This window comes from Brachypodium distachyon, chromosome 1, assembly GCF_000005505.3.
Source record: "Brachypodium distachyon strain Bd21 chromosome 1, Brachypodium_distachyon_v3.0, whole genome shotgun sequence".
Classification (NCBI taxonomy): Eukaryota; Viridiplantae; Streptophyta; class Magnoliopsida; order Poales; family Poaceae; genus Brachypodium; species Brachypodium distachyon.
In genome coordinates, this window is record NC_016131.3 from 62,353,142 (window position 1) to 62,474,773 (window position 121,632).

General features: G+C 46.2%; 9 protein-coding genes and 1 non-coding gene across 13 annotated transcripts; 2 read left to right on the plus strand and 8 right to left on the minus strand.

Moving 5' to 3' along the window:
- Positions 1-16,409: 16,409 nt before the first annotated feature.
- On the minus strand, positions 16,410-18,332 carry LOC100846748 (translation initiation factor IF-2). Its single transcript, XM_003557902.4, has 2 exons — positions 16,952-18,332; positions 16,410-16,813 (listed from the first exon to the last, which is right to left on the minus strand). The coding sequence occupies exons 1-2, from the start codon at positions 18,206-18,208 to the stop codon at positions 16,640-16,642; spliced, it is 1,431 nt and encodes a 476-aa protein (XP_003557950.1). The 5' UTR covers positions 18,209-18,332; the 3' UTR covers positions 16,410-16,639.
- Positions 18,333-26,032: 7,700 nt separating this feature from the next.
- On the plus strand, positions 26,033-33,214 carry LOC100820943 (sucrose synthase 4). Of its 2 annotated transcripts, none has more exons than XM_024457554.1 (15): positions 26,033-26,217; positions 26,316-26,442; positions 26,543-26,694; positions 27,235-27,427; positions 27,523-27,641; positions 28,135-28,351; positions 28,446-28,541; positions 30,199-30,372; positions 30,732-30,848; positions 30,922-31,088; positions 31,329-31,553; positions 31,655-31,976; positions 32,090-32,334; positions 32,429-32,567; positions 32,740-33,214. In XM_024457554.1, exons 1-15 carry the CDS (start codon positions 26,120-26,122, stop codon positions 32,764-32,766), a joined length of 2,418 nt encoding a protein of 805 aa, XP_024313322.1. In that variant the 5' UTR covers positions 26,033-26,119; the 3' UTR covers positions 32,767-33,214. The 2 variants fall into 2 exon arrangements, with proteins under 2 accessions (XP_024313322.1, XP_003557951.1); XM_003557903.4 differs by having other exon boundaries at positions 32,763-33,214.
- On the minus strand, positions 33,002-34,153 carry LOC104582369 (E3 ubiquitin-protein ligase EL5). Its single transcript, XM_010231855.2, has one exon. The coding sequence runs from the start codon at positions 33,916-33,918 to the stop codon at positions 33,388-33,390; it is 531 nt and encodes a 176-aa protein (XP_010230157.1). The 5' UTR covers positions 33,919-34,153; the 3' UTR covers positions 33,002-33,387.
- Positions 34,154-37,253: 3,100 nt separating this feature from the next.
- On the minus strand, positions 37,254-38,006 carry LOC104582370 (E3 ubiquitin-protein ligase EL5). The gene has a single exon (XM_010231856.2). The coding sequence runs from the start codon at positions 37,994-37,996 to the stop codon at positions 37,409-37,411; it is 588 nt and encodes a 195-aa protein (XP_010230158.2). The 5' UTR covers positions 37,997-38,006; the 3' UTR covers positions 37,254-37,408.
- A 14,426-nt stretch (positions 38,007-52,432) lies between these two features.
- Positions 52,433-54,293, minus strand: LOC112271464. Of its 2 annotated transcripts, XM_024460585.1 has the most exons (4): positions 53,883-54,293; positions 53,465-53,816; positions 53,046-53,354; positions 52,433-52,927 (listed from the first exon to the last, which is right to left on the minus strand). In XM_024460585.1, exons 1-4 carry the CDS (start codon positions 54,101-54,103, stop codon positions 52,823-52,825), a joined length of 987 nt encoding a protein of 328 aa, XP_024316353.1. In that variant the 5' UTR covers positions 54,104-54,293; the 3' UTR covers positions 52,433-52,822. The 2 variants fall into 2 exon arrangements, with proteins under 2 accessions (XP_024316353.1, XP_024316352.1); XM_024460584.1 differs by having other exon boundaries at positions 53,465-54,289.
- Positions 54,294-55,207: 914 nt separating this feature from the next.
- On the minus strand, positions 55,208-56,488 carry LOC100836609 (RING-H2 finger protein ATL2). Its single transcript, XM_003561610.2, has one exon. The coding sequence runs from the start codon at positions 56,098-56,100 to the stop codon at positions 55,417-55,419; it is 684 nt and encodes a 227-aa protein (XP_003561658.2). The 5' UTR covers positions 56,101-56,488; the 3' UTR covers positions 55,208-55,416.
- A 3,531-nt stretch (positions 56,489-60,019) lies between these two features.
- Positions 60,020-62,322, minus strand: LOC100821238 (60S ribosomal protein L19-3). Of its 2 annotated transcripts, XM_003557904.4 has the most exons (5): positions 62,101-62,304; positions 61,086-61,208; positions 60,688-61,001; positions 60,391-60,443; positions 60,020-60,303 (listed from the first exon to the last, which is right to left on the minus strand). In XM_003557904.4, the coding sequence occupies exons 1-5, from the start codon at positions 62,210-62,212 to the stop codon at positions 60,279-60,281; spliced, it is 627 nt and encodes a 208-aa protein (XP_003557952.1). In that variant the 5' UTR covers positions 62,213-62,304; the 3' UTR covers positions 60,020-60,278. The 2 variants fall into 2 exon arrangements, with proteins under 2 accessions (XP_003557952.1, XP_010228646.1); XM_010230344.3 differs by having other exon boundaries at positions 60,688-61,208; positions 62,101-62,322.
- A 3,422-nt stretch (positions 62,323-65,744) lies between these two features.
- On the minus strand, positions 65,745-72,875 carry LOC100821540 (fumarate hydratase 1, mitochondrial). The gene is made up of 17 exons (XM_003557905.4): positions 72,609-72,875; positions 72,348-72,465; positions 71,690-71,839; positions 71,326-71,436; positions 71,163-71,246; positions 69,867-69,965; positions 69,721-69,771; positions 69,593-69,642; positions 68,878-68,959; positions 68,285-68,379; positions 68,126-68,192; positions 67,977-68,027; positions 67,212-67,307; positions 66,920-67,018; positions 66,799-66,828; positions 66,645-66,710; positions 65,745-66,289 (listed from the first exon to the last, which is right to left on the minus strand). The coding sequence occupies exons 1-17, from the start codon at positions 72,755-72,757 to the stop codon at positions 66,203-66,205; spliced, it is 1,485 nt and encodes a 494-aa protein (XP_003557953.1). The 5' UTR covers positions 72,758-72,875; the 3' UTR covers positions 65,745-66,202.
- A 1,785-nt stretch (positions 72,876-74,660) lies between these two features.
- LOC100821851 (alanine--glyoxylate aminotransferase 2 homolog 3, mitochondrial) lies at positions 74,661-77,465 on the minus strand. The gene is made up of 9 exons (XM_003557906.4): positions 77,080-77,465; positions 76,724-76,954; positions 76,461-76,631; positions 76,223-76,366; positions 75,917-76,096; positions 75,602-75,827; positions 75,403-75,516; positions 75,184-75,270; positions 74,661-75,101 (listed from the first exon to the last, which is right to left on the minus strand). Exons 1-9 carry the CDS (start codon positions 77,257-77,259, stop codon positions 75,058-75,060), a joined length of 1,377 nt encoding a protein of 458 aa, XP_003557954.2. The 5' UTR covers positions 77,260-77,465; the 3' UTR covers positions 74,661-75,057.
- A 5,258-nt stretch (positions 77,466-82,723) lies between these two features.
- Positions 82,724-82,794, plus strand: TRNAG-CCC. Its single transcript has one exon. It is a non-coding gene; the product is annotated as a tRNA-Gly (tRNA).
- Positions 82,795-121,632: the final 38,838 nt, after the last annotated feature.

Here is a 121,632-nt window from a genome sequence, read left to right on the forward strand (position 1 = left end):
AATCAACGAGCTAATCTAGTAGAGGCGTATTAGGGACACGGTATTTGTTTATTTATCCACACATGTATTTGAGTTTCCAATCAATACAATTATAGCATGGGCAATAAACATTTATCAAGAACAATGAAATATGATAATAACAAATTTATTATTGCCTCTAGGGCATATTTCCAACAGTCTCCCACTTGCACTAGAGTCAATAATCTAGTTTACATTGTAATAAATCTAACACCCATGGAGTCTTGGTGTTGATCATGTTTTGCTCGTGGAAGAGGTTTAGTCAACGGGTCTGCGACATTCAGATCCGTATGTACTTTGCAAATCTTTATGTCACCATCCTTGACATATTCACGAATAGTGTGAAACCGGCGTTTAATATGCTTGGAATTCTTGTGAGACCTCGGCTCCTTGGCGTTGGCTATGGCACCAGTGTTGTCACAATAGATGTCCATGGGATCCAACGCACTCGGAACCACACCAAGTTCAGATATGAACTCCTTCATCCAAATTCCTTCCTGTGCCGCTTCTGAAGCAGCCACATATTCCGCTTCAGTTGTTGATGCTGCCACAACGCTCTGCTTAGAACTCCTCCAGCTAACTGCACCACCATTCAAAATAAATACGTATCCGGATTGAGACTTAGAGTCATCCGGATCAGTGTCAAAACTAGCATCGACGTAACCCTTTACGACGAGCTGTTCGTCACCTCCATAAACGAGAAACATTTCTTTAGTCCTTTTTAGGTACTTAAGGATATTCTTAACTGCTGTCCAGTGTTCCACTCCTGGATCACTTTGGTACCTGCTAGTCAAACTAACAGCATGACACACGTCTGGTCTAGTACACAGCATGGCATACATAATAGAGCTTATGGCTGAGGCATAGGGGATACTATTCATCTTTTCTCTATCTTCTGCCGAAGCTGGACACTGAGTCTTACTCAATATCTTACCTTGCAACATGGGCAAGAACCCTTTCTTTGCTTGATCCATTTTGAACCTTTTCAAAACTTTGTCAAGGTATGTACTTTGTGTAAGTCCTATCAGGCGTCTTGATCTATCTCTATAAATCTTGATGCCTAATATGTAAGCTGCTTCACCAAGGTCTTTCATTGAAAAACTTTTATTCAAATAGCCTTTAACACTTTTAAGAAGTTCTATATCATTCGCAATCAGCAATATGTCATCCACATACAGTATTAGAAATGCTACAGAGCTCCCACTCACTTTCTTGTAAATACAAGCTTCTCCGTGAGTTTGGACAAATCCAAACCCTTTGATCACCTTATCAAAACGGAGATTCCAACTCCGAGATGCTTGCTTCAGCCCATAAATGGAACGCTGAAGTTTGCATACCTTATTAGCATCCTTAGGATTGACAAAACCTTTGGGCTGAACCATGTATAACTCTTCCTCAATGTGACCATTAAGGAACGCGGTTTTGACATCCATCTGCCAGATTTCGTAATCGAAAAATGCAGCAATTGCTAACATAATCCGAACAGACTTTAGCATCGCTACGGGTGAGAAAGTCTCATCGTAGTCAACTCCTTGAATTTGTCGAAAACCTTTTGCGACAAGTCGAGCTTTATAGACGGTAACATTTCCATCAGCATCTGTTTTCTTCTTGAAAACCCATTTGTTCTCAACGGCCTTTCGGTCATTCGGTAAGTCTACCAAAGTCCATACTTGGTTTTCATACATGGATCCCATTTCGGATTTCATGGCTTCTAACCATTTTTCGGAGTCTGGGCTCATCATGGCTTCCTCATAATTCGCAGGTTCATCGTTGTCCAACAACATGACATTCATGACACGAACATTGTACCACTCAGTAGTATTACGTGTTCTCGTCGACCTGCGAAGTTCAGTAGTTGTCTCATTCAAAACTTCATGATCATTATCATTAGCTTCCTCTCTAGCTGATGCAGGATGCACGGGAACAGTTTCTGGTGCTGCGCTACACTCAAATTCGAGAGAAGGTTCAATAACCTCATCGAGCTCTACCTTCCTCCCACTCACTTCTTTCGAGAGAAACTCCTTCTCTAGAAAGGACCCGTTCTTAGCGACAAACACTTTTCCTTCGGATCTGTGATAGAAGGTGTACCCAATTGTTTCTTTAGGGTATCCTATGAAGACGCATTTTTCCGACTTGGGTTCGAGCTTATCAGGTTGTAGCCTTTTTACATAAGCTTCGCATCCCCAAACTTTAAGAAAGGACAGCTTAGGTTTCTTGCCAAACCATAATTCATACGGTGTTGTTTCAACGGATTTAGATGGTGCCCTATTTAAAGTGAATGCGGCTGTCTCTAATGCATAACCCCAAAACGACAGTGGCAAATCAGTAAGAGACATCATAGACCGTACCATATCCAATAAAGTACGATTACGACGTTCGGACACACCATTGCGTTGTGGTGTTCCAGGCGGCGTAAGTTGTGAAACAATTCCACATTGTCTTAAATGCGTGCCAAACTCGTAACTCAAATATTCACCTCCACGATCCGATCGTAGAAATTTAATTTTCTTGTTACGATGATTCTCCACTTCATTCTGAAATTCCTTGAATTTTTCAAATGTCTCAGACTTGTTTTTCATTAAGTAAATATACCCATATCTACTCAAGTCATCTGTGAAGGTTAGGAAGTAACGATATCCACCGCACGTTGTAACACTCATTGGTCCGCACACATCAGTATGTATGATCTCCAACAAGTCACTGGCCCGTTCCATTATGCCTGAAAACGGGGTTCTAGTCATCTTACCCATGAGGCATGGTTCACATGTATCAAATGATTCAAAATCAAGTGATTCAAGTAGTCCATCAGAATGGAGTTTCTTCATGCGTTTTATACCAATATGACCTAGACGGCAGTGCCACAAATATGTTGAACTATCATTATCCACTTTGCACCTTTTGGCATTAACATTATGAATATGTGTGTCACTACTATCGAGACTTAATAGAAATAAACCATTCACAAGTGGTGCATGACCATAAAAGATATTACTCATATAAATCGAACAACCATTATTCTCTGATTTAAATGAATAACCGTCTTGCATTAAACAAGATCCTGATATAATGTTCATGCTCAACGCAGGCACCAAATAACAATTACTAAGGTTTAAAACTGAAGCGATCCCCCTTCACCAAGGGTTCGATCTCTGTGCTTACTTGTGCTAGTCCCTGGATCGACTCACTAGCACACACAGTTCAAGATGTAATACCAAGATACAAAGGTCAAAAGTACTTTATTACATCGTATCATCCAGAACTTAAATTGTACTTACAAACTTGCATGACCTCTTAGGCCAGCATAAACAAATAATGTTCAAAACCATGACAACAATGTATCATGAAGCTGCAGCGGAAAGGTAGAGTAAAAGGGCCTCATCTACTCCCAGAGGAGAGAGCATGTTGGAATGTAAGCACATGACCCATGACAAAACGACGAACCTTACTCATCGTCGGATCCACCTGCATTGTTAATTGCAGCCACTACGTGGTCAATACATTTGAATGTATTGGCAAGCTCACTAGAGTTATAAAGGACCTACCAAGTACATGCATAGTTTGGCTAGGTGGGGTTTGGCTATTTTGCATAAAAGCATCATTATTCAAATCCTATCATTTTTAGACAAATAGTTTTGAATTCTATTGGACACGGGGTAGAAACACCCATGCTCCTATTAACCTAGGCACATTGAGTAGAAACATCAATGCTCCTACCCAGTTCAAACCATTCATTTTATTAGGAAATTTGAATGAGTGAGACTTTCCTTACAGCTTCAATATCCAGTTGCTCATAATCGTCCGTAACCGGGGACACGGCTAAGTACTTAGTTTGACACTCTCGAGAGGTGGTACACTTTACCCACAAGAAATCGACGTGTTAATCCCTTGCTGTCCTCCAGATGGAGTAGCAACGGCATCGATTACAGGAATTTTCAGAACATATTTCCCCAAACCACCTGAGGGACGCGTTCCAACCTACACTGCTACATACCGATGTCACCTCGGATCCAGGTTCATATTTCTTACATCCATCCTGGCAGAGCCCATAATACCATGTGGTTGTACTGGAAGCTACTAAACAGGAAACTAGTCCAGTCTCTGGTTATCCCGGGTGGCATCCCACATTGTGACGTAGGCGCTCCCCGAATCGCAAGGGGAGGCGACCATGGACGCTCCCGAATCACACGGAGAGACGACTCAGCGGGCCCCATAGAAATGGACCTAACATCACGACATCCGAAAACTCAAAGCAGCCCACCCAGGACGGTTCATTGAATTACTTGTTTTGCCATACACTAGGAAAACTATATTTGTAATTCAATAGTATCACATTGTAATAATACCACCCTCGTATATTATCATAGCATAGCATTTTACTACTACGATGGCAATTGGTGGTGAAGTCATGGCAAAGGTATCCTATACTAGTAGGATAGATCATAGCTAGCATAGATACAATAATAATCCTGACAATGCAACTAATAAAATCTAGTGCATAATAAGATAATGGGATGATGGTCAAAGTGAACTTGCCTTGATAGTAGTTGGAGTTCAAACACTCGTCACAATCGCAAGGTTCGCTCTCCGAGAATACTATACCATCAACAAACATATACACACACATAAACACACAATACAAACATGACAAAAGAATATGTATGCCATGATGCGATGCAAAACATGTGACGTGAGTTTGGTTTATTTTATTTAGGTGATCTGCTGATCCAATGCCTTGGGAATTAAACACATGTAATTAGGGTTTTTAAGAAAAAGCAAAAGCTAGGGTTTAAAACCTAAAATGAGGTTTTATTTGCATCTGCAAAACAATTTAATTCATAATATTTATTTCTCTGCCCCATTGGACAGAGGACATTAAAACAAAATTTTGGGCACTGGTTTCATTCAAAAAGGACTTCTAAATAATTAGCTATGATTTAAATGGCATAAAACCCTAATCTGTAATTTGAATGTGATTCAAATATTCAAATTTGAATTTGGACAGTTCCAAAAGATTCTACATTTCCTAAGGATTCCAAAAAGGTGTGGATCACTAAATTTGGCCAAACAGATTTAAAGTTGTGATCATTTGAAGTTACAGGGGCCTATCTGCAAAAATGCCTTTTATTAATCCGGGGAAATAAAATTACATTTTTATTTTATAACTCGGGTGCCACGTGGCGCATTCCTATTCGTTGGTACCGGTTCGGTTTAAATGAATAAAGACGTTCTAATCTACACCGTTGGAGACGGATGGACGGACGAGATCGATCGGGGGAAGCTCACCGGCGGGTTAGGGTTCCGGCGACGGAAACCGGCGGCGGCGCGGCGCGGGCGGGGCGGCGCGGGGGTGCTCCGGCGTCGGGGCGTGACGGGGAAATGGCGGGCGATGACGGCGCGGCACGGCGGAGACGGGGCCGCGGTCGGCATGGGCTCGGGCGGCGCGGGTCGGCGCCTAGGACGGGACGAGCGGGCGGCGCGGTCGGCGGACGGCGGCGCGGGCACGGGCGCGGCGGCGCGGGGACGCTCCGGCGACGTGGGCGCGACGGGGAAGACACGGGGAGGTGCGGCGCGGCCCGGCGGAGACGAGGCGCGGTCGGGGACGGCGCCGAGGACGAAGATGGGCGGCGGCGCGGGCACGGCTCCGGCGAGAAATCGGGGCAGCCCGGCGGCGCGATTGGATGGGGAAACAAGGGGGAAAGAGAGAGGAGGTCGCGGGGGTTATAAAGGAGTGCTCGGGCATGAAAATGGAAGGCCGGAGGAGCGGATCCCGGTGATGGCGCGCGGCGGCCACGCGCGGGGACGGCGGCGCGATTTCGGGCGCCTGCCCGAGGTAGGGGACGACCCCGACAGGTGGGCCCCACCTGTCGGTGGCTCGGGCGCGCGCGAGCGGGCGGCTGGGCCAGTTGGGCTGTGGCGCGCGCGGGGGGAGTTGGGCCGGTTCGGCCCTATTCGGCCGGGCCGGTCCGTTTACCCCCTTTTTTTTCTTTTAGACTTTTTCTTTTTCTGTTTTTCCCATTTCTTTAATATATTTTGAGTTTGAACTCCAAATTGGTCCAAAAGAATTCTAGAAAATTTGTAAAATCTTGTTCTACCATGATGCAACTTTTGGAAGTAGTTTCTCTTCAAAATAAAATATATAAAAATACATTCGCCCTATAAATGCCCTTAGGGCTATATATCCATTTAAATAAAATATTTTTTCAACTCCAAATAATTATCCCAAAATTATGGGATAGCTAATATGTGCAATAAACCCCTTATATATATAAACTTTAATGGTTTGAAAATCCAAGGCTCAATTAGGTGTAAACAAAATCTTTTAAAGCCTTTTGTGATTCAAATTTGAATTCAAACATGCAATTGTGGCATGATGCTCATGGATGCAATGCACATGTAAAGGTTTGAAATTTTGGGATGTTACAAAAACTAATCGCGAAGATAAATGTAGAGGGAGCGTGCCGACGGCGATCACATCAACTTTTGATCCATTCCCGACGCGCATAGTCACCTCATCTCTTGCTAGTCTTCGTTTATTCTGTAGCTCCTGTTTCGAGTTACAAATGTGAGCAACTGAACCAGTATCAAATACCCAGGTGCTACTACGAGTACTAGTAAGGTACACATCAATAACATGTATATCAAATATACCTTTGACGTTGCCAGCCTTCTTATCTGCCAAGTACTTGGGGCAGTTACGCTTCCAGTGGCCAGTCCCCTTGCAGTAGAAGCACTCAGTATCCGGCTTAGGTCCAGATTTGGGCTTCTTCGCGGGAGTGGCAACAGTTTTGCCACCCTTCTTGAAATTTCCCTTCTTACCCTTTGCCTTCTTGAAACTGGTGGTCTTATTGACCATCAACACTTGATGCTCCTTTTTGATTTCCACCTCCGCGGTTTTTAACATCGCGAGGAGCTGAGGAAGTGTCCTATCCATCCCTTGCATATTGTAGTTCACCACAAAACTTTTATAGCTAGGTGGTAGTGACTGAAGAACCCGGTCAATGCCTAATTCATTAGGAATCTCAATTCCCAGTTGTCTCAGGCGGTCGGCGTACCCAGACATTCTGAGCACGTGCTCGCTAACGGAGCTGTTCTCCTCCATCTTGCAGTTAAAGAACCTTTCGGAGGCATCATACCTCTCCGCACGGGCTTGGGTCTGAAATAAAGTATTCAGTTCCCCAATCATAGCATATGCCGAGTGGTGCTCAAAACGCTTTTGGAGCTCAGGTTCCATACCAAGCAAGAGGCCGCACCTAACTACATTGTGGTCCTCAGATTGAGTCAGCCAAACGTTCCTAATGTCAGCAGACTCAGTTGCTGCGGGTTCTGCACCAAGCGCTGCATCAAAAACATAAGCTTTTTTGGCAGCTTCGAGGATAATCCTCACATTCCGGAACCAGTCCGTAAAGTTACTTCCATTGGACTTCAGTTTATCTTTCTCTAGGAGAGTATTCATATTGAACGTAGTACGAGCCATTGATCTACAGCATATTTGCAAAGGCAATTAGACTAAGTTCATGATAATAAGTTCAAGCTAATCAAATTACTAATGAACTACCACTAAAATCAACATCCCTCGGGTTGTTTAGTGACACATGATCCAAATCCACTACACCAAGTCCGATCATCACGTGAGATGGAGTAGCTTCAATGGTAAACATCAGCATGTTGATCACATCATTCATATGACTCATGTTTAACCTTTCGGTTCCTTGTGTTCCGAGGCCATGTCTGTACATGCTAGGCTCGTCAAGTCAACCAAAGTATTCCTGCATGTGTAAAATTGGCTTACACCCGTTGTATGCGAACGTAGAGTTTATAACACCCGATCATCACGTGGTGCTTCAAAACGACGAACTTTTGCAACGGTGCATACTAAGGGAGAACACATTATTATCTTGATATTAACAATGAGGGATCATCTTATAATGCTACCGTCAACTAAGCAAAATAAGATGCATAAAAGGGATAAACATCACATGCATAAATAATGTGACATGATATGGCCTTCTCTTCGTGTGCCTTTGATCTCCATCTCCAAAGCACGGGCATGATCTCCATCATCACCAGCATGGCGCCTAGGTCCTCGGGCGTCATGTATAGTTGCCTCCACCAACTATTGCTACTACGACTATTGCTACTACTAGCGATAAAGTAAAGCAATTACATGGCGATTAAATCATTGACACGAAGGTCATACAATAATTAATGAGACAACCATACGGCTCCTGCCGGTTGCCAAACTCATCGACATGCAAGTCGTGAAATATTACAAAACATGATCATCTCATACATCAAATATATTATATCATATCTTGGCCATACCACATCACATGCCCCTGCAAAAACAAGTTAGACGCTTCTACTTTGTTGTTGCATGTTTTACGTGGCTTTAGGGGCTGCACTAAAAGAACCGTTCTTACTTACGCAAAAGCCACAACGGTGATATACAAATTGCTTATTAACCATATAGGCCTCCCATTGCAAATCAGATTTCAACTATAGTGGGAGAGACAGACACCCGCCAGCCGCCTTATGCAATACAAGTTGCATGTTAATTGCGGAACCGGTCTCTTGTGCGAAGACAAGTAAGGTTGGTCCGAGCCGCTTCATCCCACTATCCCGCAAAATCCGATAGTGCACAAAGGAGGTAGCAATATGAACATCAACGCCCACAACTAAATTGTGTTCTACTCGTACAAAACATCTACGCATAGATCTAGCTCTGATACCACTGTTAGGTTCGTTGCATAGGAAACAAAAAATTTCCTACGACAAGTGCGGAAGAAAACCCAAGAATATATATACTAGATGTATGTAACGAGAGGGATCATGAACACCATACCCTCGTAGACCGCTAAGCGTTACGATCACGAGATCGTTGTTGGTGTAGTGGAACTTTCAATGAGATCAATCTCAGTGCCGAACGGACAGCACCTCCTTGGTATCCACACGTTTAGCTTCACGTTGTCTCCTCCTTCCTCGATCCAGCAAGCGAGAGGGAGAGGTAGACGAGATCCCAGCAGCACGACGGCGTGGTGACTATGGTGAATATTCTCACGGGCAGGGCTACGCCGTGCGCGTGAGAAGAGGAGGAGAGGAGGGCTCAGGGGAGAGAGATCCAACTGAAAGCTTGGGGTGTCTCTCTCCCTTGCCCCCCCTTCTATTTATATAGGGGTAGAGGAGGCGTGGCCGGCCAGGACTATCCCGTGGCCAGGACTCTCCGGCGGCCAGGACTCTCATGCGGCCAGGACTCTCCCGCGGCCAGGACTCTCCTCCTGGCCGCATGGGCCCTGTGGGCTAGCCCCTCGGCCCATTAAGGCCAGGGTGCTCCCTCACAGGCCCATTTAGCCTAGGGATAGGTGGGCCTCAAGGTGGAACCCTCCGGATCCCTCCGGAACCTTCTAGAAGCTTCCCGGTCAAAACCGGGAAATATTCCAAACTTTCCAGAACCCTGAAAACAACTTTCCATATATAAATCTTTATCTCCGGAACATTCCGGAGCTCCTCGTTGCGTCTAGGATCCCATCCAAGACTCCGAATCATAATTCGATATCATCATCATTTATCTCATCTAACCCAAGCAACATGAAACGTTAAGTGTGTGACCTTACGGGTTCGAGAACATGTGGACATGATCAAATATCAATAACCAATAGCGGGACCTGCATGTCCATAATAGTTCCCACATATTCCACGAAGATCTCATCGGTTGAACCACTATGTCGAGGATTCAATTAATCCAGTATCCAATTCTCTTTGTCTCGCGATATATTACTTGCCCGAGATTTGATCGTCGGTATCGCCATACCTAGTTTAATCTCGTTACCGGCAAGTTCTCTTTACTCGTTCCGTAATATAATACCCCCGCAACTAAACACATTAGTCGCATGCTTGCAAGCTCATTAGGATGTTATATTACCGAGAGGGCCCAGAGATATCTCTCCGTCACAAGGAGTGACAAATCCCAGTCTTGATCCATACAACCCAACAAGCACCTTCTGGGATACCTGAAAAACAACTTTATGATCACCCAGTTACGAGATGACGGTTGATGCCCACAAAGTATTCTTCCGGTACTAGGGAGTGGCATGATCTCATGGTCTAAAGAAATAATACTTGACATAATAAAACATAAGCAACTTAAACTTAAGTGACACGATCAAAAGCTATGTTTAGGTTTGGGTCTGTCCATCACATCATTCTCCTAATGATATGATCTCGTTATTAAATGACAACACATGTCTATGGTTAGGAAACCTTAACCATCTTTAATCAACGAGCTAATCTAGTAGAGGCGTATTAGGGACACGGTATTTGTTTATTTATCCACACATGTATTTGAGTTTCCAATCAATACAATTATAGCATGGGCAATAAACATTTATCAAGAACAATGAAATATGATAATAACAAATTTATTATTGCCTCTAGGGCATATTTCCAACAACCTTTTCTTCTAAATCCCCATTTAGAAATGCCGTCTTTACATCCATCTGATGTAACTCTAAATCAAAATGCGCCACTAGTGCCATTATTATTCTGAAGGAATCTTTGCATGAGACTGGTGAAAATGTCTCATTGTAATCTATTTCTTCTCTTTGTGTAAATCCTTTTGCCATGAGTCGTGCTTTGTATTTTTCTATATTCCCTCTAGAGTTATATTTGGTTTTGTAGACCCATTTACAGCCTACCGTTTTGGCTCCTTTAGGAATTTCCTCTAAGTCCCAAACTTCGTTAGAACTCATCGATCTCATCTCATCTTCCATGGCCTCCAGCCACTTCGATGAGTGAGAACTACTCATGGCTTCTTCATATGAAGTGGGATCATTCTCCATATGAACTCTTTCTGTATTATAAACTTTATAATCTTTTGGAATTGCTGACTTTTTAACTCTTTGAGACCTTCTAGGGGCCTCATTTTTTGGCACGTTCTGTGTCTCTACATGTGGCGCCTGTTCGGGCTGCTGCTGCTCCCTTTCATGTGCAACAATGGGTTGAGTCGGCTCCTGAAGGACAGGTTCCGGACCTTCACTCATTGTTGCCATGTGTGGAGTCGCAACAGGTGTCGGCACCACAATCTCAGGGATTGTCGGTGCGGCAACAACAGGTAGTGAAAAGAATGGCTCTTGAGTCATCGGATTAGGTGCATGCACCCTCTTCTCCTCAAGATCAACTTTCCGAGCTACTGTGCTCCCCCTCATCATTTCGTCCTCTAAGAAGACGGCGTGTCTCGTTTCCACAAACTTTGTGTATCTGTCTGTACAGTAGAAACGAAAACCTTTTGATCTTTCAGGGTAGCCAATGAAATGGCAACTTACTGTCTTGGTATCTAAGTTTGCAATATTTGGGTTAACATTTTGGCCTCAACTAGGCTCCCCTACACCCGCAGGTGTTGTAGAGAGGGCACTCTTTCTGTCCACAGCTCGTACGGTGTTTTGGGCATCGACTTGCTTGGCACTCTATTGAGAATGTGAATGACGATTTTTAATACCTCCATCCACAATCCCAATGGTAATGTGGAATAACTCATCATACTGCGCACCATATCCATAAGGGTACAGTTACGCCTTTCAGCTACTCCATTTTGCTGAGGCTCGCCCAGCATTAAATACTGGACAACTATTACAGTCTCCTGTAGGAACCTTGCAAAAGGTCCAGGAACTTGGCCGTATGGGGTGTGCCGACCGTAGTTATCCCCCCCACGGTCGGATCTTACTATCTTTATCTTTTTATCATGCTGATTTTCAACTTTAGCCTTGAATATTTTAAATTTATCCAATGCTTCTGACCTTTCTTTTATTGGATAAATGTAACCATAACGGGAGTACTCGTCTGTGAATGTTATGAACGAATCATAACCATCCACACTTTTCACAGGAAATGGTCCACAAATGTCAGTGTGAATAATTTCGAGTGTGCTGGTGCTATGTATTGCATCATTTTTTTATTTGTTTTACATACTTTCCTTTAATGCAATCTACGCATTGCTCTATTTCTGAGAACTCTAATGGAGGAAGAATTTCTGTTTTAACAAGTCTTTCTATTCTCCCACTTGAAATATGGCCTAAACGACAGTGCCATAATTTCGATGATTCATTAGTCCTCTTTCTTTTCTTTTGTACTTTCTCCGACGCGGCAACATGTTCATTCACTTTACACACAGAATGTACTTTTTCACGTATGGATAATAAATAAAGCTCATTGTGAAGGAAGGCAACACACACACAATCATTATTAAACCATATTGCACACTTGCCATATCCAAAATGACATTCATGATCAATTTTGTCCAAGCGTGATACACTAATCAAGTTTCTGTGTAATGAAGAAACATAAAACACATCTCTAAGCTGGATCATAAATCCATCGTGAAGCTCCAAGGAGATGTCGCCGACAGCCTCTACGTCCGTTTGGACTCCATTTGCAACTTCAATGCATCTTTCGTTTCTTTGCGTAGTCCGCGTCGAACGGAATCCCTGTAAAGAATTTGCAACATGAACAGTTGCACCAGAGTCAATCCACCAAGTAGATTTCTAAAACTGTGTATACAAGGATTCATTTACAAAGGAAATGGAGTTTATACCATTCTTTGCCATGATTGACTTTAGCCATTCCGGGCAATTTTTCTTGTAATGTCCGGTCTTCTTGCAGTGGAGGCATGTGTCTTTGTCCACTGGAAGAGTCTTTTGCTGTTGCTGATGTTGCATGGGAGCTTTACCATGTGGCTTTGAAGGAGAACTTTGATTGCTTGAGCGAAGTTCTTTTTCTTATTATCCCTCACATAGTTCAGGAAACCACCATATGAGGATTTAATTCTATCCTTCTCTTCCACATACATGGCTATAGTCTTTTCAATATCCCACTTCTCTGGTTGGATATTGTAGTTGACAACAAAAGTGTCAAACTCTTTTGACAATGAAGTCATAACGAGATGAACAAGCATTGCAGGCTTAATCTCTAGATCAACATCCATGGGCTTCAACTTAGAAGCCATGTTGCTCATTCTAAGAATATGCTCTCTTATGCCATGCCCCCTCCCGTGTACTTTTCTATCACCAGCTGCTCTGGGTAGCATATGTCTTTGAAAAACCAGTAAACTGGCTCTTTATCTTTTCAAGATACCCCCCTAGGGAAGCACACTCTGCAACTGAGCCCACAATAGCGTACTCAATTGTGTTCTTTATGAAATCCATGCACTTTTTATTGGCGGTAAGCCACTTTTTATTCTCGAGTGTGTATGACATCTCCAATGGAGCATACCCCCTCTTCTTTTTCTTCCAAGAATCATCATCATCTTTTGCATCCCTGATGGGCTCTGTAGGTTTTGGTGACTGTGGAGTGTCAACCACCCAGTCCATCTCGGCACAAACAAAGGCCAGGTCCACTTTCTTTCTCCACTCAGTGTAGTTGTCACCCCTGAGGGTTGGTACGTCCTTGAGGCATCCCATCAAGTAGTACCCTCCTTAAACCACAATGACGTGAGAAGATAACAACAATTGCATGCATTAATCCAACGTTGGTCAAAATTAATTCATACAACTGTTTGTGCAATTTAATCTATATCACCGTTAAGAAGAAAATAGAATTAAATGCACACTTTAGCCATTAATCATGATCATGCTATTAATGACGTTGGTCAAGAAAAAAATAACACGATCAAAATTAACATAAATCACTTTTAATCATGTTCTTTGATTTAAACAACACTTTTAAACTATTTGCAGCGAAAACAATGAACAACATTCATAACTTTATACTTTTCAGAAGCAAAATTTGCACTTTACTATTTCCTAAAACAAACATCTCGTTGGTTCGGTTTGAATAGGAGAAAAATAATGCCAAAGTGTGCAAAAACTGGATCATAAACTGTAAAAGAATGCCTCTGTAAAAAAAAATCTTTCGGCCCACTGCCTCCGTCACGCGCACATGGCCCAAGGCCCAGCTCGATCGAACGGCTGAGCGCCACTTTCGGCCGGTACAAGGAGTGGGCGCTAGGAAACCCTAGCGCCAGCCCAAACCCTAGCCCCATCCTCATCCTGTTTTCTTTCTGGTGGCGGCGGCGGAGAAAGGAGTGCTCGGGTCGGCCAGCGCGCCCGCCCGTCGGCGAACGACGGCGAGCCGCGCCGCCAGCCCTTCTCCTCCCCCCGCGCCTCACTCTCTCTTTCCTGGTGGAAGCAGAAGCCCCCATCCGGCGTGGTTGATGGCGCCGCCCGTGGCCCCCTTGCCGGCGGGTGCCGCCGCCAAGTGGCTCACCAGCGGCTCCTCTTTCCGGCGACCCGTGGAGGTGACCGGCGGCTAGTGGACCGGCGGCCATCCTCGGGCAAGTCTCTGGCAGGCTAGGGTTTCTTTTCTTTCTTTTCTTTTTTTGCCTTTTCTTGCTTCTTTCTTTTTCTATCCCGACGAGATCTATTACTCTAGACTATGGCTGTGATACCATTGTTAGTATTGTGGGATCATCTAGATTCAGATCGGAACGGGTAGATAGCTTTACTGTGATACAACATGGCATTCAGGATTGAGAGAGAGAGAGAAGAGATACCTTCGCTTTGGGACGACGAGGAGCTCGACGGGGCAGCCATGTCGAGGGCGAAGGAGAGATGGCGGCGGAGCTTTCCGCCGCTGTCCGCGCGAAACCCTAGATCGGTAGGGGTGTCAGTGGGGTCGGTGGCAAACGCAGCGAACCTCGTAGTGCGTGTCCCGCCCCTCCACCTCTTTATATAGCGCAACGCGACAGGGGTCCGCCAACCATATTGGGTTGGGCGCCCCCGATCAGGGCGCGTCAGATCTAGACCCGATGGGCCGTTGGTCCCACACGGATGGGAGATCACTCTTAACACAAATCTCTTATACAAATCTACGTCACTTATTCTGCAAATCCAAGTCAATTATTTTGGGACGGAAGGAGTATTTAAAATCTTGCACAAATTTTTAAATACTACGGTAGAAGATTTCAAACATGAACTAGAAGTGGGCTCTTCGCGAGATCCAGTTTGCATGCGTAGTTTTAATTCAGGTTTGCGGGGAAACAGGAGTGTTCTATTTCGATCAACAGCGAGGAGCCAAACGTTTCTGATTCGTCCTTTGCATCTCCAGTATATTCTCATTTGACAATGTGAGGTGACTTTAGAAATGATAAACACAACGCACGAGGAACATGTCTTCAAAGTATTGTACTCTTCAGGACGGAGAAATTCTGGCCCGAAATCGGTCAGAAGTCAGAACCAGAACAGCGTCAAGGCACTAATTACCAACATTTTACCTGTACAAATGCATTACTATTGAAGCCTGAAGGGACACGACGGACAACACTGACTAGCACGACCGTGGATTGTCCCAAAACGACCAGCACGTATGAGGCTAGCATGTGGCACTTCCCAGAGCAAGACGAAGTTCTTGTAGAATTCACGTCATCGCCAGAATATGCAATCCAAGAAAAGAAGAAAACATAGGTCGTGTCGAGAAGCCAAATTAACACCACGGAAGGTCACTATCACCACCTTATCCGCACGAGCGTCCCAGCCACAGGTCGCGGATCGCGCAGCGCGCAGCTCAGGTCACTTTGATTGCACGATCGCATTAATCTAGTGATTGCACAGCAAACAGACCCTTTATTTTGATACTTATGTATAGGCTACATGTACAGTCCAACAAAGCTAAAATAGAATGAAGTTTTATCTAACCATGGCCGCATGCCATCGCAGAATATTACTACTCCCTCTGATCCATATTAATTGTCTCAAATTTGCCCAAATATGAATGTATTTATGCTGTGTCTACATAAATGTAATACTCCGCACGCTTAAGTTTGTAAACTCAGTAGTATATTATTAAATCTGCGGATGTGGATAGGCATCCCTCCTAAAGAAAATCGTGGCCTTAGGCAAGCTATTGCTGGCAATAAGTAAACATGGCCTGAAATTGGCATAGGGAGATTTCCTAGCTCTTGAAATAGAACTTAGAAAACGACAATGTTCTTCGACTGAACAAGACTTTATCACAAAAACACCACCTTACAGAGTTACAGTTGTCACTAATGCTGTAATGCACATACAGAATATCATTGAACCTGCAAGCTAAAGATCACTTCTTTATAGCATATTTAGGACAAAATCAAGATTTCTTGTATCTCTCAGATATGAATCTGGTCTCTAGAGATTCAGATCTACCTTACTGGCAAATGAACGCATCATTATAAGTAGACATAACCATCAGTTACCCACAAGTGTGTTTGATGGAGGAAACATAACTAATGAGCAGTTTGAGATAAGGATCAAATCATTCATCAAGGTATGAGCACAATTTATGCAAAAGATGTCTTGGAGAGCACAGTGTTCATTTATCCTAGGACATCACCAATATCGTTATGGTATTTCCATGGAAAAGGCTGGAACAAAGTGAAGGCTTCATGTCACAAAGTGAACTCTTGAAACAAATTCAATACAACATATGAGTATACAATACAAAAGAATATACTGTGTTTAAGGATGTATATATGTGCTTCATAACACAGCTGTAAATTATTCCCCCAAAGCCACAAGTATAGCGCAAATATTAAAAGTAACTCACAGTTTCCGTGTCAGGGATAGATTACAGTGTACATAAGGGCACTTGAGAAACATCCCTAGTCAGCCATTTTGTTCAAGCGATGAATCATACTCCTGGCAAGCCGATTACTGGGGTCAACCTTCAGAACCAAACGCAGGTCATCTGCTCCAAGCCTATATTTCTCGCTGCTCTCATATAGGAGAGCCCGCTGCACTAGCACCGACACATTCTCCTTATCTTGCTCTAGTATCTGCACAGTATATAAAACCAGCATAAGGCAAAGGAGACCTCCCAAAATATACTAGGTAACAAGTACTCCCTCTGAACTAAAACCACGACAAGAATTTAGAAACGGAGGGAGTACATCATAACATAGACATTGTAATACCTTAGAACAGTCAGCAATAGCCTTCTTGTACTCGCCAACCTCCTTGTAAGATGAAGCCCTTGATGACAAAACCTCTGCAATGCCAGCATTTTTTCCAGTCTTCTCAATGAGCAGGACAGCCCAAGACAACCATTTGATTGCATCGGCATACTGCCCACCCTTGTAATTTTCCATTCCTTTTGCCTTGGCAACAGATACTGTCAATCCAGACGGTGGTGGTGGGAGTCCCTCCAGCTCTGTGGTTGTGACACCACTATCACCACCACCACCAAACTCAGACTCCACATCTACCCAACCATCCATCTCACCAAACATGTCACCCCCACCACCACCATTACTCGCCACAGAAGCAGTCGGTGCAGATGTGGTCGAGGCAAACAAATTATCTAAAGGATCCAAACCAGAGTTCACCGCAGCAGCAGGCGCTGGAGCTGGTGCCGGCGCCGGCGGAGGCACAAAGCTCGAAGGTTTGGTACCGGAACTCTGGAAACCACCGAATCCAGCGTTGGCACCCGAACTCACGCCCTGAAACGCCCCAAATCCCTGATCCGATTTGACGGAACCCGTCTGCTTTGCAGCATTCAAAGACCCAGGCTTCGCCGAGAACGGATCAATGGAGCCGAACGGATCCTTCTTCTGCCCCGTGGGCTGTGCCACAGTCGCCGAGGCCATGCCCACCGGCTTCATCGGCCGGCCGCCAACCCCGTAACCACCAGATGCCATGGGCGCACCGGTGTTTTTCGGGAGCGTGCTCGCCATACCGCCCATCGAGAAGGAAGAGCTGTTGGTACCAGGGCTAGGGTTGGCGCTCGCCGGCTTGGATGGCTGGGCCGCCGCGGATCTGAGCGGCGCGTTGGACTGGGCTCGGGTTGAAGAGCCGAGCGCGGGGCCGAGCAGGTCGCTGAAGAGGTTGGGGTTGTTGGACTGGGGGAGGCCGATGCCGGAGGAAGGCGCGGCGGAGGCCCAGCTCCGGCCGAAGATGTCGCCGACCATGGAGGTGGGCCCGGATCCGGGCGCGGCAGTGGCGGCGGCGGGGGACGGCTGATGAGTCCAGGACGTCTTGACCGGCTGGTGCGACCACGTGGTTGTGGCGGCCGGCCTCGGCGAGGGGTTGGTGGCGCCGCCTTGCCTCTGGTCGCGGAGGGGGCGGGAGGTGGAGGAGCGGGAGGCGTTCGCGCCGAAGTCGAACTGGTAGGAGTCGAAGGAGGATGTTGTGGTGGGGCGGGTGGAGGATCGGTCGCCGGAGTAGGAGTTCATGGCGGCCGGAAACGGGGAAGATCTGCGAGGAGAGGAGAGACGAGGCGATGGGGGTTGGCTGCTCTCTCCTCTGTTTATTTTATTTTTTTTCTTTCTTTTCTGATGCCTCGTTGTTTCGGTGGAAGCTGCGGTGGGAGCATTATAGTAGGTCCGTGCCGGGAAGTGTGCGCTGTCGGGCCTGTTTGGGCCTCGCTTCCTTTCATGTTTGTTAGCACGTGCAAAGACTAGGGCGAACGTTGGCCCCGGTTGGGCCGATTGATGCTGTGTCGGTGAAAACTCTTTTTTTCTTCTTCTGCGTTTTTTTAGTCGACTCCTCGGCGTCGTCTTCGTCACAGCAGTGGTAACAGTTTTCTCCGGTGACTGTGGAGTGTGGAGGACTAGAGGAATACCTCAAGCGGATCTGCACTATCACTATCGGTTCCTATAATGGACCATTCTCGTATGAAAACAGTCATCACATTCTAAGTACAACCAAAAAAGTCTCAACATTCCCTAAAAAAAGTCTGAACATGGATTGTGTGCAATTGTTCATCTTAAAAGAGTAGTCTATTGTGTTCTTGGAAGTGGAAACGTGTAAGTGCTGTCGGTTTATAGGTTGTAGTGCTCGTCTTGACGCGTCGGCAGAGCTATCTTTTCCTTGTCCGATCCTTCCGAAGAGGAATGTTGTAACTGAAGAAATCTTTTTTTTCTCAACACTGTTGGCAACATGGAATGGTTTTAAGAACTTGTACACCAACAGAAAAGTGAAGGGATAAAATGGGATAAAATGGTCTTCACTAAAAAGATGTCGGGGAAGAAAAGAGGGTATAATGCGTGCCTTATTTATATAGGGTGGAAAAAATAATGTGTCATGTAGTAACCATTTTTCGAGCCAATAATAGGTGGCGAGACTTTTCATTTTCATTTTTAACAAAGAATTGATTTTATTTGTGGTAGCCAAGCGCGTCCTTTATTATCATGGAGTAATTGGCAAAAAAAGGCGCTTTCATTTACTTTTTTAAAAACGGATGGCGCTTTCATTCTTGAGTTGTGTCTCCTGGGTTGGATCATGGAAACCAATGGAGCTCCAATGAAGTATGGAACAGTCACTAGAAAAGTAGAAAGTCGTGACACACATCAGGTGGAGGTGCGGCAAATCTGTTTGGCACATAGACACATGCTTGATTTTTGTGTTTGATTATGTCATTTCTTTCACAACCGACAAAATACGAACATGCTTCATTGCTTCTCATACATGAGAGAAGTCAAACAGAGGTTTGTCATGCTTTCAAGTCTAACTTTTGAACTAGGAAACTCCGTTAGAGAAGGTTCCTACGAATTCCTAACTTCTATTTAGGAATTTCCATTCGACCCAAGCACAAGGAAACTCGCGCCATGACGTCTTTCCTAACCTAGAACTAGGTCGCATCAACCTATTTTTAAAAACTTCGTTGTCTCAATGTTGTTAAAACTTAAGTATATGAAGCCTTCGCCATAAAACCGTTGTATACAACCACTTTATGTTTTAATTATCATGCTTCGATACCCATGTACTAAGTATTGTTTGAGTGCAACAACAAAGTATCTTGTTTCCTAAAGTATATACATAACAATCGAATACATTTAGATGTCCATATTTTTCATAAAACTTGTGTTCTAAAATAAATGATTCACTAATACCTTTTTCACATATTGTTTTTCGCACATTTCTCCGATGATTGCTTTTTTAGTAATGTCCAACAACAATGCATGTGGTATCATATCGATAAGGTATGCTCACAAGCATGTGGACGAGTGGTGTGCCACCTGATGATGGTTGTACACGTGTGCGATTGCCTCATAATTATCTTTGTATCCTACTTATAAAGTTTGGAGTTGGTGGTCGTTCGTTCACTCTTTCCAATTATTCTCACTCCTGACGATTTATCTATTAAGCAACTCGTACATTAAAAAAACTGCCGATGGACAGGCATTTAGCTATTAGAAAGAAAAAATTCTATTGATATCTAGTCTCAATGGACACTGGTGGAACAACAACTTATATATACTAAGGGTGAAAGTGGTTAGGATAATTACCAACCGAATCCGTTTCCGAGCGCTGGTATAGGATATGGGAAGAGAATTAACTATCCGACTGGATACGGTATAGAATATGGTATGAGTGTTAAGTAGCGAATACTGGATTATCCGGTATTGCGGTCGGATAATCCGACACTAATAATTCAGATATTATATGTATTCTTCGAGCCTTTCCCCAATACGCACTACCCCGGCGGTGGCCGCCGCTCACACGTCCTCTCGCAATCATCCAGCTCACGCCTCTAGCTCCTTGTGTCATTGAACATTCGCTGTGTGTAGCCTCTGTTGAGTACTTTGACTTAGTGTCTCTCTCATATGCCATTATTAGTTATTACTTCTACGCGCACATTATTCGTTAATTAGTGTCCGTCTCTAATCTGGCACCGCTCTGCTACCTTATCATATCCGTTTCCACTTCCGAACCCACATCCGAACCATAACTGAATCGGTCAAAAAATATGGAATAGGACATGTTACAAGTATTATCTGACCACCCAATACATCAGAGCAAGGATCTAGGGACCAAACACTCCACGTGAAATTGAGTGCTAATGTTATGTAAAATATTTTGAAAAAAATATACAAATAAATATTCAACTATCCTATTAGCTTGGAATTTCACGTGAAGATAATACAGTTTTGTATCTTAATAAGAAATAATAATATGTCTTTTCTTACAAGAAATTTGGTCAAAATATAAAAACAATCCTAATTTTGTGCTAAGCCAAACTTCTTCAAGTTTTGACCAAATTTATAAAAAATGTATCAAGATCCAGAATATCAAATAAGTACTACCTAAATAGATATCACGATAGATTTAATAAAATTAATTTAGAGTCGTATAGGTTGGTTTTTTTCTATAAACTTTGTTAATAGTGGGCGGAGCCACTACACAAGCGATGGGCCCAATGAAATTCTTTGAGGCTTCATTAGATCTGTCTTTATCATGTTAGGTCCAGGTTACTTATTTTGAAACGGGGAGTAATAGAGTTGAACCTGTTAATTTTCTATTCTAACTTCGTCACTGTTGTTCAAAGTTTAATAAAATTTGACTCGGAACAAAATTAGTACTGAGTAGGAGTACTTGTTAATTTAGGAATGTAAAGAGTACTTTCTATGGTGTGTAACTAAAATAAATCGAACATTTATTAACTTTGTACGATCCTTTCTTGATACTATTTCGAAAAAGCTTTTTCCCCGCCTTCGAGTTTCGACTTTCGAGAGCTCGTGTCCCTACCAAACTCCTGCAGTACTCTCGTTTGTAGTCGACGGCTCGACGCTACTGTCCAAATGAACACCGGTGGTGCCACTGGTACCATCCACTACTGCACTACACGCCCACGCGGCGCGAGAGTGTGAGATTGTTCTAGTTGGCATGGCCCTGTCCAGGTCAGGGAAGGCAAGGCAACCAGCCCTGCAAAACGAAAGCAGCTTTTCCCACGGGAAAAGAAAAGAGAGGATTGGTTAAGAAGTGCGGAACTATCTAGAGGATATGATGACTTGTTTGCCCAAACCCGACGTGCCCAGCTGTAAGCTTTGGTAAGTGTCGTCATTAGCACCGGTAATAATAATGATGTCCTTTCGAGAGGGATCTATCAGCCGGCCACGTCCAAGCCTCTTCTGCACATGCGCCGAAACGGCGAGGCAGCGCGCATCCCATTCTCACTCGTGATCGAGACGAAGGCGGATCGAATTAAACAAGAATAACAAGACAGCTACGACTCTTTCTAGACGTCACGGAACCGTTTCTCGGTCACGACAGGTCACGGCTTAGGGCGGTTGGCTCTCTTTGGAGTAAAAAGGCTAGACTTTTTTCAAAAACAAATCTCTGTACCTACAATAACTCTTAGTATATTTTATACGGAGTCCAAATTCATGTATCTCTTCTGACCAAATAACTTCTACTAAGTTGCACTAAAATCACGATAAGTATTTAGAAACGAAAGGAGTGCTATATTGATTTTCTGTGTTTCAATTTTTGTAATATTCTTCAATATAACATGACATGCTATTCTGTGTATGTTCTACTAACTGTGATTCATAGTCCCTTACTACGGAAACACAAGAACACAAAAACGTGGTTAAAAAAAATCCCAATGGCTAACAAATGCAGCTGCACTTTTACTCTCGCACGAGCGCACGCTTGTGTCGGGTGGTCCGACCAGCCAAAGCGGAAGCAGCATGCAGTTTTTTTCCTGACGTTTAGCTTAACATGGTCGCATCGCTGCATGCAAACATATAAGCCCCCGCATGCCATCTTATCTTGCATTTAATTTTGATTTGAAGCATTCAAAAAGCCATAACTTTTGACTCGGGCATCAGAATTTTGATCCGTTTTTAAGGTTGGGTTTTTCGTGTTGAGCTCTTCAAAACTAGATCCCATATGTGTATGTTTGAACGATCTTTTAAAAAAAAGCAACTTTCTATTAAAAAAAGCGACTTTTGAGACCTGAGTTGTCTATCTTTGTTGTTAAGTTGTGTGTTATACAGTTCTTGTACTACTAGATATGTTTTGCCTGAAATGGGGATAAACGTGATAGCAAAGGTTGCTAGTATGAGAACCAAAGTTGCTAGTATAAAAGTCAAAATTACCGGTAGCTAAAGTTGCTAGTATGTGAGTCAAAGTTACCGGTATGTGAACCAAAGTTACTAGCACCAGAGTCAAAGTTGCGAGTATATGAGCCAAAGTTGCAAATATATGAACCAAAGTCACCGTTACGTGAGTTAAATTTGCCGGTATATGAACAAAGTTGTTAGTATGAAAAACTCATAGTTGTCAACACATAAGACAATATTGCCAACATACAAGACAAAATTGCCACCATGTCATACCAAAGTTGTTTGTGATAGAGTGAAAGTTGCTAGAGTTGAACAAAACTGTTACCGGTGGAAACCAAAGTTGCTAATATGAGAGACAAAGTTGCCATTATAGAAACCAAAGTTGGTTGTATGGAAGTCAAAGTTGCCGGCATAAGAGCCGAAATTGTTAGTATGTGAATCAAAGTTATCAGTATGTGAGTCAAAGTTGTCAGTATGTGAGTGAAAGTTGTTTAACATGTGAGAAGTAGTTGCTAATGTGAGAGTAAAATTTGCTAGTATGTGAGCAATAACTGTTAGTACCGGAGTTAAAGTTGCAGTTTTGAATTGAAACAAACCCGCCATTGATATGTGAGCCAAAGTTTGCTATGGGAGCAATAATTGCTCTTATGAGAGGCAAAGTTGCTAAATGAGAGTTAATTGCTGTTGTGAGAGCAACAATTGTTAGTATGTGACCAATAGTTGCTAGAATGAGAGGTACGAAAGACAAAGTTCCCGACACATTAGCAAAAGTTGCTAATTTGTGAACAGTTGTTGCTATAGCAACCAGAGTTGCTAGTACGTGAAAAGTTACTCATATAGAAGTCAAAGTGGCTAATTTGAGAGTCCAAATTGTCGACATAGAAACTAAAATTGCAAGTGTTTGAGTCAAAAGTGCAATATGCGAAAAAGTTGCCGATATAGCAGCCAAAGTTGCTAGTATGTGAAAAGTTGCAACCAGAAAAGTGAAAGCTCCCAACACATGAACCATAATTACCTACACGGGAGCCTCGTTAGCAAAGCAGAGAGAGTTGCGAAAAATGAGCCTAAGTTGCTTACTTTCAAGTGAAAGTTGCTACCCAGTAAAAATTTGTCGAAACATGCCCATATGGGATTAGTTCTCAAGAGCTCGTCCTCAGTAACCCAACGGTGAAAACGGATCACAATTTCGACCTTCGGTTCAGAAGTTATGGCTTTTTTAAAATTTCAAAATGGAAACAAATGTACGTGATGCTATTACTAGTTTAGTTTGTATGCAGCCAGCATGCATTGCATGGACGCTATAGGACAAAAAAAAGTTGATTAGCATCACGCGCACAAGAAGGGAAAAGAATCTCCATGCCTTTTCTGATTGGAGAGAACTTTTCATAACGGGAGGCCGCTCGGGAACTAATTGAGCAAACGTTTGCTCTCTAGTCACGTCCAAAATCCCCTAAAAAATTCACACAAACAGACAAGTTAAAAAAAAACTCAGACACATGGTGAGAGATTTTGAGCTTAAATATTTTATTCTAGATTCTGATTATTTGCACACTTAGGGAATATCGTATCTAAGGCGCGCGGAAAGAAAATCTTATATGATTGAGTTGTACACTGGAGCGATTGTCATCTAGATCGGCAGGGCAAGTGTTGAGATTCTTTTTTGCGATTGCTCAATCGGGTCCGGAGGTTGGAGAGTACGTCCGGGTCGTATAGCTATTTTTTTCCATATTTGACTCCGCAAACATTCTACTTTGGCAATATCGTACGTTTCTGCACATAAATTTTTGCCTACTTGCCACAAAATGAACGAGAAAAGTCAGTGTTATTTTAATATTATATTTTAATATTATCTCTACATGCAATGCCCCTTTGGCTAAAAATAAATCTCATTTCGTCTCTATCAAAAATCAAACTCGTGCTACTTTGACCGCCTTACTCTCTCCTCAAAAAGAAAAATAATCTCATATCAATAAAAAATCATGATGCTAAAAGAAATCATGCAAAATTCTTATGCCGATAAAAAAATTCATGATGCAAAGAAAAACTCATGCCATGCACAATAGACCTCTCTAACTCGTTAAAATGTCTCGTATGCCAACTCTTGTGGGTTCAAGGCTTTTCTTACGTCAAAATCCTTCATTCTCTCACATTTTGTGCTATCTGCTGACCAACAAAATTACATCATCCTTTCTCAAGTTTCTGTCGGACGGTTTCATGTAGGAGAATATCTCCTCTCACGCGCATTCAAAGACCATGGCTCCAAAAGTGGTAGACAATCACCACACCACTATCGCATGAGATCACCTATAGCGTCAGCTATAGCGCCATCACGAGAGAACCACCCCAAACTATACATGGGCATACCCGGGGCCAGGACGAGCTTTGGAAAGCCCAGTAGCCTCGAAGCTTGAAAATTGTCTTTTTGGACTACTAAAAATAATAATTTATGCATTTTCAGGATTGAAAATACCTATTTTTCAGGAAAACTATTTTTTAAATCCCTTTTGGGCTTTCGGGCCAGGCTTCGAGCTTGGCCCGGGACGTCGAGCGTCGAGCCGGGCCGAGTCACCCATGCACAGGTGGTATACTCTAAACATCCTCCCAAAGAAAAAAAAGGTATACTCTAAACATCACCCAATGACTATAACACCGTCTCTAATGATACCACTTTCGTATTCTATTTGTTGGTTCTGCATCTTGTTTGAGCTCGTTTAGTGCGAGATAGTCTAATATAATTAATTTTTTTTAGGAATAATATAATTACTCACGGCAGTTACGTGTGTCTAAATTGCTAAATATTTATTATAGCGCTCAATTTGGTCTTTTTCGTCGCAAAAACGCACGATGCGTTTTTATAGTTGTCTAAAAGATTGAACATCACTAAGAGAAGGTTTTTGAGAGACCATGCATTGTGAGTTGGTCTAAACAAAATTCAATACAATGAACAACTTACTTATGTTCAGCATCATTTTTTTCTGAAAAATAGGACATAATAAAAAAATCCAGAAAGAGATGAACCTATTTTTTACGTGAAAATGGTTAAAAATCCGCGACGCGTCCGATACAATCTACTCCCGTATCAGAGATCAGAAGTTTGTCTCTGACGAAGACCGACAGTCGACAGTCACCCCTCCTCTGACAAGGTTCTTCGCCACGCGTCCGCAAGATGCTGCACTCTGCGCTCTCTCATAATGTTGGGCAACTCCGCTTCGCCTTCTTCACCAGCACTTGTTCGCAGGAGGCACAGTTGCGTGAGCAGCACATTGACGCGACTCGGCACTCGGCAGCGAGGCCATGGCAGCACCGAAGCTGGACCGTACCCCGAGCATCCGCGACCGCGTCGAGGACACCCTCCACGCCCACCGCAACGAGCTCGTCGCCCTTCTTTCCAAGTGAGTGAGCGCGAGCTCGCTCCTGCACCGATCAGTCACCCCGACCAACTGTTCGATCCTATGCCTCGCTGACGCGTTGCTTCGTTTGGTGGCCGCAGGTACGTGAGCCAGGGGAAGGGGATCCTGCAGCCGCACCACATCCTCGACACGCTTGACGAGGTCCAGGGCTCCGTCGCCCACGCCCTCGCCGATGAGCCCTTCCTCGAAGTCATGCGCTCTGCGCAGGTACGCCGTCACATATCGCAGCGTCAGGTTTGGGTTGTGTGGGTATGCGTCCTTGATAACTTATGCCGTGCTGTGTGCTTGGTTTTTTTCTTTCGAGCAGGAGGCGATCGTGCTGCCTCCGTTCGTGGCCATCGCGGTGCGGCCGCGGCCCGGGGTGTGGGAGTTCGTCCGCGTAAACGTGCACGAGCTCAGCGTCGATCAGCTCAGTGTGTCGGAGTATCTCCGCTTCAAGGAGGAGCTCGTCGACGGCCAGTATGTGCTGCCCCTGTTCCTGCTATCTCTGCTCTCTGGCTGTTGCGCCTTTTGCCTCTTCTCTGGTGACATGTTTAGTGATAGGGGCATGGGAGAAATTAATTGGACGGTTAACCTTGGTTTTTGGGTGGGTGCCCTCACGGAATTTTGTCATGTTAAATAATCAACACTCCGATTTGGTGCTAGACACGGCTAGTTGTCGAAATTCTCGTTCCTTTCTGGAGCCACATACATCTGAGAACCGTGTAAGACTAATAATTTTTAAGCTACTTTCGTTAGATTATATTATCTGTGAGATGAATTTTGTTAGTAGCTTACGGTGAAAAGTAAATAAAGATTAGTTACCAGCTTTCGGGATCAGGACGGCTCTGTGATTGACTGCCGGAGCTCTGGTTTGAGATTTCCAGAGTGACAAACTGAACCTGAAGTTTGCTAAATCGTCCGCTGTTACAGTTATTATCACCATACCCTTGAGCTTTTCTCTCTCTCTCTCTCGAACACACTGTAACCTTAAGCTCATAGTGGATTCTAAAATGTCAGGCACAATGATCCGTATGTACTGGAGCTTGACTTTGAGCCATTCACTGCCTTGATCCCACGCCCGAATCGGTCGTCATCAATTGGAAATGGCGTGCAGTTTCTCAACAGGCACTTGTCTTCAATCTTGTTTCGCAACAGGGATTGCTTGGAGCCCCTGCTGGATTTCCTCCGTCGGCACCGGCACAAGGGGCATGTGAGTTTTGCTACCACTGTGCAAATTTTGTGAGAAACTTCAGAGTACAAGCTTATTATAGTGTCAATTTTGAAGCTTTGCATGTATTTCTGCAGGTGATGATGCTAAATGATAGGATACAGAGCGTGGGAAGGCTTCAGTCTGTACTGACCAAAGCTGAGGAGCACCTGTCGAAGTTCCCAGCTGACACACCATACTCACAATTTGCTAATCAGTTAGTTAATTTCCCTATCATATTGGTACTTTTTAGCACTCAAAGATAGCAGTTTGCCCTTTTTATTTTCTGTGACGTCTATTTGAAGGGGATTGAGTTCCTGCATAAACTGTACATTACCAATAGCCAATTTAGTGTTTCACTTTGTAATGTTTCTTTCCGAGAAGCAGTTATAGTGTTTGGCTCTTAGGCTTTGAGCATTTATAAGAAGCCGGCTGATTAAGTGACCTTTTGGAGGAAAATAAGCTCAAGTGGGACTCCGGCTGCTTAAACATTTCATTCAGGCGTTTAATAGCTTTCTGTGGTTAAACGACTTGTAATAGTCTTGCTGAAATGCCTTTAACCAGGTTTTGCTTTTGCAAATTTACCGATCATTGGTCAATGCAGCATAATATTATTCAATGGTATACAGAGCGTTAATTTTATAGAAGAAAGTAGATCCCAGAATAATTTAGATTTAACACATGGATCTGAAATTTTTGGTAACCTTCAGATTTCAAGAATGGGGCTTGGAGAAAGGTTGGGGTGATACAGCTGAACATATCTTGGAGATGATACATCTCCTTCTGGATGTTCTTCAAGCGCCTGATCCATCTACACTGGAGACATTCTTGGGGAGGATCCCAATGATCTTTAATGTTGTGATAGTATCTCCTCATGGATACTTCGGCCAAGCTAATGTGTTAGGCATGCCAGATACTGGAGGGCAGGTACAACTCATGACACAGCCAATGATATTTAGCTAGTCGTAGTGCCATTTTCTCATTTCTTTGACATCACCTTTCCATCCTTTTCTTTACTCAGATTGTCTACATATTGGACCAAGTTCGTGCATTGGAGAATGAGATGGTTCTTAGGTTAAAGAAACAAGGGCTTGATGTTACCCCTAAAATTCTCATCGTAAGTGCATTTTTATTCTCCTCAGTTTGCTGGTAAAAATTCATGTTCACTGAGTATATTTTCCAATCTCCACTCCCTTTCTCTAGTTTCTTTTTTCTTGGAGGAAAAATCCTGCCGTTGCTTTCTTTTACATCTTTTTAAGAAAACGGAAGATTTTTTTTGTTATGGTGGAAGTTTTATTGCCCCCGGATTCTGCATCCATGATGCATATAGACATAGTTTATTGCAAAACTCAAAAACTGTGACCAAATTTGAAAGTGTGACATGCCACACTCCACATCAAACTACAGTCTAGTGGTAGCACCCTGCACGCCAACCAAACCAGGACATAAACTCCATTGTAAACCACTCGAGCTTCTTGGGGATATGCTCCATCAGCTCCTTGTACTGCGACCGTTGTAGCAAAGGCCATAACCACAACCAGCTGATACACGAGAGTAGCACCTGCATGCATGATTGAATTTGTTTCTTGTCGAACATGATATCATTTCGGCATATAGACCAACAAAATGCTTTAGCCCCCACCAAAATAGGAGAGCGTTTTGGTTTATCCACCCAGTGTAGCCAAGACCAAAAATGTGTGCCATACTGCAAGATGGGATAATATAAAGCTAGCTGTTGCCCATGGTGCTGGGGTTACTTGAGGGTCGACTGTGGCATGTATGGTGTTCAGCAACTTGCCATGACATGTCCTTTTTCTTTTTCCCGGAGAATTTTGGATTTCTAATAATTTGGTTGTGTGCATCCTTAATTGGTGATGGGGCTGGGGGAGCTTCAACGAAGCTTACAGTTTCTAAGAAATAATACTACGAGCTGGGATAATATTGAAAGCCAGATGCCAGCATGTCAAGAAACACGTGCAATGGCACAATTAAATAAATGTCGAATGATTTGCTGCTCAAAGCAAAAGCTGCAATGCGTGTCCCCTTGACACTTGTGCTCAGTTAAATTATCTTTACTGTACCCATCCCTCTGCATAGGAATATTAGGAACCAAAGGAACTTTGCTTTTAAGTCGTTGTTTTAAGTGACAAAGATATTTCGATCTGAAATGAACAGGTGTATCCATTAATGCTGAAAACACAGAATGCACAGAAAAATTCCTAGTAGCGTGTAAATCCGGCCCAAAGGTGTCATGCTCCTCCGAGTGTTCACCGTTAGCCATTTTATTTACTATTTCTTGCCAAGCATCGCGGGGATGTGCAATAAGCACTGGTCTAAAATCAACATTAGGTTGTGTCATCCCAATTACTGAAGCAACAGTAACATGCTTTTTTCGGACAATGTTAAATAGGTGAGGATACATCGAACACAAAGCACTGTCTCCAAGCCATTTATCGGATTTTATCCTCCCAGAATCTCACTGATTCACAGTTTCTGACTCGGAAGGAGCCAAACTGAAGGAAGGACTCTTTAACCCACGTTAGTCCCTTCCAAAATGGGAATCCCATAGGATTGTCTTTTATCGAAGAAGCGGTTTTTGCCCCCAAGTACTTATTACACAGGAGAGATCGCCATAACCCATCCTCAGAGAGTAGTTTAAATATTTGCCATTTTATTATTCTTACGTGCTTCTATATATTGTATAGTTTGCAAATATTTTCTAGTGACTCTTTAGGGGAGCACTGCTAATCATGTGTTGCTTTTATGTGGTTTAGGTTACTCGATTAATACCAGATTCAAAAGGGACAACATGTAATCAGCGGCTTGAGAGAATAAGTGGTACTCAACATACTTTCATATTGCGTGTCCCCTTTAGAAATGAAAATGGGATACTCAGGAAATGGATATCAAGATTTGACGTGTGGCCCTATCTGGAGAAATTTGCAGAGGTGAATATCAGAGATGCTTCTTTCCTTATAAAAAAATTCCTGATGGCCCTACATTGTTATCTTATTTCCTGAAAATGTTCCAATGGAGGATCTTTACACTTCTAGCCTTCCAGGACATATATTGTAAAATATGTATTGTTTGGAATGATGACATATTTTATTACACACACCACAACTATTGAAGGGTAGAAGTTGCATATTTACAATGGTCACATAATTTTAGGTACAAATTTCTCACTAGAATTATGTATACGACCACTTCATCCGGGTGGAACAAGTTAGTACTTTAATTTGCTAGATTTAGTAGTACTTTAATTTTTGTGAATAAAAGGTCGGAATAAAATGCTTCTTTTATACAGGATGCTGCTGGTGAAATTGCTGCAGAATTACAGGGCACTCCAGACTTCATAATTGGGAACTACAGCGATGGAAATCTTGTGGCATCACTGCTGTCCTATAAGATGGGAATCACTCAGGTATGCCTTATTAAATTATGCTTGAGGTTCTGCACTTGTTTCCTTATTGATAATGTCGAAATATTCTTTGCAGTGTAATATTGCCCATGCTCTGGAAAAGACTAAATATCCAGATTCAGACATATATTGGAAGAAGTTTGATGAGAAGTACCATTTCTCTTGTCAGTTTACTGCTGATATTATCGCGATGAACAGTGCTGATTTTATAATCACTAGCACGTATCAAGAAATTGCTGGAAGGTTTCTTCTATTCTTGCTGGACGCACCATTTACTCTCTTAATTTGCACACATATAGTAGCATGCTATTTTGGCATGCATGAACAGTATATTATATTAGCTGTTAAGATACTGATCGATTAATGATTAATACCACGATAACATCTGGAGTTGTTGCTTGATGTATCTTGCATTGGTTCCGATGATACATCAGTATCTCAGAATACACTCATTCCTAATTCTTAAATTTTCTTGGTACGCAGCAAAAACACAGTTGGACAGTATGAGAGCCATACCGCTTTTACTCTTCCTGGTCTGTACCGCATCGTCCATGGGATTGATGTTTTTGATCCAAAGTTCAACATAGTCTCTCCTGGAGCAGACATGTCCATATATTTTCCTTATACTGAAAAGGCCAGGCGGCTCACTGCCCTTCATGGTTCAATTGAGAGCTTGATCTATGACCCAGAGCAAAACGACGAACACATGTGAGAACTCTCTGTTATCTTGTTGAACGTCACAATATTATTTTCTAGTGATTATATAGTTGTGAATCTTCTCGCATGATAATTAATGTTCTTCTTCGCAGTGGACATCTGGATGACCGATCAAAACCCATTCTCTTCTCCATGGCAAGACTTGACCGGGTTAAGAACATAACCGGACTGGTCGAGGGTTATAGTAAAAATGCTAAGCTAAGGGAACTGGTAAACCTTGTTGTGGTTGCTGGCTATAACGATGTCAACAAATCCAAGGACAGAGAAGAGATCGCAGAGATAGAAAAGATGCACGAACTTATCAAAACATATAACTTGTCTGGGCAGTTCCGTTGGATCTCAGCTCAGACGAACAGGGCTCGCAACGGTGAGCTGTATCGCTACATCGCAGATACTCACGGTGCCTTTGTGCAGGTATGGTTGGAAAGTCTTAACTTGTGACTATATGCGAATTTTGGGTGGAAGGGGGTCCTATCCTAGTCCCTTACATACTGACTAACAATATAAATGTATCTTGTTAACTACAGCCAGCCTTGTATGAAGCATTTGGTCTCACTGTTGTGGAGGCCATGACCTGCGGACTTCCTACTTTCGCAACACTGCATGGAGGGCCTGCTGAGATAATAGAACATGGAGTCTCAGGTTTCCACATCGACCCTTACCATCCTGATCAGGCTGCTAGTCTGATGGCAGACTTCTTTGAACAATGCAAACAAGAACCCGATCATTGGGTTAAGATATCTGACAAGGGCCTTCAGCGTATATATGAGAAGTTAGTACTGTCAGTTCTGTTTTAGGCAGGTGCGCAGCTGGTGGTTTTCAATGCTCCATTATGATTGATATTTGTTTTCTCTGGTGCTGTTTAGGTATACATGGAAGATTTACTCTGAGAGGCTCATGACACTTGCTGGGGTTTATGGCTTTTGGAAGTATGTTTCGAAGCTTGAGAGGCGGGAGACAAGGCGATACCTTGAGATGTTCTACATATTGAAGTTCCGTGAGCTGGTATGCATTAACCTTATCGCTTTTTGCTCCCAGAAATATCTAGTTTTATGTCGTCTGAGTGTTTGATATTTCATTATTATGCAATATTGAACTCACATAGAACAATCACACTTTCACTCTCGAGATAATGGACTGTAAACTATCTTATTTGAAAGAGATTAACTTTTGATAGGTTTCTCTTTTTCGTTCATGCAGGTGAAGAGTGTGCCGCTTGCACTAGATCAGGCACACTGACTCTTCCGTCCCCAGTTCTCAAATGCCTTCCTGAACTGTTGTCTGCTCGTTTCTGCAAGAAAAATATTCATGTCATCAGTGTGAAGAAGGGAATAAGATGCAGCTGATGACCCATAATAAAAGTTGTCTACTAATGCGCCCAGCGAGTGGTGAACTCGGGAGTCTGTAAATTAGGACTTGAAATCTGTTAGTTATGTACATGAGTGGCTGATACACTTGTTGGCAAATTGTACGCATTCGCCATGCTGTTTATGTTTTTAAAGCTTTTGCTTACACGACAGGCATTTGGCCTGTAAACTCTATGAAATCAGTTGCAGTTTCCGCACATCAGGTATGTGCCAATGGGGGTGTAACTGTTCTTCTGAAACTCGAGTGTTACTCAATGTATGGTGTAATGTCGCCAGTGCCCCGTATCCTTGTTTCCTCCTTACACAGACAAAACAGATTTTTTGTTTTGTTTTGGAAATGTACAAAACAGAATAAAATCTTTACTACTGTACACAATTGCCTGCTTGACTAGTTAATCAATCGAGCTGTGCATCATCGCGGCCCGCCAAAATTCTGCGCATGGAGCAATTTGAGAAGGTCAACTGCGCTCCAAGCGCCCAGGGTTGGGCTCTGGCAGGCCGGGCACCACCACCGCGGCGCGGCAGAGCGGGCACGTGGGCCTCACCCGGAACCACGCCTCGATGCACGAGGCGTGGAACCCGTGGCCGCAGCCCGGCACGAACCGCCCGGCCTCGCCGCCGTGCCCGAACTCCACCAGGCACACAGCGCACTCCGCCTTCTCCGCAGCGTCCCCTGAATCTGATTCTGACGGCCCGTCCACGCGCACGGGCGACGCCGGGACCGGCATCCTGACCTTGTTCTCGCCGCGCTCCGGGTCGATCGGCCGTTGAGCGGATGACGAGGACGAGGCGGCGTTGTCGTCCCTCCTCGGCGCTACGTCTTTCCTGCACTGCCATAGGAACTTCCAGAAGAGGTATAGCAGGATGAGCGCGACGCTGGCCGCCGCGACCGCCGACGAGGCCCGGCTCTTGACGTGCCCATGGCCACCGCCCGCGACCGGCAACGGCGAGGGGAAAGGAGCGATGCCACCGCCCGCACCGTCGTCCATTCAGAGCTCCCTAGCTAATTGTGGAGATGAGAAGCTTCTTAACCTGATCGATGCAACCAAGCTAGTGGCACACTGGCACTTTAAGGACATACTCCAGAATGCATGGTAGGCTGGTAACTGGAGTAGAACGACCTTTATTTAACCCAGCGATTAATCCGAATTGGTCGATCCGTTGCTTAGCTTTCATTGGAGGAACTAAGAAGAAAGTCTTTTCCGGCGAAGGTAGCCAACGATTAATTACGATTTGCGTCCATGAAACTTGGCCTACTCTCACTTACTTGGGTGGTTATCAGGGCCATGCCGTTTGGTTGGAATCCTTCCGTTCTCGAAAGGAACCTGGAACTAAACAACTCCTAATTTATTGTCAATTAAGATTCGGTAGTTGATATGATTTTGCTTAACAATTCTGGGGTCCTAATGATATGTTTATCGGGCTGCGTCGCTGATTAATTAGTTAGCATGTGACAAATTGCAACTGACAAGTACGGAGTAGTAGTAAACAAGTACGAGTACAACCATTTGCTGAGGTGTGTAGCTCTTGGTTCAGCGTGGCCTCCATCGTCCGCGTGGCGGTTGACCATACTTTTTTTAAGCAAAGAGTCTTTGAGAACTCGAGATAAAAGATATGGTGACATTCTTGTGATTTTTTTCCGTTCTATTTGATCCTGATGCTCTAAAAGTCAACGAGAGAGAGGACAGCTGCAACACACTAATTATCTGGCATTTAGAACAGTGGAGATGTCCTAACTTGATATTTCAAGTCTGTGATACTGATATTTCGGTGTTTAGATGTTTCGGGAAGTTGATTCCCAGGGAGGGATATTTCTTTGCGGACAAGAGAGAGCTTTATTGATTAAGTAATAATGCTTACAAAGTTGCCATCCTCATAAGGAGTTAAAGTTGAATTCAATGGATGGATATTTCTTTGCGGACAAGATAGAGCTTTATTGATTAAGTAATATGTAGTAATATGTTCACCTCTGAACAAATCTTTTTTTTTCTTTTTAAACATTCAGATAATGTTTCCTACACTACGAGTGTTATCAGAAGATAAAAGAAGCAAGGCGTGCAACATCTAGTGTCGGTGGTTAGGTTAAATAATTACCATACTCTGTTGAATATGTTCCTGCTGCAAAGCAAAAGAACCTGTAAGGCCTACTTGGTGTTCCAATGGTAGTTCTAATGGAACTGCGAATTGCTATTTGCCCGTGCTACTTGTTTTGGATGAAGATCACAAGTTACTTTGCTTTACATCTAAAATTTGTCAATTTCACGATGGATCTGTCAATTTACATGGTGTATGCCTAGACACAGTTGGTTTCAATGCCCTGATTTTAGAACCTAGCAGCTTATGAATAACATGGCACCAATTTGTAGGTCATGGAAATCTACAGCTAGCTTTTAGTTGTAATTTCTGCTAGTTTGGCACTAACATATGATCTCGTATGAAATTACTTCGGCTGGATATGATGTATCGGTATCTTTCTATGTGCTGTTTGTTATCCTTTATATTGAGCTGACATTGTTGAAAGGAAAAAGTAAATCTGATAAGTGAAAGCATGATGGAAGACGGCGATGGGGAAAGGAGAACGAGGAAGAATCATAATCTTTGACTATGTTAACTTTTGGTTACAGTCAAACCAAGATTTCTCATGTGGTCCATTTAGGCCAACCCTGGCTGCTTTGGTCTGCTTTATTTCCGCGGGGCGAGCGTGTGAGATCGCGCGGGGGCGAGCACGCGCGGGACACGTGTCATTTCCGGGATCGGGGGATTTCCTTTTTGGTCACGGGCGGCACCTGGTCGGCGCGTACTGCATACACGAGATCGTGCGTGCGTACCCTTAGCCAAGCCCATATATGTTATGACCCGAATGTGTTCTAAGGTATCTCCCAACCAAACTTCAACAAATATCAAAACCCCAACAAATCAACCACCTATATATGTTGTAACTCGCTAACGGCTGCATATGTAAAAGGTGACAGGTAGGGCTTTTTATAGAGAAGTCACGGGAGAAGTGAGGGAGAGGGATAGGAAGATTGAACTCGGATGAGAGGAAGTTTGCTACGTCAATGATCAAGTGGAGAGCCTGGCCTGCTTGGACTGGACTCCCGGGGTGGTTATAGCTGCTACCTTTTTTTTAATCGGTTATAGCGCTTTTTTTGGACCTGTCTAATGGGCAAGCGTCTGATTTGAAAACTGTAAACAATCGTCTGGCGCCTAATTTGAAAACTTCCTTGAGGAAGGTAGAGGTGCCATAAAGGATCATTCTATTCTCCTCTCACAATACCACAAAGGTAAAATGAGCTCCACTAATGGCTTCCTTGAGGACGAAGACCGGACCCTTCTTGATCGGGGCAGCACTCCACAAAACTTAGAGGCTCCCAATCCAATCCAATCCTCGAGCTCGTCACACCAAGGAGTAGCACGGGGCAACTGCTTCCGTCTAGGGTTTCCCAAAACCCAAAAGAAACGAAATCCACAAAGCAAACAACGGGAATCAATTTTTTGACTTAACCCGAGATCTAACTCTTCTCCTCCAATCCTCAAAGAATCAACAAGGGGAGGGGGGGGGGGGCTCTATGGAGGAAGATCTAGAAGAAATTGACTTTTGGTGTTCTTGAAAAAGAGTGATGTTCTTGGCTTGAAGATTGGGCAAAAGACCCGTTAGGGATGAAGGGGTAGTTATATGGGGTCCCCAAATTCGAACTGTTATGCACTTAAAACTGCATGTCCGGAAGTTCTGGTAATTCAAGGAATAACCGGAAGTTCCGCATTTTTTCCGAAACCAACCGAGAGCACCTGGAGGTTCTGGCGGAGGTTGGGGCGGAATTTCCAGCCCCTGTGGAGCTAGAGCGCACATTTCAACTTGGACTTTGATTTTTGTTTCTCTCTCAATTTGGGTAGGCTTTTTAGTGAGTGCAAAACATATGTTTGTGTATGTGAAAGTGATTCACCCATTACCTTCCCTTGTGGAGCCGCTAACACCGCTATGCATCTTTCCATCTTAAAGGTCCACTCATCGTCTTGTGCCAAGTTCTTTATAAAATCTGAAATGCTTAGCACACGATTATATGTCACAACACGTTGTCATCACCACATAAACCACTTAGCAGAGAAATGCCCTTTCACCAACTTTAGTTGATTTTTTCTTGTCAAAATTGACCAACTTATGATCAATATTAAAAATTTCACTAAAATTTTAGCTAGGTAAATATCTTGCGCGACAAATATGGGCTAAAATTAGACATAATCCAAACATAATTAGGGAAGGGTAGGTGCGACGTGGGCAGTGGATTACATGCACACTGTACATGTAAACTGTTAACTGTATATCTATGAACGACCTTTATTTACGTGCCCGAGTGTATAAAAAACGTGAAAAGACCATACAACAATGACATTTCTTTGTACAATCTAAACAAAATGTACATTTCCATGCACATCAATCAACTAAACAAAAAAACAAGGATTGACAACAGAACCACGCGTTCAGCCTTGCAGCACAACCACCGCCGGCGCAGCCACGCGTACGGGCCCATCCTTGTGCGCCTCCACGGCGTTGGGCTCGCCGAATGCCGCGACGCGGCAGAGCGGGCACGTCGAGTTTGCCCGGAACCAGCGATCGATGCACTCCACGTGGAACCGGTGCCCGCACGAGGGCAGGAGCCGGCCCTTCTCCCCGTCCGCCATCTCCGCCAGGCACACCGCGCACTCCACGGCACCAGCCTCCGCGCCGTGCACGAAAACAGGCAGCAGCGCCGAGATGTCGCCGCGCCTCGGCGCCCCCGGCTTGTTGTTGCCAGCGGCGCCGGAGACGGGCATCATGTCGTGCGGGCGCGCCGACACGGTGAGCCGGTAGAGCCGCCAGAAGCACACGGCGAGGACGGCCGCCACGCCGAACGCCACGAGCACCGCGTAGGCGCGGAACTTGACCTCGCTGCTCGGCGCCAACGGGTCCATCTCAGAGGAGCTCGACATGTCGATCGATCTGCCTGCCTGTGTTTGACGATGTGGGAAATGGTGATCGATCGATCGAAGGCGAGGTGGTGGAGATGCTGTTTGTGTCTGCTCGACCATGTGTGCGATATATATAAGATGATACTTTGCCCCTAACCACCACAGTTCGTGTCCTAAAATATGTTATCTTGAGGCCGGGCTGCGTGACTAAATGCACAGAGCTACAAGCATATTCGGCACATGCTGTGGCACGCGACGGGAAGAAAATGTCTGCAAGGAGAGGTTACCCATTAGTTAAACAAGTCTAGGTGAGCAAAACAGGTCCAGGATCTAACATATCGTGTAGCTAGGCGCTTTGCCGTCCACGTTCCGATAAGCGGCGTTCTTCCGATGAGTTCAGCGCAGAATGGGTATTCACGCGATTCTCCGGCTCTTCGGGTGGTCAACCCTTCCCGCGGCTATTCTCCCACAAACCCGAGCAAACATGACCCTTATCTCGAAAGCAGAACGGCCGGGCAGAATCAAAAGATGACTCCGGAGTCGGGACGAACCCATAGGTTCGACCGTTCGTCCGTAATCCCATCTTATTTTCAATTTATAACACTAACGTAATCCCTTCTTCTTTTCGTTCTATGACAATATCTGAAAAACCATATTTGCTGATCGGTCCGACAGAGCATGCACGGTCGTCAATGTTGTAACACATCACTGACAAACGGGAAGCCACCTGTCAGTAAAGGTTCGTCTGAAGCCCACCTCTCATCATGGCAGAGCACTTCCAGTGACAGGTACCAGACTCTTCAACAAACTAGATGATCCCCGTTCGTTGCTGCGGAACATTTATCAAAATTTTTGTTAGAAAAGATGTGCACAAAAGAAGAAAAAAAGATGCTAAATTGTTCATTGCTAAAATGTTGCTACGCACACATGCATATTTGTGAAGATAAAATCATACACTGCTCTTCCCAAGTTAATCGAATATTTTTTAATTCAGTCATTCAGAAATTGGAAGATCCGAGACATCCCTGTATTTTGTATCACCGGCTATAAAGAAGAAAACAAAGAACAGTGCAAATCCAAAAACTATAAAGAAATCCATTCTTCTTGCATGGAATTCTTCATATTATTGATAAATATCAAATTAAGATTATAGGAAAGCTATAAGATATATTCAAGTGTAGCAAACATTGAGGTGTCTCGGATACAAATTAGTGATCAAATTATTATGAGTGTAAGTAATACTATACTGTAAGGTTGAAGGCCGCCGAGTTTTAGTATCTACTGCTAGCATATTGAAAGTTCTCCTGTATGTTTTGAAAAATGCAATCTTGTCAAAACGGAAATAATTTGGTATAAAGGCAAGGAAGATAATGCAGAATTTGGGGTAAATATGTTAATATACATTACCTGATATATTACCAGAATGCTGGATTTTTCTCAATTTTCTGTCCCGGTGGTCTTGTCTGCACAGCTGCATAAGTACGGTAGCTGAACAGTGTATTTTGGAGAGAGAAAAGTTAGTTCTATTGATGAGAATAATTGATATTGGATGTGATAAATAGTAAATACGCTTGCTTGTGTCACTTGGGAGGAGTAAGATCAAGTTCCGTTGAGCTGGACATGAGGAGAGCATTTCTCATATGAAGCATGGAAGAAAATGTAGTAAGAATAACTACTAAAATGTTCTTTGAAGTAGTATCCATGCGAGCATGGTAGGATTTGCCTGCATTAGCAAAATTGTTATTAAATGCATGGTGTCGGAAGTGTTATTGTACCTGCTTGATATCTTGGTATCATCTTTGCTAAAATCAATGCTTCGTTTTACACTCGTCCTGATGTAGAAAGTGATTATTGGAGTCAATATTTTTAAGAGAGCAATTTAGTAAGCATGTACACCAGTAAAGCAGTACCTTGTTTCTTTATGTTGTTTCTGAAAACTTTTTTGTGTATCACTTAGAGGTGTGGTCTCATATGAGGCCTCTATGATATGGACCATTGCGCTGGAAAATAAGATTCTTTAGAAAATCCAAAAGTAAAGTTTTGTGAATAATTTTCCTGGATTAAATTTGTGAACCTCTGAGTACTTGGGGTGGTGGAAGATGGAAGGGACAATAGTTTATTATCATCTGATAACCTGATATTTTTTTCACAATTCAAGTGAATATGCAGGACACATACAAATGGAAAAAAATATCAATAAGTGGAAATTCACCTTAGCACAATTTTGGGTTCATATGATTCACCTTAGCATAGTATACACCAAAGAGCCATAACCTAAAAAGACAAATCATCTTAACACACAGAGAAAGATACAATGAGAGGGAGAACAACTCGATTCAGTGGAGAAAATTGGGTGACGATACAAAGCAGATAAGAGATAACAATTAAATTCAATTAAGGTATTGCATCAAAATTCAAGTGCACAAACCTGAGAAGCAACTCAACCTCGAATGTATTAGCTCGAATCAGTTATATAACAACATAGTAGAACTAATATGAGAAAAAAAAGCAGAGCATTCAAATGCTTTTCAAGCGATTCAAATTCATCTCCCTGATTCTAAAAGACAGTGGTTGCTGGTCAGGCTGCGTGCAGCAGGGCCTTCGACGCTCACGGCAAGCGCAGCTAGGCGACTGCGGCAACCTCCGCGGCGATTGCACGCCGGGTGGTGGAGATGACGCTGGGACGCCCAAGTCGCATGTGCACTTTACGACGTGATCTTGTTGCACGGCTTCAACACGCCGGTGTGCCCGTCGGCGCTGGAATTCAGGGACAGGAAAATGTAAGGTGTGGTTGCGTACGTGAAGGGAAAGGAGGAGAAATTGAAAGGAGAAATGGAGGAAGGTGAAGGAGAATAGATGGAAACACGATTTGGTTTCTCTTGATTAACTTGGAATGGCTCCCACTAAGACCGAAATCAAGGCTGCGGTTACTTGGCAAGCCGAAGGTGGAGCGGCGGCGGAAGAAATCTCACGGCTGGTGGCCTGGTGCGATGTTCGTGGCTGGCTGGAGGACGCAAGGCGGGCTGCATTTTGTGGGTTGTTCCAACGACAGTGGGCTGGACGTGATGGGCCAACGAATTAGAGGGAAATAAATTTAGAAATTAGAACAGGAATCAGATTGAGATTGGAAATTAATGGATGATGAATCAGATTGAGAATGGAAATTAATGGATGATGACGTGGATAGCTTGCATGTCCAGCTTGCTAAATTAACTGCAGTTAGTGGGCTTCAACTTTATAGAGTTTATAGATATGTGACCTAATGTCGTTTTTTGGTCTCACCAATGCAGACCCATCGCCCCTCCTTGTGCGGCGAGGCGATTCCTATCGACATCGATGCGGCTCCGCCACCTCATCTCCTCTTCCCCGTCTCTATGCGGCTAGGTGGTTCTGGTTGTGCGCCATTAATACATAATCACAACATAGAATTACAGATCCCAATCATGTTGGCAACTCATACGATCGAAAGAGAAAGATGACTACATAACTAGAAGCCATAGCCCACTATTACAAAACAGAACATAGGTGACACGTCATCAGTGACGGGCCATCTCCGCCCGTCATTGAAAACCATCATCAGTAACGGGCATAGCAAACCCGTCATTGATGACCACACATCAGTGACGGGCATACCACACCCGTCACTGATGATGGTACATCAGTAACGGGCACACAAGGCCCGTCACTAATGTCCCAATGGGAAAAATTGCTAAGTTCACAAAATTACACATTAGTGGTGGGCCTGATGTAAAGCCCGCCACTGATGACTTCTGGAGACCTTTGAAGATTTTGGCCCCGCCCAACTTGCCCTTAGGGTTTTGGGGGCACATATAAAATCCCACTCCGCCACCCACAGACCCACTCCTCCCTCACCCGACGCCACCACCCACTCCTCCCTCACCCGACTCATCTCCTCCCTCTCCCTCCCGATCTCCTCCTCTCTCCATCCGGCCCGCCTCCCTTCCTCTCTCTCACCACCCCGCCTGGAGCACCAGCCTCGCCACCGACCCCGGCCCCAACCCCGGCCGCCGCCTGACGAGCCCCAGAACCCGCGACCTCCGTAAGTCTCTCTCTCTCTCTCTCTCTCTCTCTCTCTCTCTCTACTGCAGCATGGTGGACCTCGGTCGCCATGGATCCCTGAGGCCGTGGATCCAGCCGGAGCTCGTGGAGGAGATGATCAGGGAGCAATGGCGGCCATCCACCGCCGCCCGCCGCCCATCCCGTCGCCGGATTCGGCCTCCTACATCCCAACAACGGCCGGATCCGGCCTCCCTACCGCCAACGGCGAGACGCGCTTCGCCGGTATCTCCCTATCCCCCCCTTTCTCTCTCTCTCTCTCTCGATTCTCTCTCACTGTACTGCAGGTGGAGATGACGAGGCCGCCGTCGTGGAGTCTCGCCGCGGTGGAGTGGCCATGGAGTCTCGTCACCGTGGATTAGGGATTCGTGATTTGGGATTAGGGATTTGGGATTAGGGCCATTTGTATTTTTTTTCCAAAAACTACATCAGTGTCGGTCCTGTTTGGTGCCCGCCACTGATGGGTTATACATCAGTAACGGGCGTGCATCCCCAACGTGTAGGTCGGGAGGAAATCTTTCGGGTTCACGGTCCCGTCGTACGTTCCAAGCGATGGCGCTCGGAACTTGCGGGGCCATGTTACCCGGCGTAGCTCGCGGGTGAACGCGGTGCAGCCGTCCTCGGCGCCCATGGGAGCATCCTCCTGCTCCTCTGGGCGTTTGCGCTCTGCCTCACGCCGGCGCTCCAAGCGCAGGCGGAGGTCCTCTTGCTGGCGGGCGTTCAAGACGGCCCGCGCATCACCCCGGGTGACGGTCGGTGACGAATCAGAGGACCCTCAGGATCCTCGCCTCCTTGCCCTCCCTGCGGGGGAGGGTTTTCTCCCTGCCCCGAGGCACGGGGCACGTCTCCGCATCTCGGGTTCTGCCCATGGCCAGAACCGGTCGGGGCGCCCTCGCCTTGCGGCTGCATGGCGGCGAGTGCAAGGAGCGCGTCTAACTCTGCACTCCATGCCTCGTGAGTCGGCGTGCCTTGCGGTGGCTCGTAGTGCACCATGACACGGGCGGCGATGATGTCCTCCGCCGGGGTTTGAGCGGGAGGCTGCCGATTCTCCGACCGGCTGTCCTCCGCCCTGTCCCCCGGTGCCCCTGGGTGAGTAGGGCGAGATCCCAATGGCGTCGCATGCGATGCGGTATGCTCGTGGCGCAGCCGCCGCTGCGCGTCTTCGGCCCGCGAGTGGACTCGCTGGCCGGCGCGGGCGGCGTTGTGGCCGCTCGCGTGACTAGCTCCGATGCTGGGAGCCGCTGGCCCCCTCAGCCGGTTGTCTACCGACGCCGAGGGGGTGGGGGAGGCAGCTGCGACTGCTGTTGCTGCACCCGAGAGGGCTCAGGGTTCTCCTAACCCTGCGATGCGGGTTGCACGTCGTGTGACCGCATGTGCTCCGCTGGGGCACCACGCGGGTCGATCCGAGAGTCGCCAGCCTGCTTGGGAGGCATGGCGACGGGTTCTGTCATAGGAGAAGACGAAGTTGGCATAGCTGCAGATGACGGCGCCGGCGGTCACCGGCGAGCTCTCCACACGCGCCCCCTACCTGGCGCGCCAGATGTCGTAGCCCGGGGCTTAGACACCGGGGATGCGAGGCACCCCCTTTTTGGTTCGGCAGTGGACGGTGGGGGTCGCTCCGGCGATCGCCAGCGAGGCCAATGTCAAGCGTAAAGATGCACAAGATCGTTTTACACAGGTTTGGGCCACCCTGAGGTGTAAAACCCTACGTCCTGCTTTTGAGCTTGTATTAACCAATGAACTAGGGTTTACAAGTTGCCGGGGGAGTCCCCGGGCGCTCTCTCCTTTCCTGCTAAGTGCTACTTACTATTTCTAGGCTAAAACTAGTAAGAACCAAACCCAATCCAACCCCTTGACCGTTGGCAATGGTCCTCCTTTTATACTCAGGGGGATACCACAGGTGCCTCGATGCATGGGTGACAAGTGTCGAGCTTAGACCTTAGGTAGCTTGCCCTTGCTGCGCTGGCATGCATGCACGGTCCAAAGCACTGTACTCAGGGCGGTATCTGCCTTGGATTCACTGAGAGCCACTCACTGTGGGCTGACTTGACAAGGAACCACCCTTCTGTCGAAGCATTTAATGCTTGCTTGTGCCACACTCCTCGTCCTGACGAGTCCTGCGCACAGGTAGCCTGCCAAGGCGGCCACGTGGCGCAGGCGCTCTGCCCGCTGGGCACCGGCCCTGTCGTAGGCGCTAGCGCTCGGGAACACCCTCCCAGCAAGTGACCTTCCCGGGGGGCGTTTTGACCAAGATTCCCTTGCCGCCTTCCGGGGTAACCCCCGCAGCCCGGCTAGTCCCGCTGGGCCGGTGACTTCCCGGGCAGCTCGAGCGGTGCTACCCAGGGTGCTGTCCTTGCGGGAAGCACGTGGAACGACCCACGCATTAGGCAGCGGTGGTACCCCGGGTGTCACTGGTGCGACAGGGATGGGGGGGGTGTCGAGACTAGCGCGTCATAAAAAGGTAGGCCATGGGCCGGGGAGGTCCCCATAGTCGAGATGGTTGAACCGGCACCCTAGAAGGGCACCACCCTAAACTTAACCATAATGCGATATAGTTAACATGGTAACTCATTTCAAAGTATGATGATAACGTAACAAAACAGTCCGACATAAACTTTACTAAATATATCAAAGTAGGATCTATTTTTGAAGGCTTCAACGATACGAAGCAATAGTAAAAATGGACTTAAATCCGGCAGACGACATATAAAACATTTTGTAATCCTGATGTCACTCATGTTGCCTTTCTTCTAGGTGCATTTAACATGATTTTTCATTTTTTTTGGAGGGGGGGGCGTAAATTTTTAGAAATGTAGCTCCTGTCTAATTAGAGCAAGAATAATAAGGCTTAGTGAGCACGCTATAGCACTTGCCACATCATCAAAGTCTTACGTGGAAGAGAAAGAAAGAGGGAGAGAGAAGGAAGCCAGCGCTTAATCAGTTGCCCGCTGTGGCTCAAGCGCCAATACTTGTTTCTCTTAAGATTATCCTAAGATCCGGTCTTAGGATAATCTATACGTGTGGCATATCATGCAGAGGGTCTCTCGAGAGACCAGGTCTGTTAAGATTATTTTTCCCGAAGGAGCATCAGGACCTACCTAAATCCGAATCTGCCGTTATTGAGAGGTATAGCAAACGGTTGTTTTAGCCGTTAGCTTTTCCTAATTGCAAACTGTGGCAATCGTGTGCAATTTACTCTTTGACCCTCTGCTTTCACCCTTTCTATATTAGTGGCTCTAATGCGCATCACGCTTGTTTAGCTTAGTCTTCTTGGTTCTGTTCACTGATTTTTCTTTTCATTTCGGCATTTACTCTTTTTAAAGCTGTTGTATGCGGTGTTGTATGGCACTACTGCCAGTGAATCGTAAAGAGAAGAACATAAGTCTGGGGTGAAAACTTGAAAACTTTTAATGTTATCCACTGGACCCTAAATAAATGGATCAAATGAAATGTGGAACATCTAATCACTTATTAAGTCATTTTATGAAGGAAAAAAACTCTAACCTCTAATCACGTGATGTGGTTTTATAAAACGTGGTTAATTGATTAGATGTTTCACCTTCATCCGATCCATCTATTTGAGATCTATTTGAGATCTAATGCTTATGATAAAAAAAAAATCAAGTTTTTACTGAAGTAACCTGATACGTCACCAAGAAGTAGAGTAAGTAATTCAGGTTGTACTAAAGTTTCACTCCGAACCCTGAACTTCTCAACTGGTATGCTGCCGAGCGCGCATACTTGCTTAGTTGTTTCTGTGACATGTTTCACCTGGTTAATTTGTACCTCTCCGTGGCTGTGATTATTAATTTCATGCTTGTGTGGTTTTGTTCCTTTCCAGTCAAGTTGTAGCGACGATTGATTGGTCGCATTTGCAACAAGGGATTAATCAATCTCCCTCAATAAATGATGTTGACTTATCATCAAGATCACCTATTTAAGAGGTTCTATCTTCCATGTTTGATCGGTCTGTCATTCAACAACTGAAAATGAATATTCTTAAATCATTGATGTATTTTAATCTTGATAAGTACACTTAATAATCGAATCATGTGCTAAATAAATCGAACCATATGCAATTAACAAAGTACAATAGATATTGTACCTTTTGATCCAATGATGATAGTATTGCGTTGATACCAAATACAGTGATGTTGTTTTAGTCTAAATCTCGCCAACACTTGCAGGTCGTATAATTCTTATGGCACGTTTGAAGTCTCAGAAAAATACCTTAAAAAGTATACTATTAGTAGTACTAACTAGTGGCGCGTCTGAAGTCTCAGACAAATAGCTTATCCTGCACTAGTGCTAATTAAATGGCACGCTTAAGTCTCGGAAAATAGCTTATACAGTATAATAGTGGTAGCATATGTTTGACTTATTGAAGAGAGAAAATATCAATTGAAACGAACAGGGTTGCGCCAGCAGGAGGATCCAACAGAAGACAGTGCAACAAGATGAGCCTGGCAAGAGACAAGTCACTAGCTGAAAACAGAGTGACTTTCTTATTTCTTTTCCGTATCTTTTTTTTAGCAGGACTAGTACGACTTTCGTGTTCAATTTCGAATGTGTGGGAGAAATAAACCTCGGGGTGTCAGAATTTGAATTTAGTGAGTACGGAGGTAGTGCAGCTTGCACATCACAGTTCATAACAAGAAACCAACGGCCAGATACGAGTTATACGGCTCCCCTTTTACAGCAGTATAAAGGTATTGTAAGCTCAAAAAATAGCATTCGAGAAAGAGGTAATTGCATCACTAATCCGACAAGTTGAGATTTGATTGCTTAGAGGTCCAAACCAATCAGGCGTTGACACGTGTCCAGTGTTTTTCTGCTGAAAACGCCTACGGTTATTATGTATCCCACTAATCTCCTGAGACGTGGCCAGCAGGTCCGAAGAAGGCAGCGCCTGCGAGGTGGATGACGCTGGGCGACTCCTGGGCCTGGCTCTCGCAGCCGGCCTCTCCGCCAACCGCCTCGTCGGCCCGCTAGCTCCCCTCCTCTGCCTCTTGCGCCGCCCCGCTCCAGGAGCTCTCCCTCGCCGCCAACTCCTTCACAGGCACCCTCCCCGCCGCGCTCTTCGGCCTAGTGGGCCTCTGGAAGCTCTCATTCACCTCCAACAGCCTCACCGGTCGGCGTGTACAAATTCTTCCTTTCTAGGGGGCTTTTTTGCAAAAAATTCCTCAGCCTGACAGGACTCTAGCTGTCAGGTGTCCAATTCGGACTAATTTGACTAAAATGCTCCCGAATCTCAACTTCTGAGACTAGTTTTGCTCATTTTGTAACTTGTTGAACTAAACTGCTCACATCTTTCGAATTGTTGGATCCGTGGAGCAATTACCTCTTCGAGAAATATACTTTGGGTGGTTGTACCTCTAATCCATGGAAAACATAACGTGTCCTATTCAGTCGATTATTCTTTCAGTGGTAACTAGCATACGTAACCGTGGACTGCACGATGTCACCTTGACGCTCCACAATTCCAATATTTTAGTATGGTGGGTTGTACTGAGCGTGTTTCTCAAAGAAAAAAACCTTTTGTGGTGAAGAAATTTGTGCACTACTTTTCCAAGTACATGATTGGGTTGCCTGTGCGTCTTAATGTATCAGTGTCTTTATCATCCTTTTCAGCATCTAAAGTATTCACTCTAAACATTTAAGAACATCATGATTAAGTTCAAAATGTGGTCTACCATCATCCTCTCGGAATAATATTACTTTTCTTTATTTTTCTGTTTTTCTAGTAAAGAATTATCTAACAGAGTACAGATACAAAACTTGTTTAAAGCTTCCATACTGAAATAAAAACCAATAATATGAAAGAATTGTGACTAGCAAACAATGCTATAGTCTCCGGCAACAGTGCTTTAAAAGCTTGACTGGTTGATTCCCTCCAAGCTCTTTTACAGTACCTTCAAATGAACATGAGACTTCCATTTTCAGTCAATCCAATGGATGAAAATTGAATGGTAGTCCAATACAAGTAGGAGGGAGTACCACCTTGGAAAGAAGAGGAGTACCTTGATTGAGGGGTAAAAAGCTAGGTAATCTTACAATAAACTTAATTTAATTCGTGCGCATAAAAATCTCCGTGCGGTTGGAAAATTTCCCAAATTCCTCTCCTCACCGGTGTGACCGTGCGGGAGCTGTCCTCGCCTACGTGTGCCCAGGGAGGGTGAGGTCTGGCGGCGTTCGCCGACGGCCGATGCGGAGGCCGGGGAGAGCGTGTCCGCCGGCGGCAACCTCCTAATCTGCTGGTGCTGCTGGTGGTGGAGGGCTGGGGCACCGACGGACCTGCTACTGGACCTGCACAACGATTTCTTCATCTTCTCTGACTTCGACCTCCCCTCCCTCTCCGATGACTCCCTGCTGTCTCTTCTGCTGCCGGGCTGCGCGAAGAAGGCCATTCCCACGGAGCTGGCGCTCCTCGATCCTAGGCACCGCGATAGATGTGACGAACGCGAGGAGTGGGTGCACTCGAACGAGACAGATCAAATGTCATAATTAGCTTAACTAAAATACTATCTCCGTCCGGTTTTAGAAGATCTCTGTTGAGTTTTGTGCCAAACTTTGACCATGATTACACAAATAACATTTAAAATATGCATATAAAAGTTATATCATTAGAAAGAATTTTTCAATACGAATCTAACGATGTCTCTTTTGTGTCACAATAAATTCATATAAGTAATATTTTTTTATCAAATTTGGCATAAAATTCCGCGCGAGCCTTGCATGTCTGGACGGAGTGAGTATAAAATAAGAAAAGGCTAAACTACCCTTCAATACTCCCGTTCCTCCCGTACTGGAAAAAAAAACTCCCTATGAGGATCTGTGTTCGATATGTAGAGTTGTTGATCCCAAGAGAAATGTCGTCACCGTAATTTGGTCCTTCGTGCTGAAATTAAAAAAGACAATAAGTGGCAAACAGTAGTTTTTGCTAAAGTTCAAACATAATACTAGTAAAATAGTAAAAAAAAAGTGAAACTAGTGTGAGCATATAGTGTTATAATACCATAACTAGTGGCGTGGCTCGCGCAGATTGCGCAGCTACACTTGTATAATGAAATGAATTTTTTATATTTTTTTTCTTATAGATTCGTTTTGTATTGCAATTTAGGTGTTTGTATTTTTTTAACTGCTCAGTGATATTTTGAAACATTTGAGTTGATAATATTTTTTGCCTACCAAAACATATACTCCCTCTGATCCTAAATTCTTGACTCAAATTTGCTATGGATGTATCTATTATTAAAAAACGTCTAGATACATGTAATATTTTTACAACAATTTAGGATCGGAGTGAGTAGTTCTTTTCTTGTTTTTGTTGATATATATCTTCTTAATGATAAGACCGAATGTTCTGAATGATTAGATGTGCTTAAATTCATAAAACAACATATTATAGCTCTAGAGAGATTTATTTTATTAACATCATGTGCAATACAAAAGTGTTGAGCTTTTGTAGATAACATGTGTGTCTTTTTGTTGCGTTTCAATTTGTGTGGCAAATTTTAAGTTTAGATATTTGAAAAGTTTCATTCTGGGCATTGACTATAGGTGTTTGTATTTTTATTCATAATTATTTTTGTATGGGTGATGCAGTAAGCATTGATTTTTATGCAGCCCAATTTGTATCTATTAGACCCATCATCCATTGGCCTCGATCATATATCTGTTTTTTTTTACATTTGACATGAAATCTTCCTTATTTTTCGTCCCATTATTTTTTGGTACTGCTAATGCTTCCGCCAATGCTTCTGTGGGCCAGTAGCAACAGATGTTGGACTTCAAGTTTGCGGTCGTGGTTGTGGATTTGGGTGCGTCTATGGTAGATTGGATTTCAGCTCGCGTTTTCATTCCGAGGGTGATGCCGCCGGCCAGCAGATGTTGATGCATGCATGGATTTAGGGACAGTGCATCTGCGGATGGATGGAAGCCGAATGTGCTTGGTAGCCATGTTTTTTCATCCGGTATGCATAGCATCCACACCATATTATTTCTTTTTCTATTTAATTTTTCCAAATCTACCCCCTTTCAACATCGAGCGCGTCACCGATAGTTGGCGTAGCTATTTTCTCCGTCCAACAAAAGATGTCTTAAGTTTGTCAAAATTTGAATGTATCTAGACGTGACTTAGTGTATAGATGCATTCAAATTTAGTTAAAGTTGAGACATCCTTTGTGGGACGGAGGGAGTATTAGATTTTCTATTTTAGATGCATATCCACAAAAGATACACACCCTCCAACCTTTATACTCGCTCCGTCCAACAAAGGATGTCTCAATTTTGATTAAATTTGAATACATCTATATACTAAGTCATGTCTAGATACATCTAAATTTTGACAAACTCGAGACATCTTTTAGCTACACGTAAATTGTAGCCAATTAAGAGCATACTTACGTAAATGATTGCTAAACGACTCTCTTTAAGCTACGGCTAACAGTCCAATTAAGAGCATACTTACGTCAGAGAAGTACTACTCCATCCACCGTCGCTGGACCTGGAGCCGGGGCCTTGGGCCGTCCGGCCGACGCAACCGGCGCGTAGCATGACCGGATCGTTGAGGAAAGAGTAAAGCTCGTACCGGTAGCTGGCTAGCTGCACCTGACCCCAAGAACACTCTCCCGAATAACGGCGAGGCACCCGGCCCCGAGTCCCCGACACATGCGCCCGTGCGCCGGCATCAGGTCTGGCGTGGACTGCGCCCGGCTGTACACCATGGGAACTTCCCGCCGTCGAGGTCGGCCACCTCGGATGCGTACATGCGCCGCGTGAAGTTGTATGCGGCGTGACCTGGCGGTTGAGGCGGCCGGGGGTCGTGTGACGTCTGGAAGTTGATCCGGTTCATCAGAGCGAGGTTGCCGTAATAGACAGAGGTTTCAATTGCTTTCTATTCCGCTTCGGTTTCTAATCAGAGGAGTTCTGCCCGGACTCCTTCTAAGATCTGTTTTTTTCCCGATTGGATTTCAGATTAGACCGATTTGCTTAAATAGCACTTAGATCTGACTTTTTATGAGTTACCACAATTCTAGATCCGATAATTTTGGGTAAATCTGAACCGTAGATTTTTCTGCTACTTTAATTAGATATTAGATGATCTCTGTGCTGATATGCTCACACAAAGATATTACAAACGCCGTGTTAGCACCGTTTAATTTGTAGCCAAGAGTACTACGGTGTGGAAGAAAAAAAAAATACTAAGATAGAATCATAAGAAGGATTGTCTCAACCATAGCATAATCCCACTAGAAAACTGAAGACAGAGAGCGCTCTAAGAAGAACGCTTATACTAGGACGGTGCCCATCTGTACGCCCTGGCGGAGCCAAAATTTTTTGTCAATGGTTCGTCCGAAATTTGGGTATAAACTAACTATAGTATTTTAAGATCTTAGACCATCCCAAAACAAGTGTGTACGGCTCAAAAGAAGCATAAAAAACGAAAAATAACACATCATCTATAACCATCACATTTAAATTGTCTTATCATAAGCCAGTTCATCTAAATTAATTTCTCTTTAAACACATGACTGCAGCAGACTAGCATTAGTAGAATTAATTTGATTGCTTGTGTTTAACGGGTGGCCTTGAAGTGCCTGCAGCACGTAGAAATAAATATTGCGCGATTTGGTCGCTATAGCGGCACAGAAGCTTGCGACGCTATGACAATTGCCGCGAAATCAACGTTAATCCCTAATTTTGCATTAATTCTTCATTATATAACTGATAAGTTTAGATATGGCGCTATTTTTTGGTACCCGATTGCGGCGCAATGGCGGCTGGAGGGTGCCGCCGTGAAATGGTTTAGCTTGTGATTTAAAACCTTGCTGCATCATTATCTTAATCTAACGATCGTTTCTTTTTCACATAATACCGTTCCGTGGCCTAAATCAATCAATGAATCAAAGTACAAAGAAAAACCAATCAGAACATTAGAGATTACGCTAGACACTAGACAGTAGACATGACTTAGAATTGAGAGAGATCATGTGCTCACGTACCTGAATTTTCAGAGCTCGGTAGGTAGACGGCTAGTCAGATTGCCGCTGCCGTCACTGGCATCCGGCGTTTGCGTGATGGGCGATGTGAGACGACAGAGTCGAAGGAATTACGGGATTCAAAATGGGGTTTTCCTTGTTTTGGTTGGCAGATAACGAAACAACGCGAGATTGCAGAAGAGTTGGAGTAGAATACGAGACGATGGCGTCGTGGGGGTTGCTAGCTGGGCTGTTAGTTGCCTAGTTGGGCTGATTACCATTGAGTAAATTGGCTCCAGCTCAGTAGCACGGGATCGATAGGTTCGACCGTGATTTTTGGTTGGGTTTGGCTGAATAACTACGTGTCTATTTCTACATTACCGGCAAAAGTTATTGGTGTCGGAAGCACCCAACGCCTCTATGGCAGCTCCGCTGGCAAGTTGGAAGTAATTTGGTGCATAGTCAAACATTCGTACAACCATCATAAAGATTAACAACAGAAGCGTAGAAACATAGCAATAGTCAATATAAATTTCTTCCATGTATAACTTGAACTAGGGAGCACCTCATGTCTTCAAAAGCTAGACTACTGAAAGAAGCTGTTGATTTGTTTTTGCCTTATCTTCTGTCTACGCCGTCATTCAGCAACATAAAAAAAACTGAACGGATTCTCAAAAAACAAAACTGAAAGTTATCAGCGTGCGGCCCACGGGCATCAGATGGCCCAAACGGCAGCAGGCTGCCTTCAGTGAGAGGCGCAGCCCACGAAGACCTCTTGGTTGACATCCCTGCTCAGTGGGTGATGCAGTTCAGAATCACAATTCACAACCGTGAGTTAAACTCTTCCACATGCCACCGATTCATGCATGTGCATGTGTCGATTTCCTCGTCAACGAGTTGATCGCGATTCTTGTCGAAACATGGAGAAGAGCTTCTTCACCAATCCATTATCGTCAGTGCTGCTCCTCCTGCTCCTTGATCTCCTCCTGTGAACCTGCCGTTGGATTTTAGACATCAGTCAATCAAAAGAGAATATACAACTAGCCAGCCAGCCGTCTTGCTGAACGCTAAATTGGGCACACATAGTGCATCGATAATATTCAAGCACGTACCTTCAACTTGCTGACCAGCACAACCGCAGCCGGCCACGACTTGGCCTTCCTATTATCCTTGCCGTCCTTGTCATCTCTGCGGTTCGTCCTTGACCTCGTACTCGTAGAGGAGGACTGATGAGTGCTGCTGCTATGGCAGGGCAGCACAAGCGTGAGCACTCTCTTCCAGCTCCAGTTTCCGCCCAAGCAGCTCTGACTGATATGCTGGCTACTCGCGCGCTCTAGCCGTCGTCGAACCAGCTGCCTACGACCATCGGCTGCAGGAGCAGGAGGCTTGGGTTGCGGCACCTGGTCGCCATAATTACCAACCTGCAAAAATTGAACAAACAACAGTCAACAGGCATACAGATAAATAAATATATATGACGAGAAATTTTACACCTTGCTGTATATGTGAGCCTATGCGTGCAAATTGATACCGTCTTGGTGCTGTGGCGTGGAGGAGCAGGCTTCGGGTGCGGCGGCGGCGGCGTCGCAGCCGTGGCTCTCAGCTGCCGCGAGTACTCCAGCAGATCCAACCGTCGGTCGTAGGATCTGGGGTTCTGCCGCCGCACTTCGTCGCTGCTGCCGCCGCGCAAATGGTGATGGTGGTGGTGGTGGTGGTGATGGTGATGCACATCGTGGTGGTGTCGATGGACGTTGCGCGACGAGGCCGTGGACACGCTGCCGCCGTCTTTTCTTCTCGGCCTCGTCACGTAGAAAGTCACCAGCACGGGCCTCCCAGTACTCCCGGACTGCTGCTGCCGCTTCTTGCCATGCTTGCCCATCCTTCTGTGTACAGAGATACTAGAGTCGATTGTACTCAATTTTGTTGTGGGGCAGAATATATATGTGTACCTTTGTCTAGATCTGAAAAGTTCTTTGTGCAAACTGACGACTTGGCATGCGGCGTTATTTTGCTTCGGAGAACTCAAAGACCGTGCGTGTGCAACACAGGCGGCTGCATCGATCTGGCTACCATCCCCTTTGTGCTCGAACCGGGATTTCATTGGTCTCGTGCGAAACTGCTCTTGCTCTAACTGCCAAAAGGCACCACCGGTCCAAAAGTAGCTCCCCATGGCACCAGACCAAATTCTTTAATATCACCATCTACAAACTGGATTTGGACACATTTGGTCCTTTAAATATCTAATGGCATCATCATGTATTGTAATCTCCACCTTAGTGTGTATGCACTATCGTCTAAAACTATGTGCATGAACTTATTCACCAGTCACCACTTCTTTTTTCCGTCGGAGGCTCAGAGCTTGTTCTGAATTACGGTATGTAGCTCCATTTATTTGGCTGTCTGATTTCCATTTGCATCCTATTAACCCGGAAGGGACCATAAAGCCTCTTGGCCCGCTTGTTGAAAGCACATGACAGATTCTACCGTGCCTAATACTCCAGCAAACCAAACGGAGTATTACAGAAGGGCATTCTTGACTTTTCACATTTTACACCTTAGTTAGTAATAAAAAAAAGTCGCCTCTGCCGTCGTATCCGCCCGACACGTGTGGCCGCCAAGGTCTCAGTACCAGCACGAGCCGTGCAGCCGCCGCCATCTCGACCCGTCGGCTTCCTCAGACTATTCCGACAAAGGGAAAAAAGAAAGGAATTGATGTCGATTTTACCTCTGCCTTTCCAGTACTCCATACTCCATACTTCTAAATTAGAGTATCAACTAATCTGGACACTTAGATCAAATCAAATGTACGGTCCAAATTAATTTCAGAGTACTGTAAAAAAAACTCAAGTACAAGTATCTTCTTTTCTGGTCAGTTTGAGCATGAAATTTAATACTATGGTATTAGAACCAAAGGATAATGATCAATTCAAAATTACAATTAAATTACGGTCCACGTTTAGGCCCGAGGAAACCAGACGTGAGTTGTTGGCTATCATCTTTTTGTTTGGATAACTACATGACGTGGAAGCTTAGAGAAGAATGTCATCTGAACAACTTTGCATAGCTTTATCGGCTTGTGTTTGGAGAGGGCAGACTGTGTGGGGGCGATGTGACGTTCTAGCCTCTAGGTAGTGTCAAGTCGGCCTAACATTCAAACTGATCTATCGGGATGGGGCCAGATTTTAAATCTGATTGAAATTGAAATTTGGTGCTCAAATCAGGTTTACGTGTCGGACAGAAATCCAGTTCAAACAGTCACGATGCAGCGAACATGTACGGTTCAAACTTCCCCATGGAATTTGCTTGAAGGATTATCCTCTATACACTTCGTCAATACAGCCCATGTGTGTTGACACTTTGAACACGTATAACGAATGCTTGCGGGGATTAAGGAAGCTAGTGTAGCGAACGACATCGGTTTCCAAAAAGTTGACACGGGGACCAGAAAGTCAGAAACAGGGCACTTGTGCTCTGCAGCTCACACTACCCCGGCGGCGCCTTGGGGTCGACGTCGCCGGAGCCGCCGCTGACCACAACGGCGCGGCAGAGGGGGCAGGTGGCGTGCGAACGGAACCACCTGTCGACGCACTCGGCATGGAACCGGTGGCCGCAGGCCGGCAGGTGGCGGCCGGTGTCGCCGTCCTTGAGCTCGCATATGCACACCGCGCACTCCACCACCACCTTGCCTTCCTGATCCGGCAACGCGCGGTGAACGTACACCGGCAGCGCCATGAGGTCTCCTTTCTGAAGTCCTTTCGCTCGAGGAGACGCGCTCGGCGAGCTCGCGCCGGATGAGGACGCGGACGCGGACGCGGCTGCCTCTCCATCGGTAGCCACGGCGCCGTGTTGCTGTTGTTGGGTGCTGCCTGTCCCCGAGAAGTAGAGGCGCCAGATGACGGCGGCGAAGAAGAGGAGCACGACGAGGACGTTGCCGAAGATGGCGACCCTCACGGCCGACCGGTTCGCGTCCCACCCCAAATGCGGCGGCGGATCTGCAGGGTCCGCCGCGGCCGTGCTGGGCGTCGCGGCGTTCGGCGTGAGCCATCGCCTGGTGGCCATTGTTATTGCTCTCGACGATGCAGACGATCTGCGGGGAGAAAGCTGGAACAGGGATATCTTATACCGATTGGTTTTGGTTTTGGGTTTGGCTCGACGTGCATGAGGCATATAGTCACTTCCGGAAGGAATGTCGTTGGAGCTTGCGACAATCGAACTGGACTGTATATCGCCGTCGCCTTTGGAAACAACGACGTTCTTATTTAAAAGCTGATGATAAGCCGGCAGAGCCGAGGAGGAGCTTTGCCGTCGTTGCTTGCTATACTCGGTCTACTGAATTGCATATATCCAGAATGTAGGCCGAGACGACATTTTTATGCCGCCCGCCTGCCACGAGCTACCATCATCGGTCGTTCGGTTGGGGTTGGTTGGTCGCAGTGATGCATTCAGGTTCAGGGTAGGACAGTTGTCACTTACAGAATGTTCGGCGGCACTGTGGCCTCTCTATCAACGAATTGGACAACGTACAATGACATATTTCAATCAACGACATTTTTATTCCTTCGAACTGAGAAAAAGGGACATTTTTGTTCCTTCGAACTGAGAAAAATAGTAGAGTAAATTTCACAAAACCACTACTCTAGGGGCAAGAGTTTCAGAGAGCCACCACTTCAGAGGCTTACTTCACTTTGCCACTACTCTAGGGATAATTACTATCAGTTTGCCCAAATCTCACGGGTTATAACATTTGACAATAAAACTGACCGGATGGGGCCACATGTAAGGTGCCAGGTCAGCTTTTAACGGGTTTCCGCCCGACCCGACCCGTTAACGAGCAGCCCCTCTTTTTTTTCTTATCTTCTTCCCCAGTTCCCCGACATTTGCCCTGTCCCTGGAACCCTAAATCCAGAGCAAATCGACGGCGGGTCCGGCGGCGCGGCTGAGGATGATGGGGGCGAGTTCCAGCGAGGTGCAGGATTCCCGCCTGCTTGGTGAAGGGCCGGTAAGCCGCCATCTTCTTCCCCACGCAGCAAAGTTAGGGGATTTGGTGGATTTGTGCGATTTTGGGGGATTTGGGGGAGATGCAATGGATTAAGCGGGCGTGTTGCGGTCGATTGGGACAGGGTGGGCGCGGGCTAGGAACGAAGCTGCCGCTGTACACCGATGATTTGCCAACTAGCCAAGCCGATTGTAGCCTGGGAATTCGTTGCAGGCACGGGCTTCTTCCTATGAGCCGTGTGTCTTTGGAAGGGAAATCAACCGGCCGACGGTTTTTTGGGTGTCCATTTGAGGTAAGATTAGTGCATATGTGGGAAAATGTTGGTGTTAATCCGTTATTTTGCCATGCGCCTAGATCATCATTTAGTGTTAATCCGTTAGTGTTGGGGGATTTGGTGCAGGAAATGGAAGATTGTGGCTACGTGTACTGGATTGATCCGAAGTGGCCTGCATACATGGAGAATGCTTTGTCTGAGTTATGGGGCAGAGTTGAATCAACTCCTTATTTTAGCGCGCAGGATGTGATGTTCATGGTCCAAGATCTGAAGAAACTGAGTGCAGAGAAGAGTAAAGCTGTCGATGAGAAGATGAAACCAGAGCTGAAGATTGCAGACATGGTGCATGAGATGGAGCAGGTTGCAAAGTAGAAAAGGAGGTCATTTCGTTGCCGGCTGTAGGAATATGAAAATTGGTTCATGATAGCAGTTACAGTTGCAGTTACCTTAGCTAGTGTTTTAGTTGTAACTCTAGCTGTGAAGTAATGGATTTGAATGTGTGTATGTGTAATGAATATTTGTTCCAGCCCTGTTGTAGCACCTTTGAACTAATGAATTTTCATATGTATTGAATCCTAGTATGTGCAATGAATGTATTCTTTAGTATGTGCATGAAATCCTGGTGTGTGCATGTATGTATGTATGCAAGTAATGAAAGATGATGACAGCAGTGCATTTAACAGCATTCCAAATTCCAGCAAGAGTATAAGAGCAGTGCATGTATGTATGTGTGCAAGTAATGAGAGAATTGCGCATTGCAGAACAAGATTATAACAGCATGTATGTATGTGTGCAAGATTATAGCAGCATTCAAGATTCCAGCATTCCAGAACAAGATTATAACAGCATTCCAGATTACCCTATTCCAGATTTCATCAGTTTAGCAGCATAAGTACTAACAGCAGTGCATATTACATCATAACAGTTCACAACAGTGCCAAAATGACAATTTTACAGTTCCATCATACTTGTACCATCATAGGATTACAGTTCCACAAAATATAAGTTCCATTATAGGACTTACATCTTCAAACAGTACATGCCAACTTAATAGTTCCCACTTGCTGTGAAGTACTCCATGAACTTGCCTCCTGCCACCCTCTTTCGTTTCACAGTTAGCTTCTGCCTCTGAAATTCAGGTGACTTGTATCTAGCAAGTGTTTGCCCAGTTGTGGTCCTTGGAGGTCTTGCTGTAGATGGTCCAGCCTGTGCAGCTTGCCTTCTCCTAGTCATTGGGCCAACTGGAGGAGCTGCAGCTGCCTTACTTGTGGCCCTTGGAGCTTTGAATGCTACCCTCTTTGGAGCAGGTGCTGGACTAGGAGCTGCAGCTGTGGTTGCTCTTGATCTTGGTGTTGATCTTGGCCTAGCAGGTGTTTATCTTGATGCAGAAGCAGCAGCATGCCTAGTAACTGACCTGGTCCTAGGTGAAGCTGGGGTTGATGTTGGTGCATTAGCAGGAGCAGCAGCAACATGCCTAGTAGCTGACCTGGTCCTAGGTGAAGCTGGGGTTGATCCTGGTGCATTACTAGGAGCAGCAGCACGGCTAGGGTCTTGGGGCTCAACTCTGTTACTCTGCAGAAATAGATGACAGTCATTAGTTAACAATAAATTAAATTAAATTTCTGCAGAAATAAATTGAATGCTAACCCTGTGCTTGTTTTTCCTTATTGCTAGCTCAGCCTTTAGTGGAAGTGAACATGTTGGGTACTTGTGTCCTTGCCTACCACAATTGGAACATGTGACGACTGTCATTCTTCCTCTGCCTTGTGGATTTTCCTTCTCATCTTGATTTTTCCTCATGTTCTTCTTCTTTCTGCCAGGGTGCACAAGGAATATAGGAGGGTCTATGTCTTCAGAATCTGTTTTAGTCTAAGCTAGCTGCCCAGGCACTGGATAGATAACCTCATTGTGTGCTAACTTGTACAGAAACATTTTGAAGAAATCACTGACATAGTCTTCAGAGCTTATTTTAGCTTTGTAAATGGCACAATTTTGGACATAATCTTCGGTGCTTTTCCTTTAGCTTTGAATCTGTATTCTCTTGTAGTATCATTTTTGGATGGTATAATTGGAATTTCACTACAATATCTTCTACACCTGGTTCGGTATAAAGGGCATGCGTGTATCCCTAGATCGATAATTCAACTCATATAATGTAAATTGTATATCTCAAGGGCTATACCGTTAGAAAATGCAACATTTTAAGTTTCTAGTGATATAATTAGTGTAATATAAAGTCCTGTTACATGGATTAAATCATCAGCCTAAGGTTATACAAGCAACAGATGATTCGCAATTGTTAACCAATCAATCTTCACTGGACCACCACAGCTACCTTTAACATTTGTGAAACCAATTCTATTAAAAACAGAACAACATGTCCGCGTCTTTTCTAAACGGGGAAATTGGCCGGGATGGCCATTTGCTGAAACACACCGCAGATCCAAAAACAGAAAGTTGACTTTCTTTGCTTGGTCATTACATTTTTATTTTTTGCTTGGGAAGGCTGTTTTGAATATATTTTTTTGTCTAATTCAAATTATGGCCATTTCAATCCGTACCTATGTGCCAATTTTGGACATTTATTTCATTACAAAATTTGTCAGCATTTCCGGTTCTTGGACCGGTGGTGTGTTTCAGCAAATAGCAGTGTGTTTGGACAAAGACCACAAAATAACAGTATGCCTTGGCCAATTTCCCCTTTATAAATCCATGGTTCCCACTAACTCATGAACACTGAACATGATCAAATTGGCTTCCACTATGAAGAGTCCCATTGATAGGAGTTGGACCGAACTAGTTATCACAGGTCAATATGAACACGAATTTGAGCACGTCACAAAGGGTAACAGCAATTGCTGCTGGTTAAGAGGACAAAATCGTACGAGCTATCACCAGCACAATTTCAAAGGAAACTTTGCATAAGCATCTAATACTACATCCAGTAGCACGAAACATAGTAACCATGGTATCTGGGATAAAGATACTTAAATACTGAACAAAACAGTTCATACTTCAAAATTTAGCTAAGACCAAACTGATTTCACTCGGTAAACAAAACGTCACGTCAGATCTTCACTTCTTTGCCTTCTTTGGTGCACTGCAACATCAGGAAGAAGCAAAAGATCAGCAACCTTAACAAAAAAATAATAATGATTTCATACAAAAACAGTATCACATCGCTTACACTGCAGTTTGAGCAGGAGCTGCTGCTGCTGGTGCAACATGTTCCCTTGGGCCCTGTTTACACAGTTAATAGTAGATTAAAAAATTTGAACAATCCATCTCGACATAAAATCTCTGAGACATTATATCAGATAGTAAAAAAATTCAGAAGCCAGCTAACATATCATTATGATATCATTCCATAGCAACCAAGCTATTGACAGAGCTGTTAGCAGAAGTTGAACTGTGAACTGGTAACTCAAACCATAGAACATCAGTTCCATCACAGCCAAGTTGAAACAATAGAACATCATCTCACCTGAGCCAGCCTTTCCTCCCTTCTAGCTATCTTCCTCTCACGGCTCGCCTTGCTCTTGGCACGCTTAGCCTCAAACTGGTCAGAGAGCGTCTTCTCTCTTGCCTTCTCAGCCTTAGACTTGTGAATGCTTTCCATAAGCACACGCTTGTTCTTGAACATGTTACCCTTGACCTTCAAGTACATGTCATGGTACATATGCTTGTCAATCTTTTTAGCTTCACGGTACTTGCGAAGGAGACGCCTGAGCACACGCATCCTTCTCATCCACAGAATCTTTGTGGGGAGCCTAGCCTCCCTGGTACCCCTACGCTTACCTAAAAACAGCAAATTGAGGTAAATATACAGATTATCGGCCATACTGATACTACAGTAGTATGAATGTTGCGGCAAAGTTATACCATATCCTGAGTGACGTCCCTTCTGCTTGGCCTCATGGGCTCTGCGTGCACGAGACCTTGAGTGGATCTTCTGGGGCTTCTTGATGATGAACCCATCCTTAACCAACTTACGGATGTTCTGGCCTGCTCAAGGAAAACAAACATTAGATAACCCTCTTGCTGTCTTGCTCACACACAAAACAGAACAAACATTAGATAACCCTCTTGCTGTCTTGCTCACACACAAAACAGAACAAACATTAGATAACCCTCTTGCTGTCTTGCTCACACACAAAACAGTTCACACTTCAAATTATTGAGGATATGGATCATATTGCACAGAAACTACAGCACTCAAACGCATAACACAACTAGTTTGGGGACCGCAATTAATTACCAACACAATCAAATTGATGGGAACAACATCAGAACAAGAGAATGACGATCCAACACTAGTCCATAGATACACAAATGGGGTTGTAACTGTGGAAGAAATCATATATTATACAGATAAAGGTTATTAGCTTTCAGCAATTTTTCCAATGCAATTCGCACTTCATCCACGTCACCTGAACTAAGTGACCACCAACCCGCACAGTATCCCCAAATTATTCCAATACAAGAAGCAATACCATGTGAGAATTATAGAATACTCAGGAGTAAGGAAACAGCACACATCGGCACTGCAGATATCACCCCTTTATATACAAAATTATCTCCCAGTTGCAACCATCCACGACGTGCTGCAAATTCTCAACCATAATAACTAGCATCAGTCTAATGTTGCGAAACGTCAAGAAACACGGTACTGCGCAAACAACCACACCACGACTTAATCAGCGTTCACCAGTCTCGGATGAGATAACAGAACTACTTGCACTAATCTAATAATACAAGGTAAATCTCCAGAATCGTCGTAGGAAGAGGTCGCAGATCAGCACAGGAGCATCAGATCTGAAGTACACGCATATGGCGACGCAACGAGACACACGAAACATAGATAAGACGAGGTTGGGGAAAGGAATGAGGTTCTCACGGGAGTTGGCCATGGAGATTTCGTTGACCTCATTGGGGTCGAGCCAAACCTTGCCCTTGCCGCACTTGAGCACGCTCGAGGCGAGCCGCTTCTGCACCTTCAGGGAAACCATCTCCGCCGCCGCCTCTCGGCTTCCTCTCCTTCTCCTCCCCTACCTAGTTCTGGGTGTGTGGCTGTGGTGGAGGCGCAGCCGGTCCAAGGGTTTGCGCCAACGGCGGCGCGGGTGGCTTTTATAGTTAGCTGCCTAGGGTTTCGTCGCCCGTCTTGGGCTTGTGTTTGGCTGGGCCAAACTAGCCCATTAACGTTCATATGTGCAGTCTTTTCTTTACAAATATGCCAGTATTAAAATTCAGTTTTCTCAGCAACAAAACTAATTCCTCTAAAAAAAGCAACAAAAATAATAATAATCAATATTCAGTTTCTGCATTGTTCGAATACATAATTTTTTATTTCTCCTAGGGACGCAAAAATGTTTATTATTGCAAGAAATCTTGTAGGTATGCATATTTGGGAGTGGTATTCACCGTGAAAAAATTATTTAATACGTGCAGATATTGTCGAGGCAAGTGGTCTGGTACCAATGAGTATTTCTCTTCTCTTTTTTTAATGATATTTTATTTTCTTTCAAACTCATATGGTGCAAGATATCATTATAAACGATGAACTGAATGCTTACACTATCTTAAAAACCCTTTATCGAGTAGTATCTCACTAACGGGTACGGCCGCGCAAAGACTCATCCAAGGGCCACAAGGGACCATGTCAAAGCACCTCTATTGGCTTGCACAAGTTCACCCACCGGTTGAGGCGTCGTCCGAGGTCGAGGGATCATGCTACTGACAGGCGTCATGATATCGCCAAAGAGTGGAGAGTGCACCATCAACGACAAACTTTCAGTGATGGACATCTAGAGTTGGCACATTGGTGATGGTCCATGCCATGGCTGACTAGGCAGGGCAGGGTAGATGCCAAACGTCTCGGTACCTCCACGGGCATTTACTCCCATCGTATTTGGTTAGCACGTGTCCAGCCCTTTTCCCTTAATCTTCCTCTCACGTAATTAGTGGATGGATGGACCAGTGTTTTTTCTCTTTTCTCTGGCTTATTCTCCTCGGAAATCCTTAGAACGCATCTCTCTGCCTCAGTTTTCTCTCTCTCCTTTGTCTCCTTCCTCGACCAGCAGCAAGGCCGCCGGCCCGCCGCCACCCTCAACTCATCCACCTCTTCGATTCCGTCGCGTCTTCAACTCTTTCCAAATATTCGCGTCTCCCTGCAGCTAGAGCTCCAAAATTTTGACCTTTAGGGTACCCTGTGACCCTTCTTAGTTCAAACAAATGAACTAGTTTTTCAAAAAGTCATGTTATTTTAAAATTTTAGTTCATTTGGTTGAACTAAGGAGAGTCTGAGGGTACCCTGAGTGTCAAAAATTTGCAGCTCTACCTGTAGCCGACCTCCACCATGGCAGCCATGGATTCCCCCGCTGCTACGCACTGGCGAGCCTGGGCTCGACCTCGCCCGCATCCCTGCGCTACCACGTGCCTTCTGGAGCAGAAGGAGAGATGGAGCTAGGCCGCGGCCTCCGCGACTACCCGCTGCAGAGGGAAGGAGAGGGGGCTAGGCCACCTCCCCGTGCCATGGACGGGGCCGGATCCGTCCGCCCTCGGCCCTGCCGACGCCAGATCTAGGCGCCCCGCCTCCAGAATTGGCCGCCGACGCCAAGAAGTGTACGCGGGGTTCGTCTTTGGATGGATGGATTCATCCGAGGACTCGATTTTTTGGTTTCTTTTTTGAATTGAGATTTTTTCGTGTACCTCGATGTTTTAGGTATCTTCTAAAATTTGTTCGATCTATGTACTCTCTCCATTCCTTAAAGATTGGCATATTAATTTTCATTAAGACAAGGTTTTGACCACAAATTACTATGTTAAAGTGTGGTTTAGATGACATGAAACCACAAGTATCATGAAGTACTTTCGATAACGAATCTAGCGATACTAATTTCATGTCATATAAACCATATCTTGACATAGTAATTTGTGTTCAAAGATTTGTCTTAATGAAAGCTAATATGCCAATCTTTAAGGAACGGATGGAGTATTATTTGTTTTTTTTGGTGATTTTGAACTCGTATATGATGTACTGCTACGAGCTCATGTACACGGTCTTGAAATGACGAGATACTTAAAAATTGTTAAGGTACATGTGATGTACCATCATGTACCATGAGTACATGACGAGGTATTAATTTTTGATAAATGTTTGTGCTGTGATTTTTTTCCTCGTACATGGAGTATAATTATGAGTTCATGTACATAGTATTTACAGACGATGTACTAAGTTTTGATGAACGGATAGATGATGAGGTACCTTGATGTATCTCTGTGTACCTTGATGTACCCGTCATAATCTGCCACGTACTACAAATTGATAAAGTACCTATCATATGCAAGAATGTACTCACGGACGAACCGGTACAAAAGTGAGAACAAAAATATGGTAGCACGCCGCATGCAAAAAGCTGTCAGCGAGAATCAGAAAAAGAGAGACACTAAAGAGAGAAAAACAAAGAGATGAAAGTTGTCAGTGGTCACATGAGAGAGAGAGATACAAGCAATGCTTTTTCTCTTAATCGCCTCTCTTTAATATAAGACACATTAAATGAACTCCCCATGTGCGTTAATGAGTGGCCAGGACGGTGGGGGTAGATACCCCCGATGGTACCGATCAACGGAAAGAGTTCCAGTACACTTTCCGTACCCGGCCTGAAGGGTGTCCACTAACGGTTCCGTTGATCGTTACCATCGAGAGTCGTAACCCGTCAAAACCAGTGGAGGAGTGGCTTTAGCACTCGTGAGTGTAGTGGTGTTCTGAGATAGTCATAAACTAGTTCAACGTGAATACTACTTAGTTCTAGTTTATGACATAGTTCTGGCTGATACTATGGAGGCGATTAAAAATATTTGTAAGAGCATCTTCAAGAGAGTCCTCATCCCATTCCCTACAGTCAAATTTGAGGATTTTGAAAAAAAAAAAAGCCCTCCAACATATGTTCCATCCCATTTCCCATCTCACGCCGTCCTCCAAATTGAGCTCAGGATTTCCCATATTGAGGAATGGCATGGGGATTTCCATATCAATCTGAGATGAGAGAGAGAAAGAAAATGGTGGGAAGGAGAGAGCTTAATTTGTCTTTTCCGAATCTTGATGAGATATATGAAATGAGATATGAGGAATATGTTGAAGAGCAAGAGAATTTGGTGAGGGTATTTTTTATAAGGAATCCCTAATAGAGGTTTTGGGGAAGCAAATATAAGGAAGGTCTTCAAGATGCTCTAAGGCGACTAAATCAGTTTTTGATCCAACGCATCTGAGGCTCCGTGTTCAGGGAAGGATGAACGAAGGGAAGTTTCGGACCGTACAAGCAAAATTGAGCAACTGCCTGGTGGATTGGAGTGAACGGCAGCTTTTAGTAAAAGAAACATTTTAAAAGTCTCGTGGCATTTAGAACGATCCTACACGATCAACAAGGCAATATTTGTGTTCGTCGCAAAAGATGCAATATTTCACTGTGCTCAAGGAAAACGTCGTTATAAATTTTTAGTTTATATATTACAAATCATGAGTATTTTTAACAAGAATCTAGCTGCCTCAATTTCATGTCACATAAATTGCATATTAGTGACACAATTGTTGGTCAAAGGATTGTGCCAATCAAAATATGCTAAAATAAACTAAGCATGGTAATTATTCTCTTTCCTTTCTATCAAAATACAGATAGAAAAGTAGCATGTTATCCCTCTGCTTTCATTTGTTCTTAAGATGAATGGTAATATTTTCCATGGACACAACACCGTATATCACTTATTACATGCCATGTGGGGGGGAAAAGATGGCATGCTGATATCGAAGAAATGGATGGCATCTATTCCAATTAATCAAACCATTGTTAATGCAAAATTAACTCTCCAATGGGCGCGAGGAAGAATTGAAGGTGTGAAATCGGCTTGCTTTATTTACGGATGAGCTTGAGGTAGTATGACAGTCCACGGCACAGGCATGACACTACCACAGGTTTAGGAACCAAGTGCCAACCTGGATGCTATCAATCAGAAGGGCCAATCATTTTCTCTGGAACAACGAGTTCATGGAATTCTTTTTCCGTCAAAACTCCAAGGCTTAAAGCAGCTTCCTGGAAAAGTCAAGAAAAAATGGGGTTAATGATAGTAATTTAAATATATGTTCCTAGCGGTACATTGTACGATAGAAAAGATTAGATAAAGCACAGGGCATTAGCATGCGTACAATCATGATGATATACCAAACCAATAACAGGCAATGAAGAGGTTGATGGTAGGCAATGCAATAAATCTAAATATCAAAGTATCAAGCATTCTAATCCAAATAACAAGATCATGGAATGTGATGCCTTGCGGAAATTCAATGGTTCCGGCAATCCAGACATAATGTGAAGTGCACACATCACATTAAGGGTAAAGTATGTGCACTATAGCAACCAGAGCAAACTGAAGAAATGCAATAATCACCTTCAGTGTTGTTCCTTCTTTGTGGGCTTTCTTAGCAACGGCTGCAGCGTTGTCATAGCCAATTTTCTGCATTCATTTGAGAATTAAGCATGAATTCTCACAATTTTTAGAACAAAAATGAAGTTAAAGACAGTAAATAGTGCATTAGACTTACAGGGTTCAAAGATGTCACCAGCATCAAAGACTGGACAAAGATAGAAAAAGTAATCAATTTATTTATTAAAAAACCATATGCTGGTGTTTCTGCAGTACTTAAGTGCAAGGACAATAGTTACCTCGTGCAATAATTGTGAAATTCTCTTGTGGTTTGCTTCTATTCCCCTCACACAGTTTTTCTCGAAGGACACAGATGCATCCCCTAATAATCTCAACGACTGTTGAAAAAAGGTTATGGTGCATAAATAAAATTATATAGCACGGTAGCCACAACAGAGAAATGAGATTGAATTTGGTAAATCGCTGTAACAAGAGGTACACAGATTTATAGAAGGGTTTATTGTGGTTATGCAAAGTAAAGTCCATAAATTAATTAACCATATCATAACATATCGAGAATAGAGATCATACTCGAAGCAATCCAGCTGCAATCATTGGCTTAAAAACATTCAGTTCAAAATGGCCATTTGAACCACCTATTGTAACACCAACGTGATTACCCATAACCTGCAATATCACAAATCCAAACAAGAGTTGTTTACCATGTTCATTATATAGATCAATGGCGAGACAAGGGGAATTCCTTATATGCCACCAAATGTTTGCTCCCAAATATCTTAGCAAGAATGATACGAAAAAAGAGACTGATAGTACATAAAATCTAAGACACAGGACCAGTCAGGTATCAAATGCATTATTTACGGAAGCTACTGTTTAAAGGCTCCTCTTATATAGAACACAGGCAGATGAAACATGCTATAATGCAGTAGTATCTTTCGTTTGATAGTCAGGTTTCTTATGAAAAGTTTAATTTAAAAGCAAGGTAAAAAGCCATTGTGTAAATAGGTAAGATCTATGTATTCTTTCCCTGCAAAAACTCAGGACTGTGCATCCCTCAGAAAGTCCTACTGCACACCTAAGCCAGCTAGATAGTAAACAAAAGCAATCCAGATGAAAAACAATAATGGAAAGGAATGTAAGATAGCAAATTAATACAGCCACTGAATATCATAGGTATATATGGGTACAAAAATGACCTAAAACTGAGAAACAAACAGTATTTCCAGTTTTCACATAAGCACGGTACTTGTCCATAAAAGCATATAGACCAAATATCAGAAAATCAATTAGACTATTGCATAGATCAAATGAGAAAACATGGTACAATTAGCACACCTGAGCACAAACCATGGTCAGAGCCTCACACTGGGTAGGATTGACTTTTCCCTGCAAAAACAAGCAGTTACAAAACAAAGCTAGACAAGAATGGTCTAATCGATAAACATGCTGAAACAAACAAATTAACACAAGGATATACTGCTTACAGGCATAATGCTGCTCCCAGGCTCATTTTCTGGTAGGCTAAGTTCACCAAGTCCACATCGAGGGCCACTGTGATCATATTAGAAATGTTGAGTGCAGCTACACAAAATATTAGAAAATTATTCGTTATCTAGAAAAGGCTACAAGATTGGACTAATGACCTTCCCAGCAAACGTATGTCATTTGCTATCTTCATAAGTGATGCAGAAATTGTGTTAACGGCACCACTGCTCTCAACAAAAGCATCGTGAGCTGCCTATTCGCGAAAAATATGATGAGATTAGCACATAATTATGTAATAATATATTCATTCCGTCCGGAAATAAATGACTTAGATTTGTATAGATTCTTATAAATCAGTCACTTATTTCCGGACGGAGGGAGTAGTAGACCAAACAGAAAGCAGAAGCTTCCCACATTCTAACTGCACAACCCAAGCAAGATAAAGGAGGCATTTGCTGTTACAGACGACAAATCTCAACAACTAGCATGAAATAAAATATTCAAAGTGAATATTAACTATTGCAGGTTAATACCTAATAAGGATCTTGAAAAAAAAATCATCTTTCATGGAAAAATACCTAATCCTTGTTTTTATGCTTTACTTAAAAATGGACCATTTTCTGCGAATATGTTGTGTGAACATTTTAACATGTGCCCCGCAATTCAGTTACACATGCCATCTTAAATGAATTTGTGTGGAACCTCCAACGCTATTGGCAATATCAGGTTAAGTGTGCACATCAGCACTAACCAGAGCTTCAAACTTGTTCTCTGCTGTCACGAAAGGTAAATCGGTTTCCTCGGCCACTGCAGCAGCAATTTTGCAATCAAATCTGAAACATCAATTACAATATTAACTAAGTAGAACAAATATCATGCACAAAGAGGTTCAGAAATGCAAGGAAGTAACAATAACTTATGTAACCATATAAATAAGAGGTAACCATTACAACTTACAAATTTGGGATAGTGCTTATTTTAAGGGTGAGTTTGGCATTGCGGTGGATTATGATAATCCAGCTTAGCTTATTCAACCAGCTTATCCCTATTTTTGTGTTTGGCTAACCAACTTTTGCCTGCTTTTGTGTGTATTTTCTCACAGCAGATTATAAAATAATTTCAGCACAGCACAGTTCAGCAATGCCAAACTGAGCCTAAGTCATTCTTCATGTCTCGTACTCAATTAGTTAAGACCAAATATCGTACATATGGTTTTGTGACAGGGTTAACCTTGAATTTGAGAGCATCGGAACTATTTTAGACTTGCAGTCTTTTTTTCATCTGGACTATTCCTGGATGACAGGGCTACAAAGATTCTCCCTCACAAAGGAGAGGTCATAAACTAATAGAAAATTGTGAAAAGGGGGGTAATTTAGAGAAAACCAAAGATTAAACTCATTAAAACGAAGTTAATGAGGAAGAATATGAGTGCAACATGTATCTGAAACAAAAACAATTGTAATTACCCTTTCTTAGTGTTCAAGCCAGTTCCAACTGCAGTCCCACCTTGAGCAAGCTGCACTCCAAGGAAAAATGTCAGCAGATACTAATTTCCGTGTGCCAGTTGAGAAGTGGAAGAACATTAGAACAGTACCTGATACATCCTTGGTAAGGTACATGCAATTCGATCAATTCCATATTTCACCTGCAAACAGGGTACAATACAATCGATAAATCTGTCTGACAATCTAAAGCATATAGTTACCAATAAGATGATAATAGATGCTGGGAGAATCGTACCTGTGTAGCATAACCACTGAACTCTTGACCAAGAGTCAAAGGGGTGGCATCTTGGGTGTGTGTACGTCCAATTTTGATAATGTCTTTAAACTCATCAGACTGTATCACCAAGTTGGAAAATTTATCAGAACATCATTCTTTTTCTCAAACAAACCAAGCAGTGTGTCATTTTCAATAAGGAGGCACAAAGAAAGCGCAAATCAGAACCTCATATTTACTATGTGCTATATGTACAAACACACCGCATGCCATCTATTTACTGATGCCAAACACGTATTATGCCATCCAAAGACCAAATCAGAATAGTGGCTTATGATAAATAAGGGAAATGGTTAAGCCAATGAATGGTCAACACACTTTGTTTTGTTGTTCTTCTTGCCGCATTCCTAACAATTGGCGAGCAAGCGAAGTGTTCAATCTTACCGTTTCTAGTGTTTATGCCTTATGGTGTATTACAGTTTGCGTTTTCAGCAAAAGAAAGTTGTATCTAAATGCTGAGTTCTCGATGCAACAAGATTTCAAGTGGAATGGACAACGACAACAGATATTTGTTCCATCCACACATTTTCGTTACAGACAATTAGATCAGAAAGGAAATTAGGAAAAGCAACCCACAGAACAATACACAAATAGGTAAAAATGAAAATATAGATTAAATAATTCCATAGATTAAATCAGAAATTTAATGCCTCGAATTTATGGGAGCACAAAAGATATTAGGCATTATGTTAAAAAAGCAATCAAAGTATAAGGATAAGATAGAAGATCTATCCATTAGCATGTAGGAATTTCCCCCAAATGATCCATGGCTCCGTGGACACCACATTAGAGCCTTGTTCATAATTTGAACAAAGAAATGACAGTGTCCAACTTTCTGTCCTCAGAGGGCCGCTAGAGCGGTTTGTATGGAGTAAGCAGCTGCTACAATGCAGCCAAGACATGTTCTCAAGTAAAGTCAAAACTCAGAAGTATCCAAGATTGGGCAGATAAAAGCTTCGCCATTCTGAAATTTTAAATTCTAACACATTTGTTTGTCTAGGCTGCCTAGAAATTCCCTTCGAGAGTTTCAGCACACTCCTTTTAAGTATAAATGTCTTGAAATTGAATGCCTTGGCACAAGTCTGAATAAACAGTAGAAGCTGAGACAAGTTTGAAGGTAAATTGTGGTTTAAGATTCGGACTGCTACAAACTGGAACCAAGTCCATAAGTGAAAAGATAGGCACAATTGCTATATTAAAGGTACAAGACTGGCACTATAGTTAATGATGCCACAAAAGAAAAGTAGAACATTTTACCTTTGAGTGGAGTGACTTATGTAACTGCTCCAAGCTTGGGATAAACCTTGAATTGATCTCTACAGCTGCTGCTATGTGCATAACCTGAAAACCTCAACAATATGACACATACACCTTCAGAGGAAATCAGTGAAATGAAGATAAGAATGTAGCAAACGCTTACCGTGGGAAATGTATCATTTGAGGACTGCGACCTATTCACATGGTCATTAGGGTGTACAAACTTATCACCACGCTTATGTCCAAGTATCTCAGCTGCCCTATTTGCAATTACCTGGAGAAACATATCATAAATAATAATGGCACAACATATGAAAACCAAATTGAGCCTACATGTTCACAAGAGAATCAACTTAGTGATTAACAATTTTTTTTTCATATAACCAATCGATAAAGTTTGCCCATTGTTTGGACTGTAGAACTACTCACATTTGGCAAGGATTACCAATCCATATTATTCACAACAATAATAGTGATCATGAAATACAGAATGAATACATGCTTTGCTGCATGTGTAGGACACGGACCTCATTGGCATTCATGTTGCTTTGTGTGCCACTGCCAGTTTGCCAGATAACAAGCGGAAAGTGATCATCCAACTTTCCTTCCGCGACCTCCTCAGCTGCCTGCATTATTGCCTTCCCAATTGTTGGATCAAGGCCATACTCCATATTCACCTTGAAAAGTCAAAAGCGCTTTGATAAGCCCTCCATGCATAGATGATACTACTAGTTAAGAATCAAAACAAACCACCTAAATGAAATCTTGGCTTACTCAGAATCTTCTATCCACACTAACAGGGCACTAAGTAATATTTCTAAATGTTAGTGCAATCTGACTTTTCGAAACCAAAATACGAAACATATACCCTGTATGGTATTTGATTAACCGCAAGATTAGAAGCAAACTGAAACCAGTCAGTAAAAATACAGAACTTCTTTGCCCTGTACTCCATGGAACAAAATATAATTGCAACAAAACTAGCCTAGTTCATTTTTAGCCAGGAAGATCCAGTGATTTCAAAATAACGGTTTCCTCCTACTGTAAAATGCTACATAGCCACCAACTGTTTACAGAAATAAAAATCGCTTCCAAGCTTGCGGTGCTCTGCAAGGACAAGCAGCATATAACGCCCCGATCCTCTCATACACACGCAGTTATTAAACGAACAGACTCGCTTTATACCTTAGCGGCGCACTTTTTGAGCACGCCAAAGGCGCGGATGATAGGCACCGGCATCCGCTCGCGCTCGCCACCGATGTCAAAATTCTGCAGCGATCTCTGCGTCTGCGCCCCCCACAGCCTACCGGCAAAAAAAGGACATCAGCAACATCCAGATCAACCAAGCCCGGCACACGAACAGATCAAAGTCACACCCAACTGGTTAACGCTACGAATCCCACAAGATCATCGAGGCAATATCCTGGGAAATTAGAAACCACGTACTTGTCGCTGGGAACACGGATGGGGCCGAATGTGTCGCGCTCCTCGCGGAAGCCGGTGGAGATCGGGCGGGTCAGCGCCGGGCGGAACAGCAGTGCGGCCGCCGACGGCGAGCCGGACGCGCCCGCGAGGCGCCGCAGAACCATCGCCATCTCGGGGCCCTCTCGTAGGTTTCCGCGCCTCGTGGAGCGGAGCGCAGGGAAGCGGCGGCTGGTGAACGGGACTGGGGAGGAGGGAGAAGCGGGTGGGTCGTGGACGGGAGGGAGGAACAGAGGAAGGTCGGAATGAGGAAGGGAAGCTCTTAATGGGCTGATCTGGCACGTGCGTTCTGCATCGGGTGGTGCGGGATTGTTTCCAATTTTGCCTTGGAGGAAAAGTTGGTTCTGATGGGCTCCGCTAGCTAAATATTCTTCTTCCTTTTCCTGCTCTCAAGAACGTTGCTTGTAGACCGCATGGAGAAAATATTGGTCAGCAAACTCCTATTGCAACTTTTTTGTACGTTTTGCATGTTGTCTCCGGCTCACATCACAAGTCAACACATAACTTCACAATCTTACGTAATCTGTTCGGTTCGCATGTTGTATCATTTCTTACAACAGAAGGAGGCGGGGAGGGGACAGACCACCGCTACCGATTGCCTCTTTTATATCATTGTAGGATTGTAGAATACATTTTTATCTGTTTATTGCAGCATTTCTAAAACCAGACAGTGAACCAGCGGTTCGAGTGGTAAAAAGCTGAACCGAGAGCCTGTCCGGTTTTTAAAACTATTCATCACACCAACAAAATAAATCTGCATCCATTACCAAATAGGACGATTCAGTTTGGTGTTCGCTTATCTTCTTATATCTCTCTAGCGTGCAGGCTTTATGTTTTAATTATACACTAGCGAGATACCCGTGCTTTGTTACGGATAAAATAAAATAAACTGCTCTCTAAAGATAAATTGAATTAAAAACACTATTATATATTTATGACACTTGTAATTTTATCATAATTTTGATAGAAAAGATCATTGCTATCTTAATTATTTAATGATCAAATTGTTTATGTTAGAGGTTGATCAGTACCCATTTTGTAGTTTAAATTACATGTATTTTGGTGCTGATCATGCTTAATTTTGAGCTTTTCGAATTTGAATTTGAACTAATTAATTCATAAACGGCCAAATCTGCCATTTTACAGCATTGCTTGTTCTTTTGCAAAAGGGTGCGAAAAGGCACCAAAATATTCTTTTTACTACATCATGAAGCAAAAAGGAGCAGAAAGCAAAGAGAGGAAGAAGCTAGAAGGGGTGATCAAGCAAAAAGGTGTGAAAAAAGAAGGATCTTCTTCAGCATCAAGCTTAGGAAAGCAAGAGCTTCTTTGCTTAAATAGGAGAGCATGTATGGCATTGTACCGCCCCTGCGTGAGACACAACCAAGAGGAGAGAAAAGTGAGAAGGAGGGGAAAGTAGGAAGGAGAGAAGAGAAGAGAAGAGAAAGGAAGCCATGGAAAGGGCTGGAATTTCCTGTTAGCGATGAAGCCCTGAAGATCCCAATCTTCCCTGTCTACTTCCCTGCTTCTTCTCCTTAAGCTAATCGGTGACAAAGTCTAGTTCTTCCCTGTCTTAATTCTTTGCTTACTTGCTGTTGTGTGTAACCTGAATCTGAGATCTAAGTGATGTAATCTTTCCTTTTCTAGTGAAATTGTGCTGAGATCTATGTTGTTTTGTGTACTTCATGATCATGTTCTTGCTGTTGAATTCTAGTTAAAATTCAGTCAAAGTGTTCAAGTCTCTGTGTTTGTGCTGTTTAATCTGTGATTCAGTTTATATCTCCTCAGATCTGAACTCTTCCCTGTCTAAAACATCTTGCTTTTTTCCCTTTCTAAGTAATCTGCTTGCTGTAGTTGATTTTGTTGCTTAAGTTAGTGTTAAATCTTCAACTTTATAAACCAAAAAACACCAAAAACATAAGTTATTGTAGCTATCACTTTGTTTTAGTTCTGAATTTGCAACCAAAACAATATGTGAGGCTAGCTTTGAGAAGTTGTTGTGACTCAGAACTCACTCCCTGTGGAGAACCGACAAAACGCTACTATATTTGCACTGGTCAGAGGCGGTGAGTTTTTTTTACATACCACCGCCACCAATTGCCTCATTATAGGAGTAGTGATAATGAATGGATGGCAGACAGCTTTTAAAAACAACACCTCCTTCTATATTACTCCACTTCATAAAACAAGATGAAGTGAAAAGACAAATAGAAGATAAAATTGCCAAAATACTGCTCTCCAGACAGGCAAACACTATCGACGTCTCGATGCCAAATTAATATCTTATACTCCTTACAAGTTTGTCTTATACAAGCTGCATCAGGCCAGATTCGTTCACCGATTCTTCATTTTTTGTTCAAAAGTGCAGAACCTAATTTTCAGATCTCCGAGCCAGAGGCCCATTGCAAGTGCCTGTTCAGAGTTTTGACAGCGCGATGTCCATCACATCAACGAAAAAATCTGCATTCATTACCAAGTAGGAACATTAATATCTGCCTAAATGTTATACAACACAGGAATCCAACTGGATGGAGCAACCTACCAGCGTCTTCCTTGGTGAAGCACAGAGGGGGAGTGATCCTGAAGACGTTCCCGTAAAATCCCCCTTTTCCCACAAGAACACCCATGTCTGCTCAACCCAAACCATCGTCAGAAATGAGAACACCACTATTGCAAAATTTAATAATATAATGCTTTGTACTCAATTAATATTCAGGTTGCCGCCAAGTGGGAGCAAATTACAGAAATCGCCAAGTACTACCTTTCATGTGTTCCATGGCACGGCAAATCTCGTCTTTTGCCGGGGTCTTGAGCTGCCGATCGGTCACAAGCTCAACACCGAGCATGAAACCGGTTCCTCTCACGTCACCAATGACTACAAGAACAATCAGATCAATTCACTGTGAGAACGTCCAATAAATATTAAAAATGGCAGGACCAGGTGAAACAGATGCACATACTTTCATGCTTCTCCTGGAGGCCACGGAGACGGTCTTTGAGGTAGGAGCCGACGATGAAGGCGTTCTCCTGGAGCTTCTCCTTGTCGAGCACCTTGAGGACAGCGAGCCCGCCGGCGGTGCAGAATGGATTGCCGCCGAACGTGTTGAAGTAGCTGCGCCGGGTCAGGACCTGCGCAATCTCCGGTGTCGTCACCACGGCGCCCAGAGGGATGCCGTTGCCGATACCCTGCGTCGCAAATGCCAACCGTGATCATCAGGAAATAAAATGACAAGTGATGTCGTGTGCAGTCTGCGCCTCTCATTGCTGTCGCGCACCTTTGCCATGGTCACAATGTCAGGGATCACGCCGTGGGTCTCGAACCCCCAGAAGTAGCTGCCGACGCGCGCGAAGCCCGCCTGGACCTCGTCGGCGATGCAGAGGCCGCCGGCCTTCCTGACGGTGTCGTACGCCAGGGGCAGGTAACCAGGTGAGACCTCCACGATGCCACCAACGCCCTGCAATTAATATCAGCGAAAGGGGAAAAGGACTAATCAACTCTGCTCAGTGCTCACGTCATGTCCACTTGGAGTACTACTTTCATGAGAAGGAAGCTCATTGTGGCAGTGAGTTGGTCGGTGCACCTGGATGGCTTCAGATATGAAGCCAGCGACGTGGCCGGTGGTGCCGAACTCGATGATCTCCTTCACATCTCGCGCGTACTTCTCAGCGTCCGAGCCGAAGGCGCCTCTGTACGGGTCCGGGTTAACGGCATGGTGCACGCCACTCTTCGGCGACGCGTATGAAATGATCAAAGATAAGGTTCAGCATTCAGCAATTCTAGTTGCGCTGTGCCTCCTTCCGGCTGGTATTTGATCATACCTGAATAACATTGAATTTCCAGTTCTTCTGTGCGGTCGCGCCCATGGTGGCTGCAGCGTTGCCGTGGTAGGAGTTCCGGAGAGATATGATGTCGTGGGAGCCGGTGTACATCCGCGCCATCATAATGGCGAGCTCGTTGGCCTCCGTCCCGGAGTTGGTGAAGAAGACAACCTATCGTAATATCGTTGAAACACACTTGGTCAAGGTAACGCACGAGCAACACTACTTGCAACGCGACAAATGCTACAAAAGTACAAGCGTGCCTTGAGATCGCCGGGCATCTTGGAGGCCAGCGCCTCGGCGAAGTCGGCGATGGCGTGGTTGAGGTAAAGCACGGTGGAGTGCTGCAGGCGCTTGGCCTGCGCGGTGATCGCGTCCACGATGTCCGGGTGGCTGTGGCCGCAGCACACGGTGGCGATGCCAGCGAACGCGTCCAGGTAACGCCGGCCGTGCTCGTCGTACAGGTACTGCATCTTTCCCTCCACGATATTCAGCTGCATGATCCAAGAACAACATTACAACAGCACAATTCTTTTTGGTTAAGCACAGTTCCAACTTCCAACTGAATAATACTGGCACAATTACTAGCAACATGCGGGAAAGAAGGAGGCCGACTTACGGGCTTGGAATAGAAATGGAACAGGGACGGGCTGAGGAACTTGGCGCGCTTCCGGGCGATCTCGGCGGCGGTCGGGCCGTCATAGGGAAGCGGCACATGGTAGAAGGCCGGCATTCTCGGCACGTCCGCCGTCCTGACCGCCGCAGCCAGCCTAGAGAATCTCCTCACCATGCCCTGCATCTGTCGTATCCACCTGAAGAAATTTTATGTTGCCTGTGTCTCCAACTTATAACGTACTCTCCAACTTAGTAACCCTGAAGAATCCGAGAGAAGTTATATCTATTTCCTCTTCTTCTAGATCATGATCCGGTTGCAGTTCACTTCCCTTCAATTTGGTGCAGGCGAGTAAGGTGGAATCTGGTGTGTAGGGAAGTTCAGGAGACGGGGTGTGGAGGTGTTTATAACGTGGCGGAAGCTGCAAAAAAAAAATGTTTTGCTTCTTGAAACGGCGACAATAATTGTGTGGCCGAATTTTAGGATGCTCCAAAAGTAATATGAATTGTTTATTTTTGCATGATAAGTATGGATAATATTACTGCTAGTATCTTTAGGAAGATAAGATGTTAAAGTGGTCTTTAGGGCACTCCCAATGCATCATATCTTACATTGTATCTACAATATTAAGTATATGTTTAGATACAACTCCTCTAATGCTTTGTATCTTACTGTCGTATCTAAACATACTCTTATCTATTATGTTTTGTGAGAGAGAAATTATGAATTACTTTGGGTTTAGCGCTAAGAGTTGCATCTAGATTAAGATACATACCTCTCTCTTTCTTCTTTAAAGAAAGTGCCACATTGGATTTTTGATTAGGTAGCATCTTAAGATACAGTACACCTTGGAGCATTGAGAGGCCCTTACTCTCCATACGAACTACCACGAAGTCCCGTATAATTGCCCGAAAATATATTCAATCGTATTTAGTTTCTTACAACTCCATATTATTATCTCCATTCTGGTATACAAGGTCCGTCTTAAAAATCCTGAAATCTCAATATACAATGTCATTCTCTCCTTTTTACCACCTCTCATCTCAAACCACCCAATGCGTCGTCTGCTATGTTTTTGACTAGCCAATGCACCAAGAAAAATGATACCTAGTTAATACATGAGATTTAATGCTTCATCCAACACTTATCAGATCCTTTGTGATTACTCCCTCCGATTCTAAATTCATATCGTTGTTTTAGTTATATCGGAAATGTTTTACTATTTTGAAGGGAGTACATGATTTTGAAGATGCACCTTGTATATCGGAAATTTTCATCCAACAATTTAGGATCGGAGGGAGTACATGATTTTGAAGATGCACCTTGTATATTGGAAATGTTTTAGTATTTTTAAATGAATTCCTAATCAATGATAACTTTTCGTTATTTGTATGTGACATTACACTAGAATAAGAAATCGGTACTTAGTTGTTTATAGGAGCCAAAATGTTGTGTTTGCAAATGATGTCAATCATTATTTCAGATTGTGCGGCTAAACGTTTCTGTTGTCAGTCTTTGTGACAATTTCTCTAAATATAAGTTTTAGACGGAACCTAACTGGAAACAAATGGACAATATGGTTGCATTTGGTCCAATGCTTGATGATGTTTCCGTTTTCTGGTGAACCACATATATTTGTTTGAAGTCTCTCTTCCTTCGGAATTTTTTTTGTAAAGTCTTTGTACGCTGACTTTATGGAAGAGCAAATGGTTTGTCATCGAAAATACCTCTGAAAGTTAAAAATTTCATAAAAGAATGAAGATTTTTATGTGGTTTCTCGAGCACAAAGTAATTTTAACTAAAGAAAACCTGGCTAAAGGAATTGGGAAGGGAGCTTAAAATGTTGTTTCTGCGAGATGAGACTATAGAACATATTTTTTTTCTTGTTCTTTAGCTCGCATTGTGTGGCACATTATTTCTATTACTTTTAGTTTACCTCCACCGACCTCGATTACTAATCTGTTTGGGAATTGGCTCAATGGGTCAGGGAAAAAGATCAAGCCTCATATTCGAATGTGAGTTTTGGCTTTCTTTTGGCTATCCGGAACTACATAAATAATATTGTTTTTGATAAAACCATAGTTTCATATTGTTTGCAGGTTAGATTTTGTTTAGAGAAACGGAAAAGAGCATAAACTTAACATAAGGTGCCAAGCGTGTAGGCGGCCACTACTATGCACCTTTGATATCCGTCTATGCCACCTTGCATTCAGCTATGCTACCTGGTTGTGCAAGCATACATGCACCTTATCTTCAAGGCCACACATTGGATTCGGCTACGGGCTCTCCCTGCTCGTTAGCGGGAGCCTTTGGATATCGGCAGGGGCGATAGGCCCCAAACAGCCGGGGCCGCAGCCTGAAGTGCAGGAGCGTTTTCTTTTGGTGATTTCACAATTTGGTATGGATCTTGCTTACTAATTCTAGTGATTTGGAGCAACGGCCGTCTCGAGGAAACTCAGCTACTCCCTCCCTCCAACAAAAAATGTCCCAAGTCTGTCAAAATTTGAATATATCTAGACATGACTTAATGTATAGATGTATTCAAATTTAGTCAAAGTTGAGACATTCTTTGTTGGATTTTGCATGATTGTTTTAATTGCCTCCCCATGAACAGGAGCTAAAGTTAGCATCTTCCTGTTTCCATGAACCTGGACGGTTTCCGTTCTGGGATCACAAACAAAAAGGATAGAAGGCGGTGTAATACAATTTTAGCGAATGCGTGTTATCTAGGTGACTCCAAATCTCGCCTGGTTCATTGAACGTAGACATGGGGGACGGTAAAATCTGATGCCGTTGGAAACATGCATGGGAAAAAGCGAGGTATCTATACAACCTATGGCGTTTGGTGTTTGTTGTGTACTTTCTCGGTGATTAAAATTTGTCTAAATATAGATATATTTATATCCAAAATGTTTAGATACATGTAATATTTCATTACTTAATATGAGACGGAGGTAGTATTTGTCTCATGTGTGCTCTTCTGCATTGTCCGTAGGAGGATATGGATGTGCATTGCTGATCATAATACCCGCTGTCTATGTATATTAAGGAAAGTTAGCTGAAACGCAAGCGACTTTAATTTGCAAATCGACAGGCACACCGCAGTCCGCAGCACTCCTCTTAAACAATAGATGGATATGATTCAGACATGCATGGTCTGACAGTGATTAGGGAACAAACTGTGTAGTGATCTCACCAAAGCAAATGGAACAATCGTGATTAGACGTATTAAAACAATCAATGGTATGGGCAAATAAATTAACAGATCGTATAATAATCCTCATAGGTTGCGCCTCAGGCCCATATAGTGATTATATAGTTCTATGCATGGTCGATAGACGATAGTGCAATACATCATTTAAAGAAAGTTTGGACGACTACGCAAGTTTGTTTCGCCGTGTATTTATTTCATCTGGTCTAGTTTGAGATGCACACATTTGGCGCATCCATTGTCCTTTTGAAAAGCTAAGCAGCTATTCTTTCCCCCATTCAACGTCTTACCTTTGCATTGCATAATTATACCACTCTTTTTTTCTTATTAAATTTATATATGCTGTTTGAGCATAAAAACTGAAAGCCGTCTCTCTTCTGAAAATCAATATCGTGATCAACTAGCTACCAGATGCCGACATTATTGGCTCACGAGACGAGTAGTGCATTATTTGTTCCAGAAGCAGTGTGTGGGAGCATGCTTCCTAGTTGGATCCACAATGGAGTCACACCTAATCCTTATCTGATTGGTACTAGTTGGTTCCTTTGTTTAAGCTTTGTAGTTGTGTTAAGATGTGATCCTCGAGGCTTGCTCAGACATCACTAACCTTCAGCTAATTCATAGCACTTCAGTTCTCATCACCGTACTTTACAATAACTGGAGGAACCCTGAGTGTCCAGCACTGAAACATGTTCTGGGAAAAAAATACGACTTAAAAAGAGTAGGGCCGAAAAAACAAGCCCCAACACACAGCCAACGAATTATGGCGCTGCCAACGTACCGCGACACTGGCTGGTTACACTTACATGGGAGTTCCTGACAGCGGCCATGAAAGCTAGTGCGGAAATGGCCCGGGGCAGCTCGGCCATCCTTCAGTAATGGGTCTCATTTTGGGGAGGTCCAACCGCCACTGAAGGGTACCCCTCTAGTGGTGATTTATGCTCACAAGTCACTGAAGATGGGACTTGTATCATTCATTCTGCGTTAGTGCCATTCGATGCCACTTTGACATAGAAAAAAAAACTGCCCCAAAATTCCCATTAATATTATCTATAACCATACTACTATTAAAAGCAAGTTTTCCTAGCGGATTCAAAAGTTCCCACTCACTAATTACGGACTAAATTCAATGTCCATGGTGCTTCAATTATGCACGTTGTATTATACTGATTTTTCATGAAATTTTACAAGCATAAAGAACTCAGACAATTAAATTTCTACTTTTTGTACATTTTAGGGCCAATAAAGAGGAAAATTGTCCAAAAGAAGATGAACATATTTCTTATGTAATTTTTTGTTAGATGAAAATTAAAATAATATAATAAACTATGCAACAACACGCCGACAACTTGTACATCTTATATTATAGGAGTACGTGATTATTTTTAAGTAACAATTAGATCAGTAGTATGAGATTACTGTGTCATAAAAGTAAGACCAATTTTATAGGGAAACCTATCAACATATAGAACTCCAAATTAGTTTTATAAATTGATCATTATATGTATTCATATTATAATCATTTGATATTGTAAAATTTAGTAGTTTTTTTATAAACTTGGTCAAATTAAGTCTTTTTTTTATTTACGAACGGAGGTGTAGTATTTTGTAATTTTGTAATGGTATAACTTTTTTAATAAAAATATGCCAAATGCGGTTTGCCTAATTAGTATTCCCTTCGGTACATATTAATTGTCAAAATATTACATGTATTTAGACGCTTTTTAGACATAGATACATCCAGCAATTACACAACGCACCGAAGTTCATTGAATGTGGACGAAGCACATCCCATCCGCGTAAAGCCGAAGGACATACGTAGACTGATCAGTGGTGGTGTCTTGCTGTTTCAAGCTAGATCCAATCACCTAACACCGAACAAAGCTACCTAATGTATGATCGATGATCACGTCAGTGTCTCACCGGCATGAATGCAAGATGAGCTAGTGTTTTGTAGTTTTCCTTATTTATTTTTATTTTCTTCGAGTTGGGGACACTCCACTTGAGGTCGACGGGTTACTTAGCAGGTCGGAGCCGAGTGTGCGCGCAATTGGATTATGCATTGGCTCGTGCCGTCCATTGCCGCTCACCATCGAATACGCAGGTAGCCGATGGAAGCACGACACGCTTGGCGAGCGACAGAGACCCGATCAGTGTGGTTTTCTGCCGGCTGCCCGCCTAAACATTGGAGCTCTCGACTCTCGAGTCGCCTCGTCTCGCAGAAGAACCTCGTATTTTAGCCTAAATGTTGCATTAGATGATTAGAACATATGCAATCCGAGTAGTAATTAGCATTGTTGACATGGATAATTAGACCACACTTCAACTATTCTGAACAACTCTGTTTTCCTTGTGTGCCGTAAATCTCCCTTAATCAGCAAAAAAAATACTGGAGTATCATTTTACTTAATTAAATTTATTTCCCGTTGCCACTGGCAAGCGCATCTGGTGTAGTGGTATCATAGTACCCTCCCACGGTACTGACCAGGGTTCGATTCCCTGGATGCGCAATAATTTTGATTTTCTTATTTTTCGGTTTTGGTCTAAATAAATCTCTATTCGAATTTATAATGACCGAAGAACGAACGTTCCGTTAGTCATCCGATCGGAAAGAGTGAGGCTGATATCGCGCAACGTATTTTGTGAGGTAACAATTTCAGCTCTTTTTTTCTGCACAAAAGTGCTTCTGTAAATTTCAACTCTTAATAATTGAATCAGGGTTGCCGTTTTCGTCAAAAAATAAAACTTGCTTCTGACGCCAATCTCACACAAAATGGCATTGTTTGCGCACCTGCTTCCTTTAATGATACCCTTCCATTGATCGCTGTTGCTGCATCTGATGACATTCCAACATACAACTTCTGGACATGAAGATCATTCGCAGGTGCAAGTGCGAGCGCCTCGCCGCAAGTAAGAGCTTCCAAGGTTGGCGGGTCAATAATCGAACCAAAGACCTGTGCGGGAAAGCCCTGGTACACACCCGGGCCGTCATGACACCACAACGGCCGCAGCTCCTTTCTCGCTATTCTTCGGCATGCCGCCGTCCACACATTGAATTTGAGAAAGCCCGGCGGTGGTGGCAGTCACCGGGCGCCATAGGAGCATCAACTTGCAAGATCTTGCTTGCAGCTCCGACGTTAGCTTGGGAACGAAAGCGTGAAGCCTGAACAAAATAAATAATCCTAACAAAAATGAGAGGAAAACTAGCCCACTCTCACCTGAAGGCCCATGTGAGCCTTTTAAACGGGAGCACGCCGGAGAAAATAGCTAATTTTTCTTTAAATAATATGATTTTTTAAATCATTTTAAAAAAAATATGCATTTTTCAAAAAATTCAAAAATAATACGGCCTCGGCCTCGCCCAGACCGAATGGGCCCAGTCAGCCTGGCCGAAGCTGATTAGGGCCAGGCCGACTGGAGGCATGCTGCGCAGAGTGGGGGCCCCGCAAGTTGCGGCCCAGGCCGACTGGCGCAGTTGGTTTCGCCGAAGCCGATTGGGGCTAATCAGTTTCGCTAAACCTAGTTGGTTGCATGATCAATTTATACACAGCCGAGGCTCAATTGTATCGAATCCTTGCGGTTTTTTTGAACTAAAATACTTGACAACTTGGATAAAGTAACATACATCGATAATGTGTTGGACAATTTTTGTGTTGATTCCTTGCGGGTTTTTTGAACTGAAAGACTTGACAACTTGGATAAATTAACATACATCAATAATGTGCTGGTTACGGAACCAAGGCACGACTAAATTAACATACATCGATAATACCGCAATTGGACAGAATTAAAGATAGCAAATACAATTGAAACACAGTACAAGCACTACTGAGTCCACTTAGGCCATTTTCCGCTCGTATCGCCACGTTCTTCTGCAGCCTTTGGCACGGCGGCCCTTTCTCTTTGCCTCTTCCTTTCTGCCTCACGAGCATCCTTGCGCCTTCGTTCCTCCTCTTGCATCTCAAGCGCTTTCTCCCTGTTTTTCCTTAGTGCTTCATCAAAGTAACGACGTTGTTCTGCCCTATGCTCTTTCAGCTCTCTCTCTTGCTCCTATTTCTCCTGGTCTGCAGCTTTTTCCGCACGCTCCTCCGCGTGGAAACGCTACCATGCACTTCGAGACCTTGTTTTAATGTCTTCCACCGTCCAATCCGGCATCTCCGTGTCAATCCAACGATACCACATGCATAGGGGCGGAGGAGACTACAAAATAGCCTAATGTTACAAATAAATCGAATATGACACAGACAACATGTTTAAGCACACCTATATGTGCTTACCGGAGGCTTGTTGTACGGCGAAACCGGGACAGGTGGATCATGCTCATAGTTCGCACACATGAAAAACTTCATGCCCAGCTTATCTAAAAAATCTGTCACCTCCTTCACCTTGCATAGATTGCCGCACCAACACCTGAGATGTTCCACCCCCGGAGGCAACATCGCTTCTTTCATCTTCTTCAGCCTCTCGCCCTGGTTGGAGCAAGGCAAACTCATTGGGGGACATTGGAATATTGGAAAAAAAACAATAGGGGGAAGGATGCTCGGATGACTACCGGAGATGAGGTATTTATAGGCTCTCAAACTCATTCTCCCGCCACCGTTTCCCGCCAGCGTTTCCTGCCTGGTTTTCCCGCCACCATTTCCCGCCTGGTTCTCCCGCCACCGTTTCCCGCCTATTTGTATCTTCTGTAACTATAAAAGACCGTCCATGGTATTGAAGTGTAGTCTCACCATTTCGTCTGGGAAGATGTCATCCGGCTTCCCAGATGATCGTAGATTTTGCCCAGGAATGTCTTGGAGGCTATTGTGGTTAGCTGGTGATTTCAAGGTAGACAATAGGATAGTTCCATGGGACGAACTCATTAGTAGTGACACCCTACTAACTGAGTTGGGCCACCAATTAAGAAGGTGCAATTTCCCATTGAGAACTTCTGCAGAGATACGGCAAGAACCGTTAAGGTTGCATGAAAGGTGAAAGAAGCACAGTCAAGGTAAGAGTGAGTCATACCTACAATGGGCTAGAAAACATCCATTGTTATGGGTTAAAGAAGAGGAATCTGATGAAAATATCTTCATGCCAAGCAAAACGGGTAAGAGTTCTTCATCGTCCAAGGGGAAGGGTATTGCACCGTCGAAGGGAAAGAGCACATCATCGTCCAAGGGCAAGAGCACTTCATCTTCGTAGGGCTAGAGTTAGGTTATCTTATTTTAAGTTGTCGGTTTTAATTTTAGTCTTTCTATTGCATATGTATTTTAGTCCCTCCGTTTTTTATTTGCAAATGTAACTTGAATAAGAATGCGAAAAATAGTAACATGTCTCTCTCATACATAGGTAGAAATATGTCTCATACGTAGGTATAAATATGTCTCATACATAGGTAGAAATATGTCTTACAGATAGATAAAATATGTCTCATACATAGGTAGAAATATGTCTCATACATAGGTCCTACATGCAAATATCAGGCACGGCATCTAGGACGGCGTTCCGGGGGTGCCTGTGGCGTGGTCCAGCCAAACCTATGAGGTGGCACAACGTTGCACGGAGGAATCACGGACCCATCCTCGCGATACTGTGTATCCTCCTGTGTGGGGTCTGGTGGCGGAGTATTGAACATCCAGCTGTGTTGGACAGAATAGTCCTCTCCTTGAGCGTGATCCTGCTCACTACCCCACGAGGGTTCGGACAACGACGACTGATGCCCGTAGGCTCCTGCATGTGGAAAGTACTTAGCATTAGAATTGTGTAGCAGTCATGGTAATGAACACAATAGATAGAAATATACATACCCTGTGGCTGGTTCTGTGGACGAAACTCAAAGTTCATCGTGGGACTCTACTGGTGCTGCCACGCCAAACCTCCAGCCTGAAAAGAGGGGGGCTGCTGCTCCCACGCTGAACCTCCAGCCTGAAAAGAGGGCTGCTACTGGTGTCAGTAGTCGAAAGAAGACTGCGGCTGGTGCCACGACGAACCTCCGCCCTGCTCAGGAGGTGCGGTGGGTGGTGTCGGGGGTGCGGTGCGTCTTGCTGACGTGGCCGCTGCTGGTGCGTGGAGGGACGCGGGGACCGTACGGATGTCTGGTGGTGAACGACATCCGAAGTGCGGGTGCACGTGATAGCCGCGTAAACAGAGCGTAGCTTCTCCTCCATTCGTCTAAGCCAGAACTGGTGCGGCTCCCGTGGTAGTAGAAGTGGACCGGTCGAAAGCGAACGTCCATACGCATCGAACTCGGCCTGTACATCCTGTGTCAACTGAGCCTGCAATTGGCACGGAGAGTATTACATATATATGGCAAAGTACGTAACAAACACATGCATTACGTTAAGAGAAAATATTTACCGCGTGCTGTCTAGAGCCTGAAGTAGACTGGCTAGGGTACATATCTTGCAAACTCGGCTCGGCTATCTCCTGTGGGTGAGAGGGTTGAATGATGGTCAATCGGGTAGCTGTCATGTACCTCTGCAAATAGCCGTTGAATAGATCGAGATCAAAGGCCTCCAATGGACAAACCCGTGTCATCGCAGTCTCCCACTCTGTGACGTACGACTGAACCCTTTGCAGCCACTGAGTCTGGGTCCTGGTACTTCCCTTCCTGGTAAACCTGAGATCGCAATAGAAAGTTGAAGAATTAAATTTTGGACAATTCTGGACGACAATCATAAATTGTAGAACTGCACATACCTGTGGACGATCGGTGGAAGTGGATCCTCTGTCGGTGGAGGAACGACCAACTGGCATGCCCCAAACTGCCTCATGACCCTCTGTTGGGCCATCTCCTCCACGCAGACGTCGAAGATGATCTTTGATTTTGTCATCCAGTAAGCGTAATCTCCCGTGTAGACCGTGGACATCCCGCCAGGGTATCTAACATCGATGGCGTCCTGTGTGTACGGCTCCCAGACAACCGCCTCAGAATGCAACATGTCGAACTGAATGATGGGTAGCAATTCCTGACCTGATCGTGTGCAAAGCGTCTCTGTAAAAAAAAGAAGTTAGCTTCATTCATGGTTTATGTAAACTAATGTATAAATTTTACATTCGACATACCTTGTTACGTGTCCAAATTGTCGCAAAAGTAGGCAGGTCGATGTGTTCTAAGTCAAACAACTCCTGCTCAGGGTTAGGGTGATCACCCGTAACGTCTGGTCGGCCGATAGAAAACCTCTCCCACGACCAGAGCTGCAACAATAAAGGACATCCAAGCAGGGTTGACTTGAGCGACGCAACCTGGCAAGCGTTGCACATACCTCGGTACGTAGCCGCTAAGACGGCCAAACCCCAACTCCTCTGTGTGATGTCGTCACCACAAGTTGCATTCGCGATCTCCACTGCAATAGGGATGTAGCGTGCACTAATGGTGGTGACGTGGTTCTCAATGAACATCACCTTCCCGAGAAGCCACATTATATATGCCTCAAGGCTCCGAGTGATCTGAGGCTCAGTCATTTGGGTCTCTGGATACCCAAACTTCTGAATCTGCATGCAACAAAAACCAAGTGTTACTAAACCCATGCAAGTATATGAGGTATGCTCTTAGATATATTAACTTAAAACACATCGATCTAACCTGGTAATTGAGCAACCAATCTAGCTTAGGTCCGTGAGCCTCCGAGGTGAGTGGCCCAGCTCCGGCAAGAATACCTTGAAAACGTAGGGCACAAATTAACACATAGTTCCACATAGAGTACAAATTAAAACACAAGGCACAAATTAACACATACCTTGAAAGCGTAGTGCCATACCCTCCTGTCAATCAGCTGGTGCCTGCAACGGTCCTATGGGATCATCCACCAATGGTAGTCCCAGCAGCATCGACACATCCTGGAGAGTAGGAGCCATCTCTCCCCAGCGAAAGTGAAACGTGTGTGTCTCGGGCCTCCATCTATTCACTAAGCAGCTCAGCAGCGAGTGGTCAATTTGTAGCCGTGTAGAGTTGAAGCCTCGTCACTCGGCCTCTACCATTTCTGCACGAGTTGCCTCAACAAGTCGTGCGAAAGGTAAAAGGTCAGCCCACTTCAAACTGGATAAATAAAATGGACATGCAAGGGATGAATAAATAAAATGTACATGCAAGGGATGAATAAATAAAATGTACATGCAAGTGACGAATGAATAAATACCGCTGAATCCAGGCAGGACGTATCATCCAATTTTCCTTAAGAGTGCGCGTGACAAGGGGCTCGACACTCCCAAGATGCGCCACCAATCGAGCAGCCCGATGCTTATTCTCAATCTCCAAAGATAGCAATGATACTCTCTCCATTTTGTACCTGCAACATTTATAAACATAGTTAGACATACAATACAAAGTTAAGCATAGTTAAACTGAGAGTACATATTAAAACATAGTTGAACAAAGCGTACAAATTAACACATAGTTCCACACAGAGTACAAATTAAAACATAGGGCATAAATTAACACATAGTTTCACAGAGTACAAAATAAAACTTAGTTCCACATAGAGTACAAATTAAAACATAGAGTACAAATTAACACATAGTTTCACATATAGTACAAATTAAAACATAGTTCCACATAGAGTACAAATTATAGCATAGTTTCACACAGAGTCTAGTTTCTTCCTCTCCCTCGTCGTCCACGTCTCCCTTTTCCACGGGCAGTAGCTCCGCCAGTACCCAAAGGTGGACAATAAGTGTCCCTATGGCCAAAATGGTTGCATAGAAAACATTGTCGTGACGGTCCTCCGGCTTCAAATTCATCCATATCATTTCGAATGCGCCTGGACGGGCGTCTTCCTGTGCCTGTCCGCAGTAGCCGGGGATCAGGGATGTATCGCCTTTCACCAAGGGTTACCTTGTTGAAATTGCCCATTTGCACGAAACCCTAGCATCTCAACCGTCCATGTGCTAAGCACAGACTCTTTCAGGTAATAGGGAGACACAAATGAGATTGCGTCCATCCCTAGCTGCCCGCAAGTAGCAAGTAGATGTGAGCAAGGAAGGTGAAGCAACTTTGGTTTGTTGCAGGTGCACTCACACGTTGGCCACGCTTCATTTCCAATCTTCACCTCAGTGTCCTCAATTCATTTCCAACGCCTTGTCGGTTGGCAAGCGTACCTCAAACCTGTGTTCTTGATTATCGATGGCGACGACAGTATGAGACCTAGCTTTTTCCATCTTCTCATCCATGTACTTCATTGTTGTCGTAGCCCGGGGCGTAGACACCGGGGGTGAGCGGCACCCCCTTTTAGGTTCCGCAGACGGCATTGGGGATCGCTCCGGCGATCGCCGATGAAGCCAATGTCAAGCGTGAGGATGCACACAATCGTTTTTACCCAGGTTCGGGCCACCCTGAGGTATAAAACCTTACGTCCTACTTTAGCGTTCTTATTAGCCAGTGAACACGGGTTTACAGGTTGCCGGGGGAGTTCCCGGACGTTCTCTCCTTTTCTGCTAAGAGCTACTTGCTATTTCTGGCCAAAACTAGTAAAAAAAAACCCAAACCCCTTGACCGTTGGCAATGGTCCTCCTCTTATACTCAAGGGGATACCACAGGTGCCTTGGTGCATGGGTGACAAGTGGCGAGCAAAGAACTAGGGCAGCTTGCCCTCGGTGTGCTGGCTTGCATGCATGATGAGTAGCTCTGCAGCTAGGGCGCTACGTGCCTAGAATTCACACCGGGCCAGTCACTGTAGGCTGACTGGACGGGGAATCCCCTTTCTGTCGGAGCATTTAATGTTTGCTTGTGCTTCACTCCTCGCCCTGACGAGCCCTGCGCACAGGGAGCCCGCCGATCGGCCACGTGGCGTCATTGTCCTGCCCGCTTGGTCCCGCTCCTGTAACGGGTGCTTGTGCCCGGGAACGCCCTTCCCGGCAAGTGACCTCCCCGGGAAGCGCCCAGGCGGGAATTCTCTCGCTGTCCTCCAGGGCAACCCCCGCAGCCCGGCTAGCCCTGCGGGGCTGGTGACTTGCCGGGCAGCTTGTGCGGTGCTGCCCGGGGTGCGATCCTTCCGGGGAGCAAGCGAGGTGCCACTGGTGCGACAATTATCTTTTCGCAGTACGGATGTGACCGTTGCTTAGCGCCGGTGCGTTATAAGACCCCACCGGTGCGCTGAGGAGCAAACACTTAACCCCCCAGCCTTTCCTCCTCATCCCCAAGCTTCCTTGCGCGCCTGAATCCTGCTAGCTTCCGCCCACATTCCCCATGGCGCCCACCGCTCCCAGGAAAGGGAAAGGCTCCAAGAGTTCCACGGTCGGCAAGAGCGAGAAGGTTCCCAAGAAGCCCATCTCGGAGAAGGACCAGAAGAAACGGGCGTTGAGGGCCACGCACGCCTTCTTCCGGCCTGGCTACAACGGCGAGGGGCTAGACAAGGTCCGGCACGCCGTCGCCGCTCGGTTCAATGAGTACGGGGAGACTCTCATCTTCCCCGCCGGCACCGAGCACCAGGAGAACGACTTCCGGGTGTTCGCGCGCTTCATCCTCGCCGGGTTGGTGCCTCAATACTCCTTGTTCCTCCACGCGCTTCTGGAGGCGTACCAGCTTTGGGTGGCGCAGCTCCACCCCACCTCCCTCTTCCTCCTCGCCGTCTTCCAGTTCCTCTGCGAGCGGTTCGTCGGAGTGATGCCGTCAGTGGCATTATTCCAGTACTACTTCTACCCACGCGTCGAGCAGGCGGAGGTGATGTCGTCGGGCGTGGTGTTCCGCGCCCGCGACCGGATGAAGTCAGAGTTCATCGTCCGGTCGGAGAAGAAGATCGAGAAGGAATGGCACGCAGACTGGTGCTGGGTTCGCGTGGAGGAACCCGAGGAGTTCATCCACGGGCCCATCGAGCTGCCGGTGACCAACGGCAGCTGGCGGGACTGTTACAGCCGCGACGCCGAGCTCCTCCCCATCGTTGAGAGGATCAAGGCCCTGCGGTTAGCGGGGCTCACCGACCTCGACGTGGCGCGCACCTACATCAGCCAGCGCATCGCGCCGCTGCAGCTGTGCTCCCGCCCCGCGTGGATGTACACGGGGCCCGGGGACACCACCCGCCTCCAGAACGATCCGGGCGTGGGCGAAGGGGATCACCGGCAAAAATGCCCCCTTCACGGAGCTGCCGCCGGGGGCTCCCTCCCTCCACGCCGGCGTCCAGGGGCTGCACCACATCATCAGTAGCTACCCACCCTGCAATGAGGGGGGGCTGATGTCGGAATCCCCTGCTCGGACCCCGCGACCCCTTCCACCCGCAACCCGTGGGAAGTGGGTGGTCGAGGAGAGTGAGGGAGAGTCGGAGCTCAGCTGGCCCGACCTCGAGTCTTCTGGCGACGAGGCGGGTCAAGTTGCCGGGACCCGAGCGGTCCTCCCCGCGGGGGAGGAGGAGGAGGACGAGGATGACGCACCCCTGATCCTGCGAAGATCAAGAGCGCCCGCAGCAGCGGCCGCCTCCGCAGGGACCGCACGCGCCGTGGCGGCTTCCGCGGCGACCGGGGGTGCGGCAACCCCATGGGCGCCCATGGCCCCGCCCAAGCGGGGGCTCTTCCGGGGCTACGAGTTCAAGCTCAACCCCTGAAGGACAGCACCCCGACGGGAGCCGGCAAGAGGGGAGGGCCGACTCGCCACCCGCCGCGCCGAGCAAGAAGCCGCGCACTCGGGCCCGTGCCAGCGCCAACCCGGCGAGCGCAGGGGCTGGCGGGGCCGCCAACGCGCCTGCCGCCGACCCAATCCCAATGGAGGAGGAGCCGGCAACAGGTACTGATCCCCACTGTTTATGTTTCCTCTGTCCACTGACCCGCAACCGTACCATCTCCTGACCCGTAGGCGAAATCCAGCCCGCGGCGGGCGGCCCGGAAGCAGAAGCCAGGACAGAGGGGGAGGAGGCTCCTCCCGCAAGCACAGCGGCCCCGCAAGGTACTCTCTCAGAGCTTCCTTGCGTCCGTCACCGGGTACCTCAATTTAGCTTTAAGTTCTAATTTTTTCTTTGCCGCAGCACCCACCACGCCCGCAGCGAGAATGGACGATGCGGTGGTCGATCTCGGCTCCGACGTCGAGGATGCGGAGATGAGGGAGGAGCCGGAGGCGGCTCCCGCGCCAAGCTCCACCGTGCCGGACACAACGGTGGCGGCGACCACCGTTGCTACCGAGGCGGGGCTCGGCGGCGCGTCCCAGCCACGCAGGCCGAAGGCGCGGATCCCGCGGCGACCCAGCAAGAGGCGCCTCCCGCCAGGAGCGCGGCAACTCCACCAGCCCTGCAACCTATGGGCGCGGGTGTGGAGGAGGCTGCGGCTGGGGAGCAACAAGTGGCTCCGCTACAAGTGGACGACGCTCCCCCCGGCCAAACAGTGGCGGCGGGGGCCTCGTCGTCATCTGCCGCTACCTCCGGCCCAGATCTCGGCATCCTTGCCGGGGCGACTTGGGACCCAATCACCTTGGACCCAAGCATCTATGATCAGGGGCACCAGTTCCTTGACGTCATGAAGGAGCAGCAGCTGGCGTTCGTCACCTCATTCAACCAGGTGAAGGAGCGCCACGAACTCGCGAAGGGCCAGCTCAAAGAAGTGCAGCAAGCCGTTGAGGGGGAACGGCAAGAGCTCTCCCGGCTACGGGAGGAGACGCGTCTGGCCCGGCAGGCCAGGGATGAAGCCGCAGCGCCGGTCATCCCCGAGGCGGAGCTCCATTGGCAACTGGAGGCCCAGCGCGCCGAGCACCAGCAAGCTCTGGACTCGCTGGCCACGGCGCAGGAGAAGGCCAACAAGGAGCACGAGGAGGTGCTTGCTACGGCCCAAGCTCGCCTCAACGAGAAGAGCGAGCTGGTGAGCAGCTATCTCTCCCAGCTCCAGGGGCTGCGCACCAAGCTGGAGGAGCAGACCGAGGCCGCGGAGGATGCGGCGGCGGCGTTGGCACGGCGAGAGAAGGAGCTCAATTCCGCCAAGGAAAAGAGCGCCCAACTCGAGTCCGAATTGGCCACTGCCCGGGGCGAGCTCGTCAAGATTGGCGAGGACAACGTGGCCAAGGCCACGGAGATCTGGCGGCAAGCGGAACTCCTCCGCCAGGCCAAGCACGCTGTGGCGCTGGCACGCGGCAACCACGCCATGCTGGTGGAGCAGCGCCGGAGGGAGATCGTGAAGCTGCTCGGGATCACTCAGGCGGTGCGCGACCTACTACCGTGGTTCGAGCTGCAGGCTGCGCAGGTGGACTGCACGGACATTAGCACGCTGATCCCGTTCTTCTCCGACATGGCGGGGAAGCTCGGGGCGCTCGACGTGTGGATCCCCAAGTTCTGCGACGGTGAGATAGCCTCGTGCGCCAAGGAGATCACTGAGACGATCCTCCTCCAGGTGCACCTCCACCACCCGGACTTCCCCTTCGAGACGTTACTGGATGCCTGGTCGGACAGCGAGGACGGCCCTACTCACTGCAAGGCGGTGAGCAGGTTCGTAGAGGAGGTGGTGGACCAGATGCAGAGGAAGCCGGAGCCGGAGCCAGAGGCGGAGCCCCCCGCTGAAGAACCCGGCAACTAGTCGCCGCCGCCCCCTGCCGGTCCTCGTTTTATCTTTGTGTCTTTGTTCTTGATTCCTGCAAGTATCACGCTTGGCACCATTGAATAATTGATGTTTTATTAGTCTATGTAATTGTTCACTGTTTCTATGAATTTCGCTTTCTGGTTCTACTTGGTACTTGCTTCTTGTTCCCGGAATTGACTCACGGGGTGGATCTTCTAACCTTCGTGTGTTATGCCTTGTGTTGCCGGGGACTTGCGCGCCACGCACTTAACCGAACCAGGGACCCGGGACGGACCCACAGTGCCGACCTGGGGTCAAGTAGTAGCGGCGAGCCACTCCGCTTGCGGGATAGCTACTCCCAAGCACGCGCCCACGGGACTGACCCGCAAGCCGCATGCGGAGCGCAATCCCCCCACAAGCGTCCTTCTAACACCCCAGCCACACGCAGGACTCGAGCCACACCAACGAGCCAATGTTAAGTGTCAGAAAGCTAGGTGGCTAGGATCATGCACTTAGCTGTCTGTTCTCGCACTTGGAACGCTTGTTGGAGGGATGCGGCAGGAACACTGTGGCGGGCCCGCCATCGGCACCAAGCACTGATGGCGGCTCCACCACAGCGTCTCCGAGGCAGCCCTCGCCTCGAAACCACCTTAGGAACACCCGCTGGAGCGATGCGACAAGGGCACGGTGGCAGTGCACCCATCAGCACTGAGCGCTGATGGCATGCACCTCCACTGTGCCTCCGCGGCCTCCCTCGCCTTCGCAGCTATCTTCTTAGCTTTGCTCTGAGTTGCTCCATGGCTACCACGCCCTTTAATAGGCGCGGTGAAGAATCTCGCTACCATGCGCGCCGAGTCACCGCGGCAGACGTGGCGACACCCTCCTGCAGCAAGAACCTTGAAGTGCGGTAAGAACCTCGAAGCGGTCGCCATGCACCATTGGCTACCGCAAAATGACACGGCCCGTGAGCGCTCCACGAGCATCACCGTCCGCGCAATTCCGTCCTTGTCCTGCATGTCAGATTCTTACCGAGCCCAAGATGCTGCAATTTTTTTCCGAAATGCACGAAAAAAGACGCAACACAGATAGAGCACAGGTAACCCTCCTGCCTCCCAGCCCCCGGGCATAGAAGGGTCGATGCCGAACTTGGGTGTGAGAACTCTTCCAGCTTGCGGACCTCATCCACGTACGCTGCCATCAGCGGGCAGTCGTAGTCCTTGTTAACCTGTTTGATCACGAGTTGGGAATCCATACACCTGCAGGCTGAACGCGCCGTCCAAGTACAAGATCCAGTGGCCTTCATCCAGCTTGCCAGGCAGGCTGGTCTCCGGCTCTTCTTCTTCTACGCCCGTCGAAGTCCACTCTGCAACAAAATCAGCCAGAGCCACACTCTTGATGCTCTTGGTGTTGGTGAAGTGCATGTCGAACTCCGACAACTCCATCCTCCATTCGGCCACTCTTCCGGTGGCTTCACGGTTGGTGAGGGCCCGCTCGAGACAGAATCCCGACACCACTGTGACGCGGTGCGCCTGGAAGTAGTGGCGCAACTTGCATGATCCAAGCAGGATTCCCAGCAAGAGCTTCTGCACTTGCGGGTACCGCGTGCGGGCGTCGCGCGGCACCGTGCTGACGAAGTACACTGGGTGCTGCACGAGCCGCCTGCACGGTGTTGACGCTACCGGCTCAACGGCAGTTCCCAGGTCCGGGGCGGTTGCCGGGGCTAGTTCAGCCCCCTGCCCCGCAAGCTCAGCCTCCAGGAGGTCTCCCTCTCTCTCGGCAACTAGCACCGAGTTGACCACTTGGTCAGTCGCCCGGCTTGGGGGCGACGAGGATCAGCGACGATTTTAGTTACTGCTTGAGATCCTGGAACGCCGCCTCAGCCTCGGGGGTCCAGTCGATTGGGCCCTTCTTCTTCATCACCTTGAAGAAAGGGAGTGCGCGCTCGCCCAGCCTTGAAATGAAACGTCCCAGCACGGCTACGCAGCCGTTGAGGCGCTGCACGTCCTTCACCTGCGGGGAGCCTCCATTTTCTCGATAGCTTCTATCTTCTTTGGGTTGGCTTGAATCCCCCTGTGTGAAACCAAGAAGCCCAGAAGCTGCCCCGAGTCTACACCAAAGGTGCATTTCTCAGGGTTCAACTTGAGCTTGATCCTGCGGAGGTTATCGAGCGTTTCCGTAGGTCATCAATCAGCGAATCCCCGCGCTTTGACTTGATGACGATATCATCCATGTAGGCCTCAACGTTTCGGCCTAGCTGGGATCCCAAACACTCGCGTAAAGCACGCTGAAATGTTGAGCCCGCGTTCTTCAACCCGAATGGCATGCACGCGTAGCAGTAACAGCCAACCGGGGTGATGAACGCCATTTTTTTTCGTCTTCGACTACCATCTTAATTTGATGGTAGCCAGAAAAAACATCCAAAAAACACAGCAAATCACAACCGGCAGTGGAATCTACTATTTGGTCAACGCGAGGTACAGGGAAATGATCTTTAGGACACGCACGGTTAAGATCAGTAAAATGTACACACATGCGAAGTTTATCCCCCTTGGGTACTACTACAGGGTTAGCTAACCAGGTGGGGTACAGTACTTCCCTGATAGCCCCCGTAACTTTAAGCTTGTCCACTTCTTGCTTGATGAAATCTTTGCGCTCCTGTGCTTGCCGGCGGATCTTCTGCTTGACAGGGCGGGCGTATGGACGCACCGCGAGTCGATGCTCGATCACCTCCCTAGGGACCCCGGGAAGGTCCAATGGTTTCCAAGCGAACACGTCGGCGTTCTTCCGGAGGAAAGTGATGAGGGCGCTTTCCTATTTGGCATTGAGGTTCGCACCGACGGTGACGGTGCGCTCCTCATTGCCGGCTTGGAGGGGCAGCTTCTTCACCTTGGCGGCCTCCTCCTTGAGCTCGTGCGGGGCAGCGCGGGCCTTCTTCGCTGCGGGGCGGTCACCCGGCAGCGAGCCTTCACTTCCGGCAACGCCTTCGTCACTGGAGTCGGCTGCGGCGGCGGCCCTAATGACCTCGCCAACACACCAGGCTGCATCCTTGAGATCGCACCTGATGGAGAGGACCCCGTATCTGGACGGCATCTTCATCACGCCGTAGGCGCAATGAGTTGTCGTCATGAACTGGATCAGCGCCGGCCGACCTAGGATCCCGTTGTACAGCAACGGGGTATGAACCACATCGAACACGAGGTGCTCAGTCCGAAACGCTTCTCGGGACCCGAAGGTAACCGGTAGCGTGATGCGTCCCAGGGGGCGCACAATCCCGGGGTTCACTCCCCGAAACGGGTCGGTGGGCTTCACCCGCTCCAACGGCAGCTGAAGCTTCTCCACCAACTTGGCGGACAGGAGGTTCAACCCTGCTCCGTTGTCCACCAGCACCTTGGTCACCGTCACATTGTTGATGATCGGTGAGACCACGAAGGGTAAAACCCCTGAACCCAGCTGCCGAGCTTGGTGATCGTCGGCGCTGAAGGTGATCGGCACGTGTGACCACTTCAGCGGCTGCTGTGCCTCCATGTCTGGCAACAGCGCACACACCTCCCGGGTGAAGCGCTTCACCGCGGCATGGGATGAGAGAGCGTAAGCTCCCCCATGGATGCAGGCGACGCCGCGGGGCTCCTGGAAGCTAGGCTCGTCGCCCCTGCTGCAGTCGAACTCACGCTGCTCCTCAGCGCGAGCCTTGTCTCGTCCTCGGGGAGGGCGCTCCCTGCCGGCACGGGCCTGGCCGCATCCCCCCTGGGCTCCCTCTCTGCCGGCACCCCCGCCGGCAGGCTTCGGCCCCGCTCTGGGGTCGTTCGAGCAATCCCGGGATAGATGCCCGATATCGCCGCAGTTGAAGCAGGCGCCAGCCGCTCGGCGCTCTTCGTGGCGCTGCTTGTGCCTTTGCTTGATACCCTGCAGGATGCAGCAATCCTGCACGTCGTGGGTAGCGTTGGCGTGGATGGGGCAGCGGGACGCGTCGCCCGGCTTGCCGCCAGACCCGCCGGTGGGCGAGGCCTCGAGGCAAGCCCCGACTCCGCGGCAAGGACTTGCTTCCCGTTGCGCTTGTGGGAGCTCTTCTTCTGCGAGCCCTCAGCGGGGCTCGCGGCAGCTTTAGCTGCGAGTTCAGGCGCTAAGCGCGCTTCCTTGGCCATGGCGCACTTGTGCGCCAAGGCGTAGAGCTCCAGCGTCGTCCGGATCCGATGCGTGCTCAGCTTCCCCCGCATCTTGGGGTCACGGACATTGATGGCGAAGGTGTTGACGATGGCGGCAGCCTCCCCCTCTGGAATGGAGTACGAGAGGCTAGAGAAGCGGTTGATGAAGCTCTGCAGCGTCTCTCCTGGCTTCTGCACCACGGTGTGCAGCTCCGTCATGGTTCCCGGGCGCTTGTAGCCGCCCTGGAACGTGCTCACGAACTGCTCGCGCAGGTCCGCCCAAGTGGCTATGGACCCGGAAGGCAGGTTGAGCAGCCAAGTTCTCGCTGATCCCTTGAGGACCATTGGGAACCAGTTAGCCCTGACCTTGTCGTCGGCGCCGATGGCGTGCATCCCCAACGTGTAGGTCAGGAGGAAATCCTTCGGGTTCATGGACCCGTCGTACGTCCCAAGCGCCGGCGCTCGGAACTTGCGGGGCCATGTTACCCGGCGCAGCTCGCGGGGTGAACGTGGTGCAGCCGTCCTCGGCGCCCATGGAAGCATCCTCCTGCTCCTTTGGACACTGGCGCTCTGCCTCACGCCGGCGCCGGCGCTCCAGGCGCTGGCGAAGGTCTTCCTGCTGGCGGGCGTTCAGGACGCCCCGCTCGTCACCCCGCGTGACGGTTGGTGACGAATCCGAGGACCCCAAGGGATCCTTGGCTCCTGGCCCTCCCAATGAGGGAGGGTTTTCTCCCTGCCCCGAGATGCGTGGCGAGTCTCCGCGTCTCGGGTTCTGCCCCCGACCCGAACCGGCCCGGGCGCCCTCGCCTTGTGGCTGTTGGGCGACGAGTGTGAGGAGCGCGTCCAGCTCCGCACCCCACGCCTCGTGCGCCGGCGTGCCCTGCTGCGGCTCGTAGCGCACCATGACCCGCGCGGCGATGATAGCTTCTGCCGAGGTTTGAGCTGGAGGCAGCCAATTCTCCGACCGGCTGCCCCCCGCCCTGTCCCCCGGCGCACCCAGGTGGGTAGGGTGCGACCCTGACGGCGTCGCTTGCGACGCGATGTGCTCGTGGCGCAGCTGCCGCTGCGCGTCTTCGGCCCGCGAGTAAACTCGCTGGTCGGCGGGGGCGGCGTCATGGCCGCTCGCCCGACTGGCTCTGGCGTTGGGAGCCGCCGGCCCCCTCAGCGGTTGTCCGTCGACGGCCGAGGTGGCAGGGGTGGCAGCTGCGACTGCTGCACCCGAGAGGGCTCAGGGTTCTCCTGGCCCTGCGACGCGTGTTGCGCGTCGTGTGACCGCGTGTGCTCCGCTGGGGCACCACGCGGATCAATCCGAGAGTCACCAGCCCGCTTGGGAGGCACGAGGGCTGATCCTGTCGGTGAAGAAGACATTGCCGATGTAGCTGCAGACGACGGCACCGGCAATCTCCGGCGAGTTATCCACACGCCCCCCTACCTGGCGCATAGACACCGGGGGTGAGCGGCACCCCCTTTTAGGTTCGGCAGAGGGCGTCGGGGATCGCTCCGACGATCGCCGGTGAAGCCAATGTCAAGCGTGAGGATGCACACAATCGTTTTTACCCAGGTCTGTGCCACCCTGAGGTGTAAAACCCTACGTCCTGCTTCAGCGTTTTTATTAGCCAGTGAACATGGGTTTACAGGTTGCCGGGGGAGTTCCCGGGCGTTTTCTCCTTTTCTGCTAAGAGCTACTTGCTATTTCTGGCCAAAACTAGTACAACAAAAAACCCAAACCCCTCTTATACTCAAGGGGATACCACAGGTGCCTTGGTGCATGGGTGACAAGTGGCGAGCAAAGAACTAGGACAGCTTGCCCTCGGTGTGCTGGCTTGCATGCATGATGAGTAGCCCTACAGCTAGGGCACTACGTGCCTAGAATTCACACCGGTCCAGTCACTGTAGGCTGACTGGACGGGGAATCCCCTTTCTGTCGGAGCATTTAATGTTTGCTTGTGCTTCACTCCTCGCCCTGACGAGCCCTGCGCACAGGGAGCCCGTCGATCGGCCACGTGACGTCATTGTCCTGCCCGCTTGGTCCCGCTCCTGTAACGGGTGCCTGCGCCCGGGAACGCCCTTCCCGGCAAGTGACCTCTCCGGGAAGCGCCCAGGCGGGAATTCTCTCGCTATCCTCCAGGGCAACCCCCGCAGCCCGGCTAGCCCTGCGGGGCTGGTGACTTGCTGGGCAGCTTGTGCGGTGCTGCCCGGGGTGCGATCCTTCCGGGAAGCAAGCGAGGTGGCCCACGCGTCATGCGGCGGCGGTACCCCGGGTGCCACTGGTGTGACAATTATCTTTTCACAGTAGGTGTATTTGGGTTGTTCATGATATGCATTTCAGCTCTCTGGCATCTATCTCTGAAATACTTCACCGTGCCATGGAAAATACCCTCGACGATGGCTGTAAGTGGTAAAGCTCTATTTCCCCTTAGGACAAAGTTGTATGTTTCTGCTAGGTTAGTAGTCATGACGCCGTACCTAGCACCATGTGTGTCGTGCAGCAAAGACCACCACTCCAGAGGCTTGTGCTCTATCCACTGCTGAAAGTTTTTAATCTGCCTCCCAACCCTTCTGCTAGTGCCGGGTGGGTCAAACCCTGGCAAGTCACAAAGCCCAACAGGTTCTTCCTCAGATGGTCCTGTTCCAACTGCTGTCTGTGCAGCCACTGCTGCTACATGTGCTGCTACCGCTGCGTTTCGTGTCGCTGTCCTCTCCCTAACATGTTTCTTCGTGAACTCATCAAGATAACCACGTATCCTAGTGTACTTCCATTGTTGGTTCTGTTTGCAAAGTTTCTTGAATAGATTCATAAGTGACTTGTTCCTGAACTGCAAGAAGAAGTTGGCCCCCAAATGCCGCATGCACCAACGACTCTACATGTCCTGCCATGGAGTTTGTTCATTAGGCCTAGGGTTTGTCAGTGTCATTATCGCACTGAGTATGCCTGCATGTCTGTCAGGAAGGATGCACACATTCGGCTTATCATGCACAACTGCTCTCTTGAGCTGCCTGAAAAACCATAACCAACTTTCAGTGTTCTCACCCTCCACGAAAGCAAATGCGAGCGGAACGATTTGATTGTTGCCGTCTTGACCAATGGCGGTCAAGATCTGCCCCCTGTATTTGCCAGTGAGAAAAGTGCTATCAACGCATATCACCGGTCGACAATGAGTGAAAGCTTGGACGCATACACCAAAAGTGAAGAACAGTCATTGCAGCACCCTCACAGTTGGATACTCTGGGTGCAGGAAGTGTTGGATGTCGACATAGGTGCCTGGATTACGGGCTTGCAGTGTATGGAGGAGGCGGACAACAGAGTCGCATGAGTCGAAAAACGAACCAAATCTTTCCTCAAGAGCCCTCTACTTAGCCCTCCAAGTCTTGCCATACGAAATGTTGTATTTAAACCTTACCCTGACCTTATGCATGATGGCCTTCACTTCCATTGCTTTGCTCTCCACTATCTCCGTGTAAAGCAACCGAGCAAGAAGCGTCGACGAGAGGTTACGATGGTCTTGAGGGATACTGGGAATGACACATGTGTGCAACACCAAGTCACTCACAACCCAATCTGTGTCATACTTAGGAACATAGCCATGCATTCTCTCGGGACAATCTATTTGTTCGCACTCCATTGTCAGATATTTTTATGAAAAGACTGTTGTTTTGAAAACCTTTTGCGTGGACATTGCCCAAGCAATTATCGCATCCTGCAGATGTTTCTTGTCAGGAAATCTGGCACCCTTCGCAATGTTGTTCTGATGATATCGCCTATCGTTTACGGTCATAGCTGAAGAGAAGTCCTGATTCCATGATGCAGGAATCGGCACCTCCTCTTTGTCCGACTCATGAGACTCATAGTCATAAGAACTACGACCATCTGTATCTTCATTCTCCATCTGATTCTGCAAGTGACCATCTTCTTCGTCCGCATCTGCCTCGCCAGTGTACTCATCCTCTCCTACTGCCCCGGAGCTCTGTCCTGATTCATAACCACCACGCCCAGCATTCGACACAGAGTTTGCATTGGACAAGTCATAACTTGATTCACCCTCACCTTCAGCTGGATTGGTCTCATGAGTGACAACCTGGATTAAGGCGACAGGTGTAGTTCCCCTTTTCGAACTTTCTAACCAGCGCACCCACTTTGATGTCCGGTCTATCGGCTTCATAACTCAGAAAATATTTGAACTTGACTTGGTCCACAATGCTTGCACACAGACGGTGTATGTTTCAGGATTGAGCGCTAAACATCCTACCAACCATTCCTGCAACTGACTAAACGTCCATGTTTGAGGGGCCGTTAGATCCAACTCCACATACTTATACTGACTCAGATCAGCTCCGTGCTCGGTTGTTAAGACAGTACCGGAACCGTAGTAAAAAACAAACTTCACTACACCAGACATCTCTGATGCCTAAAAATATGTTTAGACGCGTCAAATACTAAGCAGTACGACATATAAAAAATATTAGGACGCGTTAAATATTAAGCAGTACGGCATATTAAAAATATTAATACGTGTAAAATACTAAACAGTACGGCATATTAGCGTCAAATACTAAGCAGTACGGCAGATTTAAAATATTAATACGTGTCAAATACTAAACAGTACGGCATCAAAAAAATCTAGTCTATCAAAACATATTACTACTAGACATAATATTTAGACACATCAAATACTAAGCAGGAAGACATTAACCGTTGTCCAAAATAATGAGCACTACCAAACGCTAAAACATACTTCTATATATACATACACACGTATCCTCATAAACATATACATTATAGGATAATGCTAGGATAAATATGTGAGAGATTGGGATTTACCTTGAAGGGTGTGAACGCCAACCTCAAGCAGCCTCACAGCCACCGAATGAGCACCACCACCACCTCCAAACTCCTCCAAACCACCACCAGTGCCCCAACTTAGCAACACGAAATTAGCTCTACATGTTCTACGAAAACAGTAGATCAAGGTGTCATTGGTGCTAAATAGCAAGGGGATGCAGTTTTGTGGGTTAAACGGGATCAAAACTCACTAACTTTGGCTAGAAATTGGGGGCATTTTTGAGGAAGAAGAAGAACAGAAGGGAACGGGTAGCGGGATGCTGGTCGTGGTCGGGCGCTCGGGCTGGGGAGGAAGAAAGGAAGGAGAGAAGGGAATAAAGAAAAAGGGAAAGGGAGAGGGCCCGCCATCCGGTCGGCTCTAGTCGGCCACGGCTAAGCCGAAAGACCAGTCGGCCTGGGCTGTGCCGACTGGGGTGCCAGTCGGCCGGCACCAAAAGTGCCCGCCTCCAGTCGGTCTGGCTTAGGCCGACTGGACCCATTCGGCCTGAACGAGGCCGATGCCGTATTATTTTTGAAATTTTTGAAAAACGCGTATTATGTTTAAAAATATTTAAAAAATCGTATTATTTAAAAAAAATAGCGAGAAAATAGAGATTGGAGGCCCGAGTTGAAAGAGACAAAAAAACGCAAACATCTCGGTGCTCAGATTGATGGGCCTCCTTGAGGTCGTATGGGCTACGGCACCTCACACAAATGAGCGCAGACGAATCACTAGTTTATTTTCTCAAAAAAAAACAAACACGAATCACTAGTGTAGGACAGTAGGAACCTACAGGTTCACCTTAAATAAGTTGGTTTCTCTTCTAGAGCTCTTCTACAGTAATTAATTAACTAGGAGTAGTACGCCCATGTCACAGTCCCTATGCTACGAAAACGTCGATGCAAGGCTCCGTAGACGACAGTGGACAGCTGCTCCATGAAAATACGCATGCAATGCACGGGGCCGGCACGGGCAGGCTCCCGGCCAAATTAAGCTCCCTGCATGCCCTTGTGACCTTGCCCAAGAGGCGCGCGCGCATGCAGCGCAGAGCTAGCATGCATGCTGCCAGTGCCATGCGTATAAGCCCTGTCATTGTTGTTCACTCACATGATCGATCGATGTATATCGCGCGCCATCTGCTAGCTGCTTTCATGCAATCCATTTTACATGACACTAGTTTCCTAATCCATCCGTTAATCCAGACAATCCAGTACAAATTAAAACTATACTCTAACACTAGACTGCCCTATCAGAAAACACCGGTGCATGCAGAGATCCGACCCCCACAGCTTTTTTCTGACAGTCGTACCCCACCTCTGGCACATGCAAAGAGATGACGCCCGGCGGATGCAGGCGAGTTCAGAGAGAACGACGACATGTACCGGCGTACGTGTACGGCTGTACGCAGGGCGCGTGCATGCTGCACATACATGACACACACAAGGTAGCACACACTCAAAACGCTCACGCTTCAAATTGACCGCCATTTGCTGATCAGTGCGTGCATGCAAAGTATGTATGCATATTGCTGCCAATCGCATGTGAGTGTACTTGGCAAAGCACTGGACGCGAGCGCGCCGGGGGGGGGGGGGGGGGGGGGGGCGTACGTCGTCGCCGGCCGTCACGTGAGATTTGGGAGCTAGTTTAGCGCCCCCAAGAATCCTAGAGCCTGTCGCGCATGCGTGTACCGGTGTACGTCTTTACGCACACATGCATGCAAGCAAAGCTCACAGGATGATCGGAGCCTAGCTAGTAATACACATATATGCATATGCATGCATGTGATCCGACGGATCGATCGTACCGTACGTATATGATTTATGGACTACGTACTACGTAACGCCGTAGCAAACACCAAAACATATAGAGTGCAAAAACAAGTCAGGGTGGGTTTCTACTTTAGACAGGCCAGTATCAGATAATAATGCGTTGTCAAAATACTGTTACAAGTTTATGATTAGCTAGACAGGCATGGTGCCCAGATGTACGTATTTCTGTAGCAACTTGGATGCTTGTCTCCATGCATGATGCATGGATGTTACAGTAATTTAACCCTGCCGTGCCGCTTGCATTGATGCGCACCTAGAGATTAACTCCAGATGTCAACAAATAATACGTACTAATATTATACGCAATTCCTAGCTAGTTTACCTATAGCTTGTTCGTCTCCAAAATTGTAGGATTTGCAGGCCAGCCCCGACGACACAGCTACACTGCAACAACAACAACAGGAATCTTAATAAACAAGCATTTAAAGGTACGTATAAGTGCACACTGTCGTCGTTGAAATAGGATATCCACCAGACAGTTAATATTCACCTACATTTGGATTTAATTATAGGATGTAGGACACAGATATATATGATCGGACAAACCGCAGACGTGTTATTTTCCTGCAAGTTGCATTTCTCACTCTCATATCTGCATGATTGTTGTTAACAGTGCTTGTACTTATTGTCGCGCTAGCCGTTAGCTCCTTACTAGTAAAGGATAAGCACCAGGAACCAGTTAAGTACTACTACCTTTTAGAAAATGAAAACAGACAAGTAAATATAAGTATATATAGCAAGGGTACCGTGCGTGTTCTAGTTAAACCTTTTTCAGCATTTGTCTCCATTTTCATACTGGTCTCTTTTAAGGTGTCTCTGCCACAGCCCACAACAAATAATATTCATGGCGGCCAACTCTAGGTAAATAGCCGCAAACCGTAGGATAACCTTCTCCTCTCTCATCGGGGTCTTATGGATGCTGTAACCGGAGAGCTGCAAGCAGACACATTTGGAGTGCGTAGATAGCATTTCCCTTGTTATATTCCGATCTCTTATTTCTAGATGAACAGGGTAAGGCCTGTTTTAAAAGGAAAGGAAATAGGGCAAGTCCATTTCATGCAAATTAACAAGAGCAAGACAAAAGGTCAGACATCTCGCATGCAAAGATATATGCCCATATGGGCCTAACGTGGGTACTTGCCGATCTGTGCGTATAGTTGCATGCACGCAAACAAACCTCAACCACAGTTGGAGTTCACGAGATGTTTGTCAAAATTCCATGCAGCCAAACATCGCCACAGAACTCTGTCACTCCCTGCCATCTCTGATCTCTCTCTCTCTCATCAAAATGGTACTATCATCAATCTTCTAACTGAGATGGTTATTGTCAATTGCTTATCATCGTAGGGGCTAGCTGCACTGGTCGACACGTACGCTCCAACAAGCTAAAAAACAAAATTTGGTATAAATATCACATAACTAGCTAGATTTATACAATCTTAAGTATATAACATTCTCTGAGTTCAGGATGCTACGAGGTTTCTAGCTAGCTAGATATATGACGGTTCGCTATATGACCTCTTTAGAGTGGTGCCAATCATGTACAGCTCAGCAACATATTCCCTGCCGCCCCAACATGCATGGGGAGATATGTCTGTCTGCCCAATAAAATCGGGGAATGTGTTGGAATGTTGCTGTCACCAAAGACAGATAGAAAAGGTCATCTCAGGTTGATGGATGTGAAAAAAAAATCTGTGTATGATAGAAGGGAGCTATCACATTCTCTCCTACACAACTTTCGAGTCACCTGCCTGAAAATATGTCTAGCTCCACTGGATTACGTTTGCACACTATTTCAAAAATGTACTCCACAATACTTATAAAAGCTACTACGATTTTGGAAATAATCATGCATAGACATCATGTCATAACAAAGGATTATCGTTACAGATTTTGGTAGGAGTACAAAATATGACCATACATATACGTCAAGCACAAAAGAAAAAAGATGAGTAAACTTCATAAAACCATAGTACCACACCTTTTGTGCTAGGGTTTTACAGAACCAACATTGTCGCTAATGTCTCATAGAACAACAAGTCTTCGGACGGATGTTCTCACATAGCCCAAATCTGATAGACTAGGGCGATTGATGACGTTTCTGACAAACTGGGCCCACATGCATGTCATGTGTCACATGTCTGGACTGACTCGTTTTCTTTGCCACATTAAAACCCAAATTTTACTGTTTTAGTTGGGTCCGGATTTGACTTGGTAAGAAAAGGGATCAGTCGGACCACGTATCAAATGACATGCGGGCTCAATTTGTTAGAAACTATCAATCTTCATACGCTAGCTAATGCAACCAACAGATCGATCTGATGAAAAAGCCTAGGCAATCCACTTATACACTTCAACACCCCCCCCCCTCATGTGTGACGGGAAGACAAGTCAACACTTGTAAACTCAGAGGTATAGTGGCTCAAGAGCCATCGGCTCTGATACCATGTCAAACTTCATGCGCTAGCCAACGCAACCAAAAGACCGATCGGATGGAAAGGCTAGACAATCCACTTATACACTTCAATAGAAATGTTGTTAATCACCTTTATAGGCATGGGTTCTGTGAGAATATCCGTCCGAATAGTTGTTGTTCCGTGACACAATTAGCAACAATTGTGGTTTTGTGAAACCCTAGCCACAAAAAGTGTGATTTTGTGAAATTTACTCATAATAAATAAATCAAATGTCAACTATTAATGCAACAATTTGAACTGCATATATTGTTAACTTGCACCAATATGTACAGGTGTACATATATTAATACCCACGATATATAGCATAACTTTGTTTTTTTATAAAAGGGACTGCTTCTCAGAATGGAAAAAAGGTGCATTTTGAATATTTCAGGATTCAAACGCACTTCGGACCTGCGCTGACATGCTCCTAGCTAGCTGTACTTTTACAACATTTAGTACTCCCTCCGTCTAACAAAAGATGTCTCAAGTTTGTCAATAGTTGGATGTATCTAGACATGACTTAGTGTATAGATGCATTCAAATTTAATCAAAATTGAGACATCCTTTGTAATCATTTTCCTAATATACTTATGACGAAAGACAAGATGGAGTTTTTCTAGACATCCGATTTTTTTCGAACAACCAATATAGGCAGTTACTCTAAAGAGATCATATTTAGGGCTCATACATACATACATACATACATACATACATACATACATACATACATACATACATACATACATACATACATACATACATACATACATACATACATACATACATACATACATACATACATACATACATACATATATGATCTGTGCATGCACAATTCCGAGGCCAAGACCGTCAGGGGCGGGCCCAGAATTTTGATGCTGGGTATTCAAAATTGTTCCAAAAATCAGTGGTCAATTTTTTTCCGAAAATTCATTGATGCAATTTTGCATCTCTAATCAAGTGAGTTCTAAGGTGTTTTCCTCTTGTGTGTAGTGTAGTGCGTGTGTGTAGCCATTCCACGACGAAATCGCCAAGTTGGCCAACGCCGCAAAAAGGGGGACGCCGAGGAGCAGAGCATATGAGGAGGCAGAAGAGAAGTCGCTAGGTTATTCGATTTGAGACATGTTTGTTTGGGTATTTAAAAGGAGGCGAGGAGGCACGTGGTGTAGGCACTGATCGAGGTCGTATGAGGCTACGAGTATCCAGTAGACGGTTCCATTTTAAGCGATCCAAAATCCTACTTTGACCATTGGACTGAGGGAAGAGTAGATAGATGGCTAGTGCGTTTTAGTGCTGAAGAATACTTTGAGTTTTACCCCAGAAAACTTTATGCATGCATACATATAAGAATACATAGTACATATATTCAAAAAAAATTTCGAAAATCAAGGGTATTCATGAAGACCGTGGAGAGGGCAGCACTGATCGATCAAGACCGGAGTGCATGCATGTGAACCATGCGCTCAGCTCATGGGTAGCTCCAAGTACTAGGACGGAAATTAAAGGAGGAGAGAGCGTTACGTGACACTCCCGTACGTACGTGGCATATAGAGACAAAGTGACAAACGCTCATCTCTGCACTCCCACGCAAGGCCACACTGCACCCCGATGGATCATCGATCGGCCACGGGCTAGCTGGCCGGCGCGCGCGTCGGGAACGGCACCTGCGGCCCCGCCCCGCAGCTAGCTGAAAGACTGAAACTGACATCCGGCCGGCCGGCCGGCTAGCTAGCTAGCTAAAATTTGATTCGAACGATCTGGGCCCGCGGCCCGCGCGCGCTCGCGGCCGGCTTGGGCGCTTGGCAAAGTGGGGGCCATGGATTGTCACGGGGAGTAGGCCTTGAGCGCGCGCGCGGGCATACTTGCAGATCACTGCCGGTCTCCCCCGTTGTGTTGATCGCGGCGTACGTACGTGCATATATGGGGTACCGCGCGCGCGCCGCGGTGGCCGGATGCCTGGCGCACGCCGCCGCACGCTACCTGGCCTTGGCCTGCCCAAGCGTGATGAGCGCGCTGGCCGGCCGGCCGACGGACCTGTAGATACTGCGGGCATGCACTCGTAAGGTAGATGCAGGTTTGGATGCCTTGTTGATCTGAGCTAGCGCGCGCTCTCTCAAGAGTCAAGATTCAAAAGTATCTGTTTGGCTTCGGTATATCCGATATCCGGGTGAATATTGGGTATGGCAATATCTAAGTCGCCTGATTTTTTTAAGCAAAAAGTTTAAATCTCAGTGGATGGATCAGAACCGTTTGATCAATTGAATATCCTAGTGTCACCTCTACTCGCTCCTTTGCCAAGTCTTCCCGTTGCGTTAAGATCCAACGACCAATCACGGTCAACTATCTGACTATAAAAAACATGCAATTTATCAATAGCAAATCTGCGTATACAGTATGTAGTTGTATCATGAACAATAACTACTATACACTATAACTTGTTTAGTTATTCTGTTTTGTGTCGTGAGTCTGTGACTTTCAAGTACAAATACTCAAATAGAATGCAAAATAACGATATTTGAACATATCTCGTGCAAGTATATGATTCCAACTTGTCAATGTATATTTTGATTAAGATACAAAATTAAGCACTAGCACTACTACAGAAAGTCTTATCAGTAACGGTCGAAAAACAACATCAGTAACGGTCAGGGCCGCCGTAACTAATTTCATGTTACTGATGATGGGTATCATGAGTAACGGTCGCTCCAACCGTTACTGATGTACCTATCACCATCATCAGTGGCGGGCGGCCCGACCCGACCGTTACTGATGAATACCAGCATCAGTGACGGTCACGTTCCCGCGCCCGTCACTGATGATATGTACATCAGTAACGGTCGCTTTGCCACATCAGTGTCGGACGAGCGACCGACACTGATACATTTTCGGTAATTAAAAAAATAATTAAAACCATGGAAAATACACAGGAAATACACATAAAAATATATACAGCACATCACATCACAGCACAGAAAAATACACAGCCACATCATTTAAAGCATACAAATGTATATAAAGCCGCATCATTTAAAACATATAAAGAATACAAATGTATCTCACTTCACGACATTGATTACAAAGTGTCAAAATTTCATAGAAGCATATAAAGAATACAAATGTATCTCATTTCAAGTTTGAAGCTATTGTTGTGGGTGAACTCTAGTCACCACTTGTTCCACTCATTCGTAGAAGTTCCCACTAGGCTTGATGACCTCATTGTTGATGACATGGGCGAACTCCCTTTGAATGTTATACACGACCCATTTAGGTCAGTGTGCCATTGTCATTCGGGGCCGCCAGTACTCTTCCACAGCTGCGATTGACCCCTTCCACTTAGGCTTGAACATGCTGGTATTCTCCATAAGGATGTGACAGCAGTAGTAGCCACAGTACACACTGCCGGCCGGCTGTTGCTGGCAAGGGAACCTGTGGTTGTGGTTAGGCTCGTCTTTATAGCCTTTACCAGCTAGTTTTCCCTTGGTCGCCACTTTCCAGGCAGTGTTAATGAGTGATTTGATGGGTTTCCAGTACCGACCTCGAACACCCTTCTTCGGAAGTAGTGAATCGAAGTAGTACACTACGGACCAAGGCAAACAAATGAGTAGTGTCACCCAATGGTCTCTGTTTTCAAAAGAAACAAATTTTAGTATCTAAGGGTGTACAAGAAAGACTGAATTAGAAAAACAAACGGTTCCATATATAAAATTCAACTTACTCCAAATTAAGGAAAAAGAGGATAAAGTCATGGTCCGCGTATTTCTCCAGACATGCCACCAAGTATTTAGATGCCAGGGTTCTTGAGGGATCCATTTTTGGCTCAAGACCGATGTCACCGTAGTTGAATACCGCGGGGTCTAAAATGGCTACTGTTTTGACCTCCATTCGCCGCATTTCCCTTATTTGGTAGGCAGACCACAACCTTAAGAAGTTGATATCAAGCTTTTAGCGGTTGAAGAGGTGGAACAGTTCGTTGAACTCCACACCAAAGGTGATAGGACGTTCCTGAATGTTCCCAGTTTCTTGGTCAAAGAAGCCATAGTCTCGTGGGATTCGAACATTGATTTGTTGAGCATACTATTCAGAACCAGCTGATGCTTGCATGTAGAACTGATGAAGCTCTTGCATCTCTCTGGACACGGCATGCAGGGAATCTTCGGTGACCATCGGTCTTCCAGGATATTAAATAAGCATCCGGTCAAACTCCCTAGCCACGAAATAGGATCCGTCTTCGCATCTCTGGCCTTGACGGGGGTTCTTCATGAGAATGTCAAGCCTATTGTCTTCCCAGACTCCAGTTATGTCAGGCACATAGTGCATCTCATCTTGATTGACATTGGAGGACTCCTTGATGGTCTTGCCGCCACGCCCCCTCTTTTTATGCCTCCTCTTATTGTCCCATGCCTTTTGCTCTTCTGCCTTGTACTTGTCATCGATCTTGCGGCCACCCATGGACTCAGCGGCACCCAAGAGAGAGAAGGCACGAGGGACGCTTCCAACCTATGCCGACCCTGTGGTCTGGCTATCTTTGAGCTGTGGAGGCATCGACATTACCCGCTCTTCATCTCCGTCGGCATCGACAGGAGAAAGTATCCTAGGGGAAAGGCCGAGCGGTGATTGAGAAGAACCTTTATGGGCGGACGGAGATGGAGTCATAGAGGGCCGGCACTGGTTGTAGAGAGATACCAAGCTCCTAGGCCACATAATGCGGTAGTTTGGACAACCGCCTAGGATATCCACGCCTTCCTCCGGAGGTAGCGGGATAGCATAATCACGATGGTCGTCGACGACAGAGTCCACCATCACACTCACTTGTGTGTCGTTCATAAGAATGCTGTGCACCAGTGGCGGTGATAGTCTAGGCATCAGGCGGCCAATGGAGCCTACAGGCTTCCCAGGCTTGTCTACGTGGATACGTGTGTCGGAGGCGGCGCTGCTCTTCAGGGGGGTGCTCTTTCACGGAGGAAGAGGAAGAAGAGGAGGAAGGAGGTTCCTCAAACTTTCCACTCCTCCCCCGAGTATGGCGTCAAGGGCGGGGTGGTCTTTGGCCAATGCCGACACCAAATGATGGACGGCTTGCACTGCATATTCTCTTGACACCTCCGCCTTAGCTTGTTCTATTATTTCAGCAGAAGCGGGGAGCTTTTTCTGAACCCTGGTTCGCTTCGGAGCAGGCGGGAAATAATCATCCCAGCAGGCCCCTTCGCCTTGCCCTAGAACACGGCCCATGTGCTCTGCCTTTTGTAAGCCGACGGTCACAGCCGACTCCCACCTCTTGCTCTGCATGGAGTTGTCGGATGTTTCTGACCTCTTGCTCTCCTCCCATTTGTGGGCATTTTCCTGTTATCATATAAGACAGGACGTGAGTCTATATGGATCAGGAGTGTCATAATTAATGCCGAAAACAAATTAATGCACGTGAACCTTACCGTAAAACTTTTAACAGGCGGCTGCATTGGCTCAATGCCCACCCACTCCTCTGGTGTCATGTGCTGACGTGCATATTCTCTAGCACGTTGGTCCTCCAGCATGTTATGCACTGGAGGCACCCTGCATGCCGCCTCGAGAACTCGGTCCTGCTTGCGCCAGACCTTCTTCTTCCGCTCTTTCCCTGCACTCCCTAGCCTGTGGTTCAAGGGCTTCCTCGCACACAACGCCCTCATACGTTCACTCTTCGCAATGAAGGCAGGGTCAGACGATTCCTTTTTGAATTTTTCCCATTCGGCCTCATCAGTTATCGACGGCCATTTCTTCTTGATGATGTCGTAGGGTTTGTCCATCCACTTTCTAGCGGTGGTTTTCCAATTAGCAAGACCATTCCACACTGCTATGTTGACGGACACTAGGAATCGCTCACGCCAGTCAGTGACTTGGAACCTCCTTGCAACATCTGTGATGCACGTGTTTCTAATGACTTCGGAGATGTCACTCCACTCATGATCTTGCAATATTTAAGTGCAACGGCTCCACAGGTCGTTGCGAAGGCCTTCTGTGCCCTCTTAGCCGACTCCGGGCGGCCTCTTTCAGAGTGCCGGGTGACCACGTAACAAAACTCCTTCAAGTTGTGGCTCCCCCTCGGCGTCTTCTTCCTTGGCTTCTTAGCCGTAGAAGCAGTTGGCTGCGGGTTACTCTCTTCCACCCGTCGCTCATTACCGCGCTCTTCTGAATGAGAGCTACCTTCGCCAGAGCTGGCAATTTGCTCTCCCGATGAAGACTCTTCATCGACACGATCTACCTCCTCCCGATCAAAAACTGATTCCTGCCTACTCTTGCCCATTTTGTACCTATGCCATCAAAACCATCAAATATATATCGGCCGAAAATTTCGGCATGACCTATGCTAAAAAACTAGCAAATTTTCTCTACTAGGAGCTCGAAACCTGCATAAAAAACCCACCCGCATATGTACCCCCTCGGCACGATGGCCGGCCCCTTCTCCAATGACCCGACACGATGGTCGGGCCCACAATTCATAAGTAAACAACATGTATATAGCTAAAATCATATACTTGGTGTATCCCAGCATGTATATAGCTAAAATCATAAGTAAACATAAGTAAACGGCATGTATATAGTTAAAATCATATACTTGGTGTATCCCAGCATGTATATAAATCCTAAATTTCATTGTTCAAGGGTCTAGAAATGAATTATTAATCATAAGTAAGCAGCATGTATAAATCCTAAATTACTCTAAAATCCAAACATGATTACACTAACAACAGCAGTAAACAGCATGTTAAGGTGACATCTTATTGCAGCAGTAAACAACAGTAAGCAGCAGTAAACAGTAAACAGCGAAGGGTCATATAATAACAATGTGTTGTCTAACAGTAGCAGTAAGCATCCAAATAACAATGTGTTGCTGCTACATCTTATCGCTGCTACAAATCATATAGTTCTCTACTAGTTTACAGAAAGGATAACTATTCTTCAATGCACACAGCTAGGGCCTACACGATGTATGGTGTGGGAGTTTGATGGATTATTCAAATCAGCAAGCTAATTCAAATCAGCATGCTAATTCTGTCAAGACTGCGATTATTTCAACAAAGCAACTAGAGAATCAACAATCAGATTTGAATATCTAACAATCCAGTGCATAACATTGGTTTATTACCGCACAACAAACAGATTTGAATATCTAACAATCCAATTCTAAGAAATCCTAAGCCTAACCCTAAATCAACCCTAAGAAATCCTAACCCTAACCCTAAATCAGAGGAGAGGGAGGGAGGCAGAGGAGACGGCGTCGTGCACTTGTGGTTGAGGGAGACGGCGGCGCGCGCTCGGGGAGGAGGGAGACGGCGGCGCGGGGTGGCGGCACTCGGACGAGGACGACGCGGGGTGCTCGGGCTCGGGCTCGCGGTCGACGGCGGCGGGGTGGCGGCGCTCGGGGAGGAGGGAGACGGCGCTCGGGCTCGGGGTCGACGGCGCTCGACACGGGGCGGCAGGCTAGGGGTCGACGGCGAGGACGAGGCGAGGACGCGGGGTGGCGGCCGGAGGGCGTCGGGTCGGGGGCGTCGGGCGCGGGGTCGTCGCGGCTCGGTGGCATCGGGCTCGGGGCAGCGGAGGAGGTCGACGGCTGTCGCACCAGTGGCACCCGGGGTACCACCGTTGCGCGACGCGTGGGTCGCATCACCGGGTTCCCGGGAAGGCATTATTCCGGGAAGCAGTTAACGTGCTGCCCGGCAAGCCACCAGCCCGGGAGGGCTAGCGGGGCTTTGGGGAATATTCCCGCCTGGACACCTCCTGGGAAGCCACTTGCCAGGAGGGGGTTCCCGGATGTGGTCAGGCCTGGGCGCCTCCCGGGAAGCCACTTGCCGGGAGGGGGGGTTCCCAGGCACAGGCTCCCGCCACAAGGGTAGGGCCCAGCGGGCAGAGCAACGGCGCCACGCGGGCGTGTGCTAGGCGACGAGCGCGCAGTCTCGCCAGGGCGAGGAGTGAGGCGCACGGCGCATTAAATGAGCCGACAGGAGGGGCGTTACCCGTCTAAGTCAGGTGAACAGTGGCTGTCCAATCCTACTTTTAGGGTCTTAGACCCCTAGCAGCGGAGTTGGCGCTCATGCGCACTCACCAGCGCACTGAGGGGGAGCTGCCATGTCTCCCTGCTCGACACTTGTAATGCATGCACCGTGGCACCTGTGGTATCCCCTTGGCTATAAAAGGAGGACCCCCGCCGACGGTCAGGAGGTTCAAATCCCAGTTAGTTCCGGTAGTCGGCTCTTTGGGTTCAGCTCGATCAGCTCAACAGTTAGCTTCTAGTTTTAGCAGAGCAGGGTAAGGAACACTTGGCCAGAAAGGAGAGAGTGTCCGGGAACCCACCCGGCAACCTGTAAACACTTGGTTTTGCAATAATAAGAGCTCAGACAAGCAGGACGTAGGGTTTTACACCTCCGGGTGGCCCGAACCTGGGTAAAAACGTGCATGCATGTGTCCTTAGCTTGCATGTATTCTGGGTACATTATTTTGTAGTTCGTGTACGCCATCGGCCACGTCGGCGATCGCCGGAGCGATCCCCGACGCCCCTGCCGAACCTAAAAGGGGGTGTGCCCGCACGCCCCCGGTGTCGGTGCTCCGTGCAACGACAACGGCACGGAGGAGAAGGAGGAGGTCGACGGCGCGGAGATCCAACAGGGCTTCGCCCGAGGGAGGAGAGTGCCTACAGCTGGTCTGCTAGGAAAGCGACGTGCGGGCGAGAAGAATAACGGGTTAGGGTTTCGGCCGTTCCTTTTATATGCCGAAGCACATCAGCGGCGGTTGCCTTACCACGCGACCGTTACTGATGAGCACCTATACATCAGTAACGGGCGAGGGACGCAGCAAGCGTTACTGATGTGCTCACATCAGTAACGGGCGACAGAGCGACCGCCACTGATGAGTGCCTATGAGCAATGCCCAACAGGACATCAGTAACGGGCGCCTTGTTACCCGCCCGTTGCTGATGTGTGCATATACTCATCAGTAACGGGCGAGTAACGATGCGAACGTTACTGATGAGTGACCATCCTTGTTGAGCTTTGTACCAATTTAAATTACAGGAACATTTAAAAAAATTAAAACCTGTCCTTTTGAGTGTTTTAGGACATGTACTTGTCACATTCAATAGATGAAATCAAAAAGTTGAAGTTTCATGAATAAATTCATGCATTTCGTCTAGTTTTTTTGGCTACAAAATTTAAAACCTGTCCTTTTGAGTGTTTTTTTTTGCTAAATTTGAATTTTTGGGAGTGACAAAGCCATGTACTAACATGTATACACGAAAGTACATCGATCACACATAATTTTACTTAGTACAAAGTTTGTCTTCAAATTCAGTACGAGTACATTACAATGTGACTACTAGTGCTTCCTTTTCCTTCGGTAAGTCAGAACTTGACTCCTCGCAGGTTTGCTTCAGAGGTAGGGTTTTTGTGGTATTTTCTCGCTCTCGCTCCCATCACTTCTTCATTTCCCTCTCCTTTTCCTCGTTAATATCGTGCGTTCGCTTCTTCATCATCTGCGGCGGTCGTCGGATCATGGAAACCTTCGTAGTCTTCTTGTGAAGTAACTCCGTCCATTCCAACAATGCTTCTTTTCCCTCTTCTTACTACGACGCGGCCTTTATTTGCCGGGTCGTCTACGTAGAATACCTGCTTGCATTGTTTAGCAAAGACCCATGGTTCCTCTCTTGCCGGGATTTTTCTCACGTCAACTTGTTCACGAGGGATCTCAGGAGGTAGCACCATCGTCGTGAACCTGTGACTTTCTTCTTTGTCACCTTTGGTCCATCTTACACGGAACATTGGGATCTTTGTGATCGAGTACTCCAATTTCCAGATCTCCTCGATAACGCCGAGGAACGTTTTGGTTTTGCTGTTGTCATCGGTCGCGGTCTCAGAAGTCATGACTACACCACTATTTTGATACATGCTTTTACGGTCCTGAGACGCAGTGTAGAAGTTATAACCGTTGATCGCAAATGATTGCCAAGTAGAGACGTGGTAAGCAGGTTCCCGTGACAAACATGCAACCGTCTCTTCTGATACATTGGTCGTCTCCCTGCCGTACCAATAATTCTTCAACCACGCTGCAAATGTTTTATTGTGCTCCCAGTGGATCCAGACTTCTCCTCTTTTAGGGTTTTTATTTCGCAGTTGTTCCATGTGCATTTCCTGATAAGGCCGGCAGCAATCGATAGTTTGCAACACAACCAAATGTGCTCTTTCAAAGTCAGCTTCCCTTTCTCTTCCATAGACATTAAGGTATGTACGTCCAAGGCCACCTTCGCCATCGAGCTTGCCCTTGTGCCGTGATTCGGGAACACCTATTGATTTCTGATCGGCCAACCAATCCGTGAAGAACTCGATGCACTCTTCTGCCCTAAAGTCTTCCACGATGCTACCTTCCGGGCGCGATCTGTTACGAACGTAGCGCTTCAGAACCCCGTTGTATCCTTCAGGGCCATACATGTTATGCAGGAACGAGGGCCCTAGGGACAATATCTCATCGCATATGTGGATCATTAGATGGACCATGATATCGAAGAATGATGGAGGGAAGAACATCTCGAGCTCGCACAGAATCTGTATCATACTATCCTTCAGTATCTGGCATTGTCTAACGGTGATTGACTTATGCGAGATGCTGTCAAAGAAGTCATAAAGCTTCATGATTGTTTCCCTTACGTGCGGCTCCATGATACCTCTGATTGCGACTAGAAGTAACTGAGTGACATGGTTGTCGTGAGACTTCATGCCAGATAGCTTGTGACTCTTCATGTCAACTAGATGCTTGATGCTCGACGAGTAGTTCGATGGGATTTTAATGCCCTATGGGCACTAGCACATCCTATGCAACTCGTCATTGTAAAGGTTGTAACATGCAAGACGACACCGCGTGGTCACCGTCACGAAACCATTCTTATCGGCTGCTGACACTTGATCTTTGCCCCACAACTCTTTTCTGATAGACATGAGTTCCAGGTCTTTCCGTGCATTGGGTCCATCTTTCGTCTTCTTTGGAATGTTCACAGCAACCCCAGCACGCTGTCGCATACATTTTTCTCCACGTGCATGACATCTATGCTGTGGCGGCATTCTAAATGTGCCTAGTACTCCAGGTCCCAGAATACGGACCTCCTTTTCCACACGATGCCTTCAGGTTCCTTATTTTCTTCACAGCAATCTTTCCGGGGACAACCTCAAGATCGTTCACAATTTCGAGGATTTGCATACCAGACTTCTCCTTCGGCGCTGTCCCGTGCTCCGTCTTCCCATTGAACCTTTCCTTGTCATCCCTCCAAGGGTCTTTGGCATCCAACCACTTTCGGTGGCCCATGTAAACAATTTTGGATGAAGAGGGCAACTTCTCCGATGTCGCGTTTTCCCCGCACTTTGTACAGGCCTTGTAGCCATGTGTCACCTGGCATGAAGTATTTCCATTCGCGGGGTAGTCATGCACGCAGGTCAGAAGCGCTGCTCTCATCGTGAAGTACTACCTCCTGTTTGCGTCCCAAACCACTTTGCTAGGGTTCTAAAGCTGCTTTAGCTCATCCTTCACTAGTGGCAGATACACATTTAGGTCAGCTCCCGTCTGCTTTGGACCCTGTATGAGCATGCACATCTGGATGTACTTTCTCTTCATGATTAACCATGGAGGAAGGTTGTAGACAAACAAGATCACTGGCCATGTGCTTGTTGTTCATGTTTCCGAAAGGAATTATCCCGTCAGTGCTGAGACCGAGCCTCAGGTTTTTGAGCTCTGCCCCGAAATCTGGAAATGCCGTGTCGAAGTTCCTCCACTGAGTCCCATCGGCAGGGTGTCTTAGGACCCCAGCTTCCTCCACACGGCAGTGCCCGTCAGGATCGAATGCAGCCTGCGCCGGATCGTGATAGACAAGATACCTCGCGTCCTTAACGTTCTGCATCCAACGCTCAACTCGGCCACCTTCCGTAAGATACCAGACAGTCTTTGCCGGCCTGCCTTTCATCACTTCTTCCCCATCATTTTCGCCACATCTGGCGTTTTTCTTCTTGTATCTCGATGCACCGCATATGTGGCAACTCTCATGGTTCTCGTACTCTCCAATGTATACCATGCAGTCGTTTGGACATGAATGATGTTTCACGCAATTTAATCCAAGCGGGCATGTAATCTTCTTCGCCTCGTATGTGCTCTTGGGCAACTTGTTTGGCTGTGGAAAAACCGAAGCAAGGTAACTCAACAAGTCCGTGAAGCCCTTGTCTGACCAGCATGATGCTGCCTTCAGCCTCAAAAGTTCGAGCGTCACTCCGGGCACGTTGTTTTCTTCGCCAGCTCCATCATACAAGGGTGTGTTTGCGTCCTCCAACAATTTTTTGAACTGAGCAGACTCTGCCTCATCTTCGGGGTCCTCCCACTGGTCCCGTAGGTACGGGTCATCTAGCATTTCGGCAATTCTGCCACGTGGAGCTCCTTCACCTTCCACATTAGCTTCCTCATCGACCCTTGTTTTCTTCCTCGGAATCATTCGCCGGATCATACCGCAGGACATCATCATCTTCGCTACTGCTACCGACATCAACCGCATCCTCCCCATGACAAGTCCAGCGAGAATAACCTTCCACAAAACCCGATGCCAGCACGTGCATCTGAACATCTTCAGGCTTCATCATGCATGTGTTTCCACATTTGCGACATGGACAACGCATCATCACAAGTCCTTTTCGTTCCATATCACCTTTCGCGACTCCAAAAAAGACCGTCCATTCGGTTATCCATCGAGCATTGATTCTTTCCTTGGCGTACATCCAAGAACGGTCCTTCGATCTACAACACAAAACATAAGAAAACAAACAAAGCAAAATAGTTAGCCTAATCATTGACAAGGGGATTAAGGTGTTAATTAACCGGGGCTAACTAAAAATTTGAAATTAGAAACATTCGGAGAGAAATTGGAGGCCGGCGAGAAAGATCGGGAGGGAGAGAGAGCTCGCAAGGGAGAGGGAAGCTCCGGGCGACGACGAGGAGGCCGCATTTTGGCCGGCGACCGGAGCTCAAAAATTTGAAATTGGGGAAATTCAGAGAGAAATTGGAGGCCGGCGAGACAGATCGGGAGGGAGAGAGAGCTCGCAAGGGAGAGGGAAGCTTCGGGCTCGAAGATCGGAGCTCGCCAGCCGCCGGAGCTCCAAAAATGGAGCTCGACGGCCATGGCCGCCCACCGGCCATGGAGATGGCGGCCGCCGGCGTGGGAGGGAGAGAGAGGAGGAAGGGGGAGGGAGGAGGCCCTACCTGGGGGGCTCGCCGGCGGCCATGGCGCCTTCGGGTAGTGCTTCGCCGTCGCCGGGGAAGAAGGGCTGCAACTGGTCCGTTACGACGCGCAGCGCAACCAGCTGCGGCTCTGCCCCGCGTACTTAAAACGCGACAATCATCAGTTGCGGTCGGGACTTGGGCGACCGTTACTGATAATAGGGGGTACATCAGTAACGGTCGCGTTAGGGCGACCTTTACTGATGCATGGTTCATCAGTGGCGGTCGGGACTTGGGCGACCGTTACTGATAATAAGGGGTACATCAGTAATGGTCGCGTTAGGGCGACCGTTACCGATGCGTGGTTCATCAGTGGCGGTCGTCTCTTAATCGACCGCCATTGATGTCTCTCGCGAGGTATGATGGTTCATCAGTGGCGGTCGTCTCGCGCGACCGCCACTGATGTATGGCTGGGCGGGGACGGGCAGACCCTGCTCTGTTCATCAGTAATGGTCGTGGCCGCGACCGACACTGATGTTGTTCATCAGGAACGGTCGCGCCGGACCCGTTACTGATGTGCCGTTACATATAGACCGTTTTGTAGTAGTGTAGCTCTAAAATACATATATCCTCGATGTAACATAAGAAAGTAGTACATACTCCTACACTAACTATTGCACATTAATTTCAAACCGTGAAAGTCTTTCATTTTCAACAGCATTTTCAACAAAAGAATCCATGTCAGCTACCTATCTTATGGAGGATTTTGCTATTTCTTAGGCGACTGAGAAATTTATGTCGATGCTAACAACTGTCTGATCCAATCACTGAGCCTTACAAGATTCATTCAAATGTAAAGAAATTAATAGAGAATCTTCAATGGATGACTATGATCGTCGACTGAAAAATAACAATTTTCATATGCCAATTTAAATATCACCCATGCATGTCAGTGTAGCGTGACACGATAATTCAAATGATATGCTATCCGTTATATTGGTCGTATCTTGGCCATACGTATATCGATCGATATTTAGAAGCTTAGTGTATTGATATGGGTGTGTTGGATCTGCTTATAATTCAAAGTATCTTGCTAGTTTCAACAATTTGAGGTGATCTTTACTGCACTATAGATGGAGCCAGAAGATATCGCTTTACATGCATATGTATATATACATAGAGCTTGGCGTTCATAACACAACTCAACAGTATGGGTACACTATAGTATAGTGCACTATAGGTGTAACACATATATAGAGCGATCAATAACAGAACTGAATAGTATAATCATGCACACATTTAAAACTAGAATTTCGCAAGCATTACCGCTCATTTTTGTCCACAGAGATATAGCTGATTAGACTACTTCAATCGGTTGTCGTACGTCCCCCCGTCGCAACGCAACAAAATGGTGCTAACTCATGAACACGTACACCCACAATATTTTTG

Coding starts and splice junctions, on each gene's coding strand:
- LOC100821540 (XM_003557905.4), bottom strand. CDS start 72,757: ATGGCGATGGTTCTGCGGCGCCTCGCGGGCGCGTCCGGCTCGCCGTCG. Junction 71,840..72,347: donor TCAAAAAGTGCGCCGCTAAG/GTATAAAGCGAG, acceptor TGACTTTTCAAG/GTGAATATGGAGTATGGCCT. Junction 66,711..66,798: donor TGGTGACATCTTTGAACCCT/GTAAGTCTAATG, acceptor AAATGAATGCAG/AAAATTGGCTATGACAACGC.
- LOC100821851 (XM_003557906.4), bottom strand. CDS start 77,259: ATGCAGGGCATGGTGAGGAGATTCTCTAGGCTGGCTGCGGCGGTCAGG. Junction 76,632..76,723: donor AGATGCCCGGCGATCTCAAG/GCACGCTTGTAC, acceptor ATATTACGATAG/GTTGTCTTCTTCACCAACTC. Junction 75,828..75,916: donor ACATTGTGACCATGGCAAAG/GTGCGCGACAGC, acceptor TTTGCGACGCAG/GGTATCGGCAACGGCATCCC.
- LOC112271464 (XM_024460584.1), bottom strand. CDS start 54,103: ATGGGGAGCTACTTTTGGACCGGTGGTGCCTTTTGGCAGTTAGAGCAA. Junction 53,355..53,464: donor CACGCCACAGCACCAAGACG/GTATCAATTTGC, acceptor CAATTTTTGCAG/GTTGGTAATTATGGCGACCA. Junction 52,928..53,045: donor TGCTGGTCAGCAAGTTGAAG/GTACGTGCTTGA, acceptor ATCCAACGGCAG/GTTCACAGGAGGAGATCAAG.
- LOC100836609 (XM_003561610.2), bottom strand. CDS start 56,100: ATGCCTCATGCACGTCGAGCCAAACCCAAAACCAAAACCAATCGGTAT.
- LOC104582369 (XM_010231855.2), bottom strand. CDS start 33,918: ATGGACGACGGTGCGGGCGGTGGCATCGCTCCTTTCCCCTCGCCGTTG.
- LOC100820943 (XM_003557903.4), top strand. CDS start 26,120: ATGGCAGCACCGAAGCTGGACCGTACCCCGAGCATCCGCGACCGCGTC. Junction 27,642..28,134: donor TACTCACAATTTGCTAATCA/GTTAGTTAATTT, acceptor GGTAACCTTCAG/ATTTCAAGAATGGGGCTTGG. Junction 30,373..30,731: donor ATCTGGAGAAATTTGCAGAG/GTGAATATCAGA, acceptor TCTTTTATACAG/GATGCTGCTGGTGAAATTGC.
- LOC104582370 (XM_010231856.2), bottom strand. CDS start 37,996: ATGGTCGAGCAGACACAAACAGCATCTCCACCACCTCGCCTTCGATCG.
- LOC100846748 (XM_003557902.4), bottom strand. CDS start 18,208: ATGAACTCCTACTCCGGCGACCGATCCTCCACCCGCCCCACCACAACA. Junction 16,814..16,951: donor CTATTGCTGACTGTTCTAAG/GTATTACAATGT, acceptor TATACTGTGCAG/ATACTAGAGCAAGATAAGGA.
- LOC100821238 (XM_010230344.3), bottom strand. CDS start 62,212: ATGGTTTCCCTGAAGGTGCAGAAGCGGCTCGCCTCGAGCGTGCTCAAG. Junction 61,209..62,100: donor AATCTCCATGGCCAACTCCC/GTGAGAACCTCA, acceptor TTCCTTGAGCAG/GCCAGAACATCCGTAAGTTG. Junction 60,304..60,390: donor GCTCCTGCTCAAACTGCAGT/GTAAGCGATGTG, acceptor CTGATGTTGCAG/TGCACCAAAGAAGGCAAAGA.